General features: G+C 49.7%; 10 protein-coding genes and 1 long non-coding RNA gene across 24 annotated transcripts; 8 read left to right on the forward strand and 3 right to left on the reverse strand.

The window, feature by feature from the left end:
* Window positions 1–3287: 3287 nt before the first annotated feature.
* On the forward strand, window positions 3288–10233 carry LOC127610616 (gap junction alpha-5 protein-like). The gene is made up of 7 exons (XM_052080954.1): window positions 3288–3780; window positions 5715–5842; window positions 6582–6746; window positions 7106–7381; window positions 7874–7939; window positions 8024–8172; window positions 8692–10233. Exons 2-7 carry the CDS (start codon window positions 5774–5776, stop codon window positions 9152–9154), a joined length of 1188 nt encoding a protein of 395 aa, XP_051936914.1. The 5' UTR covers window positions 3288–3780; window positions 5715–5773; the 3' UTR covers window positions 9155–10233.
* Window positions 10234–10902: 669 nt separating this feature from the next.
* On the forward strand, window positions 10903–14632 carry LOC127610613 (SET domain-containing protein 4-like). 5 transcript variants are annotated; one of them, XM_052080951.1, is made up of 13 exons: window positions 10903–10993; window positions 11084–11179; window positions 11274–11311; window positions 11399–11487; window positions 11731–11967; window positions 12038–12097; window positions 12179–12308; window positions 12367–12541; window positions 12749–12830; window positions 12917–12997; window positions 13079–13202; window positions 13330–13458; window positions 14044–14632. In XM_052080951.1, exons 1-13 carry the CDS (start codon window positions 10924–10926, stop codon window positions 14095–14097), a joined length of 1365 nt encoding a protein of 454 aa, XP_051936911.1. In that variant the 5' UTR covers window positions 10903–10923; the 3' UTR covers window positions 14098–14632. The 5 variants fall into 5 exon arrangements, 3 of the variants coding, with proteins under 3 accessions (XP_051936911.1, XP_051936909.1, XP_051936910.1); XM_052080949.1 differs by having other exon boundaries at window positions 10903–11179; XM_052080950.1 differs by lacking the exon at window positions 14044–14632 and adding an exon at window positions 13793–14026 and having other exon boundaries at window positions 10903–11179.
* A 201-nt stretch (window positions 14633–14833) lies between these two features.
* On the reverse strand, window positions 14834–18335 carry LOC127610623 (quinone oxidoreductase-like protein 1). The gene is given in 13 exon segments (XM_052080966.1): window positions 14834–14956; window positions 15549–15594; window positions 15682–15787; window positions 15897–16024; window positions 16102–16200; window positions 16351–16462; window positions 16558–16691; window positions 16812–16880; window positions 16951–16995; window positions 17671–17743; window positions 17849–17926; window positions 18059–18124; window positions 18126–18335. Coding segments are annotated over 13 exon segments (1239 nt in total). The 5' UTR covers window positions 18312–18335; the 3' UTR covers window positions 14834–14859.
* Window positions 18336–19583: 1248 nt separating this feature from the next.
* On the forward strand, window positions 19584–43224 carry LOC127610608 (intersectin-1-like). Of its 4 annotated transcripts, XM_052080934.1 has the most exons (46): window positions 19586–19776; window positions 22569–22724; window positions 22802–22859; window positions 22981–23073; window positions 23179–23242; window positions 23348–23508; window positions 23568–23753; window positions 24021–24096; window positions 24172–24272; window positions 24366–24429; window positions 24511–24648; window positions 24895–24989; window positions 25080–25219; window positions 25320–25442; window positions 25603–25752; window positions 25896–26036; window positions 26107–26194; window positions 26305–26444; window positions 28447–28571; window positions 28751–29025; window positions 29345–29499; window positions 29856–29870; window positions 30701–30945; window positions 31376–31640; window positions 31747–31943; window positions 32223–32302; window positions 32372–32544; window positions 32661–32706; window positions 32795–32916; window positions 33252–33375; window positions 33639–33833; window positions 37832–37953; window positions 38209–38315; window positions 38398–38499; window positions 38584–38665; window positions 39549–39647; window positions 39741–39824; window positions 39905–39988; window positions 40055–40186; window positions 40271–40351; window positions 40468–40589; window positions 40684–40766; window positions 40837–40920; window positions 41000–41064; window positions 41379–41487; window positions 41572–43224. In XM_052080934.1, exons 3-46 carry the CDS (start codon window positions 22832–22834, stop codon window positions 41718–41720), a joined length of 5310 nt encoding a protein of 1769 aa, XP_051936894.1. In that variant the 5' UTR covers window positions 19586–19776; window positions 22569–22724; window positions 22802–22831; the 3' UTR covers window positions 41721–43224. The 4 variants fall into 4 exon arrangements, with proteins under 4 accessions (XP_051936895.1, XP_051936894.1, XP_051936892.1 ...); XM_052080932.1 differs by having other exon boundaries at window positions 32223–32544; XM_052080933.1 differs by lacking the exon at window positions 29856–29870 and having other exon boundaries at window positions 32223–32544.
* A 1095-nt stretch (window positions 43225–44319) lies between these two features.
* Window positions 44320–51433, forward strand: LOC127610617 (pyridoxal kinase-like). 2 transcript variants are annotated; one of them, XM_052080955.1, is made up of 11 exons: window positions 44323–44748; window positions 46598–46652; window positions 47698–47802; window positions 47877–47960; window positions 48155–48189; window positions 48260–48345; window positions 48602–48647; window positions 48728–48839; window positions 48925–49061; window positions 49344–49410; window positions 50075–51433. In XM_052080955.1, the coding sequence occupies exons 1-11, from the start codon at window positions 44668–44670 to the stop codon at window positions 50188–50190; spliced, it is 924 nt and encodes a 307-aa protein (XP_051936915.1). In that variant the 5' UTR covers window positions 44323–44667; the 3' UTR covers window positions 50191–51433. The 2 variants fall into 2 exon arrangements, with proteins under 2 accessions (XP_051936916.1, XP_051936915.1); XM_052080956.1 differs by lacking the exon at window positions 49344–49410 and having other exon boundaries at window positions 44320–44748.
* A 143-nt stretch (window positions 51434–51576) lies between these two features.
* On the forward strand, window positions 51577–55777 carry LOC127610618 (pleckstrin homology domain-containing family A member 3-like). The gene is given in 8 exon segments (XM_052080957.1): window positions 51577–53017; window positions 53628–53744; window positions 53811–53960; window positions 54160–54281; window positions 54361–54520; window positions 54523–54637; window positions 54722–54828; window positions 55400–55777. Coding segments are annotated over 8 exon segments (915 nt in total). The 5' UTR covers window positions 51577–52977; the 3' UTR covers window positions 55504–55777.
* A 1624-nt stretch (window positions 55778–57401) lies between these two features.
* LOC127610619 (protein phosphatase 1 regulatory subunit 1A-like) lies at window positions 57402–63434 on the forward strand. Of its 3 annotated transcripts, XM_052080960.1 has the most exons (9): window positions 57402–57542; window positions 57629–57675; window positions 58270–58501; window positions 59915–59984; window positions 60393–60444; window positions 61036–61073; window positions 61156–61210; window positions 62054–62233; window positions 62446–62684. In XM_052080960.1, exons 1-8 carry the CDS (start codon window positions 57506–57508, stop codon window positions 62105–62107), a joined length of 585 nt encoding a protein of 194 aa, XP_051936920.1. In that variant the 5' UTR covers window positions 57402–57505; the 3' UTR covers window positions 62108–62233; window positions 62446–62684. The 3 variants fall into 3 exon arrangements, with proteins under 3 accessions (XP_051936920.1, XP_051936918.1, XP_051936919.1); XM_052080958.1 differs by lacking the exons at window positions 57402–57542; window positions 57629–57675; window positions 58270–58501; window positions 62446–62684 and adding an exon at window positions 63271–63434 and having other exon boundaries at window positions 59270–59984; XM_052080959.1 differs by lacking the exons at window positions 57402–57542; window positions 57629–57675; window positions 58270–58501 and having other exon boundaries at window positions 59270–59984.
* Window positions 63435–64160: 726 nt separating this feature from the next.
* On the reverse strand, window positions 64161–65038 carry LOC127610624 (uncharacterized). Its single transcript, XR_007964977.1, has 2 exons — window positions 64953–65038; window positions 64161–64472 (listed from the first exon to the last, which is right to left on the reverse strand). It is a non-coding gene; the product is annotated as an uncharacterized LOC127610624 (long non-coding RNA).
* Window positions 65039–65983: 945 nt separating this feature from the next.
* On the reverse strand, window positions 65984–84541 carry LOC127610610 (nck-associated protein 1). 4 transcript variants are annotated; one of them, XM_052080937.1, is made up of 32 exons: window positions 84231–84541; window positions 80067–80084; window positions 77434–77544; window positions 76499–76585; window positions 76343–76399; window positions 76120–76262; window positions 75948–76038; window positions 75227–75364; window positions 75112–75160; window positions 74868–75024; window positions 74730–74786; window positions 74240–74336; window positions 74061–74167; window positions 73859–73991; window positions 73302–73383; window positions 73089–73147; window positions 72815–72960; window positions 72570–72702; window positions 72378–72497; window positions 71925–72064; window positions 71678–71809; window positions 70910–71128; window positions 70524–70654; window positions 70350–70447; window positions 70162–70255; window positions 69974–70056; window positions 69394–69474; window positions 69197–69290; window positions 69012–69128; window positions 67995–68104; window positions 67789–67878; window positions 65984–67633 (listed from the first exon to the last, which is right to left on the reverse strand). In XM_052080937.1, exons 1-32 carry the CDS (start codon window positions 84336–84338, stop codon window positions 67517–67519), a joined length of 3399 nt encoding a protein of 1132 aa, XP_051936897.1. In that variant the 5' UTR covers window positions 84339–84541; the 3' UTR covers window positions 65984–67516. The 4 variants fall into 4 exon arrangements, with proteins under 4 accessions (XP_051936897.1, XP_051936896.1, XP_051936899.1 ...); XM_052080936.1 differs by having other exon boundaries at window positions 76499–76591; XM_052080939.1 differs by lacking the exon at window positions 80067–80084 and having other exon boundaries at window positions 84231–84540.
* Window positions 84542–85840: 1299 nt separating this feature from the next.
* On the forward strand, window positions 85841–90491 carry LOC127610620 (dual specificity protein phosphatase 19-like). Its single transcript, XM_052080961.1, has 4 exons — window positions 85841–86136; window positions 87270–87316; window positions 89478–89630; window positions 90253–90491. The coding sequence occupies exons 1-4, from the start codon at window positions 85920–85922 to the stop codon at window positions 90433–90435; spliced, it is 600 nt and encodes a 199-aa protein (XP_051936921.1). The 5' UTR covers window positions 85841–85919; the 3' UTR covers window positions 90436–90491.
* Window positions 90492–95877: 5386 nt separating this feature from the next.
* On the forward strand, window positions 95878–117610 carry LOC127610782 (uncharacterized). Its single transcript, XM_052081223.1, has 6 exons — window positions 95878–96548; window positions 113574–113681; window positions 115352–115491; window positions 115618–115721; window positions 115900–117515; window positions 117602–117610. The coding sequence occupies exons 1-6, from the start codon at window positions 96432–96434 to the stop codon at window positions 117608–117610; spliced, it is 2094 nt and encodes a 697-aa protein (XP_051937183.1). The 5' UTR covers window positions 95878–96431.
* Window positions 117611–131573: the final 13963 nt, after the last annotated feature.

Here is a 131573-nt window from a genome sequence, read left to right on the forward strand (position 1 = left end):
TAAAAATCGAGTAAGGTGAGGTGAGCCAAATTTGCATGTGAGTGTTCTTCTAGGGGAAAGTTATGCTACAGTGACATGATAGCAGAGGTGTGAAATATGCACGCGCACGCAAACACGCTCACACACAAACACATTTACAGGAATAGTCAAGTTGAATCTGTCAAAGTAGGTTGCAAGAATAATGAGTGTTTGAATATGTGTTTGCTTGTGAAAACATCACTTTTGAATTTATTCTTGAACTCAAATCAACTCATCTTTATTGAGTATAACACATTTTAAAAATGTCAGAGCTGGGGCAAAGTGCTGTCCAGCAGAGATGGGCATTCCGTCCCTGGAAGGGGGACGCAGGACGACAAGTCATTTTTTAAAAGGACGGACTCTGCAAGGACGGAAGAAGGTTTTTCTCTGTCCCTTTAATCGTCCCTAATGCGGTTAAGTATGTGCTGTAGGGAGGCAAAATAACACGGCCAGAGAACTTAACATTAATTCCGTCGTATTTATTTTAGAATACGAATTATATTTTATTTTGAAAATTTACCGTGTTCTCCGTTACATCCGTCTGTGTCACTTGACACACGTCAAACCACGCTTCTCCGTCACGTGACTGATTACGCTAAAAACAAAACACCAGAGCTTGCTCAATGAGTCAAATAAACTGCTGGAGATCAAAAATGACGGCGGCCTCAAAAGTACGTTCGAGACAACAACTCCGCCGGTGTTCTGGATTCAAGTTATGGCTGAACACTCTGAGATCGCCACAATTGCATTGTTGCCATTTCCGACATGCTACCTGTGTGAGGCGGGGGTTTTGTGCAGCAATGGCGACAAAAACAAAATGACGAGGTAGACTCGACATGATTCGGCATTATGGTGAGTTGAGATTTTCAGGCACTTTGAATTGGTGTTGTATCGTATTTTGAAGGCATTAAGACCGTAGCGATCAGTGTTGCGGCCATATTGGAGGCTCCTCGTGTTTATCTCGAAAATCCCCCAGTGTTCATGCAGCTCTTAGCATATTATTTTGTAGTATTTATCCGCTTTAAGTGCCGGTCCGTGAAAATATTGTCTGACAGAAACCGGTCCTGGGGGCAAAAAATGTTGGGGGGCCCCCGCTGTACGGCAGGTGAGAAAGAAGTCAAGTCAAGTCAAGTCAAGTCAACAGTATTTATAGAGCACTTTCAAACAGCCATCGCTGCATACAAAGTGCTGTACATGGAGCGATTTAACATAGAAAGAACAGAGCACGTTAGTGTCGGCAACCAACGAGGCGTTTGATACGTTGAATACAAGATTCCGTGGGAGACATAATATCTTTACTAATCTATAGTCAATATGACTACTCTTTTGCTTTTTCTTTTCAATTCTGTAGCAGACACTTGTTGATAAGTCAGCCCATCCGCCATATTGAATGTGGCTTGAATATTCGAAAAAAAAAATGTGGCAAATGATATCGTAAAACTGAGTGTGGATAGCATCACCCATCAAAAGCGATCATTCCGAGGCATGTTTTCATCCGTTCAAGACGAAATGAAAGTTTTTTTTTGAACTGAGAAAGCGTAATCGAACTGTCATCAGCGTCAAATTGAACGGAGAACCAACATCTCAGGATAGAACAGCAAAAACGGTGGCACGAACAGTGAACCATTCGGAAATATGAATTTCATCCATTTTGGAACAAGGCTCATGTGATGTATTTATTTATTTTTGCATTTTAATCAATGGGAAAAAAAACATCTCACCAAACCATTGTGGGCTGCTGCGTGACTAATTTTGAGGGTAAAGGAGTCGCATCCGATTCAAAATAAGGAATGTTTGTGAATGTTTCTCGATACACCAAATGTTTTTCTTCAATTGCCTTCTGTTCTAAATTTGGAAAAAGCTGCTTTTTTAAAAATTTCGTGTCGGCACGACGAGTTGAAGAAAACGTAAATTCTGTACCTTTTGACAATTAGGCTATCCATGTTATATCTGTGTGTGTTGTTATTAATACATTTGCAACAAATTTGTCTTGGCACTCTGTCGAGCGTTTGGAAAAAAAAAGTCATTCCATTTTGGGTGGTAAGATGGCAAAACGTGATTAAAAAGCAAAGCACTGAAAACTTTCCTAATGCGGCATATGTACCAAAATATCAGCAGAATTTCCACAGTGAGGGTCGCCCGTACCTTATCTTGCTGATCTTCGGACGACTTGTAATTTTGAAGAGCTTTTCTTTGACGGAGCGCACGTCGCAAATGAAAAGACAATGGCGCCTCTGTCACTGGGCAAAAGCACTTGCAGCCATGTTCCCAAAGTGACTTTCAGAGTCACATGGCGCGACCGCCGCGTTAATCAATTCAACACGAGCACGCGCATACGGCCTGCAGGAACGCGGCGGCCTCGCAGCGCCGTCACAAGTTCTGTGCGGGATTCCAAAAAAAAAAAAAAAGTTTCCATCGCCATGGTCGCGAGGTATTGGGAAATCTTCCTTTGGTGCGAGCGGCTGCGGGCGTTTTGGCCAACGAATCGCTAAGGAGGGAGCGGCGCCAATCCGAAAGGACTGCTTCCTGCTCTAACATAATTCAGGAGCACGAGTCTTTTCAAGAAAAAAAAGAAGAAAAAACTCACCAAATGATCTAAAAGAAGAGTTGAACCATGACCGAGATGTTTTTTCAAAGATGTTTAGCATCTATATAGGCTGCCCATTCAAATTTCATCCCCAAAACACCTCCCCGAGTCCCTAATTCCAAACCCTCATCTTGGGAACGACGCGTGACCAAAAGCAAGGCAGCAAGTGGTGCTACAAGGCCAAATGCTCGCCCCCCCCCCCCTGACATGGATGCTGCTGACTGCCATTGAAAAGCAACTTGCGTCTTGTTCGACCAGAAGCTTTTCTCCCGCAAATCAATTCCCATGACGTTAGCGCAATCGTTTGTAGACGGACAATCGAAATGACCTTCAGGTAGCGTGTTCCTTTGCCAACTTCCCAATTACTCACTCACACCACGCCCGGCGTTGGGGGGGGGAACTAGTGGCCAGATAAGAAACGAGTGACAAGGGCGGAATGCTGGGCCTAAACTCGAAGCCATTGTGTCCTCGTACAATATACGACTTCCTGTCCATGCCAGACGCCACACACACACACACAAAGGCGTAAGTCAACTCAATTTAAAATTTATAGATGGATAGATCGATGGCATACACACACACACACACACACACATTCACGTATACAAACATACAAACTCTCACACACAACTACACACAGATTCAGGTATGCCCACGGCCAGTTTCTCTTTCTCTCTCACACACACACTCACACACACACACACACACGGTAGAGACGTCCAAATGTATAGAGGCAAACACACACAAAGCAACACATCCACATACAGTACATGGGATTCCATTGTGGACTCAGCCCAGGGCAAGTGAAGGAGGGAAAGACCCAGGCAGGGTGAGCGAGCGAGAGAGAGAGAGAGAGACTACAAAAGTGAGAGTCACCCCCGACGTCCACTCTCACGCACCCGCAAAGTGCGTCCGGACTGCAAGCAACTTGCTGACTTTCTCTCTGGGTTTTTTTTCGGGGTCAAAAGTCATCCAGAACTTTTGGAGCGCTTTCCTTGGATTCCGTGACCCGTCGCCACTTCCCGCAGGCGCAGCCAGAAAGACTGGGCTTCATCATCCCGCCTTGCTCAAGGGCGTTTGCTCGGACCGGCCCCACCGTGCCGCTCGTCGGCCCAAGCGCAAGTTTCCCAGCTTCGAGCCCGCAGGCGACATCGCGCCATCAACGAGATCGTCAGGTAGTTGCTTGGCGCGCATCTCCAACACAAACACACATGCGCAGCCTCTCAGCCTTCTGCCGGGTCTTCCCCAAGATGTTGCGCTCCTATCTACAGAAAATGGATCAAATCTCGGCCTGTGTTGCGTAGGAACAACTGCTCGTATCGTCATAGTCGCGCGTTGGACGCGTGCTTTGAAGCGCCGCGGCCTCGTGAGGGAATTCACAAGCCGGATTTGGCTGCTTGGTGTGCGAGTGAGCGTGAGCTGTGGCCTACAGCTGCTCTGTCAAATAAACGGCTGCAAGTGCATCGACGAAAAGGAACAACACGTGGACGCACGGGTGGTGACGCCAAAAGTTGGGGTATTCAATCGCTAGCCGGCTTTTTGCGCTCAACATCGATTGACACAATTGCGTTTTCCGGCCCAAAGTGGCTGAAAATGGTGAAGCTGACAGGTGGAACGGTAAAAGCTGATTTCGGAAGACCAAAGTCAACTTGTTCTATTGCTTTTTATTATTATTATTTTTTTTTTTAGCTCATTCGTTTTTGAAAAGTTGTTCTTTTTTTATGACTCGTTCCCCAAGAATATGAAATGGAACGTAAAGTTTTGCCGTGCTAGCCCGTGGGAACGTGGCCAGAGTCATCTCAAATTCGTATGCTTTCCAACTTTTTGAAGAAGCCAACAAACAAAGATGAGAAAACGGGTGCAAATGGTTGCTTTACCAGCGCACGCACACAAACGCGCGCGTAGTATTCAGAACTCGAAATAAAAAAGTTGGATGATGAAAGAAGGCTTTTGTTCCGCTGGTATTTGCTAGGTAGTTTGGTTTTATGTGTTTTGTATGTCTTCATCCCTCAATGCTTCTTTAGTTGCCCACAAACACTCATTTCAAAAAAACATCCTGAGGTGCAAGAAAGACAGACTGGGAGAGAGACGCCGAGAGAATTATGGCAGCAGGATGGAGAACAATGTTGAGTGCTGGGCCCCCCCCCCCCCACACACACACACACAGGTCAAGCAAAAGTCTATACAAGGAAGTAATATTGTTATTAAGCATCCCAAGTGTATTTCGGGAAGACATGAACACACACACACATAGTTCAGCACCTCAGGGTGTCCCAAAGACAGGAAGGGAGGGGCATTTAAGAAAGAAAAAAAAGGCGGCAGTCCCCCCCCAAAAAAAATTTGATTGGTTCTGCAGTTTGTGGTCGGCTGAAAAGAAAAAAAAAACGTTTGGGTCTCTTTGACCTGAAGGCCTTCAAGAGCCTTCAAGGCCGTCTCGCGCGCATCTGTGCAAATGTGTGAAATGGCATCGAAGCAGAAACATCCCCGCAAGGCGCCGGCGCAAAAGGGGCGCCTTTGAATGCTCCCCAGCCGATTTTTTTTTTTACAATCCGCAAAGTGACGTCGCGTGCTCGGAGCGACGGGCGCAGACGCCGCAGATGGGCCTTTCCCTTCCGATTCAAAATGGCGCCACGACCAGACCGTCGGAGAAAAACGACAACCGTTGTGTGGTCAAATTTGGAAGTTTCCATTGCTGAGTGGAAGTCCGGTGGCTTGGGTTGCTACACAAATAGCGGCAAAAGACTCGTGCGTGTGGGAGTATGTATGCATGTTTCTCTTCCCAAGAGAGCTTTGGGGGGGTGAGTGTGGGAACCAAAAGTGAAGCTCTACTAAGATGAGAAATGTATATTTTGAAAAGCGCTCAAATTAAGGGCTTTGCGAGTCAACGCAAATCGCCGCGTTGAGCCCAAATGACGCAAAGTCTTCTCTCTATTCAGGAGAAAGGCGTTTTGGGGGTTACGATTTGTCAAAATACATCACAGATCAGGAATTGCAAGACACTTCACACTCCATTTCTCCTTGCGCTGGAGCTGGGGGGGCTTTTCACTACTCCCTGTCCACATCCCGTAGTGAAGGTTCCAAAATGATTTTCTATGTTTTGTACTTCGAGACAAGAACGTGACTTTGGCCGAGTGGTAGCCGGCATCCAAACAGCCAGTGAGGAAATCAATGGCAGACTGGAGTCTGCTGGGAAACTTCCTGGAGGAAGTACAGGAACACTCCACCTCCATTGGCAAGGTACACACACACACACACACACATCAAACTGCACATGACTCGGCTACTTTGAGGTCCCCCCTGCACTTGTGTGCATGTGGCCTTGGCCGCCGGGGGGCAGTATAAAACGTACAGTCCATAATACACACACACACACACACACACACGGAAGACCTTTTATCATTTTTCACCGAGCATAATATACACGAGTGCAGTATTGTGCTATTTTTCCTGTCTCAAGTCTGATATAGTGCTCCGTTTGTGTTCAAACTTTTAGTTTGCAAGTACTGTAGCCGGTCGTTTCGATTTCGATAACCCGTCGGTGGTCTTTTACATCGTGTGTTAGCATTAAGCTAAGACTTTTATTTCCGTGACCATACCCGGAAGTACCCGGGAGTTCTAATCGCGGTCATTTCGTTCCACAAATGAGGCGCTGACGTAATGAAGAATATTCCTCGAATAGTGGAAAGGACTATTTGGTCAAAACAAAACAACGTGGCGTTTGTTTCCCAACTCCAATTATTCTCAAATGAGAGTAGTTCGAGCGTGTTTTTTTGGCTCTCCCTCCCTTGTGGTTTCTTTCTGACTTCCGGGTTGAGTGAAGGCTGGCGCGTTTTGGCTGCCGCTGCTCAACCCGTATTTTTTTGTGGTTTTTTTGTTATTGTAAAGTGTCCTTGGGTGTCTTGAAAGGCGCTTATAAAGAAAATGTATGATTATTATTATTGTTATTATAAAGTGACAGGGAGGTTTGCGCTCGCAGGTGTGGTTGACCATCCTGTTCATCTTCCGCATCCTGGTCCTCGGGACGGCGGCCGAGTCGTCTTGGGGTGACGAGCAGGAGGACTTCAACTGCGACACGGAGCAGCCCGGCTGCGAGAACGTTTGCTACGACAAGGCCTTCCCCATCGCGCACATACGATACTGGGTACGCCACGCGGCGGTACTTTGGCTTGCCGGCGTTGACACACATTCCGCTCCGAGATAGCCTGGCACAATTTTTTTTGCGGGGGGGGGGGGGGGGGGGGTGTAATGGGAGAGGGGCTAAATTTAGCGGCGGTTCTCAGTTGAAGTTGCAGAAGAGTCTGAAAAAGACTAGGACGTATTTTTGTGAAATAAGACAATCAATTGACTGGAAGGACCTATTCAACATTTCGTCTATTTTTGTTTATTGCGTGCATTAGTTTGTCGAGAGGATTTACTTGAAAGTATACTGCGGTTTTTCCATGTGACGTCTCGTGTCAATGTCTGGAAGGAAAAAAATCAATTGGAATGTTACAATTTCAGGTGCTGCAGATCGTGTTCGTTTCCACGCCCAGCCTGGTGTACATGGGCCACGCCATGCACACGGTGCGGCGGGAGGAGAAGCGGCGCAACCGAGAGGAGGAGGAGGAGGATGACGACGACCCAGGAGGGGGCGACGACGATGAGGAGCAAGGCGGCAAGGATGACAAGGAATCGGCCAAGGGAAAGAAATCGAGACCGTCGGCGGGAAGGGTGCGCCTCAAGGGGGCGCTGCTGCAGACCTACGTGCTGAGTATCCTCATCAGGAGCATCATGGAGGTAAACGCTGACGCCATTTGCGTTTCCGGCAAGCCGTTCTTCAGAAAAGAGCCGGACTGTCAATCCAAACATGAAACAAAAAACGATGTCAGGATCTTTATTCAACTAAACCACATAACTTTGCCTTACGGAAGTCTGCTAGCTTGAGGCTAACGCAGAATGGGAAATGCAATATACAGGCTAACGAAACTAGCATCGTTGTTGCAGTAATAGATAGTTCCTTTATTCGTTGTGTGAGGGAAATTAGACCGTCCCAGCAGCAATTTTCACAATTGCACCCAAAAAATACTGAAAGCAACAGATATTTGATTACAAACGGTGCAGCAACACACATCGACAACAGTTCCGTGTGGCACAATGACAAAACAAAAGCGATTCTGATTAGCGTTTGTGAAAACCGAATGCATTTGTCTCAAATAAAAGAGAAACATAAAAAGTAGCCGACTGCAGTTATGATATGATATGATACAAGAGATATGTTGTTCCATGCAGGTGGTGTTTCTCTGCCTCCAGTACTTCCTGTATGGAATATTCCTGAACCCTCTTTATGTGTGCAAGGTAAAAACAAACAAACATGATTTTCAAGTTTGTTTTTTCCCCCCCCCGGCCAATAAGTGCCACTCTGCGTGCGTGCGTGGTTAGGCTTGGCCGTGTCCGCACCTGGTCAACTGTTACGTTTCACGGCCCACCGAGAAGAACGTCTTCATCGTGTTCATGTTGGCCGTGTCGGGCGTGTCGCTGGTGCTCAGCGTGCTGGAGCTCCACCACCTGGCCTGGAGGCATTGCTGCAGGTAAATGGCCGGAAACGCGCGTCTGTATTTCTTGCTCCAGCATTGATGGCCATCATCATTTACTTCTTTCATGGAATATTACAACCTTTTCTTACTATTTCAGCCGCCGTTTCCACACATTTGAACATGGAGAAGCAAATAACGCAGGTCAATAGCAACTTTTAATCAGAGATGGCTTTGCATGACCCGAAACGTATTTTTGATGCTGATTTTAAAAAAAAAGCTTGCAAAATATGGAGTTTACTATGTGTCGTTATTTGTACCTATCAACTTTCAGAAAAAAAATACACTTGTTGCTGAAGCTAATCTTTCACTCATAAATAGTACTAAATATGTTACGACACAACTTATTGCATTAGTTTTGGTGTTATCGTTCTTCTTCTTATTATTATTCAGGAAAAAACGGGGGCAGTAAAAAAAAAGTTGGAAAAATGTGTTCTAATTCCTGCCAAACGTAATGTTTTGTGACAATCATAAAGAACAAAACTGTTTCCACCCGTACAAACTTCCTCTTTGCAGGCGCTTTTTAGTGTCCAGGAAACTGGCGGCCGCCACCGAGACAACTCAACCCAAACAAGTCCACATGTCTCCGCCTCCGCCGCGGCCGTCCACCCCGCCTCCCGAATTCAGCCAATGCGTGATGGGCTCCTCTCACTTCCTGGCGCTGCCCTTCCCCAACCACCGGCTGGCCCACCAGCAGAACTCGGTCAACATGGCGGCCGAGCAGCACAAGATGACGGCGGGCGCAGGCGGCGACGAGGGCCTACTGCCGATGAGCTGTTACTCGGTCGGCTGGCGCGGCGCCGCCGACGTGGCCGCCTGCTACGACGCCGCCGACTGCCTGCGGATCCAAAATCCCGGCGGCGCCGAGCGTCTGCTGCTGTGCGCCACCGATGCCGTCGCTTGCCCCAAGGACAAACGGCGACTGAGCAAAACCAGCGGCGGCAGCGGGCGAACGCGAGCCGATGACCTCGCCATCTGACAACGAAGGCCCGCTCGGCTCCCGGCTCAAACTTGTGACGCGCGCAATCGACACTGCGGTCCTTCATCTTGAAGCCTCCGAGGAGCGTTCCGCTCTTTACACCTGACCCCCTGGTAATAAAACCAACTGAAAGCATAATGGTGGGACTCGGGCTAAACGGTCCAATTTTAACTTTTCAAAGACAAACAAGAAGGGCTGCGGGCAGGCCACCAAAATAAAAGGTCATCGAGAAGGCCGTGTATTTGGCTACGCCACTGAACAGCAACTGGAGCACTTCACAATCAATATCTATCTCGTAATGTGTTGAAAATATATCCTGCTGACGAGAGGGGCTGATTATTATCTTTTAGTATCCACCGATACTATGGACTGATACCTCTCGTACTTTTCATTAAAAAAAAAAAGTCATTTAACACAATGCCAAAAAATTGTGAAGAAAGGCCTTTCTTTCTGAAGCAGATGCCACAGTATAGCGCCTGCTACTGGCTTGTTCAAAACTGATTGTGTCAGGCTGTCGGCATCAAACCGTACACAGTCAAAATGTTAATAATAATGCATCAGATTTATGCATCAGCTTCTCACTGCCGTCTATACTCCCTTTGAAAAGTAATCCGACGGACACTTGAGCGTATTAGCGCTGCTAGACGCTAGCGTCGCCACCGCTAAACGCTAACACCAGGCGCCGTGCAATACAGTGTCAGCCTAATTCTGATGAACATTTGATGAGAACACATGTGGGTAATGGCAGTGGACATCAAGTGATGAGCAGATCCACAACTCTGCCTTGGATGTTACCAACTTTTGACAAAAAAAAACTGAGGACATCAAACCAGAATGCTGAAACTATCATAACAACGTGCCTTTGCTATTCAAGTATTCATTCACCATAGTTCTCACACATTCATGCTTACAACTAATCTTGAAAAAACAAACGTACAAAAAAAAAATAGAAAGATATATTTTGCAGGATTTTGTTTCTTGGAAAAAAACATTTTTTTCTGTATTATTTTTTCCAAGATTTCTTTCTATGAGTGTTTATTCTTGTAATCTTTTTTCGGTAATAAAATATGACTTTTCGGGCAATATTGCATCTATTCATTCAATATTGTTTTGCAGCTAAAACGAGCCGCAAAACAAACAATCCTCCTCTCCTTTTTCTTCCTGTTCCCATGGCAGGATGAGAATTCCCAGCAGGGCACCAAAGTGTAAGTGGAAATATGAGGAATGTTTGGGAACCTCGTCCCGTTGTCACTGTTCCCGTACGCCATTTTAGATTAATGACGTCAAGGCATGCGTAACACGTCACCGCCTCCTAGCAGAATCTCAGTGCGCATGCCCGGAAAAACAACAGCCCTTTCGCCCACGTGAGCAAGTATTGATTGGTGAACGGCCGAGCTACATGGATAACTTTGATATTGAGGTTTAGTATTTACTCGAGTCATAATTTGGCTACAATTTAAGTAGGCGAATAATTTACGTGAACGTCGTGAGGTTTCGCGGCGCGCTTGGCTTCCCGTGTTTGCATTTATGTTCAGATAACCAAATTCCGACGAATTACTAAAATACAGTGCATACGTGTAGTACATTGAACACACACGCAGCTAAAATGTTAAATTAATAAAATGAATGCAAATAATTTATCACGTAAGAAAATGCGACAGAAATAAAAGCATTAAAGCCCAATATGAACGGTAAAGACCAATCAGTTATTCGTCAATATATATATATATATATATATATATAAAAGAATTGATGCTGAAAGTCCAGCCATGGTGATGAGTGGTTGTGGACGAGCGGCAAGGAAGAGGAAGAAAAAGCGCAACGGCGCGCTCCAATCGGGTATAAAATGTCATTGCGTCAATACAAGTTGTTGCGCGATACACTTGTCACATATTTTCACGTCTCCTAATATGTCCTCTTCTTGTCTAGTTTCTCTGAGCCACCGGCCCGAGTACGTGGAGCTGCTCAGGTTTCTTCACCAGCGAGGATTTGCGTCAACACCGCTGCAACCTGCGCTCTTCCCTGGTTTTCACAAATTTATATTCAATCTGAAACAGACCGATGGACCGTTCATGTGGCCAAAAGCGCAATAATGTTTGCTTGTTGCTCGTCTCTTCAGACACAGGCCGAGGTCTGCGGGCTTTGAGGAGCATAAAGGTAAGATGAGGTCCCCGTCCAGTCAGGTTCCCCAAATTTGAGCCCAAGAACCAGGAAATGCTGAAAGCCGCTCTCTGCTGTCCCAAGCCCCACCAACTGATGATTTCACTGCCCGAGTCTTGTTTGCTTACGACCTCCACCGTGTTGGACAGCTACCTTGGGCGCTACATCAAGAGGTAATTACAACACTGCTCTGAACACGCTGATATGCACGCAGTTGCTTCGAGATAAAAATAGCTTCCTTCCCTACTTGAAGGATCCCAGGCAAATTCTGATTTCAACTTGCTGATTTGTAGTCGTAAAAGTAGTCCTAGTCATAATTAGAAGTAGAACCGTAGTAGGAGTAATAGTGGTCGAGTTGAGAGGCCACGCCCACATCGCTCCTTCCTTCCGCTGTCCCAACACTTTTGTCCGGTCAGCTGGACGCCGCGGCCGTCGCCTCTATTGGCTCTCTGCGTCTTCCTGGTGTGCGAGCGGCACAGAGGAGCGGACGCCGACTGGTCCCCGTACATCGGCGCCCTTCCCGCCTCCTACACGTGTGCCGCCTATCTCGCGTACGACGTGGCGGCTCTCCTTCCCGTCGGAATGCGGCGGCGAGCTTTGGAGCAGAAGGACGCCGTGCGGGAAATGCACTCGTCCAATCGGGATTTTTTTAAGTGGGTGTATTTTTGAAATGGATGCGCTCGGGGTTAGTCACGTCACTGACGTGTGATGTTTCCGTTCAAGGACTTTGCAGCCGATTCTCAGTCAGCCGGCGGAGGACGTGTTGACGTTTGAAGCTCTGAGGTCCTGAAAAACTGCACTTGCCGACAGTACTTGAGCACATTGGCCGAGCGAGACGTCATGAAATGTTGATGTGTTGTCCAGGTGGGCGTGGTGCAGCGTCAACACCCGCTCCGTCTTCATGCGTCACCCGTCCAACCGATTTTTGTGTGGCCGGGACGACTACGCGCTGGCTCCCTTTTTGGATTTGCTTAACCACCACCCCGACGTGCAGGTAGACGTCACCTTGTCTAATATGCGTTCCGCCGTCTTCACCGTCGTTTATCCGTCAGGTCAAAGCGGGCTTCAACCACGAGACCAAAAGCTACGAGATCAGGAGCGTGGGCGGGACTCGGGCATTCCAGCAGGCCTTCATCAACTACGGTTGCCATGACAACCAGCGCCTGCTGCTGGAGTACGGCTTCGTCGCCGCCGGCAACCCGCACGGCGTGGTCTACTTGGATGCAGGTGCGTCACAGTACGCTCAAGGGACTTGGAGTCGGAATGGTACGAGTGGCGGTGTAGCGCTTGTGCTAATAGCATCGTAGTAGCGGTGGACTGATGGATCTACTTCTCAAGCATCCAACCTCCCACGATGCACGTGGACCCGAACATGAACAAAAGTGAAAAATAAAGTCCAACAAGGGCGAAATGCAGACGTTTGTTGTTGTGCAGAAATGCTGCGGCAGGTTGTGAAAGGAGACACGAGGAGTCTGGAGCAGAAGATGAAGTTCCTCGCAGACAACAACTTCCTCAAGTCAGACGCCTTCTTCTCACTCAGATGCATCCAACATGATTAGCGTAGGCATCCGGTCATCATGCAATCCTTTGCGTCGCCCTCAGAAATTTGACTGTGAGCAGTGAAGGCCCCGGCTGGAGGCTGATGACCGTCCTCAGACTGATGTCACTGCCTCAAACTCTCCGGTAAAAACCCTCTTCCCGCGATGCTACGTGACGGTTCGGATCAACGGTCTGAATCTGCATTGTTTTCCCTGCCTTCCGTAGCCACCGGTGGAAGGCGGTGCTGCGCGGCCAAGCGGTAGGCGAGGAGGCCGAGCGTACCAGCCTCCGGACGGCACAGGCGTTGTGCCAAAGACTCCTACATGACACGCTGGCGGCTTTGGATAAGGTTCGGATGACGTCTGAACACCGAACACGTTTTAGTTATTTACATTTGTCCTTGAGAATGTTTTTTATTTAATATGTCTCATCACCGGTCATTGCTTCTTTTATTTTTTATTTTTTTCCCCATACAGATCTCCAAGCTCCTCCAAGATGGGGAGCCCCGGCTCGGGGAGCAGCTGCGGCTGGTCCAGTCACTGCGGCTGGAGGAGAAATGCATCTTGGGAAGATGCCTGGAATCACTGAGCGCCTCCCTAAGTGAGGTGAGCCCACCGGATGTGGGCGACGTGTGCTGATGTGAAGACAGTGGCGATCCGTCAGGGCCAGCTAGGCCTTCTCTGCTGGCCTAAACATTCTCAGAAAAGTAAATTTAATCAATTTACTCTTCTGAGAATAACATAAATTTAATTGATGTTATTTTATTTTCATAAATATGTCAACAAAATTATTCTCTGTATTCTTTATGTCATATTATTTCCACTTAGTCGAGTGGCTTTCAATGTTATTTTAAAGAACATCGAAAGCCACTCGAGAAATAACTTATTTATTATGGTAGAATTTTTAACCAATCATATTTCAGATAGCTTGTGTTGTCAGGTAAACTACTTGCTCGGGGCCTTCAGATGAAACGGAGCAGGTCCCCGTGCGCTGGCAATGAACGGGCACGGTCAGCTTGCAATAGCCAATCAGATCACGAGTCTGCCCCGGCCTTACGTCGTCACTGGACGTGCGCGTTAGGTGATTGGATAAACGCCTGTGCGCGTTTGGTGATTGGATGAGCGCCTGCCAGAGGGAGCTGTTGCCGCATTTTGAGCCAAAATGGCCGAAGGAGAAGACTCTGGTTGCAGGACTACTTTCCAAACAATTTTCAAGACGGACCTTCCACTGGATTTACCAATTGAAGTTGTTTTACCAAGGCGGCAAGGATACATCAGAGCACGGCTGGCCACTTTTACGAGCGACGGCGCGTTTCAAAACGTTTGGGGACACTCGCGTAGATCTGCAGCTCAGTGAACAGGCACGACATTGGTGAGTCAATGAATTTTATTTTATCTCAGCTGCTCAACATTTTCAGTTATTTGCCGTTGTATAGCCTATTCTCAAAACGCAAATGATCTCTTCATTTTATTTTCAAAGAATAGTTTGTTTTGTTATTGTGTGTTTGGTGTCTTATATGAAACTGCGACATTGCGCAATTTATTGGACAGACTTGTTTATGATCACACAGCATCATTTGGGTGGTATTTTATTTAGGATTTTAAAAATATTTTTATTTTTGACAATATCTGTAAATGTAGTTTCCTGCTCTTAATTGTGAATGCATACTTGATGGTTTATAAATGCTCCTGAAATCAAGTGCTGCCTGACGAGCCTATATTGTGTTCATGTATGTGACGTCACTGAAGGCCTAAGGTTGAAATGCACGGCCCGCCATTGTGTGAAGAGATGTCCCGAAGACAGACACACAGACGGTCGGCGTGGAACATATCAAGAAAATAACCAGAAACTATGAGAGACTCTTTCTTCGATTTGCTTTATTGAACATTCATTAATAGAGCATCAGGGACACTGTGTGTCACGCTGTGAGAACCCAGCAACCCCCCCCCCCCAAAAAAAATAATGGCCCCATCAGAATAGACTCGCTGTCCAATGAAAGAGAATGGTCAAATTTCAACCACAGCCTTTTTCTTGCGCTGGAGTTGAACATCCTCCATGGCGGCCGCCGCTTCCTGCAGAGGAACCGCCTCCTCGGGCTGAGGTCTGCAGGCACCACACGCGAACACAATGTCAATGTGGCACGAGCCCGCAAACGCATCATCAGAAGAAAGCGACTACCCTCACATGTAAATGATTTTGTTCATCCACCACCGGTCGAAAGGAGATCTGGCGTGGTGATATGGGCTCACAATTATTGTAATGGTGATATTTAGTCCGGTCAGTGGTGTCGACTGTGTTTTTTGTGTTAGTGTCACTCGTTTAGTGTTTCGCTTGAATGTTTTCACCGTCTCCGTTGTCGCTTTATTGTTCTTTGATGTTGTCCGTAAAAGCGCTTTGTTACAGCTGCAGATGGAACGCGCTCTATATAACTCAAGTTGTTTGGCATAGTTATGTGGTACTCCACACCAACAGGGGGCAGCACGAAGTAGAAGGTTCAACCCGAACAGCCGTTTAAATGCGTCGGTGAGTCGATGAGGGCACGAATACCAACGTGGCGTGTTTGCGCATACGTAAGATTCAAATGCAATCTCGATTCAAATGAGAGACATTGCTGTAAACGTTCGCCGAGGTCGCTCGACCCACTGGGAACTTTCACTTCTTGCAACAACGATGGGAATATTTCCGCCTTGCGTACCTGAGTATTCCCGATGACATCTTCTCCATGATGTCCCTGAGAATGTCTGCCCGCAGGTTGTTAGGAGAGCAAAGCCGTACGTCATACCGAGTGCCGGCTCAAATTCCACACACAGACGTTTAGCCAAGGATACGCAGGTATCGTCCCTGCTGGGATGAGGACGCCAACCACACTTGAGGGTTGAGGAACGACACGGAGGCAGACTTCAAGAACATCAACCTGCTGTCGGGGGGATCCAGCTGCAACCAAACAAGCAAAACAAAAATTTAAAAAAAAAGTGCACTAGGGAACACTCCAGTGAAGATTGCGCCATCTCACGGCACAAATGAGAAGCGCAAATCCACTCACTTGCAGGTCTTGGTAGGACGTCACCCAGTGGCCACCGACTGCCAACGCACTGATGATGTCATGCTTGTGTAGGAGGAACGTGGCCTCTTCCCCTTCCTCCTTGTCCTGCTCCTTCTCTTGCAGACTAACTTGAGTCAAGAAGCACAAATTTCATCCTCTGGACATATACATATATCGGAATGGTTTTTTTTTCCTAAATACGTACCTCCTTGGTCGACAACTATGTCCACTCCCAGCCCCCCAGTCTCCTCCATGACCGCTGGAAGAAGCTCCGATGGGTTTTTGTAGACGGGAATCACCCTCACTGATGGGGCAACAAAACACATTTTAGCTAGATTGTTGTGAAATGTCAAATTGTCATGACACGCCTCCGTGCATCAAGCCATCCATTTTCTTGGATCGTTTGGAAGAACTGCGAGGCTCACAACTCGTCCTCGGTGTGACGCCTACGCACCTACGCTGGGTCTTAGCTGCTCCAAGAAGGTGTGCTGCTGCTGCGAGTGCGACGTAGTCAGTACCCTCACGCCGTGGTAGCACGCCAGCTGAATGCACATCAAGCCAAAAGGCTGTGTGTGGGGGGGGGGGGAGAGAGAAAACACGCGCTCATCCAAACTAAACAAAATGTTGATCGCGCTCGCAGCAGACGGGACGCGGCACGTACGCTGGCGCCATCCGCCACCAGGAGCGTCTGACCGGCCGCCATTCGAGCGTGCGTGTGGAGGGCGCTGTACGCTCGCAGGCCGTCTTCCAGTGCCGCCGCCGCGCCGGTGCAGCTCAGTTTCTCCGCTTTGGGAACTGCACAAAAAAGCCGATGACTTCAGTTTGTGAGACTGGAGTGAAATGAGAGCAGGAATCGCTTCAGAACAAGGCCCATGTTGTGTATGGTGCGCGCATGCGAAGAGGAGTCCACGCTACCTAGATACTGTTCATTCATGTCGATGACATCACTGAGACCTGAGCAGACGGAGTCCAGCGGCAGAATGCCTAGGAAAGAGGTCACATGGCAAAGGTGACGTTTGTGTTGCAAGCACGCGACGCGTTATGAGTGACCTACCGACAACTTCATCGTTGGGTTGGAAGAAGGTGACTTTTGGACCCACTATAAGGATGACAGATTTTTTTAAACATTTGTAACAGGGAGGAGTCACCGAGAGTTTCACAAGGTCATCAAAAAAGTCAATCAAAAGGGTGAACAGAAACGTGTCAAACTGTGAATCGTTTGTGTTACAGCTATACGAGCAAAAAGCGCGCCGTGAACGACGGTGACTCACCATGTGTCTCGAGTTAAACATCAAGAGGATTTGTATTTTTTTTAACATGGCTGCATTCACTGCGTCATTTTTTTTCACTGCGTCATACATGTACATACTCTGTTCAAGTGTGAGATGCCTAAACTAGTTCCACTTCCGACGCCTTGGCGTTTCATTTCCTCATAATCGATGCATCCTGCCTAATCTTTGTCGTGTGAATGCAACATCGCCATCTACTGGCATCCAATTGTCATTTCAGTGGTTTACAAATTTGGATTTCAGAAAGACCACCCTTGGGCACCTATACATTGAAGTACACACTTGACCAATCCGTGGCCATAAATGGTTGGATTCCAGTGACTAAATTTAAAACTGCACAGCGGTAGAACATTTCACGTCGTTTCCCAGTCTGTGAACATTAACCAAGGTATTTTTTTTTTGTACACAACTTTCTGAAGGGAGGTAAATAGTTCCTCCTCCTCCTCTGTTTGTGGGTGGTCACTAATCATTTTTGAGCTTCCCACCTTGTTGCACAACGCCCGCCAGCTCCCTGCCGAGGGGAATCGCATCTCTCTGCAGGCCCACGTCTTCCAGAAACTGGAGCGTGCAACAAACCGAGAGTATCAAGTGTGTGATTATTTCAAGCATGATCTGATACTATTTCAAGGTTGCAATGCAGATGAGATGAGATGATTCTATTGCCTTGAGGTCCACCGGGCTGAGGCTACACGCCTTCACGTGAATTCTGACGTCATGGCTTCCCAAGACCTCAGGAAGCATCTAGAGAGGGAATCGTCACAAAGAGAGGTGATGCTCGACAGCTATCCGGAGCCTTAACAGCCTGACGTACGATCGCCCTCTTCAGAAAACAGTTGAATTCCTTTTCCTGGCACAAACAAGACGCGATCTCACCGTTTCCTGGTTGACGAACTTGAGCTCGTTGCCGCTAATTTGGCAGAATAAACCCTTCATGTTATCACAGCCCCCCCTCTTCCCCCAAATGTTTTTCAGATGAAATTCGAATGGAATTGATATTCATACAAAGCAACGAATTGGCGTTTCTGTTTACTTTGCGCGTGTCACGTGACCACCTTTTCCTACTTCGTTTGTTCACAATCAGCGAAGCCAAGTGATGATTTATGTTAGAGCGCCCTCGCTTGAACATTTCTAGCCACTACTCTTTCATGGTCACACGCCTTCAATTCTATGCTTCAACTTAAAACATGAATTCTATAAAAAATATAAAACACACGTTCCACGCGTTGAAGTCATATTTTTTACTTGCGCATCATCTTTTTATTTGTTTTCTATCGCTTTTCTTTTGGGCATTGGAAGGTGTAGCGTTCCCATTTCACTGTGCACCACACTCAGAAGAAAGGCGATTCTAGACGATTCTATTGTTGGTTGAAGAGCTCCAAAAGAGGTGTTGAACTCTCTGGGTGGCCACCTCAGAACGAGCAACTTCCAGTACTGTAATGTCCCCTTTTACGTCATGCAATGGTTGGCCGGATAGTAATTATGTAACAATGTAAAAGTCCGTTTTTCCAATCAAAGTTAACAAAACAAGGATCCGCCCGATGCGGTGACTTTTGTGACCGTGACAATGTGTTGTTGGAATAAAACATGCATTTGTTGATTATCCTCTGAGGAGAGATGAAATACATTTTTTTTCCTACTGGAAAATTAATTGAGCTGAGGAGAGAGAGAGAGAGGCATCAGTGTCGAGGCACTAATCTTCAAATCCATCCATCTATTTTCTAATCCGCTTATCATCACAAGGGTCGCGGACATGCTCGAGCTGTCTTCGGGCAGTAGGCGGGGGACACCCTGAACCGGTTGCCGCCCATCGCAGGGCAAACATAGACGAACATCCATCCATACTCACACTCACAGCTCGGGATCATTTCGAGTGTTCCGTTTACCTGCTGTGTTTTTTGGAATGTGGGAAGGAAAACCGCAGTACCTGAAGAAAACCTACGCAGGCACGTGGGAACATGCAAACTTCACACAGGAAGGCCCGAGCCGGAATCGAGCCCTGCACCTCCGCTCTGTGAGGTAGACGTGCTAACCAGTCGACCGGCGGGCCGCCCATCCCAAAATCCGAATATCAAATATTAAAAATGGTCTGACGTATTTTTTTGTTTTTCTCTGTTTAAGTTCCTTAAAAACAGGGGTCCCAACCCCGTTTTTCATGGAAAACACTCACGTACTTTATCCCCATTTTTTCTTCAAGAATTGTTTGAGTGACAACAAGTTTTTTTTTTCACTTTGACGCGGAACTGTGCTTTTCGCAGACTTGCCCTTGTCCCTCGCGAATAACGGGGTTGGCTGTACTGTAATGTCGTTTTAATCGAGCCTCGCCGTGTAAATCCATCGCGAGATTTCATCTTCTTAGTTTTGATCCCGATTCAATCTCGCGATACATCACGGACGTCAACCCCATTTTCCCAACTGTCCCCGCTCGTACTAAGACGGGATTTCGGAACCAGCAGCACCGGTCAGAGAATCACAGGAGCGAGCCAAGGGGGGGTTTTGATCGTAAAACGACACAATTCGGTGGCGCCTACGTCATCAGGTTGACCGAAGGATCGACTTTATTCGGCATTTCAGCATGGTAACGTTACAATGAGGTAAGCGGACTTGTTTCGGATGTGATGCGAACGAATGTTCCCTGAGCGGGCTGACGTTAGCTTTGCTTTAGCTTCAATGCTAGCCGCGTTGATGTCTTTCATAAGTTCCGGCGCTCGTGGGCTCGCCGTGCCCGGACAAAGTGTAAGGTCGCCGACGTGTAATTGTGCTCGGCGGGATGACTCGAGGACAGATGTTGAGCCGCGTTCCCCGGGCAGCCAAAGTGCTAGCCGCCGCTATGCTAACGTGAAATCGCTGCATCTTGCACCGCTTGTCGTTGATCTCACGCCAACACTCTGGTTGCATTTGTGGTCAAACTCACGCAACCTCTTTTGGTTAACTAAGACTCACATGGTGATGAGTCAGCCAGATAACGGTGAATAATAACGAATGACTAATGATTTCCCATTAGCTCCGGGTTGCTTCAGCCTTAGCTGGATGCTACTTTAAGGTGACGATCGCTTGAAATCGTTGCGTCGGAAAATGCACTTGTGTGCCGAGATGTCACGTGAAATGCAGACTTCATGTCCATCCGTCTGTCACAAAACCTGTCTGCATCAGGGAAAGAGTCAAACTTCAGCCTTCTCGATTGGACAGTGTGAAGCAGTTCCCATGGTAACGACTGAAGCTTTTAAAAAAAATGTCATGTTTTGGGCTTCCAGGTCATGCTTGTGCATGTTGTGCAGGCATCTCAACAAAACAAGAAAGAATCACTCCATGAAACACGCAAGAAATGTACAGCATCTAAAACGCAGATTAAAATCGAATTTATTACAATGCATGCAGAAGATTGTTTCCACGCATGTACAGAGTTTAAACTAAAAAGAAAAAGTTTAGCACAGCTGCTGCAGTGTTAGGTCACAGTATCCTCATTGCGCTGAGATGTTGACGTGCGGCCGGGAGGTATTTTTGTCTCTTGGGATGCTACATTAATTGACATGTATTTGGTAGCCTCGGTGATGAAATGCTGCAGCCGCGAGTGATGATACATTAAGGCGGAGGAGGGAAATGGAGGTCGGACCCATGTGGATGACCTCATCACTTGACAGCAGTGTGATAAGAATGTGTTGCCATGTGTCACTGGTCGGGGCGGGGCGGGGGGCTGGGGGGGGCAAAGTGAGACGTGAGTGTCAATGTGTGTTCCGAGTGGCATTGTGGTGTGTGGAGAGTTTCTATGCTGTCAACGCATATGCGGGAGGTGGCTCGCATTCGCCAGGACCCAGTATTTCCCAAACCTTAATTGTAGCCAAGCGAGCACACCGCTCAACCGTTTAAGGAAGATTGAATTGCGATTTTCCTGGCAAATATTGCAGTTTCAATTCACTTGAGGATTTTCTTGAATTGTTGTTGAGAGGGAAGAACTTCACATACAGTACATTTGACAATAGAGTTTAATCCAATCTAAAGCTTGACGACGTCACCTTGATACTCCACTGATGTGACGGTGCTTAAAAATGCCTTTGTTCCCGCTGAGTCTTTCAGGAATTTGGGGGGGTTTCACGGGCGTACCTCTTTGAGAGTGAGTGTTGATTTTACTTTTCTTAAGCGACGTACGTGCCTTTTCCGAATTTTACTCATCTGATTCCCCTTCCTTGATGCCGGAGAAGAGTAGACCATGTTGACAAGTATTTCTTTCTGTTTGAAGAGATGCTTCCAGAGTGCAACTCTGCATGTGTGCTGGAGTTCTTGGTTCCATTTTGAAAGGCACGCCATGTTAAGGCCACAGTGTCGCCACAAGGGCGAGCTTCAAAGTTTAATGCACGTTGAATGGACTGTCGTCTAACTTGTCTTGATTTCTAATTGGCACATGCTTGACAGAGTTCCAGCTGTGTGCGTGTGTGATTGGGCTTAAATGTTCGGGTGTTAAATGTTTTTATTTGTTGTTGTTTGCTTTTATATTCAAACTTGCATATCGCCGCTTTATGCACTGGCTCCTTTTCCGGTGTGTTTTTCGCCACCGCTACAATGTGAGCATTCATTTAAAAGCCTGAGAACAGAAAACCTTCTGCTGTACCCCCCCCCCCCCCGCCCCCCTTTGCTGCTGCTCATTCTCGTAACTGTAATCGTGTGTGGATTTATCTTTTGTCTCACTGACCCACTTAAAGGGGGTTACTTTGTCCTCCAGCTCTGATTAGAAAGCCCGTCGCCCAGTCTCACCCCCCCCCCCCCCCCCCCACCGCCACCACCCCGTCGGCCGAAGAAGAGCAACGCCGTTCGCTTCTTGACAATCTGAGCATTTCCGGTTGACGTTTCTCTTGTTTTGACTGGCACGCCGCTCGTGTACAGCTGCAGTGGCTTTGCTTCAAGTTATTGCGGCCTCTGATGATTTTTTGGAGTGGGGTGCGAGGGGTCTGGATCTGATTAACATATCGACTCGTGCGAGAGTTATGATGACACACACACACACACACACACACACAGGCACAAGGTTGTGTCATTGGCTTGCTAAGGCGTGGGCTGCATTTTAAAAATCATTTTAAGATAAGATAAGATGAGATATCCTTTATCTTAGTGGGACACAGTCTTTTTACTCTAGGGTCACATATTTGTTTTTTTTTTTTTAACCTAGGCAAACGGTCTACATCATTCTTCCATGAGGTCAAAAAAAAAAAAAGGGTGAATACGCAGGGCGTCAGATTCAAGAGCAGGGTGGGCTGTACGTGGCCCGCGGACCTCCGGTCTTCATGCGCAATCAAGCAAAATGCGTGCGAGTCGGATGTTGCGTAATAGCGTCGATTGGCCGAAAGACACGTCTCGCGTCATCTCCTTTTTCGACACCGCTTGTCCCGAACAGGTTGGCGGGGGTGCTGGAGCCTATCCCAGCTGACTTTGGGCGGAAGGCGAACGACACCCCGAACTGGTCGCCAGCCGGTCGCAGGGCACGTACAGCAATCACGTCCACGCGTTCACTGAGCAGGAAAAGAGCCCGCGCCGCCCGCGCATAAGTCAGGCGAGTTGGACGGCGACGTGATGGGCGATGCCGAAAGAGGCGTGGCTTGAAACGTCTTTCTTTTGCTATTTGCACAGGTGGTCTTTCTGAAGAAGCCGCAGTGAACTATGGCACAGTTCCCCGCCACTTTCGCAGGTCAGCCAACGTAATCCTCGCCACAGGAAGTGATGACTAGCGCATTCTCCTCAATACCTTCCCCTTTGCTCCGCATCATGGCTGCCCTTTGTGCGTGCGTGCGTGCGTGCGTGTTTCTCAGGTCCGGACGTGTTCTTGATCTCGGTGGATGAGAGAGCCAAACATGACCAACAGTTTCACAGCCTCTCTCCCACGGCGGGTGGCTACATCACGGGTAAACTTGATGTTCTGAAGCCACGCGCCTTCAGTTGCACGTCTGCGTCAAGGTCGTCTATTGCGTGTGCTCACTTCCTGTGTGTGTGTGTGTGGACATTTTCAGGGGATCAGGCCAGGAACTTCTTCTTGCAGTCTGGACTGCCACCACCCATCCTGGCCCAAATCTGGTGAGTCAGCTCAGAGACTCTGACGAGACTCTTGGCTCACCGGCCACTTTATTCTCTTTTTTGCGTGTATGTGTTTTTATTTGAACTTGGTCGTTCTTCTCTCAGGGCCTTGGCGGACATGAACAGTGACGGCCGCATGGACATCCACGAGTTCTCCATCGCCATGAAGCTCATCAAGCTCAAGCTCCAGGGCCACCCCCTTCCTCCCGCGTTGCCCCCCAGTATGAAACAGCCCCCGCTGTCTCTACCCCCCCAGGCCGGCTTCGGTAAGGCTCTTCCGTCTCTTACGTCGATGGCACATGCTAGATGCGCCGTGCTTCTCCAGGTATGCCCGCCATGGCGCCCATGGCTAGCGCTCTGCCGGGGGTGCCCCCTCTGCCGCTCCCTCCCCTACCCGTCGGGGTGTCGCCGCCTGTGATCTCGGGGCCGCCGCCTCCCCTCCCGCCCCCCATGGCCAACGGGGCTCCTACCACGGGCTTGATGCAACCCATTTCAAGCTTCTCCCACCCAGGTAATATTTTCACCGGCGCCAGGCGATGCCTTTTGATGTGTGTGCTTAATGGACGCATCGGCTTTATATTTTAGACAGACTGATGTCGTTCTCGACAGTTCCCCCCCCCCCCCCCCTAAAACTTTTCCATCAGTCAGATCAAATCATTGTCTGCTATCATTTTGCTTGTCAAAACAAAATGTGGTGCAATTTCCACTTGCCACCACTGCGAGCTCCTTCACCAAGTCGCCAAGTCCATCGATCCAAAGCGTGCCTCCCTTTTTACAGCTTCTTCACTCAACAAGGCCTCCTTCAACCGTTCCGGCACCAAATTGCAAAAGGGTCCGTCGTTCGATGCCGGCGGGTAGGTCGCCGCGAATGTCTGAACCCTCCCGTTTCCCTTCCGATTGATCCAATCCTGATCGTTTTGTCTCGGCAGCGCTCAGCCCCCCGTCGACTGGGCCGTCCCTCAGTCCTCGAGGCTCAAATACAGGCAGCTGTTCAACTCCCACGACAAGATGATGAGCGGCCACCTGACCGGTGCGCTCCGCGGCGCCGACAAACTTCGTCCTTTGTATGCGCCTGGAGCACATCCATTGATTGGCATCCGGCCCTTTACTTTTTTTTGCGCAGGTCCGCAGGCGCGCACCATCCTCATGCAGTCCAGTCTTCCTCAGGGCCAGCTGGCCTCCATATGGTCACTACTTGAAATTTCGTCGCCTCGTTTCAAACTCGGCCCCGCTCATAACCGCAGCGTCAAATGTCTTCTCTGGAACAGGAGCCTGTCGGATATCGACCAAGATGGGAAGCTGACGGCGGAGGAGTTCATCTTGGCCATGCACCTCATAGACATGGCCATGTCCGGCCTGCCTCTGCCCCCCGTGCTGCCGCCAGATTACATCCCCCCGACTTTCAGGTGCATGTCACATCACCGATTGGAGTTTTGGGCATTTTTAGATTTAGGTGATGGTCACAATCACGTTGGACCTTTTAATTGGCCCGAAGGTCGAATGGAGTCATTGCTTTAGTTTGACAACGACTGCGACATCGGCCTTGCGCACCGCTGGACTCTTTTCCTTGTTCCTGCCACGATCTTAAATCGGCTCGACTGTTGCTGCGTGTAGACATGGACGAAAGGCCGTTTGTCTTCTGCCTGTTGCAGGCGCGTGCGAAGCGACAGCGTGCAGTCGGACCAGAAGAGCGTCCCCGAGGAGCTCGAGGAGGAGGTGGAGAGCAACCAGGACAAGAAACTTCCAGGTGGGCAAATGTACTCCACTGATGGCGACCGTTTTTTTTTAAACATAATGCCACCAGCTTCCTTCGTTGTCGTTACTCTGCCCCCCGCAGTCACGTTCGAGGATAAGAAGCGGGAGAACTTTGAGCGAGGGAACCTGGAGCTGGAGAAGCGGCGTCAGGCCCTGCAGGAGCAGCAGAGGAAAGAACAGGAGAGGCTGGCGGCGCTGGAGAGAGAAGAGCAGGAGAGGAAGGTCGCTCAGCGCAAACCGCAGAAGGGATCGCAAGCGAGGGTAGCCAAAAGGTGCCGGAGCGAATAAGAGCCGACTTTCTTTGTCACTCTTTGCGCGTCAGGAGCGCGAGAGGCTGGAGCAAGAGAGGAGGCGACAGCAGGAGTTGGAGAAGCAGCTTGAGAGGCAGAGGGAGCTGGAGAGGCAGCGAGAAGAGGAGAGACGCAAAGAAATCGAGAGGAGAGAGGTGAGATGGAAACGCGGCGGCCGTGTTATTTGCTTCAAAATCCAGATCCAAGATGGTACTCATCTTCATCCGCTCCATACACTCCATAAACGATTCCTCTGCCGGCACAAGAAGGTCGACCGCAATGGCCTCCTTAATGTCTCGCCCACGTGTGGTCCAGGCTGCTAAGCGCGAGCTGGAGCGGCAGAGGCAGCTGGAGTGGGAGCGGCAGCGGCGCCAGGAGCTTCTCACTCAGAGGAACCGAGAGCAGGAGAGCATCGTTCTGCTCAAAGCCCGCAAGAAGACCCTGGAGTTTGAACTGGAGGCCCTGGTAATCCAACACCACACAACAAGCCGGAGATGATGCAGAAACTCATCATCGGGAAGGAGCCGAGCAGCTAATTGTGTGTTTTCTTTAGCCCAATGACTTTTGGATGAGATGAATGCAATGAGTTGCTTGCTTCCGCGCCGCAGAACGACAAGAAGAGCCAGTTGGAGGGCAAGCTGAAGGACGTGCGCTTCCGTCTGTCGGCTCAGCGCAGGGAGGTGGAGCAGACCAACCAGGCCCGGGAGAGCCGCATCGCCGAGATCACGCTGCTGCAGCAGCAGCTGCAGGTGGGCGACGAAAACCGCCGCGCAGCTCTTTGTCTTCATTCCATTTCAACACTTGATGATGTCACTGCAGGACTCCCAGCACTGGCTCGGGAGTCTCATTCCCGACAAGCAGAGTCTCAACGACCAGCTCAAACAGGTTCAACAGAACAGCCTGCACCGTGAGTAGTTTAAAAAAAAAATGGCCGTGCACTATTTAGCTGTCTGGAAACCTTCTTGTGTGTGGCCGAAGCAATTTCTTCTCGTCTGACCTCCACTAACTTGTGTGCAGGCGACAGTCTTTCATCGCTGCAGAAAGCCGTGGACCAGAAGGAGTCCAGCAGACAGCAGCTCAGAGAGCAGTTGGACACGGTGGAGAGGGAAACCCGGGCCAAGCTGCTGGAGATCGACGCGTTCAACACTCAGCTGAAGGTAGACGCCAGGACTCAACTACTCTGGGTTGACGTCTGCCCGTCGGTGTGTGCGTCAACCGTGGTTGCCGGTCTCTCGATTGAATCAAAACGCAGAAAACCGTGTACACTACATGCAAGGTCTGGCGTGTTTGTCCAAATCTGCAGCAAAAGCAAAACATCTCACCACATCGAGCCTCTTTGCAGGGTCAACCCTCCTCACCCCCCCCCCCCAACCCCCATCACTCATTATGCGGTGGAGTAGAGAGGATGACCTTTGACCCGCCTCCCTTCCATCTTCCTTTTGACTCCCCCTCAAACTCAGCGCATTGCTACATCGCTCTTCTGCGGCCTCCTAACCCGCCCGCTCGGTCAACCTTGAGCGAGGATTGCACAATGAACACTTCCTTCTGTTTTCTACTCCTTTATTTATTCCCCGCCCCTTCCACACTGTCCCCCCCCCTTTTTTTTTGCTCCATTGCCCACACCAGTCTCTGTGTGAGTTCTATGCCAGCCACTGTGCCAGGATAGAAGCCCTGCGACGACAGCTTGACGACAAGCAGAGAGGGAGACAGGTAGAGCACACTGCCGCTGCTGGACTGGGGTGGTACTGCGACTGGGGATGCCGCCTGATTGCAGAGGATTTTAAAAAAAAAACGTCAAATTATTAAAAATAAACAGTTATTTGAAAAAGGTACCACACTTTAACGAACTTTTGCCTTCAACATGATGCCTTGCAAATGCGAAATCTTCAACCAGCCTAGCTGCCAAGGCATGCAAGTTAGATGTGGTTAGTTTGTTTTTCAAAATTAATTTCCCTCCCTAGGTTTTCCATCATATGTCCCCTTTAAGTCTTTGTGAAATAACTTTTCACAGGCTCTCAATGCTCAGTCATGTTATGGTAGCCTACAAAAAAAACCCCACTACATTTTGCCACTATTTGGTCCACGGTGTTCATAAGCTAATATGAGAAATGTGGTCATATCCATAGAAAAGCAGAGCAGTAGCATCAAAGCATTCCGGCCCAGGTTGCTTTGGCTTTGTCGCCTTCGCTCAAGCTTGACGTGCATGCACTGACCCTGGTGTGCTGTGCGTTTGTTGCGTGCTCAGGGGACGACATGCGCTCAGGCGGGGGTGGGGGGAACACGTGGCTTCAACATCACGAAAGTTGTGATTTGTACATGATTTTAGCGTCACATCCGCCCTTCCCGCCATTTTCATTTCACCCCCTTCCTCACCTCTTTGCTTCATCTTTTCTCTTCCACCTCTTTGCCTATTCACATCTCCGTGTCCTGGATTCATTTGTGGCGCAAGCAGTCGTGAAGTGTTTGAAGAGGTTATCGTCCTCGCGGTGCTCCGTGCGTCAGTGTAGAGTCAAAGCGGGGGGGAATTTGAATGTGCTTCAGTGTGCGCTTGTCAAGTGTACAGCGGCCGTTCGCTGTTTGCCAAGTGAAAGGGCAAATTTCCACCACCAATGTACGCTGCCTTTAAAGTGGCTATTACGCTTGAATAGCATTTCAAAGTGCTTGCAAACATCTTCAAGGACTAAAAACGGGCCACAGTAAAAACAGGGCGGGGGCCGGTAACCTCGCCATCCTCTCCCACTGATGTTCAATGACAAATCTAGCGCGGCTGCTTTTGGATTTGGGATCGGCTGAGCAAAAACAGCCTTCTGCTTTTCCGGCGCGGACGTTTGACTGAGGGGGACATCGCGGGAGTCGCTGCATTCAGAAATGCATGCATGGCACAGTGTGTCCCTCCCTTTGTGTTGCGGGAGGAGTTGAAACCATGATCTCCTCGGTCTAATCAAGTTTTAGTCTGCCTGATTGACAGATGACGTTTCGAATGGCACAGTTGGTTTTTATAACTGCACACGGGTCCCTGAACTAATCCGTATTTGCTGTTGCTGCCGCCGTCGCCGCTGCTGCTGTTGTTGTCAGCGGTAACCCGCGGCAACCAGCCAATCCGATTCCCACTCCCTCCTCACCGCACTGTGTTCCTGTATCACCCGTGTCGCCTCGCAGGAGCTGAGAGAGATCCACAGCCGGCAGCAGAGGCAGAAGCAGAAGGAACTGGAAGGCGAGGCACACTCGATGAGGCACGCGCGCACGCCGATTGACAGGGAGTCTGCCGAGCTGCAAGAAAACAGGTAAGCCTCCAAAACCGCAGAGGAGTGCCAAGTACTTAGCAAGTGGTTTAAATGAGACAAATGAGACATTCAATGAGAAGCGTTTTCACAGATAAAAATGCAAATTTGTGAACCGCATATCCAGGGGATCTTGCCATGTTGATATCCTAGCCACGAAAAGGTCACCTTCTGTACTTCAGGGTGTCCTCAGACAAATCTCTGGCTTGGAGTAACGACGACGCAGGAAGTTCCTCTCTGAAGGCGCCGAGCCCCGCTTCTGCCCCGCACAGCTGGCTCAACCGGGTGACCCAGGAGGAAGAGGAGAGGAAAAGCCGAGGCCCGGGGGAGGACGCGGAGGGCCGCAAGACGGCCGCGTCCTTGGAGGAGAAGGACGAGGACGCCCGGGGAAAGAAGGACACGCAGGAGAAACTCAATAAGCTCTTCAGCCAGCCCAGCGATCCCTGGGCTTCGTCAGGTCGGTTGAAAGCGACGTTGGACATTCTGCGCGGAGCAAATTCCACCTGTAAACCGAGACACCGCCGTAGTTTAGTCGCCAATTATCGGACTTGGAAATTGCTTGCCCTGAAACCTGTGTGAGACGTGACCTGACTTTCACCGGAACCACCGTTTGACGGTCCTACTTGACTTTTGACTTGCTTGACCCGAGTCATGCCTTGACCTTTGACACAATAACTTGGAACTTGAAGGTTAAGACTTGAGACGGATGTTAGACTCGCACACGTTATTTGACTTAGGCGAGTCGGTCGTGTTTTTTTTTTTTCTTTGAACGGCAGAAAAGACTCCCGTGGCGAACCTCTTTGAGCAGAAGGCGGCAGGCAGCGGCTTCGAGCAGCAGCGGGCGCCGAAGGTGGTCTACTACAGAGCGCTCTACCCGTTTGACGCTCGCAGTCACGATGAGATCAGCATCACCCCCGGCGACGTCATCATGGTACGAAATATGCACGCAACCCGGCACCCCCCCCATCAATGAAATGCTGTACCAATAAAATTGGGTATGATCTTTTTGATCACTGTAATTGTCAGATAAAATCAGAATCGTCTTTCTTGGCCAAGTGTGAAGAAATGTGTCTGCGGTAGTACAGGCTAAACTAGTATCATCATAAACAAGGACGTGATAAATAGTGCTCAGAGTGTTTCAATCCTCGCTTCCAACTAGTAGAAAGACCGTTGATGCCATCGTGTCAAATAAATGTCGATTACAGTTGGGACAGCTGCAAATACGGGACATTCCCAGTCGCGTGTGTGTGTAACGCTTTTCTCTCTTCCTTACTGTGCAAACTGAAGGTGAAGGGGGAATGGGTAAGTGCCCCGTCCGGCCTGGTCTGGCCCAGTGTTGGCGACCTCGTGAGCTCATTCTCACTCACGTTTGTCCACCCCCACATTCGAATGCCTCCTACCGGCTCGATTAGCTTGTATTTTATTTGTGTCGAGCACGGCGTCCCGACTTCATTGGAATTGGCTCTGTGGCACTCAGCCAATCAAATTATTATATTCACAATGTCACGTGAAATGGGAATGAATATGCACAGGTTGCGAAATTCATTATTCATCCATTTACAGTACAGTGTAGATGTAGGCCAATATTTAAGATAAGATAAGATAACCTTTATTCGTCCCACAATGGGGAAATTTACAGCCTCCAGCAGCAAGAATGCATGTAGAAAGAAGAAAGGAGAAAGAGAAAAAAAACAACAAACATCTTTCAATTAAATACAATATGAACACAAATGGATACAAATTATTATTATTATTATGATTGTTATTTTTTATTCATCAGCCTGACAGCAGTCGGTAGGAACGAGCGTCGGTATCTCTCCTTCTTGCAGCGCGGGTGTAACAGTCTCTGGCTGAGGGAGCTACCAATTAGTCTACCATTTAGACTCGTACCATTTCACATCCCTGACGGTATTACATCCCCCCCCCCCCCAAAATCATTCACATGATCATATTCAAGCATGTATATTGCTGCACTGTTGAGACTGGCGTTACCATACAGAACTATTTTGCGTCTCTTCCTTTTCTGCACATAACACTTTTGAAAAAGAAACATTGATCCACCGTGTCCCGGCTGGTACGTGACCAGACCTCCGGATTCAATTTGCACCTCACCGTCTTTTGTGTCCCGACAGGTGGACGAGTCTCAGACGGGTGAGCCCGGTTGGCTGGGCGGAGAGCTGAGGGGACGAACCGGGTGGTTTCCGGCCAATTACGCAGAACGGATACCGGACAGCGAAGCGCCCGTCAGCCTGCGGGCGCCCGCCTCCGCCACGCCGACTTCGGCCCAGCAGCCCGACGGCACGCCGCCTCCCGCGCCCGGGCAGACCTCATCATCCGCGTCGTCCGCCAACAGTAACTGGGCCGACTTTAGCACCACGTGAGGGTTATGGTTGATGCTTTGCTCCCCACATACCCGCATTACCGTCAAAATCATTTATCCATCCCTCCCCCAAAACACTTTCTGACCCATGGCAAATGGTGACCAAATGCAGAAATCAAGTGAACTGTGACCTTTGTGGCTTTGACGTCATTTTCAGTCAACAGCAGGTGCAGGAGCAGCACAAAATGGCATCTCGCTGAGTTGGTGAAATAAACAATACATGCTAATTTATAGAGCGCTTTCACAAGAGCGGCAGCTGGAACAAAGCGCTTAACAAAACAGTTCACATCAAGTAAAAGCGTAAACACGGGTAGATGATTCTGCCAAATTCTTATTCCGCAAATGCAATCTTAGAAACAATCTGAAACAGTTTTCGAGATGGACCGCACGTGACAGCGGTTTTGATGTACATTGTGAACATTTGCAGCTGGCCATCAAACATGAGCAGCCAAATGGATAGCGAGGGATGGGACGCGTGGCCCACCTCCTCCTCCGCCGCTCCGAATCCGTCCGTCAGCGTCCCGTCGGCTCAGCTGCGGCAGCGCTCGGCCTTCACGCCGGCCACCATGACCACGGGCTCCTCGCCGTCTCCCGTCCTTGGCCAGGGGGAGAAGGTGGAGGGTCTGCAGGCCCAGGCCTTGTACCCCTGGAGAGCCAAGAAGGACAACCACCTCAACTTCAACAAAAATGAGGTCACCATCACCTCAACCTTTTTTTTTCTTATTTAATTCCTTATTTTTATTGTTCCGCCCACTTTTTTGCTTTTTTTTTTTTACATGGCATATCATTGCGTCCTAGATCATAACGGTGCTGGAGCAGCAGGACATGTGGTGGCTGGGAGAGCTCCAGAGCGGACAGAGAGGATGGTTCCCCAAAAGCTACGTGAAGCTCATCTCTGCCACCGCGCCGCCCCCGCTTGCGCTCGCCGCGGCAGCTCCGACGGCACCCCCGATCGCAGTCCCGGTCGTTTCCTCGGCACGTGGCAAAAACGCAAGGTACGCACTTCTTCACCAAGCTATCCAATGTCACTGGTTAATGAGTGCGCTTATTTGTGGTGCACGCAACAGACACGTAGCTGTCTGTAGCCTAGGGGGCGGGGTTACGTCAATTGTCAAAGTGTGACATCGCCAGCGGCAACAGATTTCGTTTTGCAAACTAGACAGCAAAAGGTTGCTTCATTTCACACGTGCTTGACGCCAAGCCAGTGCCGAAACCGACAATTCGACAGTCACTTTTCATCCATCGGTGCTCCTTTCCCCTCCTTTGCCGTCCAGTGAATGTGTGGTGTCGGAGAGCCCCCCAAACGGAAAGCGCCCTTCGCCCGCCCCGTGCAAGCCCACCGAGTCCGGAGAAGGTAAGCCAGACTTTCCCATTCCGCGCACGCGTGCCACTCGCTCGTGTTCTCACCTGTGCCTTTGCGTAGAATACGTGGCCATGTACACGTATGAGAGCAGCGAGCAGGGCGACCTGAGTTTCCAGCAAGGAGACGTCGTGGTGGTGTCCAGGAAGGAAGGCGACTGGTGGACCGGCACGGTGGCGGGCAAGACCGGGGTCTTCCCCTCCAACTACGTCAAGCCGCGAGATGCCTCGTCAGAGGTGAAGGGAAAGGACTGCTGCACGGGATCAGCTGATCGTGTTTTGGTGAAGCAGCATGTGACTCGGAATCATCGATGGTTTCTTTTTTTTCTTTCGTTCTTTTTGTCTGTCTCCAGTCTTTGGGAGCGGCAGGAAAAACGGGAAGCCTTGGCAAGAAACCAGGTGATCTTTTTCTTTCTGGCATTTGATGCTATTCATGAGATCTGACCACTTTGTGATGTCCTTTCTTTTTCCACCGTCTCTTCATCAGAGATCGCCCAGGTGATCGCCCCCTACTGCGCAACGGGAGCGGAACAGCTAACGTTAGCGCCAGGCCAGTTGATCCTCATCCGGAAGAAGAATCCAGGCGGCTGGTGGGAGGGCGAGCTTCAGGTACAAAAACGCCACAAGAGACACCGCAGTAATACAGCCCACAATTTCAAAGACTATTTGCACGCGAGGTGCGATTTAACCCAACGGGATAGCGTAGAACGAAGTCTCAAGTCCTTGTTTAGTTCACACTGGAGCTGAACTACAGGGAAGCTCGACAACCTAGCACTCGGCGAGATTTCAATGGTCTGTGGGCGGATGAATTGATGCGTTTCAGTTGCACCTGCCGCCTTGCACGTGTTGCAATCATGCTCGTGAGATTTGATAGGGGGGCGGGGAGCACCTTGCTAGGTTGCGTTCGCCGTTCCTCATCGGCCGCCTGACATTCTGCGCTCCAGGCACGGGGGAAAAAGCGGCAAATCGGATGGTTTCCGGCCAATTACGTCAAGCTGCTCAGCCCCAGCACCAGCAAGACCACGCCCACCGAGCCCACGCCGCCAAAACTGGTCCCCGCCAACACTGGTACACGCACACACACACGTTCTCTCATTTGCTGACACCCATGTCACTCACAAGGCCAGGCTCCGCCTTTCAAAGCTTTAACACCCTTACAGTCACAGATACTACAGTAGAACGTTAGAATGGCGAGCCCAAGTCGACAAAAATAATACTTTACCTCACAAGCACATTACTGTTAAATAAGCCAGAATACATTTGCATCTGATTAATCGATAGAATACACACTTGCATGTGTGACTCACTCCCAATTTGGGTGTCTGCGGAAGCCGTGTGCCAGGTGATTGGCATGTACGACTACGTGGCGCAGAACGACGACGAGCTGGCCTTCCAGAAGGGCCAGGTGATCACCGTGCTCAACAAGGACGACTGCGATTGGTGGAAAGGGGAGCTGAACGGTCGCGAGGGGCTCTTTCCCAGCAACTACGTCAAGCTCACCACCGACACGGACCCCAGCACACAGTGTGAGTACGCGCGCTTGCACAAAACCAAAAAAACAAACGACTCCAAACGTCCTTGCCGTGGACACATGCACTCTCTCCCTCACACACACACACACACACACACACACATCTCAGCTTGTGGTGTGGAGACACTGCACCTCTCTTTCACCATGTGACCTCGTCGTCCTTTGGGCCTCTTAGAGAACATCCCCAGTTCAGTCACACACCGCCTTTGGATGCTCTGTGTGTGTGTGTCTGTCTGTGTGTGTGTTTGTGTATTTACGCATGTTTCTATTTGGTAGTATTGGGCGTTTTCTCTCTTCCGGCATGTGTCCCCCGTCCACTCCCCCAACTCTTCCCAGCATGATCCATCCATCATAGATGTAGAAATTCTAGAGTGAACACGTTCCGCTCATACATCCTCACACACACATGTATCATTAATTACATGTGTGTCTTTTGACTAATACAAATAAATACGCAGTACAATTGTGAGTACGTAGGAGATCATCAAGCCATATTTATGCAAAGTCCAAGAAGTGCCATCTTAAAATCTTCTTGGCTGTTGAGGCTAGCGGAGGACACACCTTTGTCCTCAAGTACCACGGTTGATTTTTTTTTTTTTCCCAACAGTGAACCAAATAATTCATCGATGGAGTTAAAGATATGAAATGTCAGTGACAATGCACGAATAGCTGCCTATTTTAAACAGAATAAATAAATAATTGCTGTAAAAAGTGGTAAGGTGTATATACTTAAAGTATCTAAATTTGCTGTTGTGTCAAAAAAAATTATAGTTCATTACCCCATTAAAAAATAAATACATAAATAAATAAGAATTTATTCTCATTTCCTAATTCACCAACTATTTACAGCACAAAACAGTTCAAATGTAAGCTGTAAAATTGCTTTGAGTTTGTATTTTATTTCCAGTGGCACAATTAACCAGTTAGGTACAATTAACCAGTGATCTATTGAATTTTAGGGAGAAAAAAGTCCGCTCTAGATATTCTACTCGTGTGCTGTCGCCGTGCGCTCCGCCCACCTCGCACTCAATTTGTTGTTGTTCTTGTTGTTGTTGTTTTTGTTGATGTTGTTGTTGTCGTCCTCTCTCTAGGATCATATCATTCCCCAGAATCCCCCTCTCCTCAAAGCCCTCAAAGAGACCCACTAGGCCACGCCCACTAGGCCACTCAACCAATGGGACAGCAACGAGCGGTCACATGACCCGGAAATGGCAACGCTCCACCACCAATAGAAGCCATAGACAGACAGACAGACGGACAGACGGACAGAGACCAACCGACCGACCAACTGACAGACGAGCCAGACTGACTGTAATGTTAAGCATCTGTCTGTTGGCGTGTGCGCGCCTGGCTTGGCATCGCCGCCATCTTGCTTTCTAGCAAGAGGCGAGGCTCAGAGGAGAGAGGACACGAGGATGATTGGACTCGTTGACGTGTTTGACCGGGACAGTATTCGTGTGCGCGCCTCAGTCGCAGTGCGGTGGGGAAGTGGATAGTGGGTCGTTTTGTGGCTTTACGGGAGACTGTGTCATTTTAGAAGCAGCTCAGCTCATCCCTGTCCCGAAGGAAGAGAGCCACACTGAACAACAGCAGCAAAAAAGAAATACCATGAGAGCAAAGTTGTCCTTTTTTTAGCTCATATTTGATTCTGAATTATACATTGGAAATTAAAACCTTTTAGAACTAAAAAAATATATATATATTATTATTATTATAGCTCTTGTTTTTAATTGTAAAATACTTTTTTTTTTTAATCCAAACACTTTTGGGGGAATATGTTGTATTTTTCGGGCACGAAAAAAGTATTTTCCAATATTTTTTGTGGGGAAAAACATGAAGTCATGTGATAATTTTGTTTTGAAGAAAATAACTTTTCATATGTACACATAAATATATCATCTCAACATTTTCCAGAAAAAAAAATATATAGAAAAAGTATTTTTTTCCATCTAAAAAAAATTGGGCCTGAATGTCAACGTATTCCTCCATAAAATGTCCCCCCCCCCCCCTAAAATAACTTGACTCTCATGCTATTTTCATAATGATATGGCTTTTTTTCCAGGGTTTAGCCGCTTATTTTTTTTTCAGTGTGGTCCTAATCTTCCTTTGTACATCCACGCTTTGCTACCTTTTCAAAAACATTTTTATACTTCTACCCTGGGAAGATTTGTACACCTGTGACTCATACGTCTACCCCCCACCCCCCATCCTCCCACCTCCACTGCCCCGACTAACCCGACCCCTCCCCAGAGCTTCACAGAAAGACCCACTATCTGTTGGAGGACTCGCTCCAATGTGGAACGTAACAGCCAAAGACTCCTCCCCTTCAAGGAGCGCAAGCACACACTCAAAACACACACAAACGTGGTACAGAGTTTGGGAATATTAACCACACACACACACACACACACATCCGTTGTTTTTACCCACGGTCATTTTTAACAATTTAATGAAGCATTGACTGTTCTGTTGTTTTTGTTTACGTCTTTACTATGGGCTTGTCTGTTGCTATGGCGATCACACGCTTGTCAGTTCAACATGCACACACGGTACGATCGAGTCATTCGTTTCTTATTGCGTCATAAAAGAGATGATCAGTTATTTTATATGGCGTGTGTGTTAGAGTTGGACAGCAATGCTTTGTCAAAGCACTCTTTAAAAAAAAATCTCATGCCCCCCCTACTAAACAAAAATGGTGATGCTCTTGGCGACATTTACTCACAATTGCGGTGTGAAATACACGCACAAACGGTAGTTGCTTTTTTCGCTAAGCAGCACAAACTGACTGCCAATCAGCACACTGCAGTACAACCTTTAACTTGACTTTTTTTTTTCCTTCAGGATTTTACAAACTAGCTTTGCATTTGAGCCACATTCTTTTAATGGCACTGTTGAATTTAATCCTGCAAAACGTTTTAAGACCCTAATGGCATTTAATCAGCGTTCGTCACAGATCACAAACCCCAAATTCTTCATGTGTTGTCACAACATGAACTTATAATTGACATCTGTTCATACGGGTGACATGAGAAACTGTGGCATAAAAGTGTCGGGGCGGGGCAACCTTTGTTACCCTGGCAACACGACAGCCCCCCTTGATTTTTGTGCCCATAGCAACAGACTAGCACTGTAGTACAATTGCCATATATTTTGTTGTTGTTGGTTATCCAGATGACAGTATTGTGATTTTGAGTCTTTACCCTCACTAATGGAATCAACTGATTTAAAAAAAATTTTTTTTTTTTAAAGATCTAAACAAACAGTCGAGTTGTTCCGAATCTGCTGGCATCCTAGGTGGGCTTCCCGCCGAATGGTGGCTTAAGATGACCGGTTTTGAATGTCTTTGACTTGCAACTCTGATAAACTCCCGTGAGCCAAAATGCAAGTCTGCTTGCAATTCTTGCGCTACAGTTGCGCCAGTGAAAATCTGGCCGCAGCCACTGAGCTTTTTCTTCAGGCGTGTACAGAATGAATGTAAGCGCAGCGCGAATGACTCCTGCCTTTGTGGGAGGCGCCGCATCTCACTGCATCTCACTGGCGATTAAACGCTCGAAGATTAAACGCTCCTTCTTCTCACACATCTTTCATCAAACATGAAAAAAAACGGTGACAAGTGAGACATTGCATACCTCGTGGCATCAAGCAAATCTAATTAAAAAACAAAGAAATCCAAAACTTCACAGTATTTTTTTGGGGGGGGGTTGGTTAAAGTTATATTTTTTAATCCAAAAAAAAATCCTTTTTTCTCTCTGAAAATTTTATTCACTGAACATGTCATGTATTGATGTACCGTTATTTGGAATAAATAGCATTGATTAAATATATAGATATACACACACACAGACAAACAAACAAACAACTATACTTGAATGAATTTTTACTGTACATACTTTTGAATGAAGTATGTTCTGATGTCAGGTATGTATCCCAACATTATTCTGGCTTGATTGACACTGTGAATCTTGCCTGATGTGCATCTTGTTGTGTTTTTAGGGTGTGCTGATCTGCACCTGCTGGACATGCTGAGTCCCATGGAGAGGAAACGTCAAGGCTACATCCACGAGCTCATCGTCACCGAGGAGAATTACGTCAACGACCTGCAACTCGTCACCGAGGTGGGTAGAAGAGGATCTGTCTATCGCTTTATATATATCTGGATCTGTATATGCATTTATTTATAATTATGTATATAGATGTAACGAGTATACTTGCTGGGTTCTAATGCCCACCGCAAAATGGCACTTATTGGAACACAAACGGTGCCGCAACACATTGCATCGCTCACGGGCATATATTCTTTATCCTCTGCAAAAAAACAAACAGACGGTGATCATAGTAAAATGTCGATGCAAAGTATTGTTTGCGTTTAGATCTTCCACAAGCCTTTGCTGGAGTGCGAGCTGCTGAGTGAGAAGGAGGTGGCCATGATCTTCGTCAACTGGAAGGAGCTCATCATGTGCAACATCAAGCTGCTCAAGTGAGATCGTCGTCGTCGTCGTGTCATTTACAAAATCCCATCCTAAGAAGTAACCAGGGCGGGGGGTGGGGGTTGTCTGCAGAGCGCTGAGGGTGAGGAAGAAGATGTCAGGAGACCGCATGCCCGTCAAGATGATAGGCGACATCCTGACTAATCAGCTGCCGCACATGCAGCCGTACATCAGGTGATTGTGCGCGGGCGCGCGCCTGCGCAGGCGCAGTGTCGGCGCTCACGTGACGAGTATTCACCCCGGTGGCGATTCGCGCAGGTTCTGCTCGTGCCAACTGAACGGAGCCACCCTGATTCAGCAGAAAACCGACGACAACCCTGAAATCAAAGACTTCCTCAAGGTAATCCGGATACGTCTTGAGCACAACTTGGTTTGCGCGAATACCAAGTTTTGGGAAGTAGTGTCCTTCAACTTTTAGAAAAAACTTGGGAGAAAGAAAGACATTTTTATCCTTCACCGTTATGACATGAAGAGTATGACTTGTGTCTGGGAAAATGTTGATTTCTCATTCTCTGGAGAAATCGGCCATTTGTCGTATAAAAGTACAATTTATAGCTTTTCTCTTTAAGAAAGTATTTTTTTGAAAAGGGAAATGCCCCCTTTTTTTTTTACTTTTCTTACAAAACAACTTTTGTTAAAAAAAAAACCAAAACAGAAGCATTCTTTTTTTTTTCCAGAAAGTTATGCTTTTTTCCAAGATAAATACAACTCTTCAAAGAAAAAAATATCTTCCGTACCGCTTGATCCTCATCACTAGGGTCGCGGGGGGTGCTGGAGCCCATCCCAGCCGTCTTCGGGCAGTAGGCGGGGGACACCATGAATCGGTTGCCAGCCAATCACAGGGCACACAGAGACGAACAACCAACCACGCTCACACTCACACCTAGGGACAATTTAGAGCGTCCAATCAGCCTGCCACGCATGTTTTTTTTGGAATGTGGGAGGAAACCGGAGCACCCGGAGAAAACCCACGCAGGCCCAGGAAGAACATGCAAACTCCACACAGGGAGGCCGGAGCTGGAATCGAACCCGGTACCTCTGCACTGTGAAGCCCACGTGCTAACCACTGGACTACCGGGCCGCCTAGAAAAAAAAAATATATATATATATATATATATATTTTTTTTTTTTTTTAACTTGAAACGAATCTGACTGCACACTAAATTTAATGTTCGGGAATGCAAGTCAATATAATCGTTTTTTTGTTTGTTTGTTTGTTTCAGAGGTTAGCCATGGACCCTCGCTGCAAGGGCATGCCGCTCTCCAGCTTCTTGCTCAAGCCCATGCAAAGGGTCACTCGCTACCCGCTCATCATCAAGAACGTACGCTACACACACACACACACACACACACACACACACACACACACACACACACACAGAGCGCCGTCACTCCTTGTTGTTCTGCTCAAGCAGATCCTGGAAAACACCCCCGAATCGCATCCGGACCACAATCACCTGAAAGCTGCTCTGGAAAAGGCGGAGGAGTTGTGCTCACAGGTGAGAGCTGCTCGAGTCACTTGGGGGGGATTCTGTGCGGGAAAAAAAACCTGAGCTTCTTTGCGTTTTTTGCCGCGTAGGTGAACGAAGGCGTGAGGGAGAAGGAGAACTCGGATCGTCTGGAGTGGATCCAAGCTCACGTTCAGTGCGAAGGCCTGTCCGAGGTACTCGACATTTTTTGTCCATGTCTTCATCCACGTCAGTCTGCCAAAAATAAACCGTTTTTGCAGCAACTGGTGTTCAACTCGGTGACCAACTGTTTGGGTCCCCGCAAGTTCCTCCACAGCGGCAAACTCTTCAAAGCCAAAAGCAGCAAGGAGCTCTACGGCTTCCTCTTTAACGACTTCCTGCTGCTGACGCAGGTGACGCGCCCTCCGTCGCCCCAAAGTCCTCAATACTCTCGCTCTGACTCAACGCCACTTCCTGACCTGTCCCTCCCTCCGCAGGTCACCAAACCCCTGGGCTCGTCCGGGTCCGACAAAGTCTTCTCGGCCAAAACGCACCTGCAGTACCGCATGTACAAGACGGTGAGAACATGCACAACACACACACACAAGTAATAACACACACACGAGTAATAAAGAGTAACCATTCCTACGTGTGTGTGTGTGTGTGTGTGTGTGTGTGTGTGTGCACGGTGCAGCCCATCTTCCTGAACGAGGTTCTGGTGAAACTGCCGACGGACCCGTCGGGAGATGAGCCGCTCTTTCACATCTCTCACATCGACAGAGTTTACACCCTGAGGGCCGAGAGCATCAACGAGCGGTAAACGAACGCAGCATTTTTGGGCGGGGCAAGTTAAGTGTGTGTGTGCTCACCTGCTGTGTGTGTGTGTGGGTGTGTGGGTGCGCACACGCAGGACAGCGTGGGTGCAGAAAATCAAGGCGGCTTCCGAACTCTTCATCGAAACGGAGAAGAAGAAGAGAGAAAAAGCCTATCTGGGTATTGATCGGATTGGATTGTAATGTTGGGGGAGTGGCTTGTGCTGGCTGCTGACGATTTGTGTGCTCAGTGCGTTCCCAGAGGGCGACGGGAATCGGCCGGCTGATGGTCAACATCGTGGAGGGAATCGAACTCAAGCCCTGTCGCTCGCACGGTAAAACGACAAAAACGGGGCCGCCGGCGATTTTTTTTTTGCAGGATGTGCTGTTGACTGGGCTGGTTTTGTGCGTCAGGAAAAAGCAACCCTTACTGTGAGGTCACCATGGGCTCGCAGTGCCACATCACCAAAACTCTGCAGGTAACCGCCCGGGCAACTGCTAGTTTGGATTCAGCATTTCGGACCCAGGAGGAGACATTCATTTACTTTTACATAGCCCACGACGATAACAGATTTTGGCACATAATTTTATTTTTTTTCCCATTCTTAATTTTGTCTTCATTTTATCGTTGTCCAGAACTAATTTTCTATTCAAAAAAAAAGTCCTGGATTTGAATGAAACTTGAGCTAATTTTGGATGTGCAGCTGACGGTCGATGAGGTTTTCCCTTTGAGCTTTGGCAGAGGGCTTCTTGGCGTTGCTTCTTTGCCGAGTTGAGTTTTGTTTGGTGGCAGGACACGCTGAATCCCAAGTGGAACTCCAACTGCCAGTTTTTCATCAAGGACCTGGAGCAGGACGTCCTTTGCGTGACCGTCTTTGAACGGGACCAGTTCTCGCCAGACGGTCGGTACTCCGCCGATTCGTATTTCCGATCGGACGCCCGCAATACAAAACGGCAAACGCTGTGTTCCCCCCCCCCCCATTCAGACTTCTTGGGCAGGACAGAGATCCGATTGGCCGAGATCAAGAAGGACCAGGGCTCCAAGGGACCAATCACCAAGCGTTTGCTGCTCCACGAAGTTCCCACTGGCGAGATCGTGGTCAGGCTGGATCTCCAGCTCTTCGAGGAGCCCTGAAAGCGCGCATCTGGATGCTTATTATCAGGAAGGACTGGACACAACTGGACCGAGGTCTGGCTCGGAGACGCAAGAGACACACAGAGATTTTATTCCTAATGTTATTTATTGACTGAATAGAAGAAGTTGAATCGTCAGCTGGTAAGTTGGACCACGAGGCAGCTCGCTTGCAAAACTTCACGTCGAGCGAGAAGTTATTTTGCCTGTCAGTACTGATGTGAATGCCACAATGTGACGTAAAGACTTTTTGGGGGGGCTGGTTTCAGAAGAAAAGCTGATCTCCGAAAGTGTTAGCTCATTGCTAACGGCTAATCCCAACTGACATTCGATTGAACCGTTTCTTCCCTCTGATGCCCAATCCAGTGACAATCTCGTGTGTGTGCGCACGTGTGTGTGTGTGTATTTTCAGTGTCCAAGCTTAACAGAAAATGCTAACAGCGCTAATTAGTTAGCAGCGTTAGAAGTCCAGTGTTGAGTATTTATCATTTTTGTACCCATGAAGATGGTTAAGTTAACTTTGTGTTTTTTTCCCCTTATTTTATACTTTTTTTGTCATCCTTAAGGATATTAACTTGTCTTGTTTTTCTATGAGGATGATTAATATTTTTCCAATTTTTTTACTGATGACACTGAAGGGACAGTGTGTAAAAATAAAATCTATGTTCATTATTTCAAAAACCCCACGTTAATGTCAATAATATCCCCAAAAAAGGTGTTCTATCATATCCTTATTTTTTGCTTGTAATTGTAGGTGAAGTCATCTGTAATGATACGTAATAGGGCGCGCCTCCCCCTTACAGGAGGCCGCCATGTTTTGCCGCCATCTTTCTGCTACGTAGCCCGAAGGAGACAAATTTAGCAACACGCTTCGGTGGTTGCATTCTATTAGTTCACCACTAAACTCTACACACTGTACCTTCATTTTTTCCCTATTTTTTTTTCTTTGTGAATAGTTTTGTTTTTGCAAGGGCTGCTGTTGCTTCAATTGGCCACACATCCAACCTCTCGTGTCCTCGGGTAGCTCCAGAGAGCTGGCGTGCATTCTTGTTCCGACTGCTCGTCGTGCGGAGTGTACTGGGGAGGGATGTGCATGAAACACACGCACTCGCACACACAGAAATGGGCTGCATGAATGTTGTGTACTGTATTACATTTCCCTCACACTGTAAACAACCAACTTAGCGGACCAGCCACTGTCCAATCAGACGTGGATGAGCCAGTTTTGTGTGTCTTAACAATGAGAAAATGTCTTAACCCTGTATTTTCCTCTCGCCCCCCCTCGTAGCCCCTCACACTGTACTAAAAGTAAGCTAAAGAGCCGCTCATACTGTCCGCCTTCCAGGCTGCTGTAGAAATACTGCTGAGAAAACAAACTGACAAGAGTTATTACCTGACCGCTAATGGACGATAGAAGATGGACATCGCTCTGTCTAGATGAAGATGTACGTACCTTGTCGTTTCAGTGTTAATAAAAAATTCAAAAGAAACTTGAGTTGGACCAACATGTCGTCTATTTGCGTTGTAATTCAACCCAAACGCTCACACCGTTTCCATTAGGAGAATTCAGTTTTGTTACCATGTTTGGGTTTTTTCTCTTCGTTTTCTACCCATGGGGCGGCATGGCTGAGTGGTCGTTTCCCAGAGGTTCAATCCCTGGCCATTGCGACCACGTCGACGTGTCCTTGAGAACGATACTGAACCCTCAGTTGCTCCTGATGCTGTGCCATCAGGAGGTGAATGAGCTAACTGTGTAAAGCACTTTGAGTAAACGACAAAGAAAAGCGCGAGATAAGTGACAGTTCATTTACCAGGAAGTTAATTAATTTACTCTTGTTTATAAAAATTTTGCCGATGATGGTTATTAACTTGTTTTCATTTTTCACAAATGAGAGCAAGCCTTTAGTCCCCTCGTTTAACAGCAGGTGGAGTTGGAGATATGTATTGGACGCCTTAGTCTTCTCATCACGACTCTGCGGCATTGCTGTGCTATATTTGTCATTCATATGCAGTCTTTAGATTTTTTTTTCACATCCAGCACCGCTGCTTGCTGTTGTTTTATAGGCGAGTTGCCAAATCCGTCACAGCAACGACTCTGTCGTGGTCACAATTACGAATCGTCCACCGTTCTTCTTTTATCCTGGCCTATCTTTGGTCCGACGTAAAAATGTCACCCGCGGTCGAAAACGTCATATTTTCTTTGCCTCCAAGTCCATATGCCAGAGTTTTAGAATGGCCAGAATGTCCCTCCGCTGATGACGTCAATTGATTTCGGGATGGCCATTCATTTCGCCTGTTCAAACATTACTGTCGCTTCCGTTTTAATCTAATAGAACTGGAGTGAACGTGAACACACGACCTCCGCCGTCTCCCCATTTTGTCACACCGAAGCACCCAATAATTGGTAATGGACGCTATCTTAGGACGATCAGCACACACCTTTGACTACAGTACTGTAATGATTTCATGAGATCTTCATGCCCACACGTACATTGCTGTGCACGCAAATATTTGCTTTTACGTGTTCGTGTTTCGGTTTGGCGGTTGAACACGGCGTCTTGTTCTACGTTTTATATGTCAGTAAATCGGGTGGCGGCGAGGCAAACAGCGACACCAACAGCATTGGCAATCGCACTGCGTCATTTTGAGTGCTTTTAAGTGGCTTCGCGTGAACGGGAGATTTCCCGCACGGACTCTTATCAACGGTTGAATCAGTGACACGTCTCCGCGAGAACTGGGGTTCGTTCGTATACGTCCACGCGCACGCTCGCGCCCTCAGACGTGCGCGTGACACACCTTCGGTTAGCCGTCGGGCTAACATTAAGCTAAATTTCCGGTGGGCGCGCGCCGGGCTCGGGCTGTGTGTGACTTCGGTGTTATGCGGTGAGGCGAGCGAACGAGCGAGAGTCCGACCGCGACTGTCCCCCTCGGCCGACCATCGGGAGCCGCCATGGAGTGCCGCGTCCTGTCCATCCAGAGCCACGTCGTCCGAGGATATGTGGGCAACAAGAGCGCCTCTTTCCCGCTGCAGGTAGAAACCAAGTGAGCCAAGCAGCCTCCGCTTCCTCGCATCCATGAAGCGACGAGTGGGGGACCTTGACTGACATTTCATGTGTGATGCTCCTTTGATTCATTTATTCGCCACCCTCCCTTACGAAATGTGCCATCGCATTGCGCGTCGTGACTAAACGAGCTAAAATCAAAGTTTGTCTCTGGCCACAAACGAGGTCGTGACGTACCCCGTCGCTCGGTTTGATTTTTCATCGCTGTCCGTTTTGAGTTTGTCCTCCAAAATGACGTTTCATTGTAGGGGAACCTACAAGCTGTCACTCACGATTCCTCATCACCTTTTCTTCGTGTTGTCATTGAGTCAAACCTTGAGTCAATATCCATCGTGACAAATAGAACACTGCTTTTGGGACGGACGCTGCTTGCATGTGTTTAGATCGGTCCCAGGTAGCGAGTGGAACCTGTTAAGGTCACTCGATCCATTACGGGAGACGCTTGCTACACAAATTGAGGAGAATTGCTACCATCTTATGTCAAGCCACCATTTTTTATAGTGCTAGTCCTCACCAGGGAACTCGTGTGACTTTGAGTCTATGACAGCTGACTTTGGGCAAGAGGCTGGTTACACCCACGACTGGTCGGCCAGCCAATTGCAGGGCATATATGGAAGCGCAATCATTTACAGTCAAAAATGTTTCAAATGTGGCGCTTGAGCGGAAAACTTTTTGCCACTAATTGGTTAGTCGTATGGAAACCATGTGTTGAATGTTTGAATGAGGAAGCCCCCATAACTAACAACGTTGACCCCCTCATTTTGCCAGGAAGCCATCATCCGATTTTCAAGATTCTCAAAATAGTCATTGATTCTTTTGACAATCAATTAGTTGTTGTCTAATCAATTAATCAAAACCATTTTGGAGCAATTCAGTGACATGGGTCCAAATTGATTTCCCACAGCGCACTTGCTACTGCTCACTTAACAGGAGCACGTACGAGGGAGCAAATGTGCCAAACTACACTGTCGGTTGAAACTTTATCCTTCTCTATTGGTTGTCAAGAAGAATCCCGTGGAAAAGATTCGTTGTCCAAGGAAAATATTTTTGCTCCGTACGATACTGTAGATTTGAAAGACTCAAAGGAGATTAGCTCAGCAGGTTGTGAAAGTGAGCGTGCGATTGACAGCATGAATGTAAAATGAGAGCCGGTCGCTTTGGTTGGATGCCGATGATGATGATGATGATGCCGATGAAGCTCCACATCATCTCTCACGCTGTGGCACGAAGCGCTTCATCTATTTTTGGCCCCGTCGGCTCCTCGGTACCCTGTGGGGAAGTTGCGGGTGCTCGTCCCGGGCCCACGAGAGCGCTTTCAACTTGTTACGTCTGACTGGTTCTCTTTGCGCCCGCTAACGCGCAAATAATAATCGTTATATGGGGATAAAGAACGGCAACCATTAGCTGTTCTCTATATTTAGAAGACCCTTTTACGCGGCGTGTGAAAGAGGACTTTTCCCTACTTTTGGGTGGCCCGTGTCCAACGCAAGACGAGCACTTGCCGAAAATGCCAGTGGCATTGGTGTTTTGACGGGCAGTTGCGTCTGGGCTAACGGCCAATACCTCGGCAGGCTTATCCGTCAAGTCATGCGCGGACCGCCGCTGTGTTTTGCCCCGAATAAACAGACGCACAAATTCAAATGTACAACTTGTGGGCACCGTGGGAGTCCTCGTCGCCACGGAGAATTACAAAGCGCACGCGGGGTGTCACTTCCTGTCAGTTATTCGTAGCGCCGACTCACTGCGGTATAGTTTCACGTATCCAAATCTGAGTATTTATCTCCTGTTGTGACCTTGTGCGGGTTTGTCTCCTTGCAGGTTTTGGGCTTCGAGGTGGACTCCATCAACTCGGTGCAGTTCTCCAACCATACAGGTAAGACCAACGCTTTCACTGTCTTCCTTTGCCGCGTGTGCTGCAGCACCACTCGGTTAGTCAGCCACCAGTCAGACTTTCATCAAAAAGAAAACGAATGCATAAATAATCGGTGCAGCCGAGGGCCACGATTCAGGCGAGAAGAAATGGCGGAAGCCGGCCACGAGCGGCTTAACTCATTCGCTCCCAAAGACGTTTTTAAACGTCTTTTCAGACACGGTCCAGAATTAGCCGGTATTGAATGCGTTAAGGGAGCTTCCTGATTGGCTGTCGTCGCGTTTCGCGTCACTGCGTTGAGGACCGTTTCGCTGTCGGATTTGCCAGCGTAGCCCGTGAACAGCTTGTGCAATCGTAAACCATAACGGCATCTCGAGGGACGGCTAAGAATTAATTTGACATCTTCATCAAGAAATCGATCTTTTTTTGGGGGGGGGAATAGTACAATTTGAAATTCCCACTTCAGAGTCTTCATGATATGATCTAATGTGAAAAATGGCCTCCGGCTCGGAGCTGAAAGGGCCCCCAGAAAATGACGCCGTCAATTGCCACAGCAGCAAGTGATGATGTCATCTCATACGCACACGCTCACGTCCCTTCTCAGTGTCTCCGGCTTTCTCCTACCGTGTTGCCTGGCAACTAGACCCCCCCCCACCCCCAAACACGTGACCCGCCTGTGACTCACCTGGAGCTGCGACATCAGCCTGCAGCAGACAGACGTGCACCAGTGCACGCACACTGACGGCACATTTGTTGACTGATTGGCAGATGGCTAATGTGCAACACGACACTTTGTGCTGGCAAATGTCATAAGATAAGATAAGATAAGATAAGATAAGATAAGATAAGATATCCTTTATTCGTCCCACACTGGGGAAATTTACATGTCTGCCAAAATATATGCGTACGCAGACGCATGGATACACACACACACACACACAGAGCCACAGTCACAAAATAAATGTGTGACTTTAAATAAATAGCTGCCTCTTGACTCGTGCGTATGCGTGTGCGGCCTAACAAGCTCCGCCTCCTCGCCCCCTTTCAGGCTATTCGCACTGGAAGGGCCAAGTTTTGACAGCGGACGAACTGCACGTTCTCTACGAAGGCATCAAGCTCAACAACGTGCACCAGTACGATTACGTTCTGACAGGTGCGCGCGTATCCGTCGGTGACAAAGGCGTTTCTTCGATGTGTGTCCAAATGGCGGGAATGCCTCGTGTTCAGGCTACACCAGGGACACGTCCTTCCTGGAGATGGTGGTGGATATCGTTCAGGAGCTCAAGAGAGCCAATCCAAATTTGGTGTACGGTGAGTGGTGACTTCTCTTCTTGAGGCTTGATGACATGGAGGGCTCCTCCCAACTGTTTGGAAGGTCAGCGTGTAGTACCAAGTGGCCCGCCACTAGAGGGAGCCCGCGCACCACTTGTGGTACTCGTTCCCGCCTACTTTTTCACAACAGAGATGGGAAGCGAGTGCGCGTGTTTTTGCTTTTGTCGTTGCAGTGTGCGACCCGGTGCTGGGTGACCACGGCTCCATGGTGGGTCGTGAGTGTGTCTCGAGCGTTTTGCGTTCGGTCTCCGCGTTTCTGACTGCGAATGTCTTGACAGTACGTCCCTCAGAACCTCTATCCGGTGTACAAGAACAAGGTGGTTCCCGTCGCTGACATCATCACTCCCAACCAGTTTGAGGCAGAGTGAGTTGCATTTGTCTGCCGTTCGTTGAGCAACCGTGAACGTCCGTGATTGCTTTCCCAGGAGAATCTGGCTCAAGGGCGGCGTGCGATTTCAAAACAAAACCGGTTGTTCCGAATGAGTGACGCCAGTTGCCATCTTGCGTTATCAAATGTTTATTTACATCGTTCCAAAAGGCCAAACTCATTTATGCCTTACAGACATGAGATGAGATGTTTCGTAAACCCGATGACGATCACCCTTATGATTCGTTTTCAGACTGTTAACGGGGAAGAACATCAGCACAGAGAAGGATGCCGTGGAGGTGAGCAGCCCGCGTTCTTCTCAATCCGTCTTTGCTTTCGGACGAGCCGCTTGGTGAGCATCTCTTTGTTTGCCGCGCAGGTGATGGACCTGCTGCACGCCATGGGCCCGGACACGGTGGTCATCACCTCCTCCGACCTGCCCTCCAGACTGGGCGATCGCTTCCTGGTGTCGCTGGGCAGCCAGCGTCACGGTGGCCCTCACTTCCACATTGATTGATTGATTGATTGATGCGCTGCCTTTGAGGCAACAAAAGGTAATCCTCGCTCTCGGTTCAGTTCGCCCCGACGGCAGCAGGACAACGCAGAGGGTGAGAATCGAAGTTCCCAAAGTGGACGCCGTCTTTGTGGGGACGGGCGACTTGTTTGCCGCTATGCTGCTGGCGTGGACCCACCACTACCCGAATGACCTCAAGGTAACGACGGCCGCTCGAGAGTGGACCAAAGTATTGGGACGCGCTTCGAAATCACCAAACGAAGCGATCGGCAATTGGACGAAATCCCTCAAGGGAGTGAGAGAGAGGAGACGTGGCAGGAAAACAGGCCAAAATCCATCCGGGGGGTGGGTGAGGCAGGGCCAAGAGACCTGGTCTGTAAACTCCCCATTTATTGACGGTGTCCCAATACTTTGGCTTTTCCAAAATAGCCAAGCTGCCATGAAATCGCACGTCTTCTCTGTCCACCCTTGTGCCAATCAGACGGCTTGTGAGAAAACGTTTTCGGTGATGCATCACGTCATCCAGAGGACCATATCGTATGCTCACGGTGAGGAAAGCCTTCTCCACCACCAGGTGGCGCACACTCTGCTTTTTTTTTTTTTTTTTTTTTTTACCGTGCAGGAAGAGTGGCAAATCAGCGTGTAATTGAATACCATTGTCATTTCATTTAGCAGAAAATGTTAAAAATAGCCCATAATAATAATAATAATAGAAGGGGGCGGCCCGGTAGTCCAGTGGCTAGCACGTCGGCTTCACAGTGCAGAGGTACCGGGTTCGATTCCAGCTCGGGCCTCCCTGTGTGGACTTTGCATGTTCTCCCCGGGCCTGCGTGGCTTTTCTCCGGGTGCTCCGGTTTCCTCCCACATTCCAAAAACATGCGTGGCAGGCTGATTGGACGCTCTAAATTGTCCCTAGGTGTGAGTGTGAGTGGTTGTTCATTTCTGTGTGCCCTGTGATTGGCTGGCAACCGGTTCAGGGTGTCCCCCGCCTACTGCCCAAAGACGGCTGGAATAGGCTCCAGCACCCCCCGCGACCCTAGTGAGGATCAAGCGGCTCGGAAGATGAATGAATGAATGAATGAATGAATGAATGAATAATAATAGAAAATTATATAAATAGTTTAAGCCCACCCAACACCAGAACCCCCCCCCGCCCCCTCTGCACTGTATCTTCCACCAAAGTCTCCATTGCCTTCTTCTCGCTCTCCTCAGAACTGGCAGGTCCCGGTCGGAGGCCCAGCCCCCCCCAGCTGGAGCTGCGGATGGTCCAGAGCAAAGCGGACATCGAAGACCCCGCCATCGTGACGGAGGCCACCGTCATATCATAACGACCGCCACAGCCACAGCGTGCCGGCACTCTCAAGGTCATTTTGTAACTCATCAACCCCCTTTTGGTCCTCGGACCCTTTGTAGTCCTTCTAGCTCCCCCCCCCGACACAAGCCATTAGCCCCCCCGCGCTGAGCCGCGGATCGACAGGAGTGGCGACCGTTCAAAAACAGGACGTGTGACGCAACACCCCCCCACCCCCCTGCGTGCTCCGAAATTGTGTCTCTGCGGCTCCACGTCCACTTCCGCGCATTTTTTAGCAGTGATGTGATGGTGATCAATCAGCCCGCCCCACAGAAAATACTACGAGGAGGGGGGGGGGGGAGAAAAAAAAATGCACAATGTATAGTTGATGTATAGATGTTGTACTCTAACTGTATCGGAGCGTCTGTATGATCGTGTCTCGTTGACCGTTGTGTGCTACTCGGCTACACGCGCGCTATGTGAATGAACTTCTCAAAGACATCAGTACTTGTATTCAAATATTTGAATAGTACCTCCATTTTGAAGTGGGCGGTACACGCATATCGATTTGTCACATCTGGGCTGATTTTTGGAACCTAAGGGACCACACAAGCGTGTCCTTCCTTGCTCTCCTTCGTGTGCCGTCCCCTCGAGATAAGCAGCGAGCACCAACGGCAACGCGATAAGCCGAGCGGTCATCGTGAGTCTCTTCCCCCCCCCCCGATCCTGATGTGTGTTTCCAAGCCATTCGGGGAGGGGGGAAAAAAAAAATCATCCCATCTTGCAATAATGTCCTAATTATCTATCTGGAGCTCCTCTTCACATCCCTTCGCTTCCGCGTCAGCTTCATCGCGCTTGCTTGTCACTCTTTTTGACTCCAGTGTCTTAGCTTCCTGCCAGCCAAGCGGGCGGCCATGTTGATCGGTCCAAATGTCCACCTGTCGTGTCTTTTGCGTGCGTGTATTTCTATTCACGAATGGTCACAGGGTCACGCGCGTGTGTGTGTGTGCGGGAGATGAGAAGGCCGTCAAAACGCGAGAAATAAATGTGGCCAAATAAGAACAAAGGTGGAGGCTCCTTCAAATTGATTTGATGGAAATACAAGAAGCAAAAAATTAAAAAAAAAAAAGTAAAACTAGTTTTGAATGTCATCATCGTCTACTTTTTCTAGAATTGACGTGGGGGGAAAAAAGATCTACAATTAGATTTTTGTGAGAAAAAAACCCCCAAAGGATTTTAAGGACTTGGATGACGGAGAATCATCATTGATGTCCCGAGAATTTTTTTTTTCGGTCCATTCAAAATGATTTTGTGCCGTTCTGCTATTGGGCCAACAGTACGCGAAACTTGTCCGTCTTTGTGTTGTTTGCCGTCCACCTCACTTTCACTTTGGGACTTCCTGTGAACTGCTTTCCGACACCGCTGACTCAGATGTGATATCGTAACGTTCGTATTTCTTTCCTGAAGAAGCACAAATGATTTCTGAAGCGGAGGTTTCTATCAATACTTGTTCAAACGGATCAACATATCGCCTCATCCATAAATTGCGTGGGAAAACAAAAATAGTGCCCCAATGAAGCACTTGTGGTAGATGTAAATTCATTAGCGGTTGTGTGTGTGGGGGGGGGGGGGGCGGGGGGGGGGCTCTAAATGTGACTCCCAAGTACAGTACAGTGTATGTTATTTGCCGAGCGAAGTCAACAACCGGTCAATGCTTTTATTTTGTCTTCAATTATGTGTGCCAACGTCAAGCGTGCCCCGTTTCCGGTTCTGACGTGGCCAGCGTCCTCTCTGCCAACCCGGCGAAAAACAAGACAAATGAATTTATTTATCGTTTGGTAATTGTTTTTAGTGCTATGTTTTTGCAGTCTTTTCTAATGTGTCACAATATAAGATTGTAGTGTAAAAAAATCACATTTATAAAGTATAAATATATACACATAGATATATATGTTCCAATGCAATAAAGACAAAACGACGAGTTCTAAAAAAACGCAACTGTGTATTATTTCCTCTGCTGAACAGTAATCGATACGTAGGTGACATCACCTTGTGAGAGAGAAAAAATTATGATCAAATATTTACGCTTCTGTAGTTCCTCTGGAGTTGAACTTGTTGGTCAGTTGTTTTTTTTACTGCCAGCTTGAGTACTTATTTCGGAACGTTGTCCATAGCACAGACATTTCGTTAATTTTATTACATTTTGATATATTTTTTACGTTTCGTTCAAAGTCTGGCATATTATAAACTTTTTCCTTACATGTGAAGACAGTACCCGGCTTCTGGGCCGCCTTCTGTTCGTGGCGCGTTTACTCTGAGTGCGCATGCGCTGTGACTTGTCTCCCGAACGTCATTGACATGGCAGAAGTACAGTCCGTGGTAACGACACACACAGGTTTGTCACATGAAATAAGCTATGTTGAGAATACGACGATGTTATGTAACAAATAATCAACTACAACAGCCCTCTTGTAATGCAATACGGCAAAAATAAATTTGGCGGTGATATTCTTTGGTGCGATATGACCTTCGCCGGCCTCTGTCGTCAGCGTTTGTTTTGTTGACATTTTTTTTTCTCTCTTCCGTCAGCTGATTTGTCCTCTAGTTAGCAACAAAACTAAGACGTAACGCGGCGATGTTGCCAACAGCTCGACAATTGTTGTCGTATTTGAGAGGGAAAGTGGCGGAACATGGCAGTTACGTTCTTTTCCGACTTGACTCGTCTCGTTTCGTCGCTGAACTGCTGCGAGTAACCTCGCCAGTTAGGCTTTTAGCCCGTTAGCATTAGCATCTGTCCCGAATTCAACTGGAGAAGGAGACACACATGGAGGGCGTTTTGTACAAATGGACCAACTACATGACGGGTGGGTCTCCCTTTTGTCTTTTTTGTCTGTGTCTCATGGTGTGTCTTGATGTCACGTTCATCAGCTTCATTGTTGACTTATCGTAGTCATGCTGATTTTTGTCGTGTTAGAATAACAGATACGCGAATTCGGAAAGAAGACATTGCATACACAGTGTACAGGTGATATTCTAATTGTTTAATTAACAACGAACATGATAAGCTACGCCATTCATGCATCGTGTCGCACCGGTGATTTATTCAAGTTTGGCTTTTAGTACAATTTAGTGCAGGCAGAGTACATAAACAAGGGACGGTAATATGTCAAGACATCACGTATGACTAATAAAGTCTAAAAGAACACGTTGTTGCCAACAACACGTTGGATGCCAATAATCATCCAAATTTCATTTCGAAAAATCTTGAAATCTGCGTAACACTCGACATTCACCTTTTTACGGTGGACGACGTCTACTAGTCTATGTCAGTGTCTAAGACACTGCATTGTATGTAGTCACAACGAATACAACAGCGCTCACGTTTATATTTCCATCCGTAAGGACATTGCCGTTCCACGCACATCTCAAACACATTTTCGGCCGAATGAAGTAAAGGCTTCGCGTGTCCGGCAGGCTGGCAGCCGCGCTGGTTCGTGCTGGACGACGGCGTCATCTCCTACTACGACAGTGAGGACGACGTGGGCAAAGGAAGCAAAGGCTCCATCAAGATGTCCGTGTGTGAAATTAAAGGTTCGGTCCCGCCGAAAGAGCGGGAAGCGATCCCGACCTCGCGCGGCTCACCTCCATCCCTTGCAGTTCACCCGACGGACACCACGCGTTTGGAGCTGATCATTCCCGGCGAGCAGCATTTTTACGTGAGGGCGGTGAACGCGGCGGAGAGACAACGCTGGCTGGTGGCGCTCGGCTCATCCAAAGCCGGAAGCTTGGATGTGCACAAACACAAAGGTGCCTGAAAAAAAAAAGACAGCTTCTATTCTATATGTGCTGGGGACGGGTGACTCCCACGCCCAAATATGGAAGTTGCTCCCTAAAAATTGGATTAAAAAAAAAAAAAAACAACCAAACAAAACATCCATTTTCCAAAGACTCCTGAAAATTGCCGCTTGCCCCAGCCTGGATATGTGCATGCGCTTGTGTGTTGTAGGTCCAGACTGTCTGAGGACCAAAATGTCGGAGCTTCGTCTCTACTGCGACCTGCTGGTCCAGCAGGTCCAAAGCATCCAATCACAGAGCGGCGCGGAGCGCCAGGACATGCCCCCGTCCGAGGTTTGACCTCCGAAGCAAAGCGCCGCCTGCCGCCTGCCGCCCGCCGCCAGACGCCACCTTCTACCTTTGTGTTCCTCAGGCCTCCCTCCTTAGCGCCACCTGCGCCACCTTCATCCGCACGCTGGAGGAGTGCATGAGCTTGGCGCAGCAGAGCCTGGCGCCGCACCTGCAGCCTCCTGAAAGGGTCAGCCGCTCTCCTCGTGTGCGTGTGCGCATATCTGTGTGTTTGTGTGTGTGTGTAGCGCTTTGCTGACACAGTCCAATCACACCAAGAGAACGGACATCATTGAACGTGTGCTGCTTGGTGTCCAGATGAGAAGATCGGTCAGTCACCCCGGCACGTCCACTTTGGACAGGTCAGCCCAACCGCACGCACGCACGCTCGCAATGTCGGTGTCGCTTTCCTTCAGGCCGAGTGTTACGACGCGCGTGTTGTTCAGGTGCGGCGTGCTGAAGGAGAGCGCCGGCGCAGGTTCCAGATCCAAGCCGCAGCGGGACCAAGCCGGCTACGACAGTTCCGTTTACGACTCGGAGCCAACGATTAAAGGTGCCAACCGGTTGACATTAAAAGAATAAATCACAAACATCCGATTTCCAACTACAATCACCCCCCCTCTCCCCCCACATCTAAAAAGAAGCCAAATGACGTTGACGTCCTAGACGTTGCTGACTTTTCCAAAAACTTCTTGGATTTGTTTTATCTGTCAAACCCCAAAAAGCTCGGAAAAATTTTGATTCACTGCAGCCGCTTGCGTCACAGAAACGGTTAACCCCCCCCCCCCACCCGCAGCCCCCAATATTTCATTTGAAAATAAGTGATTCCACTTGGAAAATGCCCATTTTGTTCCTGCATTCGTTTGTACTTGAACAACTCCAGAAGCTGCAGTGACATTTTTTGCAGAAGATAAAGAAGATGTTCTTTTGATTAGCGTTGGATCATCTTCCATAGCAACTGCAAAGCAACTCACTAGTGGCGTAGCGCCGTTTGGGGACTTTGGTGTGATGACTCCCCCCCCCCCCCCTCGGTTTGCGGCCGGCCGGGTTTGTCGAGCGCAAGCGACGGCCTCGGCTTCTCGTCATGTGGCGGACATTCAAGTGACTCGGCGTTGCTGTTGCAGGTCTACTGGCCGACCTCGGCGGCGACGCGCCGTGCGTCCCAGAGGACCGGGGGGGCGCGGCCGGTCCGAAGATCGCTCCCGCGGAAGCCGACCTGTCCGTCTGAAGGTCACGTCAAGGTCGCAAGGCGCAGCTTTGACGCGGACGTCGCCAACGTCGGAACTCTCTCTTTGGCGGCGGGACCGGGCCGATGGCGAATGAGCACTCGGGACTCTCTTGGAGTCTTTCCTCTTCAGATTTGCCCCCGTGGTACTCGGAACTTGAATTCCCGACTGCGGCAAGCGGGACCCAAATGGCCGCCGACCCCACCCGCACCGCGATGTGACCCCGTGCCGCCAAAATGGCGACCATGCGTGGCGGCGATGATTTTTTTTTTCTGCTCGGCGACCGTGATTTCCATTCAGTTGACTCAAACCTGCGCCGCGTGTCGTCATTGGGGTGTCTCAACCCCCCCCTCCCCCCAATCAGCGGACGGTGATGTCGATCGACGTCGCCCCAACACAGCCGACGCGAGGGTGGGGCAATGCATGATGGTACTGGGAGGCGGCAGCTGGACTCCACGTCTTCCTGCCGCTCGTGCACTTTAGCCGTCAAAATCCCTTTGGGAGGGACGAGGGTTGTCTGTGTCGCCACGGCAACAGTGGCGGCGTTAAAACAAAAACAAGCTGCTTTAAAGCACCAAGAAATAGTCCGCTTTTCTTTTCGTTTTTAAAGAACGACTCCGCTTGTTATTGTTTTTCCTCTGGATGTTATGAAAAGAAAGTTGAGCCCTTATTAAAATCACCTCAAATGTCAGATTCCATTTCTGACAGACAGTCAAAGTTTTTACTCGTCAGCTGTTTTGAGCGCAACGCGCCCGCGGCCTGGCGCGTCGGGTGGAGTCGACATCGGTCGAGGACATGTGGAGGGTTCTATCTGGAAATCCATGCCACTGGGGTGTGTGTGTGTGTGTGCGTGTGTGTGTGTGTTTACAGAAGGTGTGTTTGGATTTTTGTTGCTTTTGTCTTTGGACGAGGGAGCGTGAGCCACCACGTGCGCGGTGCCGGATGTCGTCCAAGCTGGCCCGTTGGAACCGGACATGAAGGCAAAGGCGCTGGCGGCAGGTCAGTTCCTGCTCACACACGCTCGCAAACCACGCGTGTCGGGTGGATCCGTTTTTCTTTCAGAGTTCGGGAATCAAAGCCAGTTGAAAAAGGGGCCTCGGAACTGATTATTTATTGGCTCAAGGGTCTCAGTCGTGCATTCAAATGACAGTAATTGCTTGTACGTGTATACAGCGCCACACTCGAATTGACTCGTATCTGACTAAAGCAAACATTCGTGTTTGTTGAACGTAACTCGACGCAAGTGTATTTGTCGAGGGCTTTAAAGCAACCGCCGCTGACGACAAAGTGCGTGACGGTCATCTAGCCGAGATATGACAAACGGCATAAATGAATATTTTCAAAACTCGTTTAAAAAAAAAAAGAGGCCTCAGAATTGAGCCCTGAGGAACACCACATAACAGTGGGGCAAGACCGCAGGGCTTCTCAATATTGGTCATGAAAATGAGCTTGGAAGAGCATAGATGCACATTCCCCTTTGTTTCACGATTCTTTTATTTATTTTTGGGGGTGGGGTTGGGGGGGGTGAATTTAATGACTTGTGGTACCTGTTTGTCCGGTTGATGCGCACTGCTGCGGAGGAGTCCTTTCAGGGCGGCCGCACACCAAAGATGCGTGAGAAACCGACTGGGGCCGCAGCATCGCGCGACACTTCAGTTGGGTTCAGCAGCAATGAGAAAGTCTCCCCGAGTTTGAAATTGCAAATTGCGGAAAGCAAAAATTGACAGAAACGCCGCTCGTCTGCTTTGAAAGCCAAGAAAATGTCGCTTCTGATTTTGTGCCAACCCCAAGGAACAAATCCATCTTCCCCAAAAGATGAAGTTGCGCTTATTTGCTTTGCGATTGACATGAAATGATGCTTTGTCCCGCAGGGATGGAAATTCCCCCCCCCCGCCCCCCCCTTCTGGAAATGCTGACACGACGATGACACCCACGACGATGCCTAAGCAAACATTGCGAGTGTGTGTTTAAAAGGCCCGTTTGCAGGCGGCCCACGACGCAGAGATGGACGCGGCGCTGAGCGATCGGCAAACGCTCAACGGTCAGTATGGGACTCGTGTCTTTGATTTCTGGTCCGATCGTCCTCTTTGACGTGATGATAACTTTTTTTTTTTTTTTCATTTGGAGAAGGAGGCGCCGAGGAGCAACTCGCAGCAAGTCCAAAGCCACCCAAGGTAACACCGGCATCCGATTTTGCAACAGCACTACTCCAACTTTTAAATCGAGTGCACTCGTTAGAACTGTACTTTTAAAAAAAAGTTCATTTGTGTTTGGTGAACTGATTCATTTTCTGCTGAGCTTCTCATAAAACTTTTTTTTAAAATTAATTTTTAAAAATGTAACAGTTTTATGTGTATGGAAATAAACGTACAAAATTGTATATGGTAAACTGTATACATTATTCATTTAAAAAAAACACACACACACTTTCTGGTAATATGCAGCCGTAAATAAAATGATAAAACATGAGAGTTTGACATGTCCATTCAACAGATTTTTGTTTGAGTCAACGATTGGCTTATTCAATGAGAAAAGACGCAAAACTGAAAATCTGTTGATTTTTGTCTTGAAAGTAAACTCTGCTACACACACACAACACGTTGAGGAACCTAATTGGACTGAAATAATACTGTCAACAAGAATATCATTCAAATGAACTCACATTTGAATGTTAGCATTCCAATAAATATTTGCTCTAATCAAACAAACGACGAATACGCCGCTCGGCTGACGACCGGGTCCTCGGTCTCACCCCGCCTCTTGTCCAGAGGCTGGTCATTGTTTCTCGCTGCGCGGGCTGTTACAAGCAGCATAAATGCGGCGTCAAGTCGGCGGGATCCTCCGAAGAGCTCGATCGCTCGTCGTCCTCCAGCGAAGACGACGACGACGACGACGAGTATGAACGGGAAGGGGCCCCGCCTGCAGGGGGAGCCCATGAGCAAGAGGGACGCCGTGGTGAGCGACAGAGCAAGACGGAAGACGCCGAGACCCACCCGGAAGGTAAGTGGCGCACCCGGGCGAATAAATACATCGAACAAACCAAAATTAAAAAAAAAAAAAATACAAAAATGGAATGCGTTCAAAATATACATTTCAAATAAGTATTGAAATAACATTTGGAATATGTGGCAAATAAGTACGAAAGTTTGGATCCTCTTTTTCACTTCTTGAAAATGGTGGGAAAAAAATGTTTTTAAGGAAAAATGATAATCATGAAAGTATGTGAAAAGATTTTTTATATAATATATTTTTTATATATTATATAAATATATTTTTTAAAAATATTTTTTAGATTTTTATATAATATTTTTTTTAAACACGCAACCTCCCCCCCCCCCATGTTTCCATGTAGACATTTTTTCAATGTGCTATATCAAAAAGTCTTTGGAAAAAAAATCTACTACAACTTTTAGTCAAAAAACCAAACACGGCCACAAAACAAATCCAGTGCTGCTGGTTTTGCGCAAGCGCACAGCCCAGTTGAAGGCGTTTTTTTCCGTTTGGCTTCCTTCAGATGGCGCGGCCGCCCCGACTCAGGCCCAACCTTCACCCGCGGGGGACGCCAGCCAACTGTAGGGCGACGTTACCGCAGCCACGCCGGACACGTTTGCCCCCACGGTGTCCTGTCTCACGCCCGACAAATCCCCTCGTTGGCGCCTGCCGCCATGGCCAGCGTCTTGATTAGTGTCTTGATTGCTCATGTCCACACGCACACACACGCACCATTGACTGTACATTGAAAATGAGTGATATATTGAATATATTTGAAAACATAACCCTGTTTGGAAGCCCTTTTGCAATCCCTACATTTGGTTCCAAGCTCCGATTAGAGAATTCGTAGCCCTTGTTTCGAACCCGACCCTCGGCCTGAACTTGGAGCATTTCAAAAGAAATGCCCTACTCTTCATTTTGCTGGTGCACTAATAAAGTCTCTCCGTGACCTCCGCGGTGTCCCCGGAGGCTCGGCTCTTCCCAGCTCAATTCTGTGTTGAAAGCGCGACGCTCATTGCAAATGCTAATCGGTCTCAAATAAGATGTGAAGACCTGCCATTGGCTGGCAATCGGTTGGGGGTGTGCCCCGGGATAGGCCCCGGCGAGCCTCCTGGGGACAAGCGGCTCCGATAATGGATGGCTAGACAAAGTGAAGAATGTAGTTGAAAATCAACATCCAGTCGCAGTTCCATTTTAGAGCTGGAAAAAAAGCTGCATTGATGCCACTTGAGTCAATTAGTCGAATTGCGTGCTGTGTTCCATAATGGCCTGGAGCCCAGACCACTCCCTCTTCACCACACACACACACACACACACACACGCACACACATCCTCTCTCTCTCTCTCTCTCTCTCTCTCTCTCCCCCTTTTCGTGTGGCTTTCCTTCTTTGTTTCTTTGCGCCGGATTGCGATGGAGCCCAGCAGTCCCAAGAAGATCCAGTTTGACGTTCCGCCGCTGCAGGGACACTTGGACCCCCAGGCCGCCGAGCACGTGAGTGGGCCGAGCCGCCGTCAACGGGGCCTCCGCGCTCTGCCTGCGTCCTAAATGTCAACACTTGGTTAGTTTCGCCTAGTTTGCCTTCCAATCGGGAATTTTGGATCATAATCTCCGCATGCTGAAAATGATGTCGAAATGTCCCGTAAAATGGATGCATATTATTTTTGAAACAGCTCCCGTCAGATGATTCCACGCAGGTTCTCTGGTTGCCGTTCACAAATAGTCTTTGCCTTTATCGGATTCTTTCAGATCAATTCTTGATTTATCATCAAAAATTTATTGATTCTATATTCTTGTGTGTGTGTGTGTGTGTGTAGCTGCTTTGCGTGCATTCTTCTATTCCCCAGTTAACATTTTTCCCATATTTTATATTCTTGATTTCTTTCTTTCTTTTGGTTTCAGATACGTCGCAGAAGACCGACACCTGCCACTCTGCAAATATACAGACAACCAGGTAACACACACACACACACACACACACACACACGTGCACATTCGCGAATGAGCTAACTGCAGGTAATTTGTGCGTTGGCGGCGCTGTCAATAAAGAGCCTTTTGAACGTGGGCGGGACCCGGGTGGGGGCGGGCGGGCCTAGTGGGGCTATAATGGAACCTTTATTAGATTTTGAGCTGCAGCATTTGGGAAGTGATGTCAGTCAGTGCCAAGGACTGCACTGATGGATGCTGAGCACGCACGCACGCACGCACGCACGCACGCACGCACGCGTGCACTGTGTTCCATTTTGTGAGCTCAGCTTGGCAAATCTTCTCGTGTGAAGCGTCCAAACAACACCCAAGTGTACGCCAAAAGAGTTTGTTGTGTATATAATGTATCATAGTGTGCGCGTGTGGTGTATAAAGTGGCCATAAAAAGTCTACACACCCCTGTTCAAACATCTAAGAGCCTAAAACTTGAAAACTTTCTCCACCGCCGTCGAAAGTGACATTTATGACTCAATTTGGAGGAAATGATGACATCGGGATGAATGTCACGAGGTCGACCAGTTGTTTCCAGACTCTGTGCCGCCGTTTGTGTCTCACGCAGAAGCCGGAGATCAGCATGACGTCAGCGGAGGTTCTCAGGTGGGTACACGCCAGTGCGCGCGCATACGCCCGTGGGAGCAAAAATGGACTAAGCTGCATGTTTGTATCCCCCCCTGGGCAGTGTGGAGATGGCGCTCGGAGGCGGCAGAGCGCTTTGGCCCCGCCCACCACCAAAGGTAAACAAAGTCCCCGTCGGTGGCTGATGATGAAATAATGAGTTGTCAATTTTGGCCAAGCACCCAAGTCAGGGATGCGCCATCCACACAGGGCAGAAAAGGGTGGTCTGCGCCGTTGTGGGTACATCATAATGTCACGATCTTTACCGTTTGATTTTTGAAATGTCTTCTGCCGGCCGTGCGTGCGTGTTGCATGTGCTTCCCACTTTCCCTGTGACACCTTTTCACAACCTCCATTTTCTTTTTGCGTCGACGCGCCTTCGTTGTTGTTCCCGTGATGCGGCATATGCACGGAGAGAAGGAAAAACATCCACAAACTTGGTGGGCAGCCGTCTAACAGGAAGTGAAGGCCTGGCTTTTAAAAGCTTTTCTTCTATTGATCCACACAGAGTGTGCGCGTGGGTGTGCTTACGCACGCTTGCGCGTGGGAGCTCCTAATAGCACCACGAGCAGCGTTAGCATTAAAAGCGCAGCGGCAGGATTTCTGTTGTGCAGAATAAGAGGCAAACATTGACGCCAGCTGCCAAATTGTCGGCGCGTCTTCTTTTCTCTCTTTATTTCTATGGAAACTGAATTCGGCTGAACTATTTTCCAACGCGCGTTTGAACATGATTTGGATTGACGTTTGAATTTGATCGAATGTAGTTTCATTTCATTTGCAATTTAATGTTGATTGATTTTAACGTTAATTGTATTTTTATTTTTAAATGAGATTTTTTTTTTCTTCAATTGAAATGCAATTACATTGTGGGTTTTTTTTTCCGTACAGATTTTCTTCACCTGATTTCTGCATTTTCCCACGCACAAATGAACGCAGTTGAATTGAATTGTCGTCCTCCTCAGGGCTTCACGTCGGGGTGGAGCACCCCCTGGCGGGGGGGCCGGACCGTCACTTGAGTCCGAGCTCAACGCAGCACTCTGCCGGCTCCTTCCCGTGGACCAATCGGAACGGGCCGGAGGAAGCCAACGGGAACCTGGTAGCCAATCACGGGAGAGGCGTGGCACAGAGCAACAGTTGCCACGGTAAACATATTCATGGTTGGATACTCCTTGTAAATTTGAGAAGATTTTGAACGGGATTGACATTTTGTTGTATTTTATCGTCGGCCTATGTTTGACATACGCTTGTCCTGAATGACCAATCCGAGTCCAGAGAGGAAAAACACTCCCACGGTTTGTCTTTAGCTAACCCCGCCAACTTCTTGCTTTGTCCTTTCTTTCTACGATTTTCTCAGATGTGTCATGCGAGTCCCAAAAAGAAGCTTCCAGCCCCGACTCGGTCTCTCGATAGCCGCCGCCGCCGCCGCCGCGCTTCCTCTTCTTCGCCCTCCTCTTCAACGCTCCTCTTCCTCGTGTTCATGCTGCCGCGTGACCCGCTCGACGACAACGAGAGCGAGAACGCTGTACATCTCATGTACGATGACATTGATGCACGTGACGTGGCTGTGAATAAAGATCTCTTATTATATGGCAAGTAGGGCATCGGGAATCATTCGTCGTCACGATGAGTCGTATTTTGGCTGCGGAAGAAGCTTGTGGAATGAGCTTTCCTCAGCGGCATGCCTTTGATGTTCATTTTGCGTCCTCTGGAAACCTTTCGGAGGGGATTTGGGGGCTGAACAAAACAAGACAGCGGTTCGATTATCATCCAATTGCCATAGCAGCAATCTAGGTAATAAATGAGTCGGTCCCCTGAACAGCCGCGACGCCATTCCCGGTGAGTTGGCGTCACTCACGGTGCGTGCACCTCATCAAACGGCGTCCAGGATTAGTTGGCAATCAAAAGACATGAGAACTCACCTTGTGCATTGAGTTTCAAGTGTTGTCATTGAGTGAATTCAACTATTAAGTGTAAAATAGAGTAATACTGTACTCCCCAATGTTATTTTTAACTTACCGTCACAAGATCAATAATGTCTTTTTAAAAAATTTCTTTTTCTTTCTTTCATCCGGGTCTTTCGAAAAATGTTGAATCGGGGGCAACTGCTCTCTTCTTCCTTGCTAACTGTTGTTTTCTTTTCTTTTATTGCATTTTATGTTTTTTCTATTTGTTTTTGCAGGAAAGCTTGAATCTTCTGTGCCCGAAGAAGAGGAGGAGGACATGAAGCATCAGAATGAATAATGTTTGTTTGTTTGTTTGTTTGTTTTTGACGATCGGCATTTGGAATAAAACCTTCAACGGGGTTGCAGCACCCTCTAGCGGAGGGTGGGTGACCCTGCATAATTTCAACTCCAGTACAGTATTTGCAATCTGACTTCTAAGCGTTCTTGACAACTTTAATTCTCGCGGGATTCACAATAGTGATGGGATTTTCAATATTTATGACAAATTTAGCATACATTTTGATAAATGACTTGGTGAACAATATCGCACCCCAGTGACTGAAAATAGCAACAATTATCAAGCAAAGAAATGGCTTGAAAAAAACCGACCATGTATAGTAAGGCGTTTTTAGACGGAAAAAACAACAAAGTATAGTAAGGCGTTTTTAGCTGGAAAAAAACCCCACCATGTATAGTAAGGGGTTTTTAGCCGAAAAAAAACGACCATGTATAGTAAGGCATTTTTCGCTGAAAAAAACGACCATGTATAGTAAGGCGTTTTTAGACGAAAAAACGACCATGTATAGTAAGGCGTTTTTCGCTGAAAAAAACGACCATGTATAGCAAGGCGTTTTTAGACGAAAAAAAAAATGCCTTACTATACATGGTCGTTTTTTTTCGTCTAAAAACGCCTTACTATACATGGTCGTTTTTTCGTCTAAAAAAAGCCTTACTATACATGGTCGTTTTTTCCTGCTAAAAACGCCTTACTATACATGGTCGTTTTTTTCAGCAAAAAAAGCCTTACTATACATGGTCGTTTTTTTCGTCTAAAAACGCCTTACTATACATGGTCGGTTTTTTCCTGCTAAAAACGCCTTACTATACATGGTCGTTTTTTTCAGCAAAAAAAGCCTTACTATACATGGTCGTTTTTTTCGTCTAAAAATGCCTTACTATACATGGTCGTTTTTTTCCTGCTAAAAACGCCTTACTATACATGGTCGTTTTTTTCAGCAAAAAAAGCCTTACTATACATGGTCGTTTTTTTCGTCTAAAAACGCCTTACTATACATGGTCGTTTTTTTTCCTGCTAAAAACGCCTTACTATACATGGTCGTTTTTTTTTCAGCAAAAAAAGCCTTACTATACATGGTCGTTTTTTCCGGCTAAAAACGCCTTACTATACATGGTCGTTTTTTTGTCTAAAAACGCCTTACTATATATGGTCGTTTTTTCCGGCTAAAAACGCCTTACTATACATGGTCGTTTTTTCGTCTAAAAAAGCCTTACTATACATGGTCGTTTTTTCCTGCTAAAAACGCCTTACTATACATGGTCGTTTTTTTCAGCAAAAAAAGCCTTACTATACATGGTCGTTTTTTTCGTCTAAAAACGCCTTACTATACATGGTCGTTTTTTTCCTGCTAAAAACGCCTTACTATACATGGTCGTTTTTTTCAGCAAAAAAAGCCTTACTATACATGGTCTTTTTTTTCAGCTAAAAACGCCTTACTATACATGGTCGTTTTTTCGTCTAAAAACGCCTTACTATACATGGTCGATTTTTCAGCAAAAAAAGCCTTACTATACATGGTCGTTTTTTTCGTCTAAAAAAGCCTTACTATACATGGTTGTTTTTTTTCGGCTAAAAACGCCTTACTATACATGGTCGTTTTTTTGTCTAAAAACGCCTTACTATACATGGTCGTTTTTTCCGGCTAAAAACGCCTTACTATACATGGTCGTTTTTTTGTCTAAAAACGCCTTACTATATATGGTCGTTTTTTCGGCTAAAAACGCCTTACTATACATGGTCGATTTTTCAGCAAAAAACGCCTTACTATACATGGTCGTTTTTTTCAGTGAAAAATGCCTTACTGTACATTGTAATACGCCATACATGAAAAAAAACGTATAAAATACAGGCAAAACGTACAAGTTCACAGGTATTTGTCTGTGGCTGCGCAGACGCGACGGAGTATGTGCTCAGCGTGCACTCTGCGCTGTACCTACCAAGCCCCTCGCCCCTTACCTTTCTCTTCTGGTCTACATCACGGCAGCTGAGCCACTGCCAAACCTCGCTTCAGAGATGTGGAAAATGAGAGAGCGAGGGTGGGTGCTCTCATCGTTCTTTTCAAAGTCACATCACTAATTCCCCAAACCCCGTGAATCCAGTTTGTCACGAACCCGCCGACGTTCTCAGAGTTGGAGAGGCAACAGGGTGTTTCGGGGCGGAATGTGCGGCTGTGAGATGCGGTCCCCGGAGGCGACCTGTGGAAGAGCATTTTGGAAGCGTCGAAGGATCCTGCCCGCGAATTTTTTTTTTCTGGAATTTGGGAAATATGTGAAGTCCAGTTGCAGAATGAAAGCCTGCGAATTTGGACGAGCAACCGTCCAAACGTCTACAATGTATCAACATATGATGTCATCAAAGTTTCGGCTTTGTACATGTTTACATATCTTTTGATGAATAAATTATAAGTGGGTGGGTGATGAACCCAATTTATATACGGAATACAACCGCTCAAATGTTTGGGAGCATAAAATGTGCAATTTGACCCTAGTGACCTCCGCTTCACAAGCAAAGTCCCAAGGAGTCCAAACCTTACCCACACTCGTCATGTGCTGTCGTGAGGTCAGGTCGAGTCGAGGTGATGCAATAATAACCTTCAATGGTTTCTTGCCATCTTGGGAGAAGGCCGCAAAGCAAAGAAGCAAAAGCGCTCGGACGGATGAAGACATGTTCACTTGTACTTTATTAACCATGATTCGAGAGCAGCCGAGGGCTTCCTGGTACTATGTTACAGAATGCATGATCCCCGATCCCTCCCTCCCCCGTCCCTCTCGCACACAAACATATTATGTAGTGTTGTTAACACGCTTGACAAATTGAAAAAAAAAATAAGAAAATGTAAAAACAGACCAGTTGAGTTCACGTCAAAAACCTTTTTTTTGGTTTTCTTTTTGAATGTAACCCAGAGAGTTCATGTCACCACTAGCTAGAAAAGAAGCCCCCACCCCCCCCAAAAAAACACCATGTTACAAGTGTATGCACGCGTGAGTGTTTTGACTGTGAAATGTGACGAGGCGGCGAAATGATTGGACTTTCCGTGTCATCGATACACAACCGGCAAGCAAACGTCGGCCGCCCTCCTCGAGCAAAAATGAAAAACATCAAGGAAGAAAAATCATCCAAATCCGTCACCACCACATACAAGCCGTCAAATAGTTTAGTGTCAACTCAATATATATACTGTATATTTATATATACTATATATTTATAATTTTTTTTTTGTCCTCGCATAACAAACCAGCCAACGCTCGAGTTTGTTTTTCATGTTGCCGCGGCTGGGGTCCGCCTAGCAACAGCATGACATATTAAAAAAAATAAAAAGGAATACAACCAAAAAAGTGTCGACTGATCCCCAACTTCATCCAGCTAGTGTGTGTGTGTGTGTGTGTGTCAGTTGTTGGTCGCTCAGCCAGCATAGGTACGCGTGTACATTTTTTTTTTTACTTGGTAGCATTACAGTGAATCCACAAATAGTTGCGGTGCAGCATTCACACATTTGTGTGTTTACAGATTTTTGGGGTGAATTTATCCCATGTTAGTTTCTTCAAAAAAAAACGACAAAAAAAAACCCTCACCTCACAAATTTTTTGTGTCGTCATATGTGGCATTGAAGTGGGTTGAGCAGCTTCACTGAGACAACATTGGTGGTTTGCCACCCTCTTGTCGCTTCTTGCAAAGTGTGTTGGCGAGCTTAATTTAGACGCTTTGACGCCATTTTGTGGCATCGGGGAACATCAAGTCCCCTCAACAAAAATTGTTGAAGGGAGTCGAGGTCCCCCTTTTAGACAAAAGTAGTGTATTTGAGGAGGAGCTCCTGTCAGCCCCGTTGTAAAAGTAAAAAGTCATGTGGGCGAAGGACGGAGCCCTGCGGCCAATCGTGAAAATCTGCCTGGAAACCATGCCCCGCAGGAAGGTTTACAATTTCCCAGCGACGCCACAAGATAGTGCTAAAGCACTATTTTTCCAAAAGCAGAAGCTCCTCACCTCACTTCCATGTAGTTTTTTGGCACCAAGAGGCCACCATCTACATTTTCAGGGTGTGTGTTTGTGATGCTGCGGCATCTTAGGCTGGTTCAAGGCGAGTTCGTCATCAAATCATGGAGGACAGCCAATCGCAAATAGGCGGGAAAACACTGCGGTGTGGCGGAGGCGTCTTTTTAGAGGACTGAGGAAGCAGACGGGCGCCTTCACGCGTTGGCGCTGATGCTCTGCTTGTAGACGGCGTGGTAGGCGTTACGCAGGAGCACGTATGGGAAGCAGGATTCCAGCAGGTCCATGGTTAGGAAGGGGGACTCCTGCACAATCTGACAACATCGCAACACGGATACACGTCAACGCGGCTCTGCGCAAAAATAAGCAAACGCATATTTGGGTGTTGCGGGAGGCGCGCAACCAGTTTTGATGACGATTTTTTTCGTTGCTTATCACGCGGCGTCATTTCGCACGCGGCAAATCTCACCATGTCCAGCAGCAGGTAAACCGACTCTCTGTTGCGCGTCGTCATCTTGTCCGTCTCCTGGCCGATCTTCAGAAGGCTGGACGAGGCCAGCTGGATACAAAAGCGCACACACACACACACAAGCAAGTTAAGATGTCAGAGATGCATGCTGATCAAGTTGCCAAAAAAACAAACAAAACAAAACCCAGCAAAAGCAAGGCGCTTACAGCCAAGAACTCTTTGAGGCGGTCCTCAATGCTTCCTTTGTGGATGGTGAAAAGCGCGGCGGCGATCTGGTTGATGGCTTTGGCCAGGCAGTGGATGTTGTTGCAGTGGCCTGCGGGGGGCAGCAAATACACAGCGGGCTAAGCTAGCTCCTCTTTATCACGTTCTAACGACTTTTTTTTTTTTTAACCTCATCTCCAAACGACCCGTCCAGTGTGTCCTACCGAGGCTATTGAGCACGTTTTCCCGTCACGGCGTTAGCGTGCAACTGCGGAGAAGCCATCAAGACATCTTTGTTCCAGACAGGAACTGATGGGAGGTCATTCGGGTATTTGACACCAAGTTCAATGAGCGCGTGCTGGAGCAAGCGCGCGCATTGGAGAGGTGCTCGAGACACGCCACGGCCGCTTACTAACAATCCAGCCTATTACCGCTCATTATCCTCTTCCCGGGCGGCCCTTATTAACAATGGCGCCTTTCATTTCAAGGTTGTTAGCGTCGGTGCGACTCCATCAAGAGAAGCTTTCGCTCCGCCACGCCGCAGAATCAACTTTATTCAGCGCGGGTATTTTTTTTTTTTCACCTTCAATTAGCGCCGCCGAGTGGAGTGACCTTAACGCGGAGGTAAGCGGCGAAGCTGCAGCGTAATGAATCCATCGCGGCCGCTTTGCTTGCCGCCGCCGCCGCCGCCTCGCGCCACCGGAGCAGGAAATGACATTTCCCCACGCGTCTCCGCCGCGGTCGCGACGCGTCTCGCTTTTCCTTTTCACGACAACAACACACGCGGGACGTCCTTGAACGTCGGCTTCGCCTCGACTCCCAAGCTACTTTGGAATCATGTTTGTCGATAGTCTACCTGAGCATTTTGGCGTTCCTGTTCCGGAGGCGTGCGCAATTGTGGGAATAATAGGACGAGGTGATCATAGTTTCGCGGCAATGCTTGTTTGTTGTCGCGTGCCCGGTCCCGGCTTAGGGATGGGCTCCGGCGAGGATGCGCGAGATGTACGGTTTTCGTGTACCTTCGATGGCGGGGCTGTACTGCGACATGACGTTGCTGGCCAGCGTCGGCAAGGAAACGGCCACAAACACCATCAGCAGACAGGCGATCTTGTACTCCTCCTCTGGACTGATGTTCTCTACGCGCGCAGCCATCGTCAACAACTCTGTCAATTTCTGTCGGGGTGCACGCGCGTGTGCGCTTTACCGGTCTTTTGCGAGGACAGCGCCACCACCAGGGCCGGGTCGATCTCGCACGGCAAACCGGCGGCGGAAGATAGCTCGTAGACGTTCATGGCCACCTGGATGGACACAGTCACACACACACACAAAAAAATTAATATCTCCATATTATTATTGTCATTAATTTGAGTTTAAAAGCAGACGGGATTGGTGTGAGTGTACCTTCATGTCGGTCTCCCTGGGAATGTGGTCCTTGAAATCCTCCACTGAGCTGACCAGGAAGGGAATGTGGCACGATAAGACCTGCGCAGGAGAACAGGAGAGGTCGGGCTAACCTTGAGCAGCGTGAAATGATGACAAGAAGAAGAAGAGCCTTGACGGAAATGAAAGATTTCGGGTCGCCACCAAGGAATACGCTCATCGCCGAGGTTTTTCAACGGCTTTCGGACTACGCTTGCCCGCGTCATTCAAGCTACTACTCGGCTGCAATGATCAACAGACTCCACCAGATGGCAGTACCACACCAACAATATGTAGAGGTAAGGTTTCAAGTATCGAAGTGCGTGTTCCAATGCGTGAATCCAAGTTCCAATGCTAAACTACAGAAGTGCCTCCTCTTTTTTTTGGTAAAATAGCTGCTAACTCAGTCTCGGAGCGGAGCACAATATTCTCTGGGTCAATCGGTTGAAAAGGGACGGCGAGATGCCCCGAAATGCTCGGCCATCGGGCGAACCGGCCACTAAACGGGGCCAAGTGGAGACGCGCGACAGACAGAGCGCGCGCTCGTCTTTGTGTTTCTTACGTCTCTCAGCGCTTCCTGGGCCAGGGAGCGGAATGACAAGATGACGCCGATGATCGTCATCCTCTTCAGGACGCTGTCCACCGCTACAAAAAAAAAAAAAAAGTGACAAACCGAGCGCTTACGATCCGAAATGCCTTTCAAATCCAATCCAATGAGTGCCAAAGAGCGTAGAAAGCGGGATGCCTTACAAGTGAGCTTCTTGAACAGCGCCGCCATGTGGTCGGGTTTGTCAAAGCTGGTTCTCATCTGGGTCAACACTTCCATGTTCTCCACCACTAATTTCTGCGCACATCAGATCACGTTCAGGGCAAACGCTAAAAGCTAGAAGAAGAAAAAAAAAAAAATTGGGGGGAGGCGTAACGCCGCCCGTCCGTACCTTGAGCTCGGACACCTGCGAAGAGATGTGCCACATGAGGCTTTCGCTGAGGAACTTCATGCCGTACGGCCCCAGCAGCTCGGATAGCGAACGCATCTCTGCCGGGGAGCGCAAGGACAGTTGGCGACAGTCGTGGAGGGGGGGGGGGGGGTCGGACGCACGGGGCGTCAGTACCTGAGATGTCAGAGTATTCCTCGGCATTGAAGGTCAGCTCGTTCTCGGTGGGCAGGTTGACGAAGGCCTTCATGGCGGGAAAGTAAGCGATGTGCCCGTTGCTGACCTGCCGCAGCAACGTCTCCAGGTACCTGCCGACAACGTTTCAAAAGCCACATCGAGGTTGCCGTACAGGGACAACGCCAACTATTTTTTTGCTCTTCAAGTGGAAACGTTTCGCTTTTCACCGTGCTTCCCAAAACCTTCCCGTGGCAGTTTTGCGCAAAACTATTTGAACGGAATCGATCATGAAACCGCGGATGACGCCGAGTGCTCCATTCAAACCGATTGCAACTGGAACGCAGTTTGTGATGCGGACCGAGGCTTGGACGGGCTTAGCGACGCACCAGTTGGTGTAGAGGCTGGTGATGGTGGGCTCGCCGTGGCTGTCCAGGTGCTGCGTCTGCTGCAACAGCACGTTGTTGAAGACCCGCGTGATGTCGATGGTCACGTAGTTCTCGATGGACTGCAGCACCGTCATGTAGGCCCGCACGCTGGTCAGCAGCTCGCTGGGCTTGGCGATCTCCTGAGTGGTCTGGTTGTACATGGTCATGCCCACGATGGACCTGCAAGGGGGGGGGGGGACGGGCACAAGACTCGCCGCTTTTTAACCTGAAAGTTGCCACGGCAAAAAAAAAAAAAAAAAAGGCTTCATTTTCGAGTGGCGACTTTCAGGCATTCGCCACACGAGGGCGCTTCAGGACACCAATATAGATTGGGACCGTTTCGAGAGCACGCTGCACATCGTAGGTGTCAAACGCCGCGACGCATCCGATTCAAATGATCCGGATCGCTCTCGGACCCCCGCGGAGCTTGCCGCCGAGCTGATCGTTGGAAATCGGGCAGGGGAGAGGAGGGAAAGTAACACAAAGAGATTTCCGTCGAATAGGGGCCGCTGTCACCGTCGCGTGTCCACTCGCCCGACTGGCGTGCGGGCGGCGTGGGGTCGGTTCCTGCTCGGTGACGGTGTGGATGCGGGTGTGAACGCGGGTGTGAACGCTTGTTTCGAAGGTCATTTTAAGCCGTTTTTTATTGAAGCGATTTTGAAATTGCAAATCGGATTTGAAAACGATGGTGGGGGGGTGGGGGTGGGGGATTTCATGACATCGGCTTACTTGGTGAAGCGAATCTCCAGATGGGATGTGAGGTACTCCCTCGGCGTGAACGTGTGCTCCCACACCGCCAAGTTGGGAACGTAGTTGATGGAGAAGCAGAGTTCCGATAGGGCCGTGTGCAATTTGTCCAGACTGGAGGAGAGAAAAAGAAAACCACACGTTCTTCAAACGGCCCCCGTTATTTCAAACAAAAGAAGAAAGCCTGACTTTCAGCCCCTCGTCGTCGCTTTGCTTTTCGTCAACTTACTTGGTGACGAGTAGTCGGTTCTTCCTCATGCTCTCCACTCCCGGCTTCTCCCTCTCCGGCTCGCCCTTCTTTCCCGTGGCCTTCTTGCTCTTCTTGTTGACGGCCTGGCTGATGGTCTTGGCGCAGTGTTTGGGGAGCAGCTGCCGGCGGGCCGGACAGATGGGACAAGAATTGCCGGGTCGGCCGTAAAGCCACCTTTGATGCGGCGCTCCGCCGCTTTGAGCCGAGAGCTCACCCGTCAAACTTAAGAGGCTTTTTACGGAATGACGGAGGTGGCTCGGCGCACCCAATAAACGTTCAAACTTTTAGACGTCTGGCTAACGCAGCGCAGCGCAGCCGTGCCATTGAACCGGTCGGTTCTCCGTCAACGGCTCCAATTGGAGAAAAGATCGGCTTTGCGCGATCAACGGAACCCGACGGCGGTTTTTGTCCCAATCGGTCGGCGCTTCCTACCTGGTCACTGAGGGTGCACTGCTCGGTGCAGATGTCCGTGATGAGGTTTCGGGCTTGTTTGGCCATCTCGTCCAGAAACATGTTACACAAGGACAAGCTGCGGTCGCCTATGTGGTGGCGCTGCGGGGACGGAGCCGAGGAGACAATGTGGACGGATGCCGGGCGCCGCGAGGGGCCGATCGGGACGGTTACCTCCTCGGGACACAGCTCGTGGGTGCACGACATGAAGTGCGTGCAAAGCAGAGGGAAGCAGATGGAGTGGCGGCTCTGCGAGGGAAGCTCCAAGCACTGCTGGAACATTTTCTCAAAGGCGCGGCTGTAGAAGCTGCGCGCACACACACAACACAACACAAATACAAACGTGGACGGATGAGAGTTGGCGTCTGCCGGCGCCATTCACGCCACCGAAGGCGGCGGAGCGCCTCGCGAACGCTGACCAGAAAATGGAGAGGTCAGAGGTCTCCACCAGCATCTCCACCAGCGAGTCCACCATCTTGGTGTGGAAGATGATGGTGTTCATCATTTTGCCCAGCTCCTTGTGGTCGGCGATGCCCAGGCTGGCCTTGGACACGCTGGTGTAGGCCTGCGCGGAGGAGAGCAAACGCCGCTCGCATGCGTTGAACCCAAGAATTCATCGCGCACAGATTGACCACTGCGAGAGCGAGAGTGTGTGAGAGAGAGAGCGAGAGAGTGTGTGTGACCCATTCCAACCTGCAGTCGGAACCAGTCGAGCCTCATCCCGCGGAAGTCAAAGACCTCGCCATCCTCAACTGCAAGATAACAACAAGAAGAGCGCCTTAAGTGGAATAAGAAGTCTGATTTGGTGACTTTTGAATGAGACAAAACACAATTTTGCCATCCTTAATGGAGGAGTTTCACGGTTTTGGGCAAAAAGATGGTTCCGCCATCTTTTGCCACGCTTACCTTGTTTGACACTAAGCGAGGTCATGGTGTTGACGAATGAAGACATGATGATGGACTCGTCCTCTGGGCACACAGACAGGTTCTGGCACACACAAAAGCGCAGGGGCTCCGCTTACAAACCACAAAAAGACAAACTTGACTTCCGAGGGCTCCAACATAAGTTTTTTTTTTTCTTTTTCTGAGCCACAGGCCGTCATGAGCTTCGGAGATGCCCTTGCGGTTGCTGATGCGCTGTCGGCCATTTAGGCAACAGGAAAAACAACGGCGCACGCAAATAGCATGAAATGAAAAGCCTCACAAGGACGCCGACCTCTTGGCCGTGGCTCTTAACTCATTCACTAGCAGCCCCTTCCCGACCGAGTCTGAAGAGACGTTTAAAAACGTCTTTGGGAGGGAATGAGTGGAGCACAAATCCCACTCGCTTTTGCCAGAGGCTTTTCTCCTCAAAAAGCGTCGGCCATGTTCGAGCGGAGGCAAATCCAAACGCTTGACGCACGCTTCCAGGAGCGAGAGCTCCAAATGGACTACATGCTAAAGGGCTGGGACGCGTGTAGCACCTGCACCAGCTCGTTGAGTACGACGGCGTCGAAGCCCGACAGGTACTGCACGTAGTATCGCTGCATGACGGGGCCGTACTTCCTCACGTGGGCTCGCAGCTCCTCCATGTAGAAGATCAGCTCGGCGATGTGTCTGCTCCACAAAAGGACACGCGTGATGGTGCGCCGATGGGCGCCCGAGGAGCACCTTTGCGGCGCCTACTTGTCGATGAAGTCGTCCGTGCTTTTCTTCTGGATGTTGTCCGCGTGCCGAAGCAACCAGATGATCTCGTCTCGGGCAAAGGACAACGCCATGAAAACAAACAAGGCCTAAAACGATAAAATGCTGTAGTGAAATGGGGGGAGGAACGACGCGCTAGGTGTGATGTGGTTCGGCGCTACCTTTGGACCCAGCAGGCCCGGCTGGTCCGCCAAGACGGTGGCCAGCTCCTTGAGGGCGGACCTGAGGAACTTGCGTCGCTCTCGGTGCATGGAGCCTCTGAGGAGTCGGGCAGACAGAAGGAGGAAGTCAGAGCCCATGCCCCTCGGCCCCCCCCCCCCCCACCACGCTTTACACGCCGCGATGACACTTTGAGGACAATCCTCGCCAGGCACCAAAGTGAGTAAATGACAGCCGTGGCGGGAAGACCGAGAAGCGAGATGAAAGCGGCAGACAGATTAAGTACGGCGGATGAAACGCGAGGAAGACCAGGAGGGAACAAAAGAGAGAAAAAAGGAAGGCGGGACGCACACCCGAGAGAGATGAGACGAGCGGGTCGCAAACGCGGAAAAGGAAATACAAAAAAAGAAAAAAATGTAGGCGACTCAATGAATGCCCTCGTTGAGTGTGAATGAGGAAAAGAAAAGGGGCGGCTGCGCCGCGCGCTCGTACGCGTGAGACAGGGCCTGTTCCTTGCACTCTCGGATGTCGTTGATGCGCTTGTTGTACCTGCAAAGCACAGAAAAAAAAAAAAAAGATGAAGATGGTTGGAATGCCGCCTTCCGTTTGCGCGGGGAGGAAAAACGTCACCCGCGGATGTTGACAAAGAGGTCCTCGGCGGCCTTGTGGATGTGGAAGACTTCGTCCCTGAAGAGGCACAGGCAGGTGGAGCTCTGCAGCGCCAACTTCCACAGCGACAAGGCGCCGGCGTCGCCGTTCAGCACCGCGTGGCACAGGATGAACCCGACTGAGTCAACCACAAAGAGGAACGAGTGAAGCGGGCGGCCGGCCGGGTCACATCACCCCCCACCCCCCGCCCCCCCCGCCGACTCACAAACGATCCATTTCTCCATGGCGTCCAGGGATAAGTACTCGCAGGGCATCTGGAAAGAGGCCGCAAAGTCACACTCGCCAGGAAATCGGGCTCAAAGCTCTTTTTTGGGACTCACCGTGTCCGACTGTGCGGGGTTGAGCATGGTGGAGGGGGCGGAGATAAGCGAGAGCAGCTGGGCGTTCCTCCACTGGTCGGCGGAAAGATTCCTTCTGGGATAGACCATCTGAAGGCTGATCAGGGCGTCGGACAGAGACTGCGCAAACGGGAGCAAATTCGGCGCATGATCGCAGCTTTTTCCATCTGAGAAAAGCGCTCGCTGCGTTCCTGCTTCGGCGTGGCTCGGGATCGTTCAAAATCCTTGACAACATCGATGCGTGAAAAACATTTGCGGCTATGTCTGCCGCAGACAGCTTTGGCAGGAGCTAAAGCGGTCTGCGGAAGGAAAAAAAAAAAAAAGGAAAAAAACCCCCAAAAAAGACAATGTGACAAATGAGGTGGCTTGGGCATCTGATTCGGATGCCTCCCCGGTGATGTGTTCCGGGCATGTCCCACCGGGAGGAGACCCCAAGGAAGACCCAGGACACGCTGGAGAGACTATGTCACCCAGTTGGCCTAGGAACGCCTCGGGATCCCCCGGGGAGAGCTGGAAGAAGTAGCTAGGGAGAGGGAAGTCTGGGCTTCCCTGCTAAAGCTGTTGCCCCCGGATAAGCGGTAGAAGATGGATGGATGGATGGATGGACAAATGGATGTCACATGGTCTTTTTTGTTTTTTTTTTCTTTCCAGACCCGTCGTTGGACTCCGCCTGCTAATATGCAAATGAGCATGGACGGACTACCTTCCCGTGTGGCACAAACTCCTCCATCAACTTCTTCAGAGGGTTCTCATAATCCACGATCATCTGGCCCAGCCTGGGGTACTCGCGGTCGCTGCGCCACACACACACACAAGTGAGAGGTGGCGTGACTCGGCGCGTTTTAAGTCGCCGCGCGTTGCGTGTTTGCGCTCACCTGGCTCCGTGCGTCATCTCGTGAGCGTAGTTGTACAGGCCGATAATGGCTTTCCTCTCCTCGATGCGTGACAGGATAATCATGAGCGTGGTGTAAGTCACCACCAGGTCCAGATAGTTCTTGGTCAGGTCAAAGTTCACCGTCTTGACCGGAAACAAAAAACAGTCCCGTCACGTCCGCGTGGCAAAAGACAAGCGAGCTCCCCGGCGAGGAAGGCACTTACAATGTCAAAGAAAACTTGGCACGCGTCGATGGTGTTGAGCAGCTCGCACACGTGGTCCTGTCAATGCACAGCGAGACGTTGGGACACACACACACACACACACACACACACACACGCGCTCACGGCTCAAAAAGTCGCCGCCATCGCTCTGCCGACCTTGAATTCCATCACATCCACAAAGGTAAAGTAGTAGAGAGCCAAGTTCTTCAGGATCTCCGACTTCTCCTTCTGCAGCTGAGCCAACTGTTGCTGCAACATCACATTTGGAGTCACAACGCGTCACGAGAACCGAGACTTGTCACGTCAACATCGCCGCTCGTTTTAGTTGGGGGGTCGTTATCGGGGGGGGGGGCTTTGAATTTGGACTCTGGCCTTTCCCTGTGGATGCATCTTGCACCCGTGCTCCAAAAACATGCAGATGAGACTCCAAATTGTCTAAAGGGCTGAGAATGCGAGTGGCACGGCTTTTCTGCTTCAAGCTTCCGCAGACACTCAGTAGATGCGCTCGACGACAGACCGTTCCAAAAATAAAATAACATTAAAAAAAAAAATGGAGCCAGCCGAGCAAAGCAAAGGGGACCAAAAATAGCCTCAAAACATGTCCAATAAACAATTAGAGTATTACCAAACTCAAATGAAAAACACAAACTTACCAAAAAGCACAAGTCCGGAATAAGCCAGGATTAGCATGCAAAACAAACACACACAGAAACAGAAAACAACATAAGACACCATTTTTGCACATTTATATCAAACAAAGCTATTAGCCAGGCGCGCGCACGCACACACACACACACACACACACACAAACGCACACGGGCGTGCGCACGCTTGACATAGGCACACACGCCGCAAGCTAACGACACATTTGCTAACGGCCAAGTAATGAGTCTCCACACGCTCTGACATTGTTTCCGCGTTTGCGAGTAAATGTTGCGTTTTTTCGAGCGCTTCGCATCATAAAAGGCTGAAGCGGCTTCTGCCAAACGATCCGAAAGGGACGCGCGCTCGCAGCAAGACGAGAACCATTTGGCACCGCCGCCAGCGCCGGCTACGACTCCAAACAAGGCCACGCGGGGGGGCACACTCACGTTGTTGTTGCGCGTCTCCACGGCAGGGAACTTCCTGACGATGAACTTGACGGCGGACTCCAGGTTCTTGTCCACCAGGTAGGAGGGCTTGGCCTTGGGGTCTCCGCAGGCCTGGGGAGGAGAAGACGCATCGGGTGAGGAGCGCGGGAGCAAAAGAAAAAAAAACGATTCAAGCTTGGGTTGCATTTCATCGGTCTTGAAGCGTCGAAGAGCGCGTGGCTCAAAACGTGGACGTCGGTTCATCCAAGCGAGCGCGTGAGCGGCCACGGGCCGAGTTGACGTCGACGCCCAAGATGCACGTGAATACGCGCGGGGTTCATTTCCATTTTGCACTCTGCTCGCAAAAATGGAAAGTCCTGCACGTCCGGCTGTGGGTTTTCACGTGCGGTGAGGTGGCCCTCAATGATCTCCGAGACCCGATTTCCTCAAATGGCGGCCATGCATCAACTTGCTTAAGGTGACCAGATGCTTTACGCCTCCCGTCAGGAATGGACATTGGACGCAAGTATCATATTTTCTCCCCGCCCCATAAACGGAGTTTAAAGCGTCACCTGAGAAGACAGTTTACTGGCGAGACGTGGATCGGGAGCCCATGTTGGAAACGACTTCCCCGCGGTGCAGAAGGGATCATCTTTTGCTGACGTGACGACGGCGTCTTTAAAAGCGATGGCGTGACAGGTGGCGCCTCCACAACGCTGCGCGTCTGTTTATTTCTTTCTCTCTCGGTTTTTTGCCGTTAAGTTGATGAAATAAATAAAACCCATATCCTAGCGACGCTCTCCCCATCTGCAGTAGAGTACGCCAACGTTCCTTGGCCACTATTTGCGGAAGTACGGCATACGGCGCCACCTGCTACAACTTTACAAACGCCTCGTTATTCCCGCGCAAACTCGCCGCGTTCCGATGTGAAAAATATTTCACATGAAAATTCGCCAACTCGGGGGGTGTTAGCAAGCGAACCTCCTGAGCCGTTTAGCCTCCATACCAACGGAGGGCGCCGTGCGTCATTGTGGCCTTGCGGACGACTGATTATCGAGGATTAAGAACTTCCCTTCAACTGGAGATTTTGGAGTCGGGATAAAAAAATTGTTGTTGTCGAAACTCACAGCGGTGGGGCGGCGCGCCAAGTGTGAGCGCGCCGCCGCTAAGATAATCGCGTACTTCAAGCAGCAAAACAACAATACGCATTTGGCACCCCCCAATAAGCATCTGAACAAAAAAAGCTCAAGCACACAATACAAAACACCACAAACGACAACATCCGATTTCCCGCAAGGGGGGTGGGGGGGCAAAGCCCAATTCTCCTCACAGCAAGGCGACCGTCTGTTTGCTAGCCAAGCCAACAATAAGACGGGCTAAGATGCGCTACTTCATGTCTACATGAAGCTAATTCATCTCCCGCGCCACCTCGGTACTCCTGAAACTTTGTATCCGAGTAGCGCCGTCACAATGCCGTTCGTTGTATCAAATGACAAGGGACGGTCAATCTCGAGGCCGCAGCGTCAAACGCTCTCTTTTCTCTGTTCCAATGATGATGATGCAACGCGGCGAGCGATGGGCCCCCAATCAAATTTGACGACGCGTGCGTATTGCGGATTCGCGATTGATTTCGCATGAATCGGATTCAACTACGACGGCGGGATTTCGCCGACGTGGAGCGCGAGAGTGTGCGTAAAGCTGTCCGGCTTCATGGAGGGGGACGGGTGGATGGATGGAGTAAAGGAGGGAACGGCGCAGCCAATGGAGGGGGCGGCGTGGCGGGGGTGGGGGGGGGAGTGAGGAGCGTGCGAGCGGTTGTCGGGATACCAGAACAGACCATCTTTCCTCGGCTTGTCGCTCCCGCTGGCCTTCTTGAGGGGGTCCCACGCGTCAACCGATCTGAGCGCACCCTAGCTATGGTCACAGCCATGTCCATGACCCACGTGAGAATGTTTGGGGGGGGGGGACGGTTTTGTAAGAATGTCACCTGCGTATCGGTTCATTGACTGGTTTTACAGTCATGGCGGACTCCACCGTGGAAGCCTGATTAGGTAGCCGCCTAAACGGGGTGCAGGCGAAATTCAAGTCGACGCCAAAGTTTGAAGTTTGCCGCGTCAAAATCGTGTCTAAGGCTACAACCTCCGGATGGTACATCCGGCATGGTTCCCCCAGGCTGGCAAAGTTTGCGTCGACTGATTTTGCGTCCTGACCGCTATCGGGACGATTGCCATTTTAATTACAATCTGTTCTCTCACTGTTAGCGCGATGAAATGAGCCAACACGGATCGATTTGTGATCCTGGTGCTGGTTTTATGGCCGCTAGAAACGTGCGCGCTTTCTGGCTAAGTGGGACAAGCGTGCAAATCGTCGGAAGAGCGCAACTTTAACGACTGAAAACATCGGTCAAGTATCTCACCGTTGTGTCCAAACCGGATTTAGTTTTTAAATTCATCACATCAAACGTAAGAGAATTTGGTTTGTCGAGTGGACGTGGAGCGAGCCCGCAGTGGCCAATTGGAACACCAATAAGCACAGAGGACCAACAGATCAGTACAGGTAGCCAGGAAGGGGGGGGGGGGGGGGGGTGGAAGGAGGGAAGGGTGGGACTGGGGTGGGGGCGGGGTCATCAGTGGAAGGTGATAAACTTTGCAAACCTTCCAAACTTGTCCTTGCTGCATAGGAGAGGGGAGGGGGAAGCATTGGAACGGAGAGAAGAAGAGAAGAAATCAAAACCACCCAAGCCAGACAAACGACTCAACACACACACACACACACACAGCATGCACGCACACACTCGCGGCGAGCATGCATCGGTTTACGCACGTGTTGCTGCATTGCCGCAGTTCTCCACGAGACATTAAAAAAAAAAAAAAAGGGCGCCCGCCGCGGGAGCGTTCGATCGTTACTCAACAGCGGCTTGACGCACGCCGACTTGCCACTAACGCGCCGAGTAGCATCTCACCGGGAAGTAACACGTCCATTTTGAGTGTAATATGGCCGACGCTCGGCAAAAAAGTTAGGCCCCTGCGCCTTTTTTCCCCTCCGTATTTCGGGGGAAGGCCGTTGCCTAGTAACTGGCAGGCAGCGAGCCTGGTACAGCTTTTGGATCTCTGCATGTCGGTGTTCAGCGCGGCAACCGTGCCAGTGGGACGCCGCTTCGCAAACTCTCTTCTTGGGTCGCAGCTAGCGAGTCATTTTCAATTGAGTAATCAGATTTTCCTGTGCAATACTTTCAGTTATGAAACAGAGAACGTGCCCCCCCCCCCCAAAAAAATGATACAACATGTTGTTGGATACTTCAAGTCCATCGGAATTTATCAGAGGAGCATCCCCTCCGAGATAGGACGCATCGGGTGAAGTGCTGCAATTCACTTTTGGGGATTGCAGAGTTGATAGAACTGCGTTTCTCAGAATTGAACGGAATTTTCTCTCACGCCGAATAATCTGGCTACATTGACATCTTTTAGTGGCGTCTCCTAACTCCCTACAAAAAAAAAAAAAAAACAATCGTCACAACCGTTATATTGTCGTCATCAATAGCATTAGACGAGAAAAAAAAAAGATCAATAATGCAATATGCTATCTTGTAGCCATTATCTCCAATGTCAACCGTGACTCATTGCGATTTTTGTTCAACTGGTTGCCGGTGACCCCCGACCGCCCCTTTCGGGCGGGGGCCATCACACCAGCCTGAGGCCGGCCGGGGCAGGCTCCGTATTCTGGAACATTCTGTGTAGCAAGGGGCCACATTTAAATTGTACAGTTGGAGAGGGACAGAGCGCACAACAGCGGGGCTGGGGGGGGGACAAAGTGGCGTCATGTCACCAACACGATCCATCGGAACGACTCAAATGTGAAAAACCAGAAGGCCGGGACGGGTGCTCGCCCATCCAATCATGTCATTATCAGTTACTCTGTATCAGCTGGCACACACACACACACATACACACGTTTTTTTCTCATTCTCTGACTAAAAAAAAGGTTACAAAGTGGCCACATAATTCTTTGGTACAAAGAGATTTCCAAAAGTTTCATGTAACTCTTCAGGATTTGACTACAGTCCAACCTGGTGACAACGTAGCTCGAGGGACGTAGCTTATCTGTCCGTCGTAACGGTAGTGGGTTGTAACCACTTCCAACAAAATGGCCGCCAACTACCATGTAGGATAAGGTAGGAACGCACGATTCGACTCTGTATGCGCCGCGCCTCCGGATGCGCAACAATGTACGAGTCTATCGTAGCCTAGCGAAGCAACGGAGGGGGAATCCGGCACTGTGCGCGTTGTTCATTAGCGAGGTCACGGCGGCAGTTAGCTTCCCACGGCACGGCCAACGAAACTCCCTGACAGACAGCGACAGTTTGCCCAAACCACTTCAGAGCGCACTCGGTGACATTTGATCCTCAAAAATTCTGACTTGACTCGGGTGGGGGGAAAAAAAAGTGATGCCGACATCTCTCCTCTGGCCCTGTTCCACGCAAGTTCTGTCCAGTACATGGCGGTAAAGTGTCTTTCAAACAACCGCCAAACAAATCAAGATGATGACGCTGTCCGTGGACTCAAAATGCTAATGCAAAGAAACTGAGCAAGGGGTTTCCCTGGCCAATCGTTCTTCGCCCAGACGGGTGTTGCCAATCACTCCTTGGACATTGCCTGACTATCAGTTTCGAAAGATGCTCGATTTTGGCCCAAATGCAAAAAAAGGGGGATTGCTAACTGGGATTTTGGATGCGAATGCAATTACCCGACTCCAAAAAGTGAACTTTTGTTTCTTTGTGATTTTAAAATGATCTGCGAACTCACAAAAAAAAATAAAATTGTCTTTTGTGGCCAGGATTACCAATTTTTCTATGTGAAAATGAAAGCAAAATGAGCATGACGAGGAGCAAGTGAAAGGGACAGAGGGACAGTTCCCACCAAATCAGGCCAAAGCAATGTGGCCAATTGTGTCCGTGGGGTCCTTGGTTCTCATTAATCTGACCATTCCTTGGACTGCTCAGCGTGAATGCTCTGAAAAGAAAGACCAGTGTGAGCGAGCGGACTATCGGCTTTTCTTGTCGACCATTCCTCTCTCCCTTTTCATTCACAAACAATATAAGCCGTCACAGCCTCTTCCCCAGAAAAACCCAACATTTCTCTCGCCCTCACAAAGCAGCCTTCAAGACCTAACGCCGACGTTCACGAACAAGCCTTTAGGAATATAACCATACCTGCACGTTCTTTACAAACACAGTACTTTGGGGCAAACACAACTGTACAACTAAGACAACTGAACACCCTTTGGAGCGGAGGTGGGTGTGTGGGTGGGGCGTGGGGCTCCCATAATTGAGCAAGCATTATTTCTCTTACTTTAAAGATTGGATTGAAAATCATGCGTATATTTCGGCACTATACCAAGCTACGCAACTGTTAAAAAAAAAAAAATAAAGAATGAATGAATTTGCTTCCTTACTCTATCTAAAAGTTTTTTTTCAATTCAGGAGTTTCAGTATGATTTAAAAGGTGTTTAAAAGTTTATTGTACAAAAAAATTGTAAAAGGAACTGAAAGGAGATGGGTTTCTGTTGTTGGAGAAAAATTTTCAAATGATGCAAGAAAAAAATTGTGATTCACTTTCTCTTTTCAAATGACTTGTTCACAAAGCTGTTTTTGAAGATCGGAAATCATGATCCGTCTGTGATGTAGTCCCTCCCCCTTACATTTTGGAGGCAGGCAGGTTAATTAAAGATGGTAAATTTGTTAAAAAAAAAAAAAAAAAAAAAAAAAAAGGCTTGGTATAGAAGCTTTTTCAAAATGTTCCAAATTCTTGGTGCGTTGTACTTGGCGAGAAGTGCGCACTCCAGACGTTTTGACTAACTAATTTTGAGAATACTTGTCACATTAACAGTAGACGACAGTACTGTAACATGCCAAGATCAGTTTTTTTGTGTAGTTAAATACATACATACATATATATATATATATGTGTGTGTGTGTGTGTATACTGTACATACATACATATATAAATTCCTCGTATACATATACAGTATATATTATATACTATATGAATGAATGAATATATATATAAATATATATATATGACGTTTTAATATTTATTTTTTTATATATTTATGTATGTAGCACAAATAATGTGTTTTTTTTTCAAGGCCGTTTCTTATTTGCCTCGTTAACGTGAGGGAGTATAAATATTCTGAGAGCTCCTGACTGGTGTGACAGCGGCCAGCCCACTAGGCTGCGGCCGTGCTTGAGCTCTCCTCTTCGGGCTTCTCGCGGTCGTGAGTTAGGCGGAGCCCGGCTCGTTCGCCTAGCCTAGCCAACACCCTCCGCCATTAACACAACATTAAGCGACGCGAGCTCGGCGCCAGGCCCCGACGCTAGTAGTTCGGAGTCCGCGTGTGGATATTTAATCGCCCTCGTCGTCGTTGTTTTACTAACCACTGACAATGTTAATTCTATCGTCCCTGCATAATAAACGCCTCGAAATCGTCGTAAATTCGCTCTCGGGCGCAAGGGGCCAACATTACCGCAAGCTAACGCTGTTAGCCGCAACCGTACCCACCGCCAGCCACAAACATGGCAAATTAAGGCGAACTCTCTCACTTGTTCCCACCGTTATGAGGGAAACCATGACGCTTATTAGATGGAGAAAGTCGAAGGGTAGCCCAAGATGTCGATACTTTGCATACAATGCAAGCTAATCGCGCATTCATTGCACTAACGTACGTTGACACAAGCGGCACCGGCTTTCAGTTGCAAATGTTCAGATCGCCATTCAAGCTTGTCCATGTGCTTCGTATGCGCATTCAATGTGTGTGCGCACCTTTTTGATATTGTAAACACGGGTCAGCATCCCGATGCCTCTGTCGTTGAGGATGGTGAGCTTTTCGGCCAGCTTCTGCTGGCTGGGTTGGATCACTCCCCGAGACATCTTGGAGCTCCTCGATCACCACAAATCAGTCAGGAAAAGAAAAAAGCACGGGTTCAAAATCACTGATGTCCACAGCCTCGGCTTGTCTATGTGTGTCTTTTGCGTAGGAATTAGATTTGGGCCATGATCTGATAGCCGAGGACAGCGGCAGCTTCCTGTACTCCACCCACCGTCGCTCCAGCCGCTTGCCCTGTTCTTTTTTTTTTTTCTCGGTTACTAGGATGATGGGAGTGGAGGCGCTCCCGTTTCCACGTTGAGGCGTTCACGGTCAGTGCACCTCGAGTGGCGTCACGAGTTGCACAGAACTGGTTGCTCGCTAATCGCAGGGCACACATGGACAAGCAAGCGTTCGCACGCACAATCAAACAATTTCGAACGTTCACCTAAACTACCGTGCGTGTTTTTTGTAAGGTGGGAGGAAAATTGAGTACACCGCATGGGCACGAGGAGAATATGTAAACTCCTAACAGGAAGGCTGGGGCCGGAATCGAACCCCAAGCCTCTGCGCTTGAAGGTCAACGTGCTCACCAGTATTATCTATCCCCGTATCCGCATCCAGGGTTTTCTCCGGATAGTCTGGTTTCTTCCCACGTTCCCAAAACATTCATGGGAGGTTGATTGAACTTGCCCATGATAGAAAAGGCTTGGTTGAGAAGGGGGCAAATGTCTTTTTTTTTCATCACGGGACTCTGTCAACCAAGTGCCGTTAGAAACAAAGAACAGAATTGAGGAGGAACTCACAAGGAATTTTACCAAGAGAAAAGAGAAAATTCAGATTTTGCATATTGGCATGGGGCGAATAAAAAGCAATTCTGCTTATTTTACAGTCAGATTTTCACATAAAAGTGAGAAGTAATCTGGGGTAGTCACCATATCAGAAAGAAAGAACTAAATGTTTACTTTTTCTTGTAGATGAGCCGTGTCAGACAATGGAGAAGAAATCTTCCGTCTGGGCGATATTCACTTTTCCTACTTTTCCGTAAGACTTGAACGCTTCTTGTGACGTACTTCCGGCTTCTCTGCCTGTGTAGATCTTGAACATTGTCAATGCAACTGGCGAATGTTCTTTTTCTCTCAATTTAGTTATTGACTGCATCCGCTTAAGTGTTACGAAAAGGCTTGGGACCGCGATTATAAAACTTTCTCGTTGCATGTTGTTTCAAGAATCCTCCTGCATGTTTTAAATGAGGCGAGTACACTAATCGTTTTTAGCTACCTGCAAAGCTACGCTTTTTTTTACTTTGTGTTTTACTCATAACTCTATTCATCTTCCAAAACCGCTCCATCCTCATTAGGGGGGGGGGGTGCTGGAGCCTATCCCAGCTGTCTTCGGGCAGTAGGCGGGGGACACCCCGAATCGGTTGCTAGCCAATCGCAGGGCACACAGAGACAAACAACCATGCACGCCCGCACTCACACCTGGGGACAATTTAGAGTGTTCAATCAGCCCGCCATGCATGTTTTTGGAATGTAGAAAATCGACCCCCCGCGCCCCCAAAAAAACAAACAACTTTCTTTCTTGCTAAACTTGCTACATTTCTCCATGTTGCATCTCTTACAGCTTGATTCGGCCCTCCTGCGATGCATTCACTGTCCGGGGAGATCCAGGGCTTCTCCAAAAGCCGGCTGAGGAAACAGTGCACCCGCGTCACCACGGTGACGGGCAGGAAGCTGTTGGAGAGGACCACTGATGGCGGCACACAGGTGGAGGAGCTGGAGGACGCAAACGGATGCGGATTTGTGGAGGATAAAAGTCTGGACCTTCAAGTTGGAGTGGTTCGACCCTTCTTACTGCTGGGTAATCAAACGGAACAGAAGCCCACATGCTCCTTCAACTACAAGTCTCTTTATCGCATTGCTCATGTTATCCATACATTAGAAATTGCACTTATTCAAATTGCTAGCTATTTTGGTGGCTCTCCGTTGGATAAAAAGTATACGGGAAAGAAACGAACCGAATAACAGCAGCCGGCGGGGCGCGAACATAGTTGTGCCTTGCCGTCGGAACGTCCTTGAGCCTGACGCCCAACTCCCCGACAGCTCGGCGTGGCCGTTCGGTTCCGTAGACGCGCACGTAACCCTTCACCTGGAAGACGAGCCAACTCTTCAGCGGGGATCGATATAAATATTGCATCTGTTCGGCTCAATAAAAAAAGTGAGCGTTTCCTTTACGGCCCATTAGCTCTTAACGGCGTTGACGTGGCGCTCGTTTTTCCTGCGCCTCAGCCAATCGGTGTCAGCGCGTGCCACGGCTTCCACCCGCCCCGCTTACATCTCTGCTGGGATTTTGTGTCTGCCTGCGTCACGCCACCCACTACTGTGCAAACTCATTTAAAGATGACACACCCCCCCGCCCCCCACGTACACCACAAACGCTTTCCACTCTCCTTGTCCATTTTTATGAAAATTTTCCCTCTGAGGAGACATTCCCTTTTACACTTATTTTTCCTGACACGCACAAACACAACTCGCGGGGGCCATTTTGGATTTGAGGAGCGTTGGCTCCCATCGCAGGTAATTGACGTCCCATCTCTGATACGACTCTCGCGCTACCCCCGAAGATGAAAAAGTTGGACCTCAGCCATCACAATAGTATTTATTGATGGTTGCCAAGGCGGGGGGGGGGCTCCAACTAACAATTCATTTGACAATCCAACTGATGTTTATTTTTAGACTCATAAATGAATTTAATGAACAAAATACCGTATATCGACAACGCTTCCTTCAAAAACAAGACGTTATTTTGAATCGACGTGAGAAAACGCCAACGCAAATCAAATTGATTGTGATCAAGTTCCCCTTTTGCATCATATAACGAGTCACAAAATCGGTAAAAACTGGCAGTTCATCCGAGCCCGTGGCCGATTTCTTTTTGTGTTTGTTTTGCTTCCAACTCTCTTTTCTGATTTGGTGTTTTTCCTGCACTTTCAGCTTCTCAGGATGCGGCCCACGACATGGACACCTTGCAGAGATATCGGGTCAGTGGAGGAAAGAATCAATAGCGCGGGCGTGTCCTTGCCGTGGTCAGACTCGTGCAGGGTCACTCCCGCTCAGTAGGGGGAGTAAACGATCCCTGCAAGGCTCCGAGGAAAGGCTCTCACCCCGGGGGATGGTCGCTCGGAGGGAGGTTTGCCGGCCGTTCCCCGCTGCTTGTTGAAGCTCATGAGATGCGAGCGCATTTTGCCACCTCGGGATGGCCACTTTATCCGGCGCGCAACCCGCTGAGATCGACAACAGAAGGGCTTTTTAAAAAATGTCGGCTCTACCGACAACTCTTCCAAAAACGAGGGCCATTCATTCAGCACTGGAAATTATGCCTCGTCCTCGAGACCATTTTCAGACCTTTGAAAGTCCATCTGAAAAATAGCAAAGCAAAAATATTTGTGTAAGATATCTAAATACAGTGGAAAAAGAAAAACACAGAGCCCAAGTCGCCCACTCCGACTCGTCATCCTTCGTGAAGGCAAGGTCTTAAAATGGATCAAAAAAGGCCGAAAGAATGCTCCATGAAGTCGTGAATCGGTCTTCCTTCGGATATCCCGACACGGATCATGAGTAATGCTCGGTTTTGATTGATTTTCTCAAAGAAGGAGCGTATTTTGCAATGTTTATTCGGGTACTATTGTGGTTGTACTTTGCATCGCTTTTTGTAATACAGCAGTACCATCACTTACAAGTTGGGAGCAACTTGATTAAGAAAAATCCGATTTGGTTTTGTTATTATTATTATTATGAGTTTAGACAGCAGAAACATTGATTTCCTAACTTAACAAAAAAGATTCGTGCTTACCGAACGATAGAAACGGAGAAACGTGCAATGGCAAAATGAGAAGACTCGCGAGGGAGCCGCCGTAGGCCGCAGCTCGCGCCCAGCTGCCATCTTATGACGTCACTCGCTCCGTCAAATCGAATAAAAAGACCAAAAAATGCTGATGTCTGCTCGGATTTTTGTTCATGCGCCCCGATGAGGTCGTTAATCACGCTAAGTGACTGTTGTAATTTAATCCCGGCACGCACCTGTGACACGCCGCCGAGTAATTATCGCCATCGATCACATGCTAACATGCTAATGCGTGCTAATGTACATATACGAGAGGCCATCAGCCGGACCGGCCGCGGCATCCCGGCTGCCTTTCTTTCCAAGCAGACGCGGCGGCATTGGGAGCGAATGTTATCCGCCCCCCCCCCTCCGAGCCCGCTCGTACGCGTGCGGGCCTCCTTAATGAGCCACTAAAGTGCCATTCACGTATGGCCGCCGCTCTCCATTTGCTGAACACAACACTTGCGGTGCTCTGTGAGTACACCGCAGTCATCATTTTACTCATCCCGTACTCTTGTTTTTATTGCCGGTTTGAGTTCAACTCGAGTGAAGTGCGAGTGCTTTTATATTCAGCTGCCCGTAGATAGCCTGGAAGGTGCATTTGGTCGCTGGGGATTTACCGTAATTAATCCACCTCCTAATACCACAGCTATCACGTTGCGTTATAGAAACCATCAATACTAAAAAAAAAAAAGAAAGGGGGGGGGGCAGCAGTTGACAATAAACATTGATCCAATGACATGGCAAAAGAGTAAAACGTCCAAATGAAATACTCTCCAGAAACGGTGATCGATTAAATGTATTCATGCGTGTTATGCACATAACCGACCAGTAGGAGGCCGCCAGATATCTGACGACAATGAAATAAATCAAATAAAAATAAACGGTTTCATTGCGGAAATGGGTAAAGTTTCCGCTTCATTTTTCTCATCTGCAATAAATAAATAAATAAAAATGCGGCGCTTGTTGGCTCAAATCAACAAAATATGAAAACCGCCGCCGGAAAGTCTTTGTCACGATCGCTCGGCGCAATCCGGCAAAAGGGACGAGGGGGGCGAGCGCAAAAAAACGCAAACGAGCCGTGCGACGTCAAGAGAGCGCAGGAGAGGATCGCGGCCCCTGAGGTAAAGTCAAGTTAAGCGAGCGAGGAGACGACCGACGACGAAATGAACGGACGCCATCTGTCTCATAATAGCCACTCCTTCTTTCCGCCCTTGGGAAGGCACACCGTCCACGCCCGCCTCGTTTTCCCGCTCCCCGTCCGTCGCCATGGCGTCGTTAGCTCAAGGTGCCTCATTCGTCGCCGGCGTGTCTTGCAGGTGTCGCACGTGCTCAACGTGGCCTACGGAGTGGCCAACGCCTTCCCCGATCGGCTGATCTACAAGACCGTCCAGATCCTGGACCTCCCGGAAACCGACATCACTTCATACGTCAACGAGTGCGGCTCCTTTATCGAGCGGGCCCGGGAACAGGTACGCGCGAGGGATTTTCTTGAAGAGGCGCTCTCCGGCCGGGTGTCTCGGAGGGAGCGCTCGGCTAATGAGCTCAATCAACCCACGCGCACCGTCGGCCCACGTTTGGGTGTCCCTTTTCGTTACCTGTCGAACTGCTTTTATCGGACGGCCTTCCCGGCAGGCGGACCCCCCCGCGCTTCCTCCTGCGTGCCGGACATGAAAGCACTCAGCCCGGCGCTGTCAAATAAGGACAAAAGGAGAACATTCGTTATTGAAAGCAAATTACGTTTCCATGTTGCCCGTGATGGATTATCTCAGATCGGGCAATTTTCACATCGCAGCTGTTTTTTTTTTAATCCCCCGAATAGTATGAAAGCCAGGCCTGCTCGGTCTAACTACAGCAAAAAAAAAAAAATCATGCAACGGAGCGACCTCTCTGACTGATACTGAGTCATAAAAGACGACTATTCTTATCTGCGCGTGTGGTTTACGTTTGCCCGTGCGAGCCCTGCGGGGGCTGCCGGATTGGGTTCTGTTTGAAAGCAAAGCACAGAAAGCAGCAATGGGATGATTCGATCATGGCGGCCATTGATTGACATGCGGAGAGAAACAAGATGTCTTTGTTTCTTTTCGTCTTCAGGATGGCGTGGTCCTGGTTCACTGCAACGCCGGCGTGTCGCGCTCCTCCTCCATCGTCACGGCCTACTTGATGTGGCGAGAAGGGCTTGCGTTCCACGAGGCCTTCCGCCAGGTCAAGCTGGCCAGGCCTTCCAGTCGACCCAACTCGGGATTCTACCGCCAGTTGCAGAACTATAGACCATGAGCCCCCGCCCTGTGTTCACTTTCCATTCCCCCCCCCCTCAGGGTGTGTGTGTGTTTTTTTTTTAAGTCCTACGGCACCAATTCACCAATTCAAAGTTGCCCTTTCCTGTACGTTTGGATAACAAGTGAAGCCCTCATGAGCAAGCGCTAGGGGAGCCCATGGGGGGGGGGGGGGGGGGCAAGAGAGGAAACCTCCAACAAGTCAAGTCAAAGGTCAGACTGGGCTTCTCCAACTTTTTGGGTCCAGGGAGCTCATAAGGGGAGACAATTTAAGAAGACCCCCCCCCCTCCACCGCCCCTGATAACATTAATGGCCATCAAACCCTGTGTGCAGTACCCCCAAAAGGCCCTGAAGTCGCCTATTTTCAAGAAAAAACATTTTAGTGCCATGATGGGGAATTTTTTTTTTTTTTTTTTATTAAGGGAAAAGTTGTGCTGTAATGAAAATAAAGTGACATTTTTTTTCCCCCCTAAGAAAAAAAAAATGCGCAGCCTGTACGTGCGGGTGCGGGTGCGGGTGTGCCAGAAACACAGAAAGCATCTCCCAATGAGAGATGCTGGTAAGATTATCTTCTCAAATAGACATCTCTTGTCTAGCTGTCCTCTTTCCTTCTTTCTTTTTTTTTTTTTCTGTGTGCGTGTGTGTTTGAAGGCAGAGCTTTTGCAGTTTGTGTGGGCGGCGGGCGCTTGTGGGCGCTTGTGGGAGTGGGCAGGGAGGTGGCGTGCCAACGGCTTGGAGGAGGAGCTACGTTTTGCCAAATGGCCGCCAATTGTTAAGCAATTGTTAAGAAGTGCAATGTTTGCACGCGGCGGCTTCATTCCTCCCAATGTTGTTCACGGACGAAATCTTCTTCTTTTACATCCGCAATTTGCTCTTTTGTTTTGTACGCCGTCTGGCAGTTTTTGCAAGTGGCTCTGGGTCAACATTTGACGCAACATTGTGCTCTACTTTTAACAAAAACAAGCGTCGGTGACGGCACAGCTTAGGCTTTTGTCGCTCTTCAACAACATCGCTCGGGAGCCGCCGCGGCCGAGCCAACTCGGGTTTCCCCCTGACATTTTTCTGACATTTCGGCGTCTGGATGAGAGGGTCCGTAGGACGGCTGCAGCTGTCCCGTCTGTAGCGTCCCCGGGGGGGGGGGGGGCTTTCAGTGTTGACACGCCAGCCGACGTGCGCCTCTGCGCTCTGGTCCAATCTGGCTGCTGCACACGCGGCGGCAAAGTGCTTTGAGCGTTTTTCTTTGATGTCCTTGAAAGCCCAAGCTCAAGGTCAAGTATGCTTTGCCTCATATGAAGACGATTTGAATTGTCCAACTAACAAATTGCTGGCAATTGATACCTTTTGGTGCGCAGGACACGTGCCGACGTCTTACGGCCTCGTCATTTTACTCATGCGGCACAATCATTTGCCCGCAAGGTTTAATTGCGACTAGTTGGCCAAAAGGGGCACAACTAGTCATCGTAGGCAATAGAATAAACGCTCAAGAGGCTTTCTAGGATGTGTCCGCAAGCAGAACGAGATGAGCAACTGCCCCCCCCCCACCACCCCCCTTTCACCCCTGGATCAAATGTCTGCCCCCTCCCGCAAATGTGCCTGAATAATTAATTCGGGATCAAAGAACAATCAATAGCGTTTGAACACGAGGCCAATGGTTGCTAACGCGCGCATGCTAGTTAGCGCTCGCCGTAGCAGCGTTAGCGACTGGCGACGGTGACTTTTCCCGTTCCTTTCGTGAACCTAAACTTGAAGCCGCCTGCCATCGAATTCCATAAATGGGAAGTGCGATGCGCCTCCAGCTGACTTTGAGACGGGGCTCCGCCCACTTTTAGATGGCTTTAGCGTCACCCATCTGTCGAGGGTAGCTGCCTCCTCCGCTTGGGGGCTCATTTGGCCAAATTCCCTCGGAGGATTTTCTCAAAGTCGTCTCTGCGCCATGCGTGATGCAATGAAAAAAATAAAAAATGAATAAACATGCGCCGACTAAGCTGCATTTTCATTGGCCGAAAGGCATCGCCAGGCACTTTTCCTTTGTGGCCGACCCGTTCGTTCGGCACTGAAGTATTAACGGCGTCCATTTTCACCTAAATGTATCCGACCCAGCTATTTTCAATCATTTTTGTCTTTAAATATATATATTTTTTAAAATGCTAATACTCTTGAGGCGACATAAATGGCACGGCTACCTCAGAGTGAGCGCTACGATATATCTCAGACAGTTTGCGTCCAAGAAAGTTTGGTTCTCAAAAGCTACTTTCAATACTCGGAATTGGTTCCTAATGCGTCCGAATGACAGACGACGTGCAGACCAACCAAAAGTTTGCATCTGTGCAAGAAATGGATCATATAAGATAAGATAAGATATCCTTTATATTTGGACAGATGCGGAAGTAGGATTGTTCTTTGCCGCTTTTTTTTTTTCCAGACCGATAGCAACATGGCTAATCACTCGTTTACTCGCCAATCCCAAGTAGCGATAGCACAAGTACTAAACGTTTATGAAGACGGTGACGGATAATTGTACTCAAAGACGTTTCCTCCGCACGCAAAAGTTGATTGACATTTGTGTGAAATCAGTGCAGTGTAGCGCCTACTACTGGCCAGGAAGACTTGCTTCAGTATCCCATTGCTGGCCTTGCGATACCTTGAAATATCGTGGTTGTTTTTCTTTCTTGTTTTTTTTTTTGGGAGGAAGCCGCGGACAAACGATTCAAGATGCTTCCTAACCGCAGCATGTCAATGTTTTTTTTAATTTTTAAATTCAGTGCGCTACTGCAGTAAAACGGAGGAGGATCTTTGAATGAAAAAAGGGCTCAAGTATTCTGTATTCTGCGTCCACCATGTTGGACCATCTCATGGTTCAGCAGAGCGTGTCAGAGTTCACACACTCTTATCGGAAAGCAGTAAAACACGGTGCCCCTGTCGCAGGGAGAAATGTTTGGGGGGCGGGGGGGCGGGGGGGTGTTCCTTCAGGCGCACACACTTATAGCTCCCGGCGCGCGTGTGATGTATTATTAAATAAAGTCGAGCAACGTGCGTATGTGACATTTTCCTCTTTATCTTGCAAACAGCCCCCCCCTCCTCCTCCACGCAAACCGATGTTTACCACTCGCCATAATGTGCCCGTTTACAGAGAATCAAAGAGTAAATAAATAGCGAGCACCAGCATGGTGTTAAACGGGCAACATTTGCATTTGTGTCAAATGAATCGAGCGGCGCTTAGGGGAGGGGGGGGGGGAGGTTTTTTAAGCTTATTATTACAGCCGTGGATCACGGGAGGGAAATTCATCAGATAAGCCGCTTAGAGTGGCCTTTATTTTCCTCGACGCTCTGCAGCAGTATTTGCTCCGCGTGTGTGAGAGAGAGCCGGAGAGACACAGAGAGAGATTCTCCGGGGAGGCGTCCCGACAATCCCGCCGCGGCCCAACTCCCCCGCGCAAACGTTGCGATTCGACACTGCAACGACGACAACAAAAAACAGAAAGAAAGAAATGGCGTCAAATAAAAGCCGCCTTCCCAATTAGTGCTTTGTTTGTCATCCGGCCTGGATTTTTGTGGCCGTATTGGGGATTGCGGAGCAGCCCACCGTTCTTCAAATGGTGTCCGCAATGCTTCGAGAACCTGTAAAGTCAATTTGGAGACGTGTTTCGAGGTCGCGCGGGTCAACAACAAGTTTGAATGTTTTCCGCCACAAGCCCCTCCCCCACACACACTTAAACGTATTTATTTTGGGCCTTGAGCGCAACAATTGACCGGGATGGGCTCCAGCGTCACTCTGGTGACACCGGGGCGGGAAAATGGAGGGCTTGTGTTCCTAATGTTGTGGCCGCTGAGTGCACGTTAACGATGTCCTGCGGAAAGGTTAATAAGAGCCGACGACCAGAAGAGGCAATTTGCGCGCTTCTCTTTGTTTGCTTTCACAAAGTTGCCATTAGGCTTAGAAGATTTGTGCGGTTTCAAAGTCTCAGTCAGTCCTCGCGCCGGCGGTCACAGAGAGGAAAGCAAATGCTCTCCCGCCGACAATTATTTCCCAGAATACGCTTTAGCAAAAAGCCACCGCAAAGCAGACCGCCGGGGCGGATGGGGAAGGCGCTGCCGCGCGTCTTCCTCCTTTTACGAGCTAAGATCCCGGTCGGCTCGCGGCTGCCGACCGACCGGGTTCCCCGCGTCACATTTGACTTATATCGACTAAGTCGTTGGCTGCCAGCCAGTTCCAAAGCAGAGTTGCCCCCCCAATTGCCAGCCCTTCCCTTTCGGGGCCTTTTGAAGCAAGACCCGCAAAGAATTTTGTCTTCTGTGGCAACGTAAGCACCCGCGCAACCAAAAGAAGAGTCCGTCTTTTGGTCTTCTTTATCCATCAGCAGTGGCGGCAGCTCAAACCGCAAACCTTTATGGATTCATCTGCCGCACAATGTTCCGGATCATAAACAGTCGGCGGATGTGCCTCGTGGTATTTTCCTTCCAAATTCAATCAAAGAAAGACCGCTTTTGTTAAGGGCTCCAGACTTGGGATGCGAAGCGGCCGCTCCCGATGGCCAGCCATTTTTTTAATATCCCGGAGAGCCATCTTAAGGTCCGTATACTCGCCCCTGCCTGTCACGAGAGGTACTGCAGGGTTGCCTTGACATATTGACTGCACGACCACTCTCGTAAACTCTAGTTATCTTTCCCTATGGAAATGACTAGAAAGACCATTCATCCTTTCCGGCCTCCCCCCCACCCCAAAAACGACAATGTATGTTACGTAGAGCACGTGTTATTTGAATGAGAAGCCGGATGATGAGGTCATACAGAATGAAATAAAACTCAGCTCAACTTAGCTCCTCTGTAAGCTCGAGTAATAGTTTTTGTTTTGTTTTGTTTTTTTACAGAGGATCAAGAATATGTGCCTGTGAGTACTGGTTTATCTGTCCACATGCTGTTCAAAATATCGGCGACTGAAAGGGGCGAAAGGGGAATCGGTGCTCATTGGGTTAGCCCGCCTATGGTGTTTTCCATTGTGTGTTAGCATTAAGCTAGCTGCTGAGGCGCCGCGATGCGGATGTAGTCGTTTGCCGCACGCAATGCGGAAAAATATCTTTTATTCTTACTATGAATTTATTTATTTTACTTCAGTTCAACCGAGCGTGAACATTTTGAAGACTGTTGCGATAAACCTCTAGGTACAACTATAGTGGCACACGAAAATCAGCTCGTGCCATTTTTTTTTTTGCTTCGCGCGTCACATGCAATTATCCAACAATTTGTCCTAATTGTGAGCAGGGCAAAGCGCGTCCTTCATTTTCCATAGGGTTGAAATATGCAGAATTTCTCCACAGCGCTTCCCCTGCTTGCCAGTAGGTGGAGCTTGTCTCCTTTGGCTGGAGAGGAGGAGGCGGAGGAGGAGGATGAAAAGCTGGAGCTGGAGATGATTAAGGCGGCAAGAGAGGAGAGGAGGGGATGGCAAGCAAGGGGGGCGAGCGAGAGAGAGAGAGAGAGCAAGCGTCAGCACTCCATGCGTTAAAAAGGGCAGATGGTAACGGCGGGGAACAGGGGAGCAAAGCCCTCCTCTGGACGCGCAGCCAAAGATCAGGGCGGCCACTCAACGCATGCGGCCGGAACGCGGCGCAGTTAAGCTGGCCGGCAGAACACATCGGCGGCGGCGACGGCACGCTGACAGTGCTGCCCATGCTTCCTCTTCTTCTTCTTCTTCTTCTTCTCTGAGCCCACGCTGACAGGACACAGCAGAGCAGCAGCGCAGGAAAAAAAGTGTGCAAGGAGGAAGAGAAGGAGCCGCGATTGCAGCGGGCATACCGGGGGCAACATTTGGGAGAAAGCCCCGAGCCAAAAGCCAAGCGGAAGAAAAGAAGGAGGCGCATTTAGGACCTGCGAAATATTTCAAGGAGAAACTTGAGAATTCATCAGCCCGAGCGGCAGGCAGCGCGAGCGGACTCAACTCTGCGCGTTGCGCTCTCAGCGCCAGTCCGGGGAAAAAAAAAAAAGTCGTCGAGGAGCTTCCAATGGCGTGCTACTACATCGTGATCAGCTCCACCCACCTGCGTGACGGACAGCTCAGGAGCATCAAAGGGGTGTTCCGAGGACCAATCGGAGCCGGCGGACGCAAAAACAACCAAACGGTACGCCACTTTTTTTTTTTTTTCAAAGAAAGCCCTTCCCGATACCTTCGCGCATCAATGAGAAACGTTATCGGGGCCCCACCGCCCGACTTTGATTGGCAGGTGCATCATCACTCATCTTTTTTTGGCGCCCAGCAAATATGTTGGCTTGGACTTTAGAGTGGGGAAGCAGGCTTGACAAATGACGACGGATGTTCAAAATTGTCAGCCTGCTAGCACAAATGTCGAAAAAGTTGGGGGGTGGGGGGGTGGTGCGTTCCCCCAAATTCAACAAACCTGAAGATTCCAGTTGGGCATGACCGTAACCCGCTCGGATGACTGACATTCGAGAAAGATGCAAAGGTTGCCATTTTTTGAATTATATTGTGACAGTCCATAAAAAAAGGACTGATGGAGCATTTGGAGGAATCGCAAAATACAAAATCTCGATGTGATCAAGATTTGTAGCAAAATGCTCTCAACGCAAAGAGCGGCTGCCAAGAAAAGCTGCGGCACGTTGGCAGACGCAACGAGCGCGTTTGGCCTTGATTTGCAATCTTGAAAATCTCGCTTTGTTGAGTTTTTGCTGCACAAGTATGAACTCTTTCTTTTTTGGAGGTGGGTGGGGGGGGGGGGGTAAACGCTTCGTCAATAATTCACTGCAAGTAATTTAGCGGGCCCCCATTGTGCGTTCGGCGATGTGAATTCCCCGCGTGATGCCCCCACCCGGTCATGAGGTCGGCGTCCACATCACTTGGCCCCGCCCCCTGACTTGATTGTCAGCTCTCTAATCAAAGTGCTTGCACAGTTAATTAATTGCTGCTTCCATTTGCTTAATTGACTGGAGGCGCAGGGAGGGAGGCAGATGGGCTGGGGAGGGGGTGGCGGGGAGGGGGGGGGGGTGCTAAGCTAAGCGCTCCACTGGCTCGCCGGCGGCGGTGGCGGCGACGCCACGCTCGGCAGCCCGGTCGAGTCTCAGCCCGGCCCGGCCTGGCCTGGCGCCGAGTGCCTGGCGCCGGCGCTCCTTCCATGATGAGCTGCCAGGCGTAATCATCGCAACTTTGAGAAAAAAAAAAAAAATCAAAAACCTTTTGATGAAAAGCACCTCTCGCATTCAGACGCGGCGGAAAACTGCAAAACTCGTCATTTGAGTCCTATGATTTATCATGAAATAAAGTACACTTTGATGGTGAATGGGGGAGTTTGTCAGGGAATTGATTTGGTCTACGGGACAACAACAAAAATAAGCCCGTTGGCAAATGGCGAAAAAAAAGACATTTTATGGGAAAAAAACGTCTGTCAGAGAAAACATGAAAAGGAGAGTTTTCTTGAACATGTTGTTCAATTCAACATAAAAGTGAGCTTACAAAGTTTTCGAGAAGTTGTATTTTGCCAAGAAAAAGTCATCCCACAAGAATTTTTTTTCCTTGTTAAAAAGAGTGAAACTGTTCCTGTTGTCGAGGAATACATTGAATGATCCCCCCCTTTTCATGAATGATCTCATGACTGCCCTCTTGTGGCCTGGATGTTGATCACGCCGACGTCAAGTCCCCACTGTGCGGGAAACGGCAGCAGATGTTTTGTCATCGCTTGCTAACGAGCTTTTAAATAGCCACTTAAGCGCTTCCAAAATGTGCCCTAAGCGTTTTCCCGCGGCTCCGTTTCCTCTTCCCGCCTTCACCATCCAACGCTTTGGACCAAGGTGGTCATTTCCGGGGATTCTTGGCCTTGCGGTTGGGCCAGAGTTTAAGTTCTGCCGCTGCAACCGATGGATGCGCGCTAACATTAGCCTTAGCGTTAGCGCTAAATTGGCCGGGCCACCTAGCAAGAATCAATTGTGACATAAACACGACGATACGTTTCCCAGGAATGAATTTACTAGTACTACTCTAGCAGCTTGCGCTAACATTAGCCTTAGCCTTAGCGCTAAATTGGCTGGGCCACCTAACAAGAATCAATTGTGACATAAACACGACGATACGTTTCCCAGGAATGGATTTACTAGTACTACTCTAGCAGCTCGCCGCCCTTCTCCAAAAGGATCATGCTAGCATAGTAGCAGTGGCGGCTAACTAACCAGACAGCGCTAAAACTATCTCTAAACCATCGCTTGCGCTCCTATGAGCTCCAAACTGGCGCCGCATTCTTTTTGACCGTGCATTTTATTGCCATGCTAGGAATTTTTCCCCTTAATCAGTGTTTAAAAATAAAAAACAAACAACTTTTGCACAAGTTCTCCAGTAAGACACGAAAGCTGTCAAAGTAATGACGCGAACAAGTTGAAGAAGAGAATCAAAGTCATAATGAGTGATTTCAACCCACGGCTGAGTCCGTCACCTTTTCCCGGAATAGCGCGCGATATATATATATACGGCGAGAGTTAATTGGCAAACAAGCGCGCACGACAACCGCCAGTCACCTCGGATCCTCGTGCGCACGCCGACTAATTTTATCTCCGTCGGCGCGGGCGGCCCTCTGATGAAACGGCGTGAAAGCGCCACGCCTCCTAATAAGCCGCCGAGATCTGACATGTTCTTTGCGCGGCAAAAAAAAAAGGGGCGCTGGGGGGATAATAAATAAATAAAGCGAGCCTTTTAAGTGGGAGCCGACTCTGGATCATCTTAAATATACATTAGGTTGGTGATTCCCCGCCACCGCGCCGTGACGCATCATTCGGTTTGCCGCAGGAAATGAAGCCAGTTCACATTGTGGCTCTGAAAATGATGCTAGATTGTAATAAACAAATATCTAGTTTTCAACTCATCAGTTATCCGATTTTTTGGGGGGTCAAATTATCGGAATTAGCATTTTTGGGAATTGGGCCTAAAAATAAAAAAATCGCACCAAGTGGTTCAATTAGCTTAGCGGGTGTACGCGTCACATTTCTGCTAGCTTGATGTCAAATATGCGCCTTCAATGTAGCTTTTTGATTTTCACCATTTCCTCCCCTGACCTCCATTACTGAGCTAAGTCACGGCTCAATCAGCCTCCCCCTGCCCCCCCCTCTTCCCTACTAATAAACGATCCTAATCCTCAAATGGACTTTGCCCCCCGCCACCCCCCCTCCAAAAAAAAATTATCCAATTGGAGATTTCCCGATCTCAATTCTCACCACAACTCAATGAGACGGACGATGAGAGAGCAAAAGCGCGGGCGTGCGTGCGTGCGAGAGAGCGCGCGAGAGAGCACTTGACCTTGGGAGCGTAGTCTCGACTAATATTTGGAGGATTACGCTGGTAACGTCATCAGCAAAGGCATAATCTCGGCATTAATGGGAAATCTACACAGCTGTCACTTCTTTTCTTCATTAAGGGAAAAAAAATGCTACATTGAGTCGGCTTACCTCCAGATTTTTCTATGCAAATTCTTTAGAGTGCCTTATGGTCTCCTGCCGGTGCATGCTTGACGCTGAAAGGAAGCTCGAAGAGAATGGAGGAAGGACTTTCTTGGATGAAAAAAAGTCGCACATTACAGCCAGCATAGACACTTGGGCTTCGCACTGTCGAGGCCGCTTTAGAGTGCCTCGTTGTCTACAGGGAACTTTTTTTTTAACTTAGCCATTTGTGGCCATTTTTATTTTAACATTTTTTTTACTTGTTAAAATCTGGCAAAAGTTGTCTTACTGGAAAACTTTTATTTTCACGTTTCTTTCAAGGGGTCAAAGAAACTTTTCTTACGATCCGAGCGAGCAAGCATGGCTGCTTTTAGAACGCCGTCGCTCGTGACTTAACGATGCCATCTTAATGAATGAATGTCACGGCCTCGGCAAACGTGTTGATGAGTCCTTCTCGGTTCGAAAAGCACCTGTGGCGTCAACCCGACTCATGAGCCGAAACTTTGAGCGGGGAAGATGCTTCCGAATGGCGTTTGGGAATTTTTCCCAAATATTGGCGAGCCCGGCGGACGCGTTGCCGCGGCAACGTCCATTAATGTACCGCCGCTTTCTCCGCGTCACAAGTCAAGAGGTTTTTTTTTTTGTGGAGTATTTAAGGGTGTCGTCGTCACTGCAGGTATGTGTGTAGTTGTTGCTATCGTTGTGTGTGTTTGCGTGTGTGTGTTTTTTCACAGATGTCATTTCTGAAGTCGACGCATTCACACTTCTTGCTAGTTTTGCTTCTTGCTGTAGATGACTTGTTGTCATAAATGTGTGTGTGTGTGTGCCTTGAACTCACACAAACAACTTGGCTTCTCGCTCCATAAATTAGAGAGATTCCTTCCTTCCGTGTGTGTGTGTGTGTGTGTGTGTGTGTGTGACATGACGAGTGTGCGTGTGGCGGGAACTCTGTGGATGTGTGAAACATCAGCCATGACTGAGGAGCCATCTGCTGCCCACAGCCATGCGTGGGTGTGTGTGTGTGTGTGTGTGTGTGTGTGTGTCCTCCTGTGACAGCGCGAGCACTTGGCCGAAGCATCCGGCTTATTTCGTGTTCTCCGACGGGAGGAAGCGCGTGAAACGTCAACGCAGGCTCCCGGGCTTCCTTTTCTGACAGCCACTTTTTTGAAGTTTCCACGGTAACGAACAGCCGGCTCGCGTGCCCCCCATCCGTCTCAGCCGAAAAGCGTACGGGCCGCCGACGCCGCCTTGAGACAATTTCAAAGTGTCTTTAGGCTTTATTCGCGCAATCATTCGTCTTGATCCCCCCCCCCCCCCCCCGCCCGTCTCCCAAGCTCCTTTTTCCGCAATGTAAACCAACTTTCAAAATGTAAGAGAAGTCGCACGTGACGAGGACAGAAATGGCCGAGTGCGTTGTTGCGACTCTTCGGGCGCATGGTGTTGCGTCGAAAGGCTCAACGCGGTACGCATCCAAAGCCGAGCTCAAAAGGATTTGCCGCTGTCCATTTTGAACAGTTTTAGGACTTCCGATGGTCAACTCAACTGATTTCTGAGCGGCAAAAATGACTCCTGTCATCTCAAGTGTATTTCTCGAGCGCTTTTGAAAAAGCAACAGTGAGAAAACAAAACGATGCCTGAGAAGAAAGGCCAAAAACGGTCAAAACAATCCTGCCCGAGGGATCATTGGCATCATTTCCCAGCCAAATCCCGTCGTGGCCCTTTAAGAAGAACACGCAGGACACCTACCCCCCCCACGCCCCCCCCGGGACCCCCCTCGCCATCCCCCAGACACTGATTTTTCTTTTTCTTCCCAAGATGTTCCCCACGCGGGTCGCGTATATCTATTGATGTAGCTACTCCATCGCCATGGCAACCGAGGGAAGCGAGCCGGCGCAGTCGAAAGGGCGTCATGGCGACTCGGGTGAACCCCGCCAACGAGGTGGGCGGAACCGTCGGGGGCAGATGGATGCTCGCCAAGCGTAATGGCAACGGCGGGAAACGCCAGCAGATGGACGAGATGCAGAGTGAGGAAGTTTACCCACGCTTGCGCGCTCCTTCGCACCCCCCCCTCCCGCTCCGTTGTGTCAATGATTCCCCCACCCGCTGAGCTGCGGGAAATGAGCCAATCTTCACTTAATTGGTCTGGAAATGATCGTCGATGCAACCGGAGCCACGCTATGATTGGTTCGTTGCTGGATTGGCCAGCGGACCCCCGTTGGGCCGCTGCCGTTGGGGGGGGGGCTGTCGCGGTGCTATTCGAGAGCTTTTGGTGAAAGCGGCCCCTTTTTTGCTGTGGGGTACTCATGCATTCATTTTAATTAAGAATGTTTCAATTAAGCAATGTTTGTGTGTCACTGGCCGGGATCCTAATTGTGTCCAACAGAGGGAGACAAACATTTTTTGGAGGAGGGGCAAAAACAAGCCACAAATTGTTTAAAATTAAAAAAAAAAAAGTCTCCCAGACTTGCATTTTGGTTTTGGTGTTGAAAGTTTTGGTGGCTGACACCAACGTGAACACGTGAATCTTCTTTGGTGTGTTAACGGTTGTCATTGCGGTGCGATTTGAGGAGCCAACTCGTTTCCTTTTTTTGAAGTAACGCCGAGTGTCAAAGCTTCGAGAACCACTGCGATTGGTTTCTTTCTTTGCTTTTGTTTTTTCACCGGTCGGACCTTTTAGCCTGCTTGGAGAACGGCTTGTTTTTGTGTTCTTGCGCCTTTTTCTTCTCATTTGTCTCCCCTCGGGGACTTTTATGACTTTGCCTTTCCAGTCGTCGTTTCATTTGATTTCTGTCTGCGTTTTTTGTTTTTTTGGGGGTTTTTTTTGTTGCTTTTTTTGCAATCACCGGGCCGCCTTTCTTCTCCCTCGCCTCGTCTTCTCCTTCAATTGGTTTCTCATTCTTCTGCCTTTTGATTGCATCCATGCGCTTCTTACCGCCTCGCTCCCCCCTCCTCTTGTCGTCTTACCCCCCTCCCCACCCCTATAACCCCCCCGCCCCCTGTCAGCACCTCTTCGGTCTCACTTAAGTGATCAGTAAAAACGGCCATCAAATAGTCATCATAAAAACAACAACTGTCCTGCCGTTATCGAACGCTCTCCATCTGGATCGCTCACACACACACACACACACATAGAGAGAGTGTGTGTGTTACACGCCACGCACGTGAAGAGCCGATGAGTCAAAGAGGAAGTGAAACAGAAGGCCAACGACGCGGCGCTCCGCTGGAGGCGAAACGCGGCCTGTCGGCTCTCTTGACATTGGGCCAAGATCACGTTCTCCCTCCCTCGCCGCTCGAAAGACGATACGTCCGTCCTCAATTTCGATGGCGCGCTCACGAACGCGACTTGACTTCAAGTATGTCATTGAATCAAAAGGTGGACTTGTTGATTTGAACCGGAACCATGTAACAGATTGACCGCCATTTGCGACATGATCATCGTGATGCCTTTTTTTACGCTCTTGCGCGCACTTGGAGCGTGCGCGTCACATTCTTGTCCGTGCGCCCCTGAAGCGGGTTGCCCGCTTGCGCCGTGGCATCTTGAGACCACGTTGACACCTGCAAATGTTGCCGATTCTCACCCTATTGTATGCACTTGACACCCCCGGAATGAAGCATGTGTGTGTGTGTGTGTTGTGGCGGCGTGCTGTCAAAGGAACCGTACCGAAGAGACATGGAAGACAAGTGCTAGTGGTGTCTGCGGGCACAAAAGGTCACGGCGGTTATCTTAGCTCCGTCAAACATGTGCACGTGCGCGCGCACACACACACACACACACACACACGGCGGGGGGGAGGGGCATGTGGTAGTGCACGGTGTGGCGTCAGCGCCTCAAATGACAGCAGAGCAGCAGATAGTATCGATCGGTCTGACCCCCCCCTGAGCGTCGATACCGATGAGCCCATCCAGATAAGCTTGCATGCGATCAATAACACTCTCGTAGTCTCACTCTTGTCTGCGTGGGCGCACGTGTGAGCGTGTGTGTGTGCCTGACGTCACCGATGAGCTAACCTGGGCGCCAGTGTGCAAAGAGAAGATTGTGTGTGTGTGTGTGTGTGTGTGTGTATAAGCTAACACCGCCACCTTGTGTATCCCTGATTTTTGATGTCATTTGGAAAGGGTGGTCCCCGAAAGTGATGAACTAAAAAGTGGTCCCCACAAAACACATAAACCGGTGTGTGTGTGTGTGTGTTTGCCTATACAGTATTGCGACCTGATGTGTGTCTGGCCCGGGATATTAATGTTGGATGTGCGTGGCAGGGCCGCTTCTGGGGGCACCTTAAGGTTGGTCAAGGTGAGCCGTAATGGAAGTCTGACCAGATCCAATCGGGACCCACTTGTGGCAAAATGAATTGGCCTGGCAACGGGGAAGGCGTGCGCGTGAACAGGCCGCGCAAGCTGGAGAAAAACTAATCCAGCTGTGACAGCTTGGCCACTTTTCTTCAAGAGAGCCGAAAAAAAAAAAAAAAAAACCCACAAAGAAGCGGTGTGAGCAAGTGAAAGTTTTTCACATGCCAATTGCCACTTTGGGTGATTGGAATGATGATGATGGTTGTTATGATCATTCTTCATGACTTTTTTTGTTTATGCGCGTCTATTTGTCGATCTTGCAAACTGAAATCGCGACAGGATGATTACGCCGGGCCGTCGCAATTGAACCTAAAAAAAAAAAAAAAAAATCATCATAAAAGAATAAAAATGACGGCTACTCGAAAGGTAGCCACGGGGAAACGCTTAGCACAGGGGTGGGCAAACTTTTTGGCTCGGGGGGGGCCGCATTGACTTTTAAAATTTGACAGAAGGGCCAGGTCAGCACGAGCTATGGTACATTAAAAAAAAACTGCATTTATTGACAGTCCATATCAAACATCAACACAACAAAAGCATGAAAGTACGGTATTAATTTTTAATTTTTAATAATTACTTTAAAAAAAATGACAACAGTGTTGTTGATGACCTATTTTAGCCTTGCTGCATATGGGTTGTGATCAGACCAAGTAGAGCGATACAGGGGTTCTAGGTGGTCCAAAAGACCCCCGGCCCCCATGTTCTGCAACGTCAAGTCAATGCGCCACCTGGCGGCGAAAGGCCTGTCATTACAAGTCCAATTGAAATGAATGCAATCATTCACATCGAACCTTAATTGCGGACCAACCTTCGGCGGGCCGCATTAAAAAGACCAACGGGCCGGATTCGGCCCGCGAGCCGTAGTTTACTCGCAACGACATCAAGCTCATCGCCGTCACGGCAGAAGCCGCCAAGCGCCGGAAAACATTTGGCTAGCGTTAGCGTCATCTCCGTTTAAGCTCCGGCTCTGCCTTCTCCCGCATTTTGTTCTCGTTTCCCGCATCCCGCCCCTACACATCGCCCACTTGCAACCGCTCTCGGCCTGGACGCGCTTACGCCGGCGTGACCGAAACGCTTCCATGTTGAGTTTCGCCCAATGTGCCCATTTGTAGTCTTTTTTTTTCAAATTTGGGTTGAAACTCTCCTTTGACGTGACATCATGCAGCATTTTGAAATAGATGCCGCCCACATCTGCCGCCCACGGACATGTTTTTTTTTTTTTTTTTTTTTTGCAATTCTGGCAGAACGTCGGGAGCTGGCGCCGGCTCGCTTTCATGAAAACTGTGATAGCTCTCAAGTCGCTTTGCCCCGTTTTGTTTCTCAGGTCGGCCTCGTGACCGCATCCTAATCTAGTTTGGCCTCCACCGACGAGCGCATGCTAATGATGTTTACCATGGCCCCAAAATCAATCCATCAATCAAATGAGGTCATTAAAGCCCAAAACACTCGGCGCTGGATTTTTTCCCTTCTTCAACAAAGACTTTTGCGATTGGCGTTTGACCCGGTTTATGCCGGCTTCCAAAAAGCATAGCATGTGTTGCGTCCCGCATCTTGCGTTTTATTTTGAGCGAGCGACACAACAACTGTTATTTTTTTGCGCGCTAAATGCCGACTGGCGCCCGGCTCAGATTTTCTTGATCGAATGTTCTCGAACGAGTCCTTTCCTTGTCCATCTTGCGATCTTTGCGATCTCGCAAGGAGAACTCTCCGACTGGTCGTGATCGCGACCAATCGGAGGAGGGGAAAAAAATGCTATGGTCACGTTACATTGGGCCTTTCAAATCACGTTTTCCTTTCATTTGCCATTCATTGATGTGGGCGAATTGAGCCACTAGCTTTCGTTTAGTTTTTTTTTTCCTGCGCTCCGTTTAAAAAGCACGCTCTTATTTTGCGTACGTACGAGTGTCGTTCCCATTCAAAGGTCGCTTCTTCCTGCATTGCGCGGCGTCAATCTTCGCTCAACAAATGGCCTTTGTTGAGCCTTGATGCTCTCCGAGCGTGACTTTTTTTTTCTCTGTGACGACCAAGTTTCATGAAGTCCCCCCCCACACTCGCTCCTCGTAACGATGACCTCGGGGGGAGGGGGGGGGGCAGCGGACCGCTCGCTGCTCTATTCCCAGATTAATGCGGTGAGAGGCAATAAAGAGGAAAGAGTTGAAAAAAGACGTTGGCGAGAGAGAGAGAAGAAGGAAAGATGCCACTACAAGCGAGTGGGAAAGAGCACAAAAAGTAAAAAAAAAATCTCTCAGCCATAATCTTCACTCAGCCTGGAGAGGCTTTGCCAAACTGACCGCACGCACACACAAACACACACATACACACACACCCCCACAGCTGCGTGGGCTATGTTTAAGACGGAGTGAAAATCAATGTGAGCGCTGCCACTATGCATAATAATGAGAAAGGCGTCCTGCTTGAGTGTGTTTGCGAGCGACACTTGGACTTGTGTGTGAGTGTGTGTGTGCGCTTGTTTGTACTACGCGTGTCTGTGTGTGAGTATTTTCAGTGTAGGTGTTTATGTGTGTGTGTGGTCTAATCCCAGCTAAATCCATTAATGTGTGTCCGACTGTGATAGCCAGTTGACGCTTGATTGTCATATCGGCCCTTACGGCGGACCCGTGTGTGTGTGTAAGGATAAACCGGGCCTCTCCAATTCCACCAGGGAACGTCAGGCTTGAATAAAAAGCACTCTGTAAAAAATGTGTGCGCACACACACACACACACGCACGATATCTGGTGCGGCAACAACAAGAAGAACCCGAGTAAGAAAACAGTATCGGCCAAATAATAGCCAAGGGACGACAATGATGGCGAGCGGATATTGGCGACAAATAGTGTTCACAAGAGAACAATCCCCACCAATGGCTCCAAATACTGGCGAGAAAAGAAAAGCAGCAAAAGCACCATTCCTGATATCGTTGTCGATAGCGGGAATCGATACGGCTTCGATACCGGCCGCAGAGTGGCGGTAGTCGTTACGGCGAGAGTCATTTTCAAGAGGCAGTAGCTGCAAAGTTAGCTTCAAAGTTGATTGATAGCTTCAAAGTTAGCTTCGTAGTTAGCTTCAAAGTTAGCTTCAAAGTTAGCTTCGAAATTAGCTTCGAAATTAGCTTCGAAGTTAGCTTCAAAGTTAGCTTCAAAGTTAGCTTCAAAGTTAGCTTCAAAGTTAGCTTCAAAGTTAGCTTCAAAGTTAGCTTCAAAGTTAGCTTCAAAGTTGTTGATAGCGAGACTCGATCCCGGCTTCATTTGAAGGTACCGATACCGGCCGCAGAGTAGCGGTAGTCGTTATGGCAAGAGTCGTTTTCAAGAGGCAGTAAGCTGCGAAGTTAGCTTCAAAGTTAGCTTCAAAGTTAGCTTCAAAGTTAGCTTCAAAGTTAGCTTCAAAGTTAGCTTCGAAGTTAGCTTCGAAGTTAGCTTCGAAGTTAGCTTCGAAGTTAGCTTGGAAGTTAGCTTGGAAGTTAGCTTCGAAGTTAGCTTCAAAGTTAGCTTCAAAGTTGTCGATAGCGAGAATCGATCCTGGCTTCATTTGAAGGTACCGATACCGGCCGCAGAGTGGCGGTAGTCGTTACGGCGAGAGTCGTTTTCAAGAGGCAGTAGCTGCGAAGTTAGCTTCAAAGTTGACTGATAGCTTCGAAGTTAGCTTCGAAATTAGCTTCAAAGTTAGCTTCAAAGTTGTCGATAGCGAGAATCGATCCCGGATTCATTTGAAGGTACCGATACCGGTCGCAGAGTGGCGGTAGTCGTTATGGCAAGAGACGTTTTCAAGAGGCAGTAAGCTGCGAAGTTAGCTTCAAAGTTGATTGATAGCTTCGAAGTTAGCTTCAAAGTCAGCTTCAAAGTTGTCGTTAGTGGTAATCGATCCCGGCTTCATTTGAAGGTACCGATACCGGCCGCAGAGTGGCGGTAGTCGTTACGGCGAGAGTCGTTTTTAAGAGGCAGAAGCTGCGAAGTTAGCTTCAAAGTTGATTGATAGCTTCGAAGTTAGCTTCGAAGTTAGCTTCGAAATTAGCTTCGAAATTAGCTTCGAAGTTAGCTTCGAAGTTAGCTTCGAAGTTAGCTTCAAAGTTAGCTTCAAAGTTAGCTTCAAAGTTAGCTTCAAAGTTAGCTTCAAAGTTGTCGATAGCGAGAATCGATCCTGGCTTCATTTGAAGGTACCGATACCGGCCGCAGAGTGGCGGTAGTCGTTACGGCGAGAGTCGTTTTCAAGAGGCAGTAGCTGCGAAGTTAGCTTCAAAGTTGATTGATAGCTTCGAAGTTAGCTTCGAAATTAGCTTCAAAGTTAGCTTCAAAGTTGTCGATAGCGAGAATCGATCCCGGATTCATTTGAAGGTACCGATACCGGTCGCAGAGTGGCGGTAGTCGTTATGGCAAGAGTCGTTTTCAAGAGCCAGTAAGCTGCGAAGTTAGCTTCAAAGTTAGCTTCGTAGTTAGCTTCGAAGTTAGCTTCGAAGTTAGCTTCGAAGTTAGCTTCGAAGTTAGCTTCGAAGTTAGCTTCGAAGTTAGCTTCGAAGTTAGCTTCGAAGTTAGCTTCGAAGTTGATTGAAAGGGACAGAAGCCTTTCATGAGCGGACCCCCAACGCGTAGCCGCTGAGCCTTCGTCTACCCCGAAAGGGGGTCCTCGCATTTTCTTAAAGCGGGCCCGACCGAGGTGCCGTGCGGCCGGTCAGGGCGACGAGACGATGACGAGGTTGCTGTTCCTGCATAATGACTTATTGCCGCACTCTCTTCTCTTTTCTTTTCTTTTCATTTCCTCTCGTCTCTCCTCATTAGGTTTTATCTCTTTGTCACTTCCGCGTTGCTCCTGTTCAGACGCGCCGGTACAAACGAGCCGCGAAATGCTCGCCGTTAAGCTCCGCTCGCAAATGTCGGAGCGCGCCTGTATTTATGAGCGCGTGCGACTTTTATTCGGAAGAGCATTTAAGGTCTCGGCCAGATGCGGACGCGTTACCGTCGTCTAACAGGAGGAGGAAAGAAGACGTGCTCGTGCGCTTCTCCACTAAAGAGGACCAGTGTGCTTGTTTCAAGTTCTTCTTCTTTTTTTTTTCTTCCGTTACTCGCAGTTAAAGTTGAACTGTAAAAGTTTTTTTTCCAGTACTCCCATTTATTTTGACGTTTTCGGGCCAGCACATCGAGTGCCAAACATCATCCGCAGGTGACCGGAAAAAAAAAAAAAAAAAAAAAGCAGCGATGCCACCGAAATGATCAACAAACTGAGCTGCAGCGGCACTCGCTCACACAGGCACAGACCCAATTTCATTCCGCCCCCCACCCCCCAACCCCCACGCCTCTCTCGGTTTAATATACTTCTCGCAGCATGACATTCTTGTGCACACATAATCCCACACTGATCTTGCGGCTGAAAATATGTGTCGCGCACGAGGTACAAGTGCACTTGTGGAGGCGCATCGCCTGGAAAGAAAAAAGCGGCTCCTTCCCGCCGTACAATTTCATCGATGAGATGCCGAGGCTCCGGAATGGATGCCGTCATCCTGTCCGGTTTTACAGCTCCGTATTTGGCACGCATGTGCATATTCCCGGCACGGGGGTGGGGGGGGGGGGGGTGGGGTGGGGGCGCAGGAACAGCTTTGCTGGCCATATGCTCCCCAAGGTTGACACGCTTCCCCCTAGTGGACGTTTGCATCGCGTTTTGACTTTCACGTTTTGACTCTCGGCTGCCCGTTCCAAAGCTCCGCGCCAGCTTTCTCTCATTTGGGTTGCGACACTGAGCCGGCCAATCACAGGACACGATACATGCACGTCACCTCGATTGCCGTCCCTTATTTATTCTCTCTTTTTTTTCTGAAAAGGGGTACGACCACCGCAGCGTCAATGCTAGCTGCGTTAGCCCGTACGTGGCGAGTCGCGTCGTGTGTTGACTGTTCGGGCAAAGTTGTTTGAGAAATGCACAAGTTGTTATTCTCTTAGTTTGATGTTGACTTGAACTTAAGATGGGAGTGGCATGAAATATTTTTGAAGACTTGCTCAGTTTTTGCCCAACTTCAACTTGCTTTGAAATGAATCAAGTTCAGTCAAGTTGGCGCTCGCAAGTCAGAGCAAAAATGAGGGTGAGCGTAAAAAAAAAATAAAAAATAAAAAACTCAAACGCATAATGTGTGCAGGTCACTCGTATCTCAAAGCAACCCCCCCGACCCCTATACATATATAAAATGGATCTGGTGGTGGAAACCCCGCAATCGTGCAATCGTGCGTGCACCACGCAGCTGCCTGAAGATTTTGGAGTATCGCAGAATCCAAAGCGGAATATTCTCGTTTGATGACATCTGACAAGTGCTAGCGGCGAGACGTGTGGGTTTGAAGTCAACTCCACGGGTGGCTAATTGCCTATAAAACATTTTCGTTCCTTTATCCTGATCCCGATTTTTGTTTTCTGGCACCGGCGCTCGGCGCATCAAAGTGCACCACAAGAAAAGCCGAGCGAGTTATTAGACAAGGTCGAGACATCCGACAAGGTGGGAATGTTTGGAGTCAGCATTCAAGTCACTTTGGATCAGAACTCTTGCAGGAACTTTGTTGCGATGGATTTCGCAACTTTTTTTTTTTTAGCAAGCCAAAACCTAAGCGAGTTTCGCACGTGACACAACAGCGTGGCGGCTAACCGGACCGGCCCGCCAGCAGTCCACACCCGTCTCCCGTTGAAAGCTTGTGGCGAAAGCTTCAACAATTCGGTTCCCAAAACGTCAATGAAACCCGCCCCCGTCCCTGCATTTTGGGAAAATGTTGCGGCCATTTATTTCAAAGCTCCTACTCATTTGCGAAAAATTGAGTGATCACACTTTTGAAAGGTGAACGATTTTAAATGTAGCTGCAACGCGATTTGCAAATCACTGTATTCCGTTTTGATTTTGCCACCGCGTTCAGGAGGTCGCCGCAATTGGTTTTGTCGGTGTTGGGGAAAGCCTGCCCAAAGTGAGTTTGAATCGAGGCGAGGACTCGAATGCACGTAAGCGGCTAATGCGGCCATCGGAACGGCGTGGTGCTTAAGCGGGAATCATGCAAATGGGATGCTTGCGTTTCTAATTGACGGATGCCTTCATTTTGCCGCTTTCATATAATCACGCCACATAAGTCCTGCCTTAATGTTGCTCCGTCCCACCCAATAATGCCGCATAAGTCAGGATTTAATGGAATTATAGTGGCTCACGGGGGGGGCACTTTCCTGCCATAACGGAGGCAGGACGGCGGCAAATTTGCTGCTTTGTCTCCTGTCTGTCGCAATCCGAGCGAGCCAGTGATGACATTCCACGGTCACCGTTCGTAAGGGGAAGCAAACTTTTGCGCTGGCGGGAACTTTTGAAGTTAAAATGGCGAAATTGTTGATTCGCATTTTTAATTGCCACTAAAAAAACCGTGCGAGTTATGATGCCGTGGAATATGGAGCCACCCGTGGCGGGCCGTGCATTTCAACCTTAGGCACATTTTCAAAAGTGACGTCACACACATGAGCACAATATGGGCTCGTCAGGCAGCACTTCATTTCAGGAGCATTTAAAACCATCAAGTCTGCATTCACAATTAAGAGCAGGAAACGGCATTTACAGATATTGTCAAAAAATAAAACGATGATTTAAAAATACTAAAGAAAATAGCACCCAAATGACGCTGTGTGATCATAAACAATAAATTGCGCAATGTCGCAGTTTCATATAAGACACCAAACACACAATAACAAAACAAACTATTCTTTCAAAATAAAATGAACAGATCGTTTGCGTTTTGAGAATAGGCTATACAATGGCAAATAACTGAAAATGTTGAGCAGCTGAGATAAAATAAAATTCATTGACTCACCAATGTTGTGCCTGTTCACTGAGCTGCAGATCTACGCGAGAGTCCCCAAACGTTTTGAAACGCGCCGTCGCTCGTAAAAGTGGCCAGCCGTGCTCTGATGTATCCTTGCCGCCTTGGTAAAACAGCTTCAATTGGTAAATCCAGTGGAAGGTCCGTCTTTAAAATTGTTTGGAAAGTAGTCCTGCAACCAGTTCAACATCTCCTCCGTCGGCCATTTTGGCTCAAAATGCAGCAACAGCTCCCTCCCTCTGGCAGGCGCTCATCCAATCACTGAACGCGCACGTCCTCAGTGTCGACGTCAGGCCTTCTCGCTGGCCCCGGTGTGCAGACTCGTGATTTGATTGGCTAATTCAAACTGACTGTGCCTGCGCTGTTTCATCTGAAGCCCCCGAGCAAGTTTAATTTACCTGGCAACACCAGCTATCTGAAATATGATTGGTTAAAAACTCCATCATAATAAATAAGTTATTTATCGAGCGGCTTTCAATGTTATTTAAAATAAGCCACTCGACCAAGTGGAAATAATTTGACGTAAAGAATACAGAGAATAATTTTGTTGACATATTTATGAAAATAAAATAACATCAATTAATGTTCAGGGGTGGCCCGGTAGTCCAGTGGTTAGCACGTCGGCTTCACAGTGCAGAGGTGCCGGGTTCGATTCCAGCTCCGGCCTCCCTGTGTGGAGTTTGCATGTTCTCCCCGGGCCTGCGTGGCTTTTCTCCGGGTGCTCCGGTTTCCTCCCACATTCCAAAAACATGCATGGCACGCTGATTGGACGCTCTGAATTGTCCCTAGGTGTGAGTGTGAGTGCGGATGGTTGTTCGTCTCTGTGTGCCCTGCGATTGGCTGGCAACCGATTCAGGGTGTCCCCCGCCTACTGCCCGGAGACGGCTGGGATGGGCTCCAGCACCCTCCGCGACCCTAGTGAGGATCAAGCGGTTCGGAAGATGAATGAATGAATGAATGTTCATGTTTAGGCCAGCAGAGAAGGCCTTGATGGCCCTGACGGAACGCCACTGGGTGCCACGTAGATGGAGGGGTTCACTGTTTTGGGGTCCGCCAAAAGTCCAGCTTCACTCTCGCTCCTCGTTGCAACAATTTTTGAATGTGTTTGTGCTTCTCTCAAAATTTCAACGTGCGTTCCTATTTCGAGACCGGAGGAAAACTTGATTGTCACTATTGGAGCAACCATGAGCGGAGCCGACGGTAAAAAGTCAAGTCGGCGATCCAAAAGCACTTGATCTATCACACGCGAGGGGGGGCACTTTTTGTCCACGTTTGGAAACGCTTCCGGTGACCGCGTGCAAATCACGACTGTGCGCCCGCCGTTGTCGGTGTCGGTTGACTGTCAGCTGTTGCTTCTTGGTTTTGTTTTGTTTTGTTTTTAATCCAAATGTGTGAGTCACCGTCCTTGCAACGTGACTTTTTTTTACTCTCCGTGTTTTTTTTTTCTTTTCCACCACCAGAAAAGCATCCACACGACTCAACACGTGCACACAAGAAGACGTGACTTGACGCGCGTGTTCGTAACGTTGTTTTGTGTGTGTGTGCGCAGGATGAGGGCGCCTCCAGCAACCTGTACTGCGAGCTGTGCGACAAACAATATGTGCGCCAGCAGCAGTTTGACAACCACAACAACTCCTACGACCATCACCACAAGCAGGTGAGCGAGAGCGAGCGAGTGGGCCGCCTTCCGCCGCCTCCGCGGGTCTTTTGTTCCACGCCGGAGACACAAAAGGCGCCATGCGAATGGAGCACTTAACACACCTTGAAGTTGGGACTTTTCTCCCATCTTTTATATATACAGTATATATATATATATATATATATATATATATATATATATATATATATATATATATATATATATATATATATATATATATATATAAGAATAGGCGGCCCGGTAGTCCAGTGGTTAGCACGTGGGCTTCACAGTGCAGAGGTACCGGGTTCGATTCCAGCTCCGGCCTCCCTGTGTGGAGTTTGCATGTTCTCCCCGGGCCTGCGTGGGTTTTCTCCGGGTGCTACGGTTTCCTCCCACATTCCAAAAATATGCATGGCAGGCTGATTGAACACTCTAAATTGTCCCTAGGTGTGAGTGTGAGTGCGAATGGTTGTTCGTTTCTGTGTGCCCTGCGATTGGCTGGCAACCGATTCAGGGTGTCCCCCGCCTACTGCCCGAAGACAGCTGGGATGGGCTCCAGCACCCCCCGTGACCCTAGTGAGGATCAAGCGGCTCGGAAGATGAATGAATGAATGAATATATATAAAGAGAGAGAGAGAGAGCGTATCGACCTCACAGTGCAGAGGTCGTGGCTTCGATTCTGGCTCCTTCCCGTGTGGAGTTTGCAAGTCCTCCCCTTCCGCCCGGCTTTTCTCCGGGTACTCCGCTTTCCTTCCCACATTCCCTAAACATGCACGGCAGGCCGCCCGAACATTCTAAATTGTCCCTACGTGTGATTGTGAGCGCGGATGGTCGTTGGTCTATGCATGCCCTGCGATTGGCTGGGTGGACCGGTTCAGGGTGTCCTTCGCCTACTGCACAAAGATGGCCGGGATAGGCTGCGGCACGCCCCGCGACCCCCTCCTGAGGATCAAGCGCATCGGAAAATGGATGATGGATATTTTGGAATGATGTATGAGAAAAAAAAATAAATCAAGCTTCTCAAATTTATTGGGATTGGCTGCATGATTTATTGAAATGTAGACTGAAAACATATCGGTCAGTCCGTGAAGATTTGATTTGAAAGACTAAAATGAAAATGAACGTTAAATGATGATTTTAAAAGTCATCGTGACATCAGAAGACGAAAGAAGCTTTGACTCCGACTACTGCGCGTTGTGTGTCGGTGAGCGTTATTGTTTGACATAAATAAAAATGTATATTAAATATATCTCTATTTTTTTAAATTGCTGTTTTTATTCTGGGGCCGTATGACGGAGTGCATGTTCTTGTGGCTTGCGTGATTATTTGTCGCTATCTCGGCGCCGCAGAGCGCTCCTGGCTGGAATTAAAGCGGACTGCACTAAAGGCGACGCTTGAGCGCGCACGCGCGCGCTAACTTCGAAAGCTTTGCCGTTGATAAACAACCGCACACGCCTCAAATATTGACACGCTTCTTCTTTCCACCCGCTGATAGACTTCTCCCCGACTCACACCCCAACAAACTGTCGAGCGCACCCCGACAGGCACGCTATCACTCACGCACGCTAACACGACGGCCACGCGCAAGCTAACGCGCGCGCGCGCTGCATCCGCACAAAGTATAACTCCCCCAAAAACTTGTTACTTTCCATTTGTTCTCCGCCGCCCATCGGACGTCGTTTCAGCGTCTGAAGGAGCTGAAGCAGCGCGAGTTCCACCGGGCGGCGGCCTGCCGGAGGCAAAGGGAAGAGCGGCGGGATGAGCGGCTGCTGCGCAAGAGGCTGCGGCATCGCTCGCGGGGCGAGGACAAAGCCGACCGGCGCCGGTGAGCGAGACGTGCGCCGGCCTTTTTCCCGGTGGAAATAAGAAGCTGAAAACACACACGGCTTGTATTCGTGAACATTTGTAGGATTCATTGATTTATTTCTCACCCCGCCCCCTTTCCCGTTAGCGCCTCGGGTTCGGGCCCCATGTTCCGCTCCACCACCGTGGCGGTGGAGCCGGCGAGCGCCACGGAGAAGGACGGCAGCCACGGCGTGGGCGCTCCGGGGCCAGGTAAGGAGATCCTCAAGACTTTGACGAAGGCCGTCCAGGCAGGAGGGGCCACGTTGCTCGATCCTCGGGCCTGAAATCAACCCCCCCCCCCATCTTGATTTCGCTTTGCCTTTTTCGGGGAGATGTCCACGTAAGCTCTTTCTTGTCATCCTCGTCTCGTTCTTCTTCTCCCTCGCAGATCCTCAGAGTCTCAACGACCCGTCCCAACGACGCAACGCAAACAACGTCACGCCGGGCGACGTCACCCCCGAAAACGGCGCCTTTCGCAAGATCCCTTGGGCGACCGCTTTCTTCAGCGACGCCATACGAGCCAACGACACCGACGACGACCAGCCAGCTAACGGTGAAAACAAAGCCTTTGCCGCCAACAGGGGGCGCCCCGTTTGCTTCTCGCTGCCCAAGAGGAGCTGCGTTCTCCTGCACCGGGCGGCCGCCGTCTTTATCCAAGCCGGGCGGAGCTCGCGGGACAGCGAAAGCGCAACGCCGGATGGGAAGCAGATCTCCTCGGCGCCGTGCGTCCGCGCTCGGACCCGAGAATTGGATGACAAGCTGAAAGGCCTCCTGTCTTTATGCGAGCGGCGGCGTGGGACCGGAGACCAAGTGGACGCCGGAGGCGGGACGGCAGCCCAAGATGGAAGCGGGAGTCGGCTCGGAGACAAAGTGAGCGGAAATCAAGACCTCGAAGTGATCGACGGCCGGCTTACCGCAGCTCAAAGCGCCACGGGAGACCAAAGCAAGGAAGGGGGTAGGACGACAGCCCAGGACGGTCGTCAAACTCCAACCGGCCAGTCAAGCGGGGGAAGTGGGACTTGGGCTGAAGACCAAAGTAGAACTGATGGCGAGTGTGGGCCAGGAGCTCGTATCAGAGCCTCGAGCTGTGCTCAGGCCGCAACCGAAACTGAAGTCACCCCAGGTGGTGATGGAAGCGAGACCGGAGTCCGACTTGTGGGTCCGAGCGCCACGGGACCTCGAATCAGTCGAGGGACTGCGAGCGCTGCCCACTTGACCGGCGACCGGGACCTCGGCGGAACGGGAGCCGCACCGTTTCATGGGGTCAGCGCAAGAGTCATCCAAGAGGGCGGCGCCATCGGGACCGGAGCCGGTCTCGAGAACGGAACTTGGCAGAGTGGGGCAGCGCTTGAACTCATGCCAAGGTGCGCCGCGCGAGATCAAGATGGAGCCGGAGTCGCCGTCGGAAGTGCGACCGGAGCTGAAGGTTGCCGGCAAAATGAGACAGGAACCCAGAAGGGAGGCGCACGCCGGCCCGGAACCGGTGCCGAGAACGGAACTGAAAGTCTAAGAAGTGGGACCGGGAGCCGACCGAGCGCCGCCGGTCATCGCGCGCCCAGTGAGGATCCGCCGCCACCGCTGCCTTTCAAGTGTCAAAGTCCCGCCTTTGAAACCTCCGACAAAGCGGACTTGGCCCAACTGCGACATTTTTCCGCATTGCTCCAAAAAGCAAAATGCGAGAAACCAGCCCGAGACTCGAGTCCGACACGAACCCCGACGTGGCCCGCGGGTCGGCCCTCGCGACCCTTTTGTCCCGTCCTGAGCCGCGACGGCACCCGCGTCCTGCCATGGCCCTCGGAGATGCTCCGCCGCACCCGGACGTCGCCCTCGCTTTCCTACAGCGTCAACCCGCTGCTATACGACTTCCGAGCGCACGCGCGCGGCCGCGGGCGAGCGCCCGCCGGGATAAAGTCGGCGGTGATCAAACGAGTCGTCCGCCAACGCGAGCGGGAACGCGGCGGGGCCGAGTCGGATGAAAGCCGGGATGAGAATCGAGGAGGACAGGCGGGAAATCTCCTGCAAGCGGCGGGGCGGGGCGCAGCTGGCATAGCGGCCGCCGCATTTACGCACGCCCACGCTTCCAAATCTAGCCGTGCTAGTGGGAGGAGGAGGAGGAAGAGGAAGAGGAAGAGGAAGCGGGGGAGAAGGAAAAGCGCAGAGGAGACCAGCGGGAAAGGGCAAAGGGCCAGCGGGATAAGAAGCGCTCTCGACAAAATGGCCAGGATGGAAACAGACGAGAGGCGACGATTAAGTCGGCTGGCGGCACGCCAAAAAAGGCGGCGGCCCGAGGACGAGGAACACATCGTCCGGAACGACGCGCCATTATGTCGCCTTCCCGCAAAGCGCCGTAATCGCTCCGAACGGGCCAACGCGGGCGCCGGCCCGCAATCATCTTCCGGGCGGGGTCTCGGGCTCACAAAGCTCCTCTGCGGGGGCGCCATTAGCCCCGTTCCCCGGACGCCGCGCTGTCCCGAAATTACCGCCTCCCCCGCCGGCACGGACGCGGAGCCCGGCCGCAAACACGGAGACGGACGCGATCGCGGCCCGCAAGATGACGGCCGCGGGAAGCCGACGGAGATAAAAGCTCGGGAGGCGAGCGCATGCCAGCCCGCAATGAGCGTTGCCTCGCCCCCCCGCCGAGACGCGGGACCGATTGGCTCCTGCGACGCGCAAAAGCAAGAAAGCACGCCCGGCGTCCCCAGCGCGGCGCTCGCCTGCCGGGATCTTTGGCGGCAAGTGACGGGTTGCCGCAAGAGGAAGTGGACGGAGCGTCCGCAAAGCGCAAAGAAACGCAAAGCGGGACCGAGACGAAGCGCTTCGGGGAGAACTTTGGACTCGACAGAAATGAGCGAAGGGAGCAGCGAGGGGACGCGTCCGAGCCACTTCTCGCCCGACGGGACGGATTCCGCACATCGGGACAACGCCCTCGACGCCGCGGTCGTCGACACGCCTTATGAAGACTCCGCTCGTGATGACCACGGCGTCCAACACAGCAGCGAGCGGGCGTGTCCGAGCCACTTCTCGCCTGACGGGACAGATTCCGCACGTCGGGACAACGCCCTCGACGCCGCGGTCGTCAACACGCCTTCCAAAGATGCCGCTCGTGACGACCACGTCAGCGAGGGGACGCGTCCAAGCCACTTCTCGCCCGACGGGACAGATTCCGCACGTCAGGACATCGCCCACGACGCCGCGGTCGTCGACACGCCTTCCGAAGACGCCGCTCGTGAGGACCACGGCATCCAACACGGCAGCGAAGGGACAAGTCCGAGCCACTTCTTGCCCGACGGTACGGTCAAAGTGTGTCAGGATGCCAACGGCAGCGTCGTCCATTCTGTCGACAGCAAAGTTGTAGACGCGCCGGCCGAGGACGTCATCGAACATGGACACGGCAGCGAGGCGACCGGTCCGTGCCACTCGTCGCCCGATGCTCACGAAACAAGGCCGCCATACCGCCTCGATGTCGTGACGGAGCGCTTTTGTCCCGCTCAGGTGGCGCCTCACGGCTGCCGTCGATGTCATCCACGCATCCAAAGAGTGGACTCTCCCCACGCTGAACTCATTGACGCGGACGACCCCGTTTCAGACCCCGAACCGCCTCCGAGTGACGGCGTTCCGCATCGCGGGAAGGACAAGACGTGGGCCGCGTGCTCGGCGAACGAGGAGCACGCGGGCGGGAAACGTCGGCGGGGCGGCTCGGCGGAACCCGCCTCCCCGGGGAAGAGGCCCCGTTTCTCCCTGGGCCTCCCCCCAGGCCGCCTCCCGCTGGGGGCTCCTCTCCTCCTGCCTCCGCCCTCGTCCTTCTCCTTCCGTCGCGGCATCATCCAGCACCATCTCTCCGTGGTGGCCCCGCCCCTCCCGCTCCCGTCTTACCGGCACTTGCTGCCGGCTTTCGCCCCCCACCCCGTGGCTCTAAATCCCGCGCCGCCATCTTTCTTTCCCTCGGCGGCTATCCATGTCCTGGATGCCCCGTATGCCCTGGCGACGGAGTTTCACCCCCTGCTGAGTCAGCACCACGCGGCCCTGCTGGCGCCCCCCCACCCGCCGGCCTTGCCCTTACAGGTGTTGTTCTAGCTGCCGTTTCGGGAAGCGAAAAACGGACAGAATGCCTTTGGGGAACACACACACTTCTCCTCCCATGGGTCCCCACAAAGCTAATTGTCTGAAAATCAAAGCAGCGTTTCCCTTTTGGAAACAATACAAATCCAATGAATTGGCTCCAGACTCCCCAAACGTACCCCCAAACGTCCCCAACAAGTGACCCACTCTTGATCTTCAACACTAAAGCGGTGCTGATCTCAAATCCAAAGCCATGCAACGCCGCCATCTCCGGGGATCTGCTCAAAACATTTTTGACAAAACGGCTCAACAAGCTCCAACAAAAAACCGAGGTACCACAAGTCCTGATTTCTTGCCGTCCGCCGCTAATTCATTGGTTGATCGTTTAGGGGCTGGAAAGCAAATCCTCCACCCAGCGCGTGGCCTCCAGTTGAGGACTTTTGCCATTGAATCGCTTCGTCGGGAAACAAAAACAGTGTATGAATTTGGAGTGGGGTCGATTTGGTTTCCGTGGCGACACGCACGCACGCACCAACCGGAGTCAAACGATGCGCTTGATTCAAACGCCTTTGGTGACCTTTTGCGCGGCGCAGTCGTCATGGCGGCTTCTGTCGCGGCTGCACCGGCGTCACGTCCTCATTTCCATTTGCGCTCGACTTTGGTGCTGAGGAGGCGGATGGAGAGCCGCCACTTCCCGCGTTGTTGTTCTCCTCCTTGTGCCGCGTCGCGCGTTGACATGGTCGCTTCAGAGACCTCAAGTGGACATTGTATTGATTTATTGGCCAATCAGCCATTTTCTTTTTTTTTTAATATCCATTTTCTGCCTGTATTACATTTTGTTTTAAATGGACAGATGGCCCTGGTCACTTAAAGATGAGATTATTATTTTCAAAAAAAAGTTTACTTTAATAATGGAAGAATTCATGTTGATTTTCCGGTGCATCCATCATTTCACCTGAATTTATTTGTCGCGGGTTAGCCAATTTTTTTTTCATGGCTGTGTGCTTGGATGATTATTTGTGTCCATGTGCTACTTATTTAGAAGAAATTCACAAAGCTCTTCTTTCATTGTTTTGAAAATAAGTTGTCAATGTAAATTTTTTTTTTTTGCTCATATTGTTGATCTGACGATGCGCAATGAAGAAATGAACACAAGGAATGAAATCAATGAAAAAGAATGCACCGGGTGTGTTTTGAAAGGTCGATTTGAAAAAGCGGAGATGAAGAAAGACGTTTGGGCAAATCCTTTGGGGGGGAGGGCCTGAAGCACCCCCCCCCCCCCGTGACCGTGGTGATGCAGAGAGACTTTGCAACACATGTTGTCGACTTGGATGTATTTTTGTAGCCCAGAGCCTCAGTTGAATGAGGCCTTTTTTTTTTCTATTCTGTGCTGATGCTACTCACGACGATGACTTTTAGCATCCCAATGACGTCTTTTCTTCTTCTGTTCCTTTAAAAAATAATAATAATAAAAAAAAAAAAACAAACATACTTGACACGCTTGTCTTAGAAAAGCAAAGATGGAAATGGAAAAATAAAGCAGTAGATTTGATGGCAAAGTGTCTTGTTTACTTTTACAAGACCAAAAAAAAATAAAATAAAACGACCCCCCCAGCCAAAGCGAAATGGAGCTAACGTGTTTTCCTGGCAAATGTCGGCGCACTCGAATTTGCCGAAAGAAGCAAGAATCAAGACTTTTGGTCAGGTCCTCGGCCTCACGTTTCCGGGGCTTCAAATGAGCCGATGACCCTTGACCCTAAGAGGAGCCTCGAAGACCCGCAGAGGCTCTCGGGGCTACGCCGCGTGACCTCAAGCACAAGCGGATCGGCTTGGTTTTGGTTTGCCCCCTCGCACGAGTCGGGGAGCCAATCGGGTGTTTGATTGGTGTGCCCGCGGGAGGCTCGCCGCGCGTCAATCAATGCTCGGCGGCCGTTTGGCTGCGGTGACCTTTCAGAGGTGCGAGAAAGCAACGGTGGTGACATTCAAGTCAGGAGGTTTGAAATCCACCCCGGCAAAATTTCTCATTTGTTTGCTTACCCGGGGGACTTTTTCGCTGTCGTCATTTCGTTTTTTTTTTTTCCGAGCTGTGGCAAGAAGATGAGGAACAAAAGAGTTTGGCCTTGAAAACGTCCAGCAAAAGAAAAAAAAAAAATCATCACAGGAAGGCCGATTAGAAAATCAGAACTTGAACAAGTGTCCCGATTTCAAATTTGGGTTTCTGGCTTTGAGTCCAACAAGACAAACGCGGTCGTGTTTGTAACAAGCGAACGCCTCGCCTCCAGTAACGACACGAAAAGAGACGCGGGAAGCGAGCGGCAAACGAAGATGTCGCGCGAGGGCGGGGGGGGGGGCAACAAAGTGAAAAATGACGAGCGCAAAGGAGCAGAAAATTAAAAAAAGCAACCATGAGAAGACGACGCGGGCTCTTGAGGGACTTCGTTTCTCTTGCTGCTCGCAGACAGGCGAGGGGGGGGGGGGACAAACATGAAAATTAACTTACTTAAGGAAGCAAAAGAAAGGCGACTGGGAGGCAAATGGCAAGAAATGTAGTGACGTGGGGGGGGGCAAGGAAGGGAGGAAGGACACAAGTCAGGCAAGATGGAAAGAAGGACAAGGAATAGGGGGGGCGTGGAAAAAGTCATTTTTGCGGCAAAGCACATTATCATTCCAGTTTCTTTCGGGGGGGGGCTGAAGAAACGCATGGAGGACAACAAACTGATGGACAAGGACTTAAAAATTGCTGCCATGTCCTCACAACATTCCAAATGAGGAGAGTTACCCCCCCCCCCACAAAGGCACATGCTTTGTGGGGAGCCAGCCGGGAAGCCCCCCACTAAGTGGCCAGCGGAGCCGCTTGGCGGCATGCGGCAGACGGGAGGAAGCAAATGAGCCCAGACGATTCGGCGTGACGGACGGACGAAGACCACCGCCGCGACGAGGACCACCGGGAAGAAACGAGCAAGAGGCAGTCGACGAAACCCCCCCGGCGGATGCTGAAGGTCCGACAGACTCGGCGGCAAAACCTGTCGGCCAAATTGACACGCGCGCTTGCAAAATAAAGAGCTTTGGAGTCGGCAACAGCCAAAGTGGGTCACACATCAAAGTCGCCGACGGAAAAGCTGCTGGAGTGTCCACGCGCGCGCGCGCGAGCGAGCGCACTTACTCCAAATTGCTACTTGAAGCGCCTGCGCGCGCACGCACGCACGCACGCACACCCACACACGCTTCCACACTTTCTCGTCCTTCCTCCAAATTGCCTCGCTCGTCTCCGCTCGTCGGCTTCCTCCCGACTCGTCAGACACACGCGGGCAGGTTGAAAATTGCACTGCGCGTCGCTGCCCCGGCGCAGCAAATAAGAGCAATCAGACGCTGAACGCTGTGGACGAGCGTGCGCGTGCGCGGGAGCTTGAGTGGCGCGTGTGGCCAAGCCAGGTCAAAACGCAGCGCGGGCGCCCCTGCGGTGAGAAACTCGCTGTTCAACTTGACTTTGTCGCCCCCCCCCCAAACCCCCGCGAGATCTAAGCCGGAGGAGAAAACTGCCACTCGACTGCAATTTGGAGCCACAAGCGTTTTTTGGTGCAGCGTGCCGCAATATTTGCCGTGTTTGGAGTAAGGCCGCAAACGGCCTCTTTGGACTTTGGCTGTCACGTGACAGTCGAGGTTGCCAATGATCAAGAAAACTAACCAAGTCACTCAAAGTGCAATTGAAAGAAAAACAACCACCAAATCATTTCGTCCTTCACTTACGAAGAAGTGCTTTTATAAAAAAAATAAATAAATAAAATAAAAAAAAACACAACACTGACCTGAGCTTTGCAGCATTATTTTCAAGGCGTGGATTTTGCCATTGCGGCGAATGCGCGTGAAACGACGGGCCAAGCGAAACAAGCAAACGGCATTTTATGACGTCTCGGCGTACCAAGAAACGCGCCCGTCGCTCGAGGAAAGATTTTATGTAAAGTAAAATTTTGCCAATCGTGCATCAACCCGTAGTACTCCATGTCCATGGATGTGTTCTACTGCCCCCTGGCGGCAGGAGGATCAGCACAACGCCCACTGAACGCACAAACCGTTCATTCGTTCCATTGCACCGACGCCCCACGTTGTGGATGTTTTGTTTTATTGGGTGGGTCGAGATGGCTTGGGAGGTGGGGGCGGGGGGGCGAGGATCGGTCGGAGACGCCAGCGCGTCCGTTTTCAATTGGCCCTTTCTGCGTTTCGTGTGACAAAGTCAAGCCTGGCTGGAGTGACTGGGTTGCCATGGCGATGTCCGCCACCATTTCCCGCGTGCGGTCGGCGACGAGCGATGACTCGGGAGCGGCTCGCTGAATCATTTCGCATCCTTCCCACGCTTGGCGACGGAGAAGAAGAAGCGGAAAGTTTTGCGTGCGGATACTTTGTGGCGCCATCGGCTTTGCAACTTTGGCGCGACCCTGCGACAGCCGGCGGAAAAAAAAAAAAAAAAAAACACCCAGCCGACAACAAAGTCAACTCAAGTGGCTTGACATCAAGCGGTAGCTTGTCAGCTGCATAATCACCTAAACGGCGTGACTCGGAAACATCTGCTAGCTTCATGCTAACGGAAAATGCAAATCACTATAGACGGGCTAAAGTATAGCATCCGTGTGGCTACGCAAAACCTGAGAAGCAGACATTGGAACACAAACAATGGAACAACACTTACCTGCATTTGCGGTTGACTGAGCACTCGTTAAACTCTTCTGCTTCTTCTTCTTCTTGATGTGTGTGCCGTTTGTATGTTACTGCCCTCTGATAGCCAATGTGTGCAACCCCAGTCGTGGCTTGTGACTGGAAAAACACTGCCACCCGATGATCTTTTTTTTTCGCTTTCTACGTCCAGTAGACTGCACGCTTTTTCCAAAACTAGAAGAGGTGAACGGACATTTTCCTCTTTTGAAGATCTTCAGGTGGTGTCACGTAGCAAGGTGGTGGTGGTGGACCCTAAAAAGCAGGCAGGAGGGAGGAGGTTGGTATACTTGAAGAAGTGTATTAATAAAACACGGAGAAAACAAAATCCACAAACAATCATCGTCCAAAGTAGCAAACAAAAATAGCAACTGAAGCAAACAAAGGAACACGACGATAGCAAAGAGCAGACAATGACCCGTCGGGCTGGGAGTCCTTTTATACAACTACTAATTAGCTAACGACCAACAGGTGTGCAGCTGCAGGGGAAAACCCCCCACAGTGCCACCTGTTGGTCACAAACCGAAACACGACAGTTGGCGCTGCCGGCAACTTTTCTCGTCTTGTGCGCGGCGGTCATTTGCTTCATCTGGCAGCCAAACGCTGCCATAGCAACAGCCCCCCCCTTTGCACGCCCCCGTCCCGACATTGCTAAGATGATTTCTCCCACTGAAACCATTCACAATTCACACAGGCCTCAGGGTTCCTCATCGCGCTCCTCTCTTAATATTTACTTCCTCTCTCTCTCGCAGGGGACGTCAGCGTGTGCGTGCGCGGCCGCCCACACACACACACACACACACACCCGCACACACACCCGCACGCACGTACGTACGCACGGGCCATTCCAGCCAAACGAGAGTCGTTCAACCGAGCGTCCCAGCTGACTACTACAGCTGCCTCGGCGAGCGCGTGTGATTTGTACGCGTCGCCTCCTCTTATGTTCAGACAGTCACACGGCATTTACGCCATCCATTGAAAATTTGAAGGGGGGGGGGCTCTTCGTGAACAAGGGGTGATGCGCGCGCACACACGCGTGCACATTTTGATCCATATGTGCTTTAAAGAGAGAAAAGACAAATGTAGGAGCGTTGTTGAAAATGACACCAAAAATTTGCCCTGCGATTTTTGGGGCCTCGGGTATCGGCGGCTGGTATCGGCATCCTTCGTAAGTACTCGCTACCTTGGAATAAGGCATCACCCATCCAGAGTCAAGTCAAGTCAAGTCAAGAGTATTTCTGGAGCACTTTCAAACAGCCATCGCTGCATCCAAAGTGCTGTACATGGAGCGATTTAACATATACAATAAACAGTAAGACGAATCGGTAATAATGACGGTAGAAAGCACCAAACAGTAAAATCAAGAACAAATCAAACTCATGCTGAGTCCAACGCCAAAGAATACAAGTGAGGAGGGCTTTGAAGATGGCCAACGAGGAGGCTTGCATCATCTTGCAAATTCTATGATGATTTTTATATCATATATATATCATGTATATATATTAATATTATGGGGGGTTTTTTTTGGGGGGGGGTAATTATCAGCGATTCCACCATTTCCAGTCTTGAAAGAAACAATCACATGAGAAAGAAGAAGTCGCTGCGTGTTGCACGGCCGCTGTCAGGACTGGTGGGGGGGGGGGGGGGAGAGTGGAGGGGGGGGGGTGCAAAAATTCGCAGCAGGTCTGCAGCGGGACACGGAGTGATGCCAGCATGCGCGCAGTTGTGCTGACGGCGCGAGCAGAAGGTGCCGATCGATGGCCGGGGCCTCCCCCCCCACCCACCCACCCACCCCGAGGCACGCCGGCATCACAAGCCAGACTTAGAAGCTCATTCCTGCCGCTTGACCGACGGATTGCCCGCCGTCAAGGGTCAACTCGCTCTCATCAAAGTGGGGAGGGCCTTGCCGAGACGTTGTTCGTTCGGGACGAGACGTCGTCGACCGCCGCGCTATTCGATTGTTGCTCCACCGAAAATCGGCCTTTTGCCATTTTTGCGCAGAAGCCGGCAAAACTGTGCGGGTTGTTTGAAAGCTGAGCTCGGAGCGTTCAAGGCAATCTTGGCAGGGAAAGATGCTTTATTGACCCCTTGGGAAATTTCCAACAAGCCGACTCCATGCATTATTTATGATTATTATGGTGAGACGAGTCCTCCGTTTGTCGCGATGTGCTCGTGCGCCACGTTAAGGCCTCAAACTACCGCTAAGGCTCAGTGGACAGGGGTGGCGCTGGGGGGGGGGGGGTCACTTTGTCGCCCGGCCGCCCGCAATCTTGCGGGACGTGTCGGCGCTGTTCGTAAGCGGCGGAGGCTTTCGCGGAAAGCGTGAGAACGAAGCCGCGCGCGCGCGCGCACGCGCGCACGCGTGTTTGGTTACCGTGGCGACCGCCGCCTCCCGCTAATGCGCTCGTGTGTCTTTTCGAGATGCGGCGCAAATGTCACCGCCGCGATTCGCGCGCACCTCCGCCTTGTAAAAGCGCGGCCACTCAAACCGCAGCACTTTTGCGCGCGCGCGGAGGAAGAAGTGTCGTTACACAACCGAGGCCGCTCGTTAGATCGCAATAAAGTGCTCCCTTGCGCCATTGCACTTTTTGAGGGGGGGGGGGTCAGGGGGTCGTCAATTAAAGCACGTGAGTGCACGGGTGTTGTCCGCGTGACGTCCGATCACGGTTGGCGTTGGTTGAGACGAGATGGCGCATAAAACACTGCGGTGGAATCTCTTCGATCGACAGAAATGCTGGAAAAGACACGCGCATGCGCACAAACTAACCGCCCTCGTTGCCTATTCCTGCAGCTGTATGTATGTATGTATGTATGCAACGGCCTTCACCCTGGGCGGGTTGAACCGGCTTCTTCCTTGGCGCGCACGACATCCCTGATCATGGCGGCCCAAGCGCGGCGATCCTGTGCCAGGTCAACCGACAGCTTCAGCCAGTCCTGGTTCCACCGTCTCAGACCCACCACCAAGGGGCCGGAAAGATACGCGAGGTCTTCTTTCATCGTGGTGGCCCAGGTGCAGCTGGCTGCAGTCTGGATCCTATCGATGGCCAATCAATACGCTGTGATCGATTGACCCTATCGCCATGGCAACCGGCGTTTAGCCGCCCAGCGCGGGCCATTCGTTTCACAGGCCATTAAGGGCTGCGCGTGCGTGTGTGCGTTTGACTTATGGCGGCCATTAGAAAAAGACAGCGAGGAGAGCATGGGAGCGGCCCGCTGGCTCGCCGTCCGGCGGCATCGAACGGCGGGCCGTGCCGCAGCGCCGTTGCCGTCGTTCTTGCGGGCCGCCCTTGTTAATTGATTGCAACAAATAACAGCAAAGCGCTCACGCTGCTCGGCTAATTGCTCCATAAACATCACGCGCTGGCGCTGGACGCCTCACTCTGCCCGCCGTATGCGCGGAATATTGCAAAGAGGGAGCTGGAGATTTCTCAATGGCCGCCAGCGTGTGTGTGTGTGTGTGTGTGTGTGTGTGTGTGCTGCAAGGTGGAGGGGTGACTCATGAGGGTCAAAGTTTACAAGGTGAGTTGAAAAATTGCATCCATGAAGCAAGATCACTCCTCATATGATGCGAGTCTCAAGTGTGTGTGTGTGTGTGTGTGTGTGTAAGAGTGGATGTTAGTGTGTGTGTGTGTGTGTGTGTGTGTGTGTGTGTGTGTGTGTGTGTGTGTGTGATGGCATATGGCAATCACTGCAGGCAGTGAAGTATTAAAGCGCACTGTCAGCAGAAGGACACACTGTACTGCCTCCCAGTGTGTGTGTGTGTGTGTGTGTTTCATTCCTTACGTCAGTTGTCCCTGCGCAACAGATCCCCCCCCCCACGACGCACACACGCAGACAAAATAGCCGACGACGTGTACTGTATGCCACACTTGCAACACTTTTGATTTCAGCCACTAAAATGCAAGACTAATAAATGGTTTCTTATCTTAACTTATCTTAAAAAAACGTTCCATTTCATTTGGGAGACTTCTCTACCATGAGAAGACCCACAAAAACAAAAAAACACAAATAATAGCACAGCAAGTCTGCGATTTTGGAGCGAAGTAGCTCGATCAGGCTCATCGGGAAATGTACGTGTTTTTGTTTGCTTCCCACTCGAAAGCGCTTTGACCAGCCAGATGGTCGAGTTCGTTTTTTGCGTGTGGGTGGAGCTTGGCCACCGAGGTGGATGACTCGTCGCCAACCGGGGAACTCGAAACCAGTTGTTGCCCGCAAGGTCAAGGCACCTGGCGCTGCGCTAAGCTAACCCCGACGCCTCGCCCGATTACGACGACTCATCGGCATTGACGGCCACAATTGGGCCTTGGGGCCAATTAGCAGCGCGCATTTGGAATATTGTAAATATGTCAGCGCGCCTCATCGATTATGCTAACTGACGCGCCGCTCGGCTGCTCCGCGGCTAACTGGCGAACGTGCGCGGCACCAAAAAGTCGAGAGGAATCGATGACGGCGGGGCGATCGGCGCGTGCGCCGCTTTCGCCGTCCGGTTTCTGCAGGGGGAGAAGTGGACACTTCATTAGGGACACCTGTCAATCACAGCCCGTGCAAAGAAACCCGCGACGGGTGTTATTTAGCGAGCCTCCGGTTTTATCCGCACCCACTTGAGAGGTTTTGGCAAAGCACCGGGGAAATGTTTAAAAAAAATGAAGAAAAAAAGAAAAAAATCCTTTCTGCGCAAACAAATGTGAGTGTGTGATGATGTAAAAATGAAAAAAGAAGTTGAGGGTGCAAGATGAAAGCTAGCGAAAGTCTAAAGTCGTGCGTGTTCAGCATCAGGGGGGGCGGGAGGACGCCAAATTTGAAACTTTTATGCCACTTCTGAGCTTCGAGCTTTTTTTTTTTTTTTCCTGGCCCGGATGAATAATTGATGCGAGGTCAAGTCAGCGCGAGATGATACAAAGATGCTGATGAATGAGCCCGCTTGAAAGGGAATACTCAAAGAACAACTTTGCAACGTGGCCACCAGGGGGCCACAGCTGAGATCCGGAGCGGGCGGCGGTGCGCCTGGGGGGAGGTTGGGGGGGGGGGGGGGGGGGTCATTGCTAGCCTCAACTTTGTGCAGGAAGAAACAAAGGAGGAGACCAGCGGCCACATGGACGCGATTTTTTTTTCAGCTTCGTCAAAGTCGATCTCGACTAAATGTCGGCCCATCGGAGGCTCTTTTCAAAGCAATCAATTGCCGGCATGCCCGACGTGATTCTGACCTTCGCGCCGATTCGCGACCGCAATGTGAGAAATAAATAAATAACATGGGGGAGGAAAAAAAAAAAAAGACCTGCTGTTGCCCATTTGAACATTCAACACCCCCCCCCTGCCCCCCCCCCCTTAAGTAGGAGCTCATATCATCTTCATTTTTCATATTTATCACTCCACCGCTAACCTCACTGACTTTGATAACTTGCATGAGCTCTTGGGGTGTGTATGTGTGTGTGTGTGTGTGTGTGTGTGTGGTTGACTTTCAGAGCATCTGCTAGCTGGGTGCAGGCATGGCAGGGGGGGGGCACAGGTGGTATATTGTCTAACCCACCCCTCAAACACACACACACACACACACACACACAACACAGATGCTGACCTTGTAGCAGGCCTGGACTGTCAGCACTTGTCTCACACACACACACACTGCCGTTCTTCCCAATGGGGGTACATGTGCGCCGCTAAGGGGTCATGGAGGGGGGGGCAGGGGGTGTTATTGATGAATAATGCCGAGGCTAATGAGATGTTTGCTGACGGCAACAGAAGCTAAAAGAGTCTGGAAGTTGTTTACTTTGAGGTCCTCCCGACCCCCGCATCCTAAAAAAAGCCCCCCCAAAAAGAAAAAGGGCGGCATCACATTTAGGCCCGGCGGTCTGCGCTTTCCTGCCGCTTGCATTTTAGGTCACTTGAAGCTTTTCCATCAGCCATCGGTGGGAATGTTTGTCTCAGTGTCCCACCGCTGGCTGCCAAGTGCTCCACATGAGATGAAATTCATTTCACTTTTCAATCCAAATTGAGATTTTTTGGGGGGGGGGGGCGGATTCCACAATCTGCAACGTGATTTCCCGTTGTGTTTTTGTGAAATTCTGTGTTGAATGTACAACGCTATTTTATGTCGCTGACTCTTGGCAGGGAGGGGGGGGGGGGTTCCCTCAATGCGACAGGTTCAAAAGGTGGAGGGGGGGGGGGGGTGTCTCGGCGCGATTGTCTGTCTCATCAAGCGGCCAACGGATGGGAAGAGAGTCAAGCTACTTTGCTTTCATGCATTCTTTATAAGTCTGTCATGTAGCGTCAGCCAGTTTGCATCGTCCGCTGGGGAGGGACGCACGCGCGCTGCCGTGCGTCCCCCCCCCCCGCGTCGAAGGCCATTCCCCAATCACACACACGATTACCTTTATTTCCTATTTTACCTTTTCCATTCTTTTTGTGGTTTCCGTTTCCGCCTCAGCCTCTCACTACCTCACAGCCCACAAGTGCCCCCCCCCCCCCCGCTACTCCTCCGACCCTCACCCATCCCAGCCTCCTCTGTCAGAGAGCAGATCTGCCTGAATAATTTCTTCCCCCTGGACCGCTGCTGCTCTTTAATTCATGAGCCACAGTGCCAGCCGTGCAGCTTTTCCCTGCCAGCGTGTGTGTGTGTGTGTGTGTGTGTGTGTGTGTGTGTGTGTGTGTGTGTGTGTGTGTGTGTGTCAGCAAGTAAACCAGCCCAAAAAAAAGAGTGACAAAGTTTCTGAAGGTGAGTGGCAAAGGTATTTTTAGGACCATTTTAAGGACCCTGCAATTGTGTGCTAGTCCTTTTTTCCGTCTTTGTGTGTGTGCGTGTGCATGTTTGTGTTTGTGTGTTAGCATCAAACGAACTAAAAGGAGTTTTTTTGTTGAATGCCGCCCCCGGGAGCCGGTCAGTCAGTCAGTCAGTCAGTAAGTCCAGCCGGGCCGTCAGTCACAGCTGGCGCCGATTTACGCGTTTCATTTCACAGTCCTAAAAAAATGGCGTTGAAGTCCTTAAATCTTTAGCGTTCCCGAGGTCGGCTAATTGCGGCCACTCGGCTTCCAAGCCCAACGCACAATTTGGTGCGCTTTGTGCTGGTGGGGCACAAAAAAAAAATCATCATCTAAGAAGGATCGATCGATCCTTGCCGGCGATGTCGAGTGACGGGCAGAACGACGAAACGCTCTTCCACTAGAGGGCACCACCCCCCTCCCCACTTCACCGTTGCCATTCGCACGACCGAATGGCGGCAAAGCGTTCCGCGAAACAGGAGCACCGTCAATTCGGAATTTCTGCAGATTTCCCATCGCATCGTTTTTGGGGGGCTTTTT

The sequence above is a fragment of the Hippocampus zosterae genome, chromosome 11 (assembly GCF_025434085.1).
Source record: "Hippocampus zosterae strain Florida chromosome 11, ASM2543408v3, whole genome shotgun sequence".
Lineage (NCBI taxonomy): Eukaryota > Metazoa > Chordata > Actinopteri > Syngnathiformes > Syngnathidae > Hippocampus > Hippocampus zosterae.

Excerpts from the sequence above, each read along its gene's own strand:
- LOC127610616 (XM_052080954.1), top strand. The coding sequence starts at position 5,774 with ATGGCAGACTGGAGTCTGCTGGGAAACTTCCTGGAGGAAGTACAGGAA. Across the intron at positions 6,747-7,105 it reads TCGCGCACATACGATACTGG|GTGCTGCAGATCGTGTTCGT; the intron begins GTACGCCACGCG and ends TTACAATTTCAG. Across the intron at positions 8,173-8,691 it reads GCCTGGAGGCATTGCTGCAG|GCGCTTTTTAGTGTCCAGGA; the intron begins GTAAATGGCCGG and ends TCCTCTTTGCAG.
- LOC127610613 (XM_052080949.1), top strand. The coding sequence starts at position 10,924 with ATGGTGATGAGTGGTTGTGGACGAGCGGCAAGGAAGAGGAAGAAAAAG. Across the intron at positions 11,968-12,037 it reads TCCAATCGGGATTTTTTTAA|GACTTTGCAGCCGATTCTCA; the intron begins GTGGGTGTATTT and ends TTTCCGTTCAAG. Across the intron at positions 12,998-13,078 it reads TCACTGCCTCAAACTCTCCG|CCACCGGTGGAAGGCGGTGC; the intron begins GTAAAAACCCTC and ends TGCCTTCCGTAG.
- LOC127610608 (XM_052080932.1), top strand. The coding sequence starts at position 22,832 with ATGGCACAGTTCCCCGCCACTTTCGCAG. Across the intron at positions 23,509-23,567 it reads ACCCCCCCAGGCCGGCTTCG|GTATGCCCGCCATGGCGCCC; the intron begins GTAAGGCTCTTC and ends GTGCTTCTCCAG. Across the intron at positions 32,545-32,660 it reads CGCGAGATGCCTCGTCAGAG|TCTTTGGGAGCGGCAGGAAA; the intron begins GTGAAGGGAAAG and ends GTCTGTCTCCAG.
- LOC127610617 (XM_052080955.1), top strand. The coding sequence starts at position 44,668 with ATGGAGTGCCGCGTCCTGTCCATCCAGAGCCACGTCGTCCGAGGATAT. Across the intron at positions 46,653-47,697 it reads GCAGTTCTCCAACCATACAG|GCTATTCGCACTGGAAGGGC; the intron begins GTAAGACCAACG and ends GCCCCCTTTCAG. Across the intron at positions 47,961-48,154 it reads CAATCCAAATTTGGTGTACG|TGTGCGACCCGGTGCTGGGT; the intron begins GTGAGTGGTGAC and ends TTGTCGTTGCAG.
- LOC127610619 (XM_052080958.1), top strand. The coding sequence starts at position 59,757 with ATGGCCTGGAGCCCAGACCACTCCCTCTTCACCACACACACACACACA. Across the intron at positions 59,985-60,392 it reads ACCCCCAGGCCGCCGAGCAC|ATACGTCGCAGAAGACCGAC; the intron begins GTGAGTGGGCCG and ends TTTTGGTTTCAG. Across the intron at positions 60,445-61,035 it reads GCAAATATACAGACAACCAG|AAGCCGGAGATCAGCATGAC; the intron begins GTAACACACACA and ends TGTCTCACGCAG.
- LOC127610610 (XM_052080936.1), bottom strand. The coding sequence starts at position 84,338 with ATGTCTCGGGGAGTGATCCAACCCAGCCAGCAGAAGCTGGCCGAAAAG. Across the intron at positions 75,161-75,226 it reads ACCCCGCACAGTCGGACACG|ATGCCCTGCGAGTACTTATC; the intron begins GTGAGTCCCAAA and ends GCCTCTTTCCAG. Across the intron at positions 73,384-73,858 it reads TACTCAACGAGCTGGTGCAG|AACCTGTCTGTGTGCCCAGA; the intron begins GTGCTACACGCG and ends TGTGTGTGCCAG.
- LOC127610620 (XM_052080961.1), top strand. The coding sequence starts at position 85,920 with ATGCATTCACTGTCCGGGGAGATCCAGGGCTTCTCCAAAAGCCGGCTG. Across the intron at positions 87,317-89,477 it reads ACACCTTGCAGAGATATCGG|GTGTCGCACGTGCTCAACGT; the intron begins GTCAGTGGAGGA and ends CGTGTCTTGCAG. Across the intron at positions 89,631-90,252 it reads TCGAGCGGGCCCGGGAACAG|GATGGCGTGGTCCTGGTTCA; the intron begins GTACGCGCGAGG and ends TTTCGTCTTCAG.
- LOC127610782 (XM_052081223.1), top strand. The coding sequence starts at position 96,432 with ATGGCGTGCTACTACATCGTGATCAGCTCCACCCACCTGCGTGACGGA. Across the intron at positions 113,682-115,351 it reads ACGACCATCACCACAAGCAG|CGTCTGAAGGAGCTGAAGCA; the intron begins GTGAGCGAGAGC and ends ACGTCGTTTCAG. Across the intron at positions 115,722-115,899 it reads CGTGGGCGCTCCGGGGCCAG|ATCCTCAGAGTCTCAACGAC; the intron begins GTAAGGAGATCC and ends TCTCCCTCGCAG.